Below are 142,946 nucleotides of genomic sequence, written 5' to 3'. Positions count from 1 at the left end.
CAAACCTCACCCGGGGGCCCTTCCATCAGCCAGCACCAAAATCAATATCGGCATTTCCAACCTGGCTTTAATTTGAAAGATTCCGGGCTGGGTAAAAAGATGGGGGGGGAAAAAAAAAAACCACCCAACAAACCAAACCCAACATTTGTGGTGCCATTGGAAGCTGATTTATTTTAATGAGATGCCTACAAGCGCTCCTCGCATCTCACGAGGATAGCCGAGTGTCAGGATAACGATGCCGCGTGCACACGGAGATGATAATTCCTCGGATTTAACACCCTCGTGGTGCTGAAGGTCCCCGTGGAAGTGTGGGAAGAGGAGGAAAACCGCCAGGAATTTGTGGAGCGGGCGAGATCCGCGCTGAGGGTTTGAGGCCTGGCTCTCAAATCCCGCTCCTGCAGCCAGGAATTGGAGGCAGGAACATGAAACCTGGCAGGGAATCACATTTAAAAAAAAAAAATATCAGAGCCTGGGAATGATGGGAACGAAATCCAGAGGAGGTGGAGGCGAGGAATGGGGCAGGGAAATGAGGATTTGGCACCCGGAGAACCCCAAAAGAGCACCTGGTGCAGCTTTAGGGATTCCCAACAAATCCTTTAGGCTCTTTAATCCCATTTTTCCCCATCCTCATCTGCCTGGAAACCTCAGTGTAGGGGAAAAAAAAGCTGCTGGAATTCTATCCCGTGGTTATTCCCAAGCTCCCCCTGCGTGGATTTTTTATCTTTTGGAATCTCCTGGTGAGGAATTCCAAACCCAGGGAAAAGGAATCCTGTGTGGATCTGGAATCTCCTGGTGAGGAATTCCAAGCCCAGGGAAGAGGAATCCTGTGTGGATCTGGAATCTCCTGGTGAGGAATTCCAAGCTCAAGGAAGAGGAATCCTGTGTGGATTTTTATCTTCTGGAATCTCCTGGTGAGGAACTCGAATCCTGTGTGGATTTTTATCTTCTGGAATCTCCTGGTGAGGAATTCTGTGTGGATTTTCTATCTTTTGGAATATCCTGGTGAGGAATTCCAAACCCAGGGAAAAGGAATCCTGTGTGGATCTGGAATCTCCTGGTGAGGAATTCCAAGCCCAGGGAAGAGGAATCCTGTGTGGATTTTTTATCTTCTGGAATCTCCTGGTGAGGAACTCGAATCCTGTGTGGATTTTTATCTTCTGGAATCTCCTGGTGAGGAATTCCAAGCTCAAGGACGAGGAATCCTGTGTGGATTTTTTATCTTCTGGAATCTCCTGGTGAGGAACTCGAATCCTGTGTGGATTTTTATCTTCTGGAATCTCCTGGTGAGGAATTCCAAGCCCAGGGAAGAGGAATCCTGTGTGGATTTTTATCTTTTGGAATTCCAAGCCCGGGGAAGAGGAATCCTGTGTGGATTTTTATCTTCTGGAATCTCCTGGTGAGGAATTCTGTGTGGATTTTTATCATCTGGGATGTCCTGGTGAGGAATTCCAAGCCCGGGGAAGAGGAATCCTGTGTGGATTTTTATCTTCTGGAATCTCCTGGTGAGGAATTCTGTGTGGATTTTCTATCTTCTGGAATGTCCTGGTGAGGAATTCCAAACCCAGGGAAAAGGAATCCTGTGTGGATCTGGAATCTCCTGGTGAGGAATTCTGTGTGGATTTTCTATCTTCTGGAATGTCCTGGTGAGGAATTCCAAACCCAGGGAAAAGGAATCCTGTGTGGATCTGGAATCTCCTGGTGAGGAATTCTGTGTGGATTTTTTTATCTTCTGGAATGTCCTGGTGAGGAATTCCAAACCCAGGGAAGAGGAATCCCCGTCCCTTCCCAGGCCCGGCAGTGGGTGCAGCACCGCTGTGCTTTAAATCAGGATATTTCCTCCAGGAAAAAAAAAAAAAAAAAAAAAAAAAGCTGGAATTACCTGAATCCAGGAGGAAAATGAAGCCCAGTGGCTCCAGGCGCTCCAGCCACAACACGCCAGCTCGCGTTGCCATGGATATCTCCCCAAAATCCCGGGCAAACAAGGCAATTAGGCCACCACCACGCCTCTAATTGCCTGGATTTTTTTTTATTTTTTATATTTTTTTTTCTTTTTCCAGAGGGGATTTCCCGCCGTTTTCCAGCATCCTGCTTCTTCCCGTTTTGTTTTTTTTTTTTTTTTTTTTTTTTTCTGACAGCTCCTTCCCCACCAGCAGCCCCCGGGATAAATCGCCCGACTCCAGGTGACAGATGCTGCAATCAACCTGCTCCTAATTAGCCGAGAGCGCTCATTCAGAAAACGTGGATGTTCCCAGCAGGAGCGGCGCGTGCTGCCTTTAATCCCGGTATTAAATTTCGGGCTCCGGGCCAGGCTTTAATAGGCTGCGGGCTGGGATGACACCGGGATCGTTCCCGGCGCACCTGAGGATGCTCAGGTGGCTCCACAAGGACAGGGATGAAGCTCCAGGAGAAAAGCAGGAAAACACCAAAATCCCCATCCCACCGTGGCCTCTGGAATTCCCAAAAAATCAGGGATGGAGGCACCACATTCCCACCTTCCAGGGGTTTATAAGTTAAAACTTGCTGGAAAAAAATCCCGATTTTTAGCTCGGTGAGGGTTAACCCAACCTGGGAAAGCGGTTGGAAGGGGAGGATGAGGGGAAAAAAATTGGAATTTCCACTCTCTCCCATGGTGCTCAGGTGGCTCCACAAGGATAAGGCTCCGGAAGCTCCAGGAGAAAAGCAGGAAAACACCAAAATCCCCATCCCACCGTGGCCTCTGGAATTCCCAAAAAATCAGGGATGGAGGCACCACATTCCCACCTTCCAGGGGTTTATAAGTTAAAACTTGCTGGAAAAAAATCCCGATTTTTAGCTCGGTGAGGGTTAACCCAACCTGGGAAAGCGGTTGGAAGGGGAGGATGAGGGGAAAAAAATTGGAATTTCCACTCTCTCCCATGGTGCTCAGGTGGCTCCACAAGGATAAGGCTCCGGAAGCTCCTGGAGAAAAGCAGGAAAACACCAAAATCCCCATCCCACCGTGGCCTCCGGAACTCCCAAAAAATCAGGGATGGAGGCACCACATTCCCACCTTCCAAGGGTTTATAGGTAAAAACCTGCTGGAATAAAAAAAAAATCCCAGTTTTGAGCTCGGTGAGGGTTAACCCAGCCCGGGAAAGGGGTTGGAAGGGGAGCAAGGGGAGGATGGAGGGGGAAAAAAAATTGGAATTTCCACTCTCTCCCATGGTGCCGGGGAGAAAAGAACCTCTTTTCCTAAAGCCTGGTTTTATTGGGATTTTAATGAGCATTTCGGGCCCATTCTCTGCCTGCCTTTGAGGCCCTACGGTTGTCAGGGCATCAGATATTCCAGGCAGCTCATTTGAAGGGAATTTCGGGATTTTTTTTTTTACATATATTTCTTTTTTTTCCCATTCCGAAGGAGATTTTCATGATCAGAGTTCAGCCTCCTTCTCAAAGAGCTGCGGCTTTGGTGGCTCCTGGCTGCTTTTCCTGCTGGATTTTAGGCTGGGAGGTTAAAAACGCTCGTGGGCATCGCAAAAAATGCAATTTATTACCGGAGGGGGCAGCAACTCAGGGTCTTTTTTGTTAAATTTATTAGATAACAGGTTTATTAAATAATAAATTTATTAAAAACGGAATGGTCTCGAAGTGTTTTAACGTTGCAATTCCAAATGCATCACAAAACCTCTGTGGAATTCCCTCCCACTTCTCCCTCCCGGATCAGGTGTGGGCAGCCAGGGAAGAGGGACCCTGGGAAATATTGGGGGACTTTGGGAGGGGAATTTTTTTCTGCAGTGTGTTTGGGAATGGTTTTGAGGTTTTTTTTTTTCCCCAGGAAAAATTTTTTTGAGGATTTTTTTTTTTTTTGGGTGGGATTTGGGATGCGCTGCCTGCTTAACTCAGATTCCCTGTTTTTCCTCGTAGCTCCAAAGCTGGAGCACATGGACAACGAGTATCCCAAATCCATCCGGCACTAAAAAACTCAAATGAAATTTACTATTTGGGGCTTATTTATGGGTGAAAAATGAGGTTTTGAGGGACGACTTCACCTGGGACGTCCCTCAGGAAATGGAGAGCCAGGGATGTGCTGAGGGGAGCAGGAAAAGCAGGAGCTCCTCCTGGAATTCCCCCAGGAAACGGGGAGCAGGAGTGGAATAAATCCAGGGAAAACGAGGCTGGTTCCCCCTGGCACAGCTGGGAATCCTTGGCCAGCCCTCGGGAAGCAGAAGGAATTTGGCACAGGAGAGAACGGCTGGACTCCAAATCCCTGCGGCAAATTCCACCTGGGGCCTTCCAAGCCTGAATTTTGGGGAATTACAAAAGGAATCATCGGGGAGAGAAATCACCTCCACGCACAAATCCAGCCTTCCACCAGCCCAGCTTGCTCCAAACCTGGATAATTCCAAGGATCTCAGGTTTTTTTTTGGGATAAAGCCCCCAGTGGGGGCTCACCTGCCACCTCAGCTTGTGTGCAATTAGAGGGAACGTGAAAACAATCTGCTCTCCCAAATGGAAACCCGCTCCTAATTAGAGATTTATTCTTGTTTTATTATTAATTAGAGGTACCCTGGAAACGCGGACTTTCCAGCGCCGCTTCCCCACGTTCATTGATGAACGATTATTATGGGAAAACACGAGCTCCCCCTCCATAAATCTTTTGACAGCAGCTGTCCGTCAGAAATAATGATCCCTTTTAAAAGTCATGAATAAATCAGAATGCAAATCCGCCCGACCCAGGATCCATCCCACTCCCCATCCCGGCCTCTGGAATGAGATGCGCTTATTTAAAATAATGATTCCGTAATGAGCTGTTCCCTGTGTAATCTTCCTGACTTTTCCTTTTTTCTATTTTTTTCCCCCTTTTTTCTTCCTTTTTCAGATAAAAATCCCATTCCTTCGGATCCCTTCATCCCAAATGCCTGTGATGGTCTTTTCCAGTGGGTTGAGGGTGAATTTTCCATGGATTTGTGGCACGGTGGGCATTAATATTGAGTCTTGTTGATGTTTTCCTTGGGGTTTTTTGGGGATCAGTTTGCCTGGAAACAGCAGGAAAGAGGGATAAGATCCCCCTGATCCTCCTTTTCTCCAGGCTGAGCCCTCCCAGCTCCTTTGGTGAGCAGGAAAAGGGATCCAAGGAGCCAAGGGAGAGAGAGAAGGAAGTGACTTTTTAAATTTTCAATTATTTCTTTATATATATTTTAAATTTTTACATTTAATTTTAATGAATTTTAATTTATTTTTCTGATTTATTTTAAATTGTTTATTTTAAATAAATTTTAATTAATTTTCTTCTTATTTTTAAGATATATTTAATTTTAGTAATTTTTAACTTATTTTTCTAATTTATTTATAATTTTGAAAAATGAAATTTCATTTATTTTTCTTATTCATTTTTAAAATCTTAATTAAATTTAAATAAATTTTAATTAATTTTTCTAACTTATTTTTAATGAATTTATTTATTTTAAATGAATTTTTATTTCTTTTTCTTATTTATTTTAAAAATTTTTTATGTAATTTTAATGCATTTTAATTAATTTTTTCTAATTTATTTTTAATTTTTTTATTTACTTTGAATACATTTCAATCTATTTTTTTCTAATTTAATTTTCGATTTTTTATTTAACTTTTAATCCATTTTAATTTATTTTTCTAATTTAATTTATTTAAATTTTTTTAAATTTTTTTTTAAAATAAATTTTGATTTATTAATTTTAATAGATATTGGCTCAATCTGTATTTTCCTCATATTTCCAGCCGGGGGTAAAAACTGGGAACGGGCTCCTCCCGCAGCTCCTGATATTAAAGGAAATATCCCCGGATTTCTCTTTCAGCCGAGTAATTTGGGATAATTTGAAATATCTTTTTGGAGATGGCTGTTAACAACTGCAATTCTTCTCCCGCCTTTCAAGTGAGCAGTGCGCGTTCCTAATGTCAGCCCGGGAAATCGAGCGCCATTTGGAAAATAGCTCAGTAGAACAATTTGTGTCGATGATTTCTCGCCCGTTTTTCCCTTTTTTCCACCCCCCGCCCTCAATTTTTCAATCGGATCCTTTTCTCCAGCGTTATTACCCGGGATTCAAACACCGTGAGGAATTCACTCCGGAGGAATTGCAGGGAGGCTGTAATCAAGGAATTTGCTGTATCTTGGGATGAAGGCTGCTGGTAGAATTATAATCATTTTTTTTATTATTATTTCCCTGGTTTTTATTTGATATTTGCAGAGATATTGGTGGCTGGGTGTCTTGGTTTAGACAGACAGGTATCTGCCAGGGAAGATTGGAGTCTCCCTTGGAATGTAAGCCCCTCCCTCTCCCCTTTTCCGAATTATCATAAATTTGCAAATGAAGGCTGTCAGGCAAAGATTTTGGGAACAGGTATAGCAGATCAGATCTTTACTAGGGATATAATTTTTAAAAATTACAAATATTGTAGTTCAGAAGAATAAGCAAGCAAACAAACAAGAAATACAACCTGACGCCCTGTTGGTCAGGGTGTTGGAAACAGTCCAAAGTCAGCCCTCCTGGAGTGGCAGATGTGGTCCAGTTGGAAGCAGAGATGGTCCCGTGGAGAAAAAGGTCCAGAGGTGGGTCCAGTCTTCCTCTGGGAGTCCCGTGGGAACACTGGGATGACTGGTGACACTTGTGGCTCCTTTTTATCCAGCTGGGAATGGTTTGGCTCCTCCTCCCTGGGTGGAGCATCTCACAATGGGAAGATGTCATGTGTGATGTCATTGGCGAGCTTTAATGGCCCATTAACAGGAGATAAAGAACACTAGGGTGACGTCATGTGTGATGTCATTGGTGAGCCTTGATGGCCCATTAACAGGAGATAAGGAACACTGGGATGATGTCATGTGTGATGTCATTGGTGAGCCTTGATGGCCCATTAAGAAGGGATAAGGAACACTGGGGTGATGTCATGTGTCATGTGATTGGTGAGCTTTAATGGCCCATTAACAGGAGATATCCCCACGGAGGAGATAAGGAGCACTGGGATGACGTCGTGTGATGTCATTGATGAGCCTTGATGGCCCATTAACAGGGAATAAGGAGCACTGGGATGACATCATGTGTGATGTCATTGGTGAGCCTTGATGGGCCATTGACAGGAGATAAGGAGCATTGGGATGATGTCATGTGTGATGTCATTGGTGAGCCTTGATGACGCATTAGCAGGAGATAAGGAACACTGGGATGACGTCATGTGTAATGTCATTGGTGAGCCTTGATGGGCCATTAACTGGAGATAAGGAACACTGGGATGACGTGTGTGATGTCATTGGTGAGCTTTAATGGCCCATTAACAGGAGATATCCCCACGGAGGTAACGGGAGGGTGAACAGAGATAAGGAACAATGCCCCGCCCAGTTTTTAACAGCTGGCTTCTTATCAGAGAAGGGAGTCACCCCCCTCCCTTCTGGAGTTATAACAGAAAAAGAAAAATCTCCCCAGCCGGGGTTCAACAGATGGAATAGAATAAACACTTTTTTTGCTTACAAAACCCAAGACACTGGGTGATAAGGAGGTATCAGCTCTCTCCTCTCCCTGCATGTCCCCAGCTGAAATCCCAGTTTCCACCTCCAAATATACGAATTGTTCCCTTTAAATACATAAAAAGATGGAAGGAGGCACGGAATTGTTCGAAGGTTCAGGGCTGGAGAGATTTGCAATTTAAAAAAGGACCAAAAAACCCAGAGCTATTCCATGGCCAGGCTGGGGCTGATTTTTCCAACCTCTGCTCCTTATGGAGTGGTTCCCCAGGCAGGGATGAATCCAGGCTTTGTTCCCAAGTGAGGAATCCTCAGAGGAGGAAACCAAAGGAGGTCCCCAGCGAGGGCTGGGTTTGTGGGAGCCCCTGGGACTGCCTGAATCTCCCTCGTGCCCCACAGTGCCAATTCCCAGCTGGATGCATCCAGAGGGGGAATTCAGCCCCTCCGAGGGCTGGGAGAGGTCTGGGAATTGTGCTGGGGGAAGAGGAAGGAGACCCCTCACTGCCCAGACATCTCTGGGAGTTCCTTCTCCTTCTCCCTCTCCCTCTCCCTCTCCTTCTCCTTCTCCTTCTCCTTCTCCTTCTCCTTCTCCTTCTCCTTCTCCTTCTCCTTCTCCTTCTCCTTCTCCTTCTCCTTCTCCTTCTCCTTCTCCTTCTCCTTCTCCTTCTCCTTCTCCTTCTCCTTCTCCTTCTCCTTCTCCTTCTCCTTCTCCTTCTCCTTCTCCTTCTCCTTCTCCTTCTCCTTCTCCTTCTCCTTCTCCTTCTCCTTCTCCTTCTCCTTCTCCTTCTCCTTCTCCTTCTCCTTCTCCTCCTTCTTTCCAAAGTCTGACGCTGTTTTATATCACAATGACATGGACTCCAAGATTCTGGAGGCCGAAAATGGCATTTTTATTCTTGGGATGTGTCTCTTTTTTATATCATTCTACACAGACCAATTTGACTGGTGACACAAAGATAAACTTTTCCAATCACATTGGTCAGAGCAGAGGGACATCAGGAAGTGCCTCCTAGGAAAAGGAATGAATGACGTAGATACAGTTACAAATCCATCTTTTCTGTTTACAGAAAATTCCCTGGGAAAAGAATTCCAGAAAACCAAAACACCTCAGGCACGGAACGAGGGCTACACTGGTACCACACCACAAAACTTCCCTTTCCCAGCTGGAGCAGAGCTGGAGCTCCACGCCCGGCACTTCCCAAGAGCTTCTCACCCTTCCCAGGCCACCCAAAGGACGCCAAAATAAATCCTCCTTTTCCAAGAGCGTTCCACTCCTCATTGCTTCACGTGGTGGAGAGCTTCCTCCCAGCCTCGGGAATGAGCCTTTTCCAGCAAATCCCGAAAACTCCTGCTTTCGTAACCACAATATAAAGTCCTCTGTCAACGCTGGGAATCGTTTCATGAGCCTGGCAGGGATCACTCACTTCAGCTGCCTCGCAGCAGCCCAAGGAAAATAAATCACTTTTCATGGCCAAGGGGAATTTCCCTAAAAGCCATAACCCGGGAAGCGACAGCGGAGGATTTTTTATTTTGGAATAGCAAACTTTTAATCCCACTGCCCTCAACAGAACAGGGAGTTACAAAGGGCTCTTCTGATCCATAGGGATGCAGAAATGGGAGCTGACATTAATCTCCTCCTGCCCGCAGCGCTATAATGGGATGCTTTACAAGCAGGGGAAAATTTCGGCTCAAAGGGATTTTCTGAGGAGAAAGAGGAATAAAAAAATCCACCAAATTTAGGCTGAAAGGGCGTGAATCCGGTTGTGGAGGATCAAAGGGAATTCATGAGACATGACTCCAGCTTTTTTGGGGTCTTTGATGAAGGACCAGGGCCCTGGATGGCCGTGGGATGGTGAGGATGAGGCAGCAAAGGGATCCGGAGCAATTCCAGCTCCGTGACTCATTCCTTAAAGGAATAAATGGTTCTGTGTGCTCTCCATGGGTTAATTACTCTTTTTCCACCCAGGGAAATGAACCTTGTGCCAGGAAATCCCTGCAGGGAGGGTCAGAGCACCCCTCGCCATGCAGGAGCTCTGTCTGGAGTGACATCCCAGCATCCCAGGGATCCAGGAAAATTCAGAGCTCCCCCATGGATGGGACACCGGGATCCCTCAGAATCCCTGGGATGTAGCTCCCAGCAGGGAAAACCTCTCTCTGTGCTCCCAATCCATCCCAGCCCTTGGTTCTGTGTTTCTCCCAGGTGTTTTGGAATGAAGGATTTGTTGGAGCGTCCACAAAATTGAGATTTCCTCGGATGTGGGCACCGACGGAATGGGGGAAATGATCCAGATGAAGGGACACGGGAGGAATCCCTCGAATAAACCACCTTTATTAATTTAGTGACCTCTCAAAGGTGCAGGATGAATCTCAGCCATTGCTACAGATAAATCCTAGGAATTTAACTCCTCGGGGATCATCCTGGGCTTGCAAACCCCCCTGCGGAGCCTGTGGTGATTCCTGGGTGAATTCCATGGGCTGCTGGCTCAGAAATCACTTTGGCTGCTGAGGTTTCCTTTGGATGCTCCAGGCTCTGCTCTCCTTGCCAGGATTCCTTGGGATGGGAAGCAGCCAACACCAACTGTCCTGGACACCACAGGTAGTTCCGGGCATGGTCTTCCTTAGGTTTTCCAAAAGTTTTGCAGGTGACAGGGAAATGGGAGCAGGGACACGGTTTTAGGGCTTCATCCCTTTGTTCCAGGGCTGTTTGGGAGGGAAATCCTTATGGAGTGGGATACGAGGGATGAAACGGATAAAAGGATTGAGATCATTTATGGATGGGGAGAAGGGAAGTGGTTTAAAGCTCAGATGCTGCTCCCAGAAAATCCCTCGTCACAGGATAAGTCTCTCCAGTGGATCCTGCTCAGGTCACGGGGCTGGAGGCAGGGATCTGTCCCACAAGGAATGCTGAGGTTTATCCCTATGCTTTTTGAATCAATCCTTATAAAAACTACAGAGAAGTGCAGAAAGTTGGCTCTTTATCCATGGAAATGCTCCAGGAATGTTGCCGGTCCAGCTGCTGGAGAGGTGGCACAGCTGGAGCCGGGGCTTGGAGCAGTGAGGTGCCTGAAAATCCCAACTCCAGTTTTTATAGGATGGAGCTGGAGCTTTAGGAGAGCAGGAAGAGTATTTTCCCAAATCCCAAGGACAAATTATCCCATGTGCGCTGATGGGAAAATCTCCATCAGCATCATCCCAAGGTCTGAGGGATGCGCAGGAACACTTTGGTTCACCTTAATCAAACATCTTCCTGTTGGGTGATCTTTAAGGTCCAACCCAAACCATTCCATGATTTCTCTTCCATGGAGAGGGAAGGTGACAGCAGGGAAGAGCTCTGGGGCTTGGGCAGCTCAACCAGCCCATCAGCTCCGTGTAAATATTCCCCAAAATCATCCAGATCCAAGGAACGAGCAGATTTTTTAATCAAGATGAACATCTGAGATAAATAAACAACCCCATAATAATTTCAGGCTCCATTAGGAATAACTGATAAACCTCAGGATTTGCCAAGTGGAAAATAACAATCTTGATAAGGGAAAAAAAAAAATTAAAACTAATTTTAAACAGCACAAAATGAATTTGGCAGCAGCAAAAGCCACGCAGAGTTTCAAGGAATTCCAGGGGAAGGACTTCTGTTAGTACATTACTTCAGATGGGGTTTTCCAGCTCTTTTACTCCAGGCTGTTTGTTGTTATGTCTAAAAGCATGGATTTAGGAATCCTGGAATCAGGATATTCTATCCCACTTCCCAAAAGTGCCAAATCCCACAGGTCAATGCTTGGACTGGGAAAAGGAGGGAGGGCCCAGCAGCTTCTCCCTCTGATTTACAAGCAGCCAGTTCCCTGGCTACCCTAATTCCAAAGGCACTTGGAGTAGGGACCTTCCTGGGGGGGTTATTATAATTAAACTCTCTGCTTGTGGCTAAGGGCTCTGGGAGAAATTAAACCCGATAAAAAAAAGAATAAATCTGCCCAGCTCGTGGTAAAAAATCCATCTCCACACCGAGGGGCTCCACTGAAGTCTGGAGAAGTGTGGGCAGCTCCCATTTAATCCCACATCCCAGCTTTTTTTTTTTTTTTTTCTCCAATTACCTTGGACTAAGCTCTAACTGAGATCTGGAATTAAAATCAAACAGGAGGGAGGAGATTTAGTGAGGAAGGCCAATCAGAAATTCATTAACAGCTTCCCATCACACGCAGGATCCTGTCCATCCCACGTGGATCTCTCTGGCCACTGCTCCAAAGTGAGAACTATCATTCCCTCATCAATCCAGCTCTGCTCAGGCATTCCAGAAGAAAAGAAAGCACTTTTGCAAGACTTTTTCCCATTTTCCAAGGATCAGAGCTGTGCCGGAGATGCTGCTCCTCGCCACACGCCCAGATCCGTATCCCAGGGAGGCTCCTGCCGCTCCAGGTCAGTAGGAACAACCCGATTTTCCTGCTGCACTTTTTACTTAATCAGTGTCTAAACTCTGAGCACCTTGGCTGCGTATCAAAAATGCCATTCCAGTGGATTTCCACTGGGACAGGATTTCTGGGAACTGCATCCCGCCCTGAAGAGCAGGGATGGGTGGCTCCACACAGAGCGAGTGCTGCCCAGGCTCGTTAGGCCAGGCTCGTTAGGCCAGGCCCAGCATGGCATGGGCAGAGCTGAGCCAGCTCCAGCTTGGATCCAGGATAAATCCAGGCGCTTTGGGATGGCAGGGAGCCCATGCTAATGAACCCGCTTGGATGAGTGCAGCACCAGCAGCATCCTCACCATCTCCCCTGCTCTGCCAGAGAGCCAAAATTCCAAATTGGATGGGCAGTGAGGACTTTCTGCACCTGTGCCCTGGAGCTAAATCCACAAAATCCGGTTCAACCAAAGGGGCTGGGCGTGAGGAGAAGGAAAAAATGACCCCCAGTGTCCCCATCCACAGTGAAGTCACCTCCAGTGACATTCACCTGGTCCCCAGGTGGAAAACGCTTGGCTTGGTCTGAATTCCAAGGAAATGAATTGGACGTGAGGGGAGAAACAGCTCTGGTGGGAAAGGAGGAATTCTGGAGCAATGGATGACCTGCTAAAATTATTCCGTGGCAGCAAATTGTACCTTGTCTGTGTTTGTGTCCCAGCTGCAGGAACGAGGCCTGGAGGCAAATGCTCCCGTTGGGATGGAGCGAAGCTACGATAATTAGGAATTATAATTAGATATAGTCTGTACTTTTAATGTATCTAAAATTATACGTAATTATGAGCTCTTCCCCCAGTTGTGCGCAAAATTGTCGGGCATTAAAACCTTGGAATGAGGGTTGTGGCTCCAGGAGGATCCATCCCATGGTGGTGCCAAACCACCGGCACCCGCCGGAACAGCCAGGAAGAATCCCTCAGCCCTCTCAGCCCAGGGAGGGAATTTTGGATGGGGGGATTTTTTTTTTTTTTTTTTTTTGGGAAACTGAATGGCTCATTTCTACCTACAGATCCAGGAGCTCATTCCAGGAAGTTGTTCGGATATTCCCTGATGGAAACGCTCTCCCAACAGCACATTTGATAACCATCCACGGGCTCGTAGCTCGATACACCCCGGCCCATCTGCCGGCCTGGCAGCGCGCCCGCTCTCCAGATGGTCCTCGTGATTCACAGGGGCAGAGGTGCCAAAAAAAAAGATGGATTTAGATGACACCGTTAGTGCCACCTCTCCCGCCTCCCCTCCGGCGGTGACAGCTCCGACAAATCGGCGCCGCCTCCCGAAGAATCCCCTCCCTAATAAAACTCAGGGAAATAGGGATGGAAAGACCTATTAGGTCATTTACTCCAGCTCCCTGCCAGCGCCTGATCAGCACATTAATCTTCCCAAAACGCGGGTACCGCCGTGGAAGAGGAAAAGCCAGGCTGCTCCCGGATACTGGGAGCTGCCAACGACGCGAGCGGGATTTCAGCTCGTGCCGCCAGGGCCAGATGGGGTGTCAAAATCTATTACACAAAAGTTCAGCCTCCAAGCAGTCTCCGGGAGAGCAGGCCCGTGACAGACATGGAAAATGTTCCCCTCCAGGGGAGGATCCAAAGGCAACGGCGGAGCGGGAAGGCGGGACAGGCAGCATGGAATAGCTCGGAATGAGTAGGGAAAAAGGAGCACGGAAATATCTGGGGACGTGAAAAACGGCTTGGAAAGGGCAGTCAGCTCCTTTTTCCCTCTTTTTTTGGGCCGTAATCCCACATGAGCTCCGTTGGTTGGTGATAAAATGGCTGAAGTTGTGGGATCCATCCCAGAGCTGGACTTGATGACATTTGTGGGTCTCTTCCAACTTGGAATACTCTGCGGTGATCTTTTAAGATAAATATATCAATATATTAAATAAATAAATGAATAAAATAGAAATAAATAAATAAATAAATAAAACAATAAAAAATAATAAATAAAGAAAAACAAAAATATAACAATATATATAAATATAAACATCTACTGTGGCAAATACAAAGCCATCCAATGTCCTGCTTCCCAAAATATGTCCTTTCTTTCCCCTTGGACTGGGATGACCTTAACAGCGTCCATTTTAAAGCAAAAAAAATCCCTAAATTTTGTCATAACTTTGCAAACTCTATCCAGCCCTGATTTCAAGTCACTCATTGGTACAAGGGGAGCAGAAAATTGAAGCGCGGCCCCATTTCAAGGTGAATATCCAAAAATCTGCCAAAAACTTACTAAAAAAAAGGAAGAAAATGGCAGAATAAAAGGAATTTTCCCTAAATGTTGCCCTCAACCTGGGATAAAGGTATTTAACAACTCCTTGTAGGGAAAAAAATAAGGTTGGGTGGGTCCTCGACCGAGATCTTGGCTTTTCCATGAGCTGGCTGGTTTTTTTCCTATTTTCCCCCTCTTTCCTTATTCCTTTATCAGTCTCTGAAGTCATGTGAATAACACAGAGAAAAGGCAGCCATGCCGTGGGTTTTCCATCATTTTTCCATCTTTTCTTCCCAGGCTGCAGAAACTGTAATCACTCAATTCACCTGATGAGGTGGAACTTCAAGATTTCCCGAAATCCCTTGAATTCCTCCATCATTTACTTCCTTGTTGTACCTGGGATGGGAATGATCCCCCTGATTCCTGGTAGATGAGGAAATAAATGGAAACTTGACGATTTTCCACTCAACTTTGCAGTAATAGCCCACAGCAGCATGGAAAAAGTGAGGCCTTCCCGCTGTTTCACTTTTTTGCTGGAATTTATTCCAGGCAGAGAGTTAAAAAAAGCGTCGATTTAATTTTTTTATCAAGTTCTTTGGGAAAGGCTGTGGGAAGACTTTGGAAAAGGGCAAGGAGAAGTAAAGACACGTTTCGAGGTGAACATTTAAAGTGCTGCCAAATATTTCGCTAAAAAAAACCCTTCAAAAATGGCAGATTGAAAGGAGTTCTGCCTAAACGAGGCCACGGAGTTGAGATAAAGGGAATTAATGAATTTAGGGAAGGATGCAGCAAGACTTTTGGAAAGAGATAGTAATCAGCCAAAAATTCCTCTTTGGAGGCGAAAAGAGCACTCGGGATACCTGGAAGTGGCATTTCAGGTGAGCACCTGGATTAGCAGGATGAAATCCTCCCCGTTTCATCCCTCTTCTGCCTGAGAAAGCATCAAAACATCCACGAATTTCACGGTTGGGAAGAAGCTGCTGTTATTGGGTCGCTGTTTATTTCCTCTCTTCACTTAAGGGAAGAGGAGCAACCCCTCGGTTTGCTCCAAATAAATCCCCGTTAAAACGAGCAACCGAGAGGCCACGGGCTCCTCCGAGGGGACCCCCCGCGGGCTCCCGCATCCCTGCCGAGCCCATTCCCATCGGATGAGGGCCGGGAGAGGCACCACTTAAGAGAGGAGAAAGGTGGCGGCATCTGGCCCGTGAAGAATTTGCTCCTTCAACGCTTGGCAGGGTCCCCGCCACGACCCCGCGGCGAGAAGGATCCCGCCGGGATAAAAACATCGGGATGCTTCGCTGCCTGTGAAGAACGAGGTTCACTTTGAAAAACGAGGTTCACTTTCCTAAGAAAAATTTGTAAGTTTAATAAAAAGATTAAAAAAAAGACAATTGGGAGCCAGAAAAGCAAAAGTTTCCAGCTGGGATGCCTCACCAGAAAGCACACCCACTCCTTCAGATTTCTTGCTTGTAGGGATTAACCTCGTAGATACGGATTTTTCAAACATTCCTTGGAGTTCAGATGTTCCTTTGGGGTTTATTTTTGGCTCCCCTTCCCTCGAAACTTGGCCCCTTGTACCAAATTAACTTTTTATTAGATGGAGTCCTTGTTGACGCCTGGAAGTCTTTCTGACACCAGGAGATCAATGAATTCCTTCTTGCAGCTTTTGTTCCACCGCTGTCTCGATCTTAATCAATTCAGGGATGTGGGAGGATTCTCTCTCTCCGTATCTTATGGTTTGGTCAGTTCAGATATTACAAAGAGGAAAAAAACCTTGCCTTTTTACCGTTAACACTGTGCTACAGTCAGAAAATACGCATTCATCACCTTTCTAAACTCCATTAATAAAAGATAACACAGTACAATCTTCCCGCGTTGTACACATAGCATTCAGTTTAATATTTGCGAAAAAAGCCAGCTGTATAATACGGATTTATGACACTGCCCACAAAGGAAATCCATTAAGGAAGGAGTGGAATTGCCCCTCACCGATGCTCCCTGGCCCGCGTTTATCCCAACCGCCAGCCCCGTGTCCATTTGGAATGCGCGCAGCGGTTATCCCGGAGCCGCTGAAATGAGCAGCGGGATGGACGGCGCGGAGTTCCTGCCGGCTCCCTTTGTTTTTTGGCGGATTTTCCCGGGAGCAGAGCCGCCCCTCAGGCAGCCAGGCGTAGGTGCTGAGTGCTCCGTGCTGAATGGGATGCTCCTCTTCCTGGTCCTTTCCTATTTTTTCCGCCCTGTCGCTCCTGGGAGGGCTTTGATAGGAGATGGCAGCCGGTGATCATTGACAAAAGCCGGGAAGGAGGCTGCTCATTTTGCGTCTTGGAGAAAGGGGGAAAAAAAGGGAGAGGAGCAGCCTCGTTTTTCCTGCTTTCATGAGCAATAAGCGGGAATATCAAAGAAAAGGGTGGCAGGTTTCCGAAACAGTGGCTAAGAAAGAGGTTTAAGGACACAATGGAGCGTTGGTTTGGAATTGGAAGGAGTCCCTTTGGTTTCAGTGCCCTCCGGCAATTGAGGTTTACAGGAACAATTAGAATTGTGCCCAGATAAATAAAGACGGGAAAAGGGGAAACACATCCCATTTCCCAGTGTGCAAAGTGAGCTTTCCCCAGAAAAAAATGACCAAGCCAGACATTAATTTATGGAGAATAGACAGCAGAAGCTTTTTATCCAAACATCTGAGATTATTTTCTTACTTCTCCAAAATGCAAAAATATCAGAGAAGAGATTTTTTGGGATGACCACGGACACTCAGCCTCTTTGCATCATTCCATAGGCTATTCCATGCATACTTTCTTCCTGTATATTTTTTCTTTCCTTTGCCCCTTCTTCCTGGTCCAAATCTGCCTTCCCAATGGCAGGATCCAGTGGAATCAAAGATTTTTACATTGGAAACACCCTCAGTGTAAGTGGATGCAGGGAATATTCCATAATCCATGGCTGACACCAGTGGGATGATGAAAGGAATGTTGTCCCTTGATCCTCACCCTCAGCAAAAATATGGCACGGAAGATGCTTGGAGGTTTTTCCAATCTGGATGGTTCTGTAAATTCCATGCTCTCCAGCCTCTCCTGGAATCCACCCCCAGGTTCACCAACCTCTCCAGGAGAAATCCAATCAGCTTTAGACAGTTCCTGGAGATGCCAAAGGTTTGGGCAGCCCAGACTCCCCAGGGAATGAAGCATTTCCTGCTGCCGGCCAAAGTATTGGATGGGCTTTGCCTTTTGGAGGTGAAAAGAGCACCTGGGATACCTGGAAGTGGCACTTCAGGTGGGCACCTGGATTAGCAGGATGAAATCCTCCCCGTTTCATCCCTCTCCTGCCTATTCCTGCCCCAAAAACCAGGACAAAGGGAGGCACCAGCTTTAAAATTCCATTTTGCTTCCGCAAGTTCTGTTTTTGCCAAACGAGCTGGGTTTTATTTCTGAGCTTTGCTTTTCCTGCTCATCACGAGGCACAGAAATCAAGGAGAAGAGCGTGAAACGAACTTGAGTTGTTTAGAAAAGGGCTTGATTGACATGAAGGAAAAGCATTTCCCCTTGAATTCACCGCGAGGAGGGAGCTTTTTTGAAATCCACACTCCTCGTCAGGAAAACAAGGAATTATGTGCTCATTGAAGCCAGATCCAAAGTCTGGGAAATTACTGAAGTTGAGAAAAATGCAAATGTCGGATTAGTCTGGAAACCTGGAATGAAATCTCATTAACTCTGACATTTCTGCGCATCCGTCGTGTATTTTCCCAGTTTTAACTGGGAGCAAAGTCCACCTCAGCCTGCTGGCTCCACAGGAAAAGGATGGAGGACACGGATGTCCCCCACATGCCAGGGACTTCCAGGGTCCTTCCTGAGCTTCCCAGGGCTCTCCCAGCCCTCCCGAGCCCTCTGCACTCTGCATCCAAGGGGAAATGGCAGGTGAGGAATGGAACATCCCCTGTCAGGACCATTCCAGGTGGTGCCACCCTTCCCTTGGCGCCGCTGCATCCGTGGCAGGTTGTCCCAGTGCCGCTGGGCTGGCTCAGGCAGGGTGCTGAGATAAATAAAAGCCAGCTGGCAGCAGCTTTTCCATTCAGGACTCCTGAGTCACAGCCCACCCCCTGGATCCTTGAGAGAAGATGCTTCTTCCCAGTTTTTTTTTTAATCTAGCATGGAAGCTCTCCGCTCAGGAATCCGCCCCCGGAGCAGCCTCCCACGGTGTTTCTTCCAAGATCTCCTCTCCGCGGTTTGGGAAAGGAGGAAGCTTTGCTGGCAGCATAATTTCCAGCTCCCCAGGGATTGGGAAGTGCATGGGCAGCACTTAATCCCCAGAACAATCAACGAATGATCATTAGGATCCTTTAGCAGGGCACGCACACAGGAATGGGACGCCGCAGCCGAGACTCATCCCTGAGGATCACCAATCCCACTGGATCATCCATGGTCAGCCCAGCCCGTGGCTCCAGCAAGGCAGGAATTATTTCTAGGCCCTGAAATGCAAATTCCTGGAGGTGACAACCTGGATGGCTCCACGGAACCCCAGGTTTCGTCCCTGCCCCGCTGCGGCCACTTGGGAATAGCCTTGGGATCACCCATCCCATGTGGAAGCTGCTCGTCACGCTTCGTTTATCCAGCTTATCCCATAGCTAGGTAATTAATCCCCTTCCCCAAAAACAATAAGAGTTTATTGCGGTCTGAGTGCCTTCCTGTTTTATCCCAGTTTGCTGTGCCGGGATTAGCACTGGAATGCTGAGCTTGGGACTGTCCCAGTCTTCCTTGGGTTTGGGATCCAAACTTTCCTCTGACGGTGGAAAACCCCACGGATTTGTGGCTCTCCCGAGGGCTGCCAGTAGCAGTTGGAGGAGCAGAAACTCCTCCCCACCTGGATCAGTGATTCCAGGGAATATGAGTATTTCCAAGGGAAAATGAGCGTTTCCAACGGAAAATAAACTTCCCTGCGGAAGCACCCGGATGCAAAACCTGTTACAGGCTTTATCCCTAATTTAATGCAATTCCCACCAGTTCAGCTCAGAACATCTGTGATCCAAAGCCGGGAGCAAGGAAATGTGGTTTTCCTGAACTCTTTGGCAGCGAGGGAAGCAAAACCGAAGAGGCAAATGCATTTCCCTTGGAAAAGCACAGCAGGAGTCTTGTTTTCCTCATGGATCTTCCCTCTCTGCCATCCCATTCCTCCCCTTCTCCCACCAGCCAGGCTCCAATTTATCCCAGCCAGGACCCAATTCCAGTATTGTCAGCCCTCCTAAGTGTCCATAGTTCTGGCATGGAAATATTCCATGGGAATCTTTGTGGGATGAAATTAATTTTTTCCAGAGCGCTTGGGAATGCTCAGTTCGGACATGCTGGATTTCAAACGTGCCAAATACTTTCTTCATCATCATCGTCATTATTGTTATTATAATTATAATTATTATTATTATTATTACTCCTGATTTAGTGGTGGGAAACACGGCTCTGGGTTGAAATTCCATGCGTTAGGAACAGCTGTCCCAAAACTGAACACCATCAAGCTTGGTTCTGACCAATTTCCTTCCCCTTGAGAGAAGAATGATTAAAAACCGGGATCCAGCCAGCTGGAATTGCCCATAAAAAATGGGATATTATCATTTCTACGAGGGAATCATCATACCAGGGATGCAAAAGCCGCAAGCCTCCGCGATGGATGAATCCACAGCCAGAGCTGTTGGAAACATTGGGAAAATAAAAGGCTTCTTGCTGTTAAGTTTTCATTTGAAGGAGCTTGGAGGTCCCAGCCACGAGCTGCGGAAAGCCTCGTCAAGTGATCTCCAGGGCTGTTTGTTATTTTACCTTTGTTTACATGACATTTACGGCAGGGTTTAGATGAAACAGCAGCTCCTCCAATCCCTTTACAAACCCTCCCTTTCCCGAGGATAGCGCTGATGCACCGGGAAAGGAGTTAAGGGATGAAAATGTGAGGGAAAAGGGCTTTGCCCTGGGACCTGGAGTAGTTACAAATCCAAATAAACCCGGCAGCTTCCCGCTGGAGAAGCCGGGATGTCCCAGTGGGGAGGAATCGGCTGTAACTCATCCCCAATTCCGCAGGGTCACCCTTCCAAACGTGCTGCACTTTGCATTCCTTGCCCTTTATTACCCTGCTTCGCTTTTAAGATGATAAAAAAAAAAAAAATCGTGATTAACCGAGGGGAAGCTCGCAGAGAATTTAAATCCTCCTCGAGCACCTTTGCACTGCTAAACTGCTGGGAAAATAAAACAACCCCAAAAAGCCTCTTTTATGTGCTGGATGAAAACACAGAGCAGCAAAGAACAGAGGGGAAAGAAAAAAGAACATGGAAAAAAAAAGAAAAAAAAAAAAAAAAGCCCTCAGATAAAATTTTAATCATATTTGCAGTAAATCAAGAGCAGTTCTGGGTTGCTCTGAACTTTGTCCCCTTGGGTTTGTTGCAGAATGAAGGCATCACACGAGAATCCCTTTCATAACGACGTTATTTTGCCGGGTTTACAAGAAAAGGATACAAAAAATCAGGGGGGGAAACGAAAAAAAGGGAATGTGTGGCTCACAAAATTAAACACATGTGGGAAGCATAAAAGAACCAGCCTGACGAGCAAACTGTGGGCTCAGGGATTCCCAATAATTGCACAGACTCCAATCATCCCCATCCAAACCCAGAGCGGATTTGATCCGGGATTCTTTGGGATTTTATGGGTTATTCCAACCAGCACAAGCCACGTAATTAACAGGGAAAACAGAATCAAAGCTTTTCCAGCAAACCGCTCCATTGTCAGCTCGTTTATGAGGTGAAACGGTGACTTTTCCTCCAGTTTCCCAAATCCACCACCAATATTTACAGAGGGGAGATGAAAGACGTCCAGGCACTCAGCACAGAAGGCGACATTTTTGGGGAGTGACTTAATTGCAAACATTTTCCCTTTTAGGAGCCACTTCGGGGGACACCTTAAAGGGATTTGTTTGCCGAACGTGTCGGGTGTTTAATTTCTAAAATAACATCTCATGGCCTCAGCACTCGCAGTGATGAGTCACTTGTCAAACCTTGGCCCACGCTGCCGAGTGACTCAGGGAAAAAAAAAAAAAAAACACAACAAAAAACAACTGCCTGAGGGTGTTGGGGGAAAAGGGGAAGGAAAAGAGCAGAGGAGGAGGGCAAGGTTGAAAGGATGAGCGGCCTTTTCGAGGCCAGGGAGGAGCAGACAGGGATTTTCGGGAAGGGAAAATGTTTCCATCCTCTCCTGGGGTCCTTTGTCCACCCACGACCCCCACAGCCAGGAATTCCTTCCCGATATCCCATCCAAACCTCCTTTCTACTACTTCAAGCTCTTCCCTCTTGTTCTCTCCCTCCAGCCCTTGTCCCCAGTCCCTCTGCAGCTCTCCTGGAGCCCCTCCAGGCCCTGCCAGGGGCTCGGAGCTCTCCTGGAGCCTTCCCTTCTCCAGGTGAACATTCCCAGCTCTCCTGGAGCCTTCCCTTCTCCAGGTGAACATTCCCAGCTCTCCTGGAGCCTTCCCTTCTCCGGGGGAACATTCCCAGCTCTCCTGGAGCCTTCCCTTCTCCAGGGGAACATTCCCAGCTCTCCTGGAGCCTTCCCTTCTCCAGGGGAACATCCCCAGTTCCCCCAGCCTGTCTCATTTATGCAGAGAACGAAATAAAAAACTCAACTGATCCTTGCAGGCCACCCCACCCCCCCGACACAAAATTCCACAATCTGGATGGAGAAGAAACCCCCTCCAGAGGGACAACCCTGCCTCTGGTGCTCCCAGTCCTCCTCCAGTGCTCCCAACATCCTTCCTGGACTGGGAATCAGCGGAAACCTCGGTGAGGGGAGGGCGGCTCCGAGGCAGCAGCATCCATCAACAGGCAATTCATTATCCTAAACCCGGGGAGGATAATGAAACCCGCTGAAATATGGGACCAAAGGCCAAGGTTGGGTTTCCCTGGAAACCGGAGCATTGTGTTGGCTGACTTTTGTTGTCCCCAAACGTTGCCCTCGCTATTCCAGCGCCGCTGCTTTGCCAAGGGAGACGTCGGAGCATTTCCCCTCCTTCCCTCCCCTCCATCCCTGCCTCGGGCTGGCTTTATCTCCGTTTATTTCTGACTAAAAGGATTCCAAAAGTTGTCTTCTTTTTTTTTTTTTTTTTTTTTTTTAATCATTCCCGGACTTTTTTTCCCCTTTAATCCTCATAAAAACTGCTGCCATTTATTCCCATAAGCATCCTGGCCCACTTAATATCTCCTTGGCCCTTGCCAATCTCCGGGAGAAAAGGAGTGACCTCAGGATGATAAGGCTGGGATTTATCAGCAGGAACTTATTTTCCTTTTTTTTTTTTTCCTTTCCAGCTGGGGGTATAAATCAAGGAGGGGATCTGGGGATCATTCATCCCCTCGTGATGGATCTGTCATCGCAGGGAAGGACGGGGAGATTTGTGTGGATCCGTCCCCTCCCGCCCCGCTGTCATCCCTGATGGAAATGTGAGCTCACGGTGGGAATAACTGGGGGAAAAAAAAAAAGGGGGGGGGCTGATAAATTGCTCCAGCAGGCCATTCGTATTGTCTGCTCATAATTCCCAGTGTTTTATCTCCGTGTTTTTAAACGGCCGGGGAATTTCAGGGGCTTTTTGCACGCCATCCCCTTAAACAAGACAAACTATTTTTAGTGAGCGAGCCTTCCAAGGAGGAGTGAAAACGAGGTGGGCTTCCCAGCAGGATTTTTCATGCTCAGCAGCACTTTTCCCCCTCTCACGTGAGGACCCTAAAAGCAGCTCCAGCCAGCCAGGAGAGGCTTCCACAACCTCAGCTTCAGCAAACCCGCGGTGTGCAGCAACTCCTCTCCCTTTGGTAGGAAAAGAAAGATGATTTTTTTTTTTTTTCCCACCCCCTCGTATTTTATGTGGATAAAGAAGCGCCTCGGGCCCTGGGATGTGCTCTAATAACAACCAGCCCCACACAGCAGGAGCTGCTAAAGGATGGAAAATGGAGATAAAACTGTGTAAACATCGAGGGAGGGATTAAAACATCGCCACACTTGATGGGAAAGCTCAGAAACATCTTCCAGGAGTCCTCCTGAACCGCTCGGCTTCCCATGTCTTGTCTGACGGCTCTGTCCCCCCCTCCCCGAGCAGAAAGGCAGCTGAAAATCCCGCAAACAATCCCGGTTTTGGGGGGGGAAAGGCATTCCTGGCAGGACTGGGAAATGCAGGAAATATTCAGCATTCACCATCCTTCCTCAGGGGAAGGAAATTCCTGGGGTTTTTTATCGCAGATAATTTCAGTCCCGGGATGAGAAGCGCCATCCCTTCTCACCCCCAAAGGTTTATCAGCATTGGACTTGATGACCTTAAAGGTCTTTTCCAACCTTAATTCCAGGAATTTTTAAGCTTGCAGGAGGCAGATGGTTTCTGTGTCCATTTGGGTTTATTTTCCAGCTTTTGCCCTTTTTTTCCTCTTTTTCAAGGGGGAGGAAACCAGGGATGTTTTCACATTCCCAGCGGGATTGTGCCAGCCAGGGGACGCACATCCATCGCTGAGCAGGCTCACCCTGCAGAGAGGAGCTCCAAGGACACCCCTGGGACAGTCAGAGCTCAGAATTCCTCCCGGGAAAGGGGAAATTCCTGCTGGGAACGCTGCAGGGCTCAGGCGTGGTGCTGATGCAGAGTTCTCCTCTCCATGCCCAAAAGGAAGGGAGCAAGAGGTGTAAAGTCACCACAATATTCCCAAATTTTGGCACCGGGGAGCTGCTGGCCCGCTGGGCGTTGCCCCACAGGTGGATTTTTCTGGAATCACCGGGAAACTTCTGATGGAAAAGGAAAGGCTGGCACAGGGAAAGTTCATATCCCAGGTTTTTTAGGCAGAGCAGGAGCTGTGCTCAGCCAGACACCCGGAATCCCACAAGGATCAGGCGCCTCTGGAGATGAGCAGAACATTGATCCTCACCCTTTGGGGACATGGAAAAATCCTGACAGGAGTTGGGAATGTAGCTGATAGAACAATCCTGACAGGGAGCTAGGAATGCTGCTGAGGAAAAAATCCTGACAGGGAGCTGGGAATGCTGCTGAGGAAAAAATCCTGACAGGGAGCTGGGAATGCTGCTGATGGAAAAATCCCCACAGGGAGCCGGGAATGCTGCTGAGGGACAGGGATCCCTTCCAAGGCCACTTTTCCATAGGCACGGATCCTGCCTGACCAAACCTGCCTTTAATTGCCTCTTTCCCATTCCCGTCTCCCCATTTTCCTTTCATGCCTCCTCTGTTGTCCCTCCCCGGCTCCTCACATCTCCCCAGGCTCGGTTCCCTCTTTTTTTCATCGCCGTTTCAGGTGCCCCAAAGGGTTGGATTTTTTTTCTCTCTCTGCCTCTCTCTGCCCTGTCTGCTTTCCCCACGGGAATAACACCGGGGTCTCATCTTTCATTCCCTTCCGAGGGGAGATGAAAGGGAAGGGACGTTAAACCCACACAAAGCACCCCGATTTCGCTTTGATCCTGACACCAGCGAGTCGTTATAGGACCAGAATCAAAACAATCCACAAATTCGGCACGGAGAGGAAGGAAGGTTTCCAGCATTAATTTTTGCTTGCTTTCTTTCTTTTTTTTTTTTTTTTTTTATAATAAGGTTTGGGGGAAATTCTGCTTCACAACAAAGTCTTGCACATGGAGCCGTTCCACCCTGCCGGATCATTCCCGGGTTTTGTGGTGAGGAAAAAGGGAACTGAGCCTGATTTGCCATCGCCAGAATCATGGAACCGCACCAAACCAAAGCAGCCTTTCCCAGGAAAAACAACCCCCCCCCCCTATTCCTGCATCCCCTGCTCCAAATGCTCCTCAGGGAACTCTGCACGCCCCCTGCCCGACCCAGGGAATTTTGTTTTGGTTTGGATGCGTTGAGAGAGAGGTTTTAGGCTCAGGCAGCCTGCGTGGTTTTCATTCCTGTGGTCGCTGAACATCCCGAGCTGTTTACACTCCTTGGCCAGGGAGCTTTTCCCCATTAAGCACCGGGAGATTTTGGGATTTGTGTTCGCCCGCAGGCACAGCTGGGAAGAGCCTGGAGGGAGCTGGATGGGCTCCTCGGTGTGGGCATGAGCTGGAGGCCAAGTGCTGTCCTCACTGATGGATGAGAACCTGGAATGCTGGAATTGTTTGGCTTGGAGGGGCCTTAAAGCTCATCCGGGTGGGCAGGGACACCTCCCACCATCCCAGGCTGCTCCAAGCCCTGTCCAGCCTGGCTTTGGACACTGCCAGGGATCCAGGGGCAGCCACAGCTTCTCTGGGAATTCCATTCCAGCTCCTCCTCACCCTCACTGCAAAATCTCCTTCCTTAAATCCAAGCTGCAATTGATTTTCGTTTTCTTGGACAAATAATCATGAATCACAAAACGGGGTTTGGGTTGAAAGGGACCTTTAAAGACCATCTAATTCCAATCCCTGTGTGGCCAGGGACACCCGCCATTATCCCAGCATGCTCCAAGTTCTGCCCGTGGACATTTCCAGGGATGGGGAAGCCACAATTCCTCTGGGAATTCCACTCCAGGGCCTCCCCACCCTCACTGCAAAATCTCCTTCCTTAAATCCGATCTAAACCGACCCCAATCCTTCATTTTGAAAACATTCCCCTCGTCCTGTCACAGCAGCCCTGACACAAACTTTGGCCCCGTTCTTCTCACAGCTCCCCTTCCACCACTGTCTCCTTTTCCTTCTGGGAATTTTTTTCTGTGGGGATTCAGGGAATTTGGTGACGATTTGAGGGGATTTTCCACTGTTGTGTGGGAAGATGTGCAGATACGTCAAGGGTTGGGATGTCCACCTTCCCCAGTGGGGGATTTCTGCACCTTTGCCTCTGGCCAAGGATCCCCAGCCCCACATTCCATCCCCTGTATCCCAAATTTCTCCTGCCAGAAACAACCAGCCCGTGACAACATCTCTGCCTTCCCCAGAAACTCTGTTTAAAACTTCTCTGCTTGCTTTGGGGAAAATGCTCTCCCCGTGGCTGCCAGATAAAGAGCAGAGATAAGAAATGGATTGAGCCCAGCAGAGCGTTTTTCCAGCAGAAAGTTAAAATATGATGGGGTTGTTTTTTTTTTTCTCCTGGGTGAGATCCAGGGATCCAAACCTTTGGACGCTTCCAGGGATGGGGCACCCACAGACCCTCCTCACCCTGGGTGTAAAAAATTCCACGACAATTCTCTTTCTAGTTCTGTTCCGCCACGGCTTCAACGGTCCAAAAAAAGTCCCTGAGAAACGCCACCTTTGCATCCATCTGGATGCCGGCCCTGTTTGATTCCAGCGGTAATTACCGGGAATTTCCTCAGGCAATCAAACCTTTATCGGCGGCGGGTGCTCCCGCACGGACGAGCAGATATTAAAGGGCATCGCCTTACAAAAATAAATAAATAAATAAATAAATAAATAAAATCACCGTAATGGCTTTTTAGTCCCGGCCCAAATTCCTGCCGGAACATCTGGCTCGAGGTGTGTGTGTTTAACTGTGCGCACACATCACCTTAATTAGCGCCAGCGCCGAGAGAAACCAGGCTGGGGCCCCGGAGTCCCCGGCAAACATTCCCTCTCTATTTCCATTTAAAGCGCAGCGCTTTGTAATGAGGAAAGCGGATAATGATCGAAATTTTTGCCTTTTCTTGCAATGAAAGCTCGTTTGGTTTCATTTCGAGGAGCTGAGCTTGAAAAAGCCTCACATCCCATCTTGCACCTCACTGGTTTTGGGGTGTTTGTGGCGCCCCGCGCGCCCATAAAGCCAGAAATCGCCGTCACACGGGAATATTTTGGGTTTGTATAGAAAGAAATCCATCATCCTGGACACGCCCCGTTCTCCAGCACTAATTTGGGCTCCACGTCCCCAAGAGCCGCATGCTCAGGGCTTTAAATCCCTCCAGGGATGGGGACTCCACCCCTGCCCTGGGCGGTTTGTTCCAGGGCTTGAACACCTTTTGGGGAAGAAATTTTCCCTCAGGTCCAACCCAAAACCTCTCCTGGTGCAGCCTGGGACCATTTCCTCTTTAAGTCGCGGAGGAAACAGAGCTGGGACCCAAATCCTTCTCTCCGGGAAGTTTCGTGGCTAATGCCCAAGGTTTTTTGGCCCATGTGGGATTATATCCTTAAATTCCTGCCCTGCTGGCCTCAACATTTCATATTTATATTTATTTCATTTCGTTTATTTCCACCAACCCAGCGCTCTCCTAGTCCTCTCCAAGCTCAGCCACTTCCCCAGCTTGCCAAAGGAACAACCCACAGAGGGGAAAATCCAGATTTTTGCAGCGCTTTAAAACCTCCCCACATCCATAATTTAAGGGAAAGGATGCAGGGATGGGGGGCAGGAGCGAGCCAGGGCCCCCGTGCTGGAGATTAGCCCCAGATGGCCCCGCGGAGGTGGGGGAACAGCCTCTGCCTCCCCGGTGACGGATGCACAAATCCCTGCTCGCTGCAGCTGGGGGACGGATGGGGATGGATGGGGAGAGCATTAACCTTGTCATCTGGGATAGGTCACCCGGAGATTTTATCACGGTTTAATCCGCGCTTTTATCGGCCCCAGCCCCTTCCAAAGGGAAACGTGGAGATGGGGATGGACAGGGGGCAGCCTTCAGGGGGTTGGATGATAATTTTTTTAATGCTTTGCCTTTCCTGAGTCTTTTTTTTTTCTTTTCTTTTCTTTTGGCTGTGGAATGAGATGCCCATTTCCCAGGATTTATGTCACCGAATTAGGGATGTACAATTCCTTGTGGGGGGCTGTGAATTCCCGAGGTCTTGAGGGCACAGCAGGTTTAAGGGATCACCTCATAGCCAGGATGTTTTTAGGATTGCTCCACCCAAAAGCACGAATCTTTGCAAAGCACCAAACACCACAATTCCCATCGATCCAGGAAAAATTGTCCTTCTTCCCTGTATTCTCACTGGGAATGTTTCCCTTTTTCACTTCTGTTTTCCATCTCCATGCTGGATTTGGGGAAAGGGAAGGGAAGGGAAGGGAAGGGAAGGGAAGGGAAGGGAAGGGAAGGGAAGGGAAGGGAAGGGAAGGGAAGGGAAGGGAAGGGAAGGGAAGGGAAGGGAAGGGAAGGGAAGGGAAGGGAAGGGAAGGGAAGGGAAGGGAAGGGAAGGGAAGGGAAGGGAAGGGAAGGGAAGGGAAGGGAAGGGAAGGGAAGGGAAGGGAAGGGAAGGGAAGGGAAGGGAAGGGAAGGGAAGGGAAGGGAAGGGAAGGGAAGGGAAGGGAAGGGAAGGGAAGGGAAGGGAAGGGAAGGGAAGGGAAGGGAAGGGAAGGGAAGGGAAGGAAGGAAAGGAAAGGAAAGGAAAGGAAAGGAAAGGAAAGGAAAGGAAAGGAAAGGAAAGGAAAGGAAAGGAAAGGAAAGGAAAGGAAAGGAAAGGAAAGGAAAGGAAAGGAAAGGAAAGGAAAGGAAAGGAAAGGAAAGGAAAGGAAAGGAAAGGAAAGGAAAGGAAAGGAAAGGTGTTATTTAAATCCTTTTTATCCCTGATTGTGCTGCCTGGAAGGGATAATTGTCATCTCAGGCTGCTTTTAGTCCAGGAATAGAATCATGGAATTACCGAATCTAAAAAGTCAGAAAAAAAACTCCAAATAATTGAGTCCAAGCACCACATCCACATGGATTTTAAATTCCTCTAGGAATGGGGAACTCCACCATTGGACAACCCTTTCCATGAAGAATTTTTTTTCCTAATATCCAATCTTTAGGATATTTAGGATCAAAAAAGACCTAAAATGGGCTTCTCTGTTCCATGAGGATAATCTGATGGATTGGTGACTGTGGATGAGGGTTGTTCTTCCCGACTGGAAGGATTCAGGGGTGCAGCAGGAAGAGATTGAATCCAGGGAATCATCCTGTCCCAATTTATTGACATCAAGCTCGGGTGAGTGGGATTTTTAGCTGGAAAAGACACTTGAATAAAGTGCTTAGGAAGGGGTTAAACAGATGCCTGAGATCTGATGAAAGAAGTCGCTAAAAACACGAAGAAATCAATTTTTAAGACAGCAAATAAAAAAGTGGGAGTATCCCAGCCCTGGGAGAGGAGAGGCTCCCACCCCGAGTTGTTTAAGAGGTGTTGATGTCTGCAGAAAATTCAGGCAAGGGGAGGCTCAGCCTTGGCTCTTCCCATCTGCATTCCAAAGGGGAAGGAGCTGGATTTTCCCCTGGTCCATCCCTAATGACCGGGATCATTCCCATTCCAGCCCATCGCTGGAATGACCCGACGGCAGAGCACAGAGTGATTTTTTTACCACCTCTGGCATCAGTCACACACCCCAGGGCAAATCTGTTTCATCCCTCCCACGCTCACCCCCATGAAAAGTTGAGACATTTTGAGTTTAAATTCATTCCTCGAGCCCGGCGAGGAGGTTTTTTGGGACGACGATGCACCGGGGTGGATTTGTGTCACAGGACTGAATTCTCCGGGATTTAGGGCATCTCCTCCCCGGAGCAGAGCTCTGTGCTCCAAATTCCACGAGTGCAACCTCTCCTCGGGCTGTGGGGAAAAGAGGATTTCACCCTCACAAGCAGCTAAATCCACCTTCAGGGGGAAAGGCACCGGCAGCCTCTTGTCCCAGATGGAATTATCTTGGGAACCACATTGAACTCAGGCTTTCACTTCGTTTCAGTTCAAACACAGAAAAAAAAAAAAAAAAAAGAAAAAAAAAACACCAAAAAACGTGTGGATACAGAGAGGTATTTACACAGCGTTTATTTTTAGATTTAATCTGATGCAGAAACGGGAATTAATAAAAGAAGTCAAGCAAAGGGGAAGGTGAAAATGAATTTCTGAGATGCGGCTGGACCTGCTGCACCTCGGAATAAGATTTAGGGAGATCAATGCGTTGCTGGAATATTCTCTGGAACAAATATTCCGAGAGGAAAGTGGGGCAAGGATGGCTGGGGGCTTTCCAAGGGCTGCAGAAATAGGAGGAATATCCAGTCTGGAATAAAGATGGAGTTTAAGCTCTCGGTTAGAGAAAACCCCGATATATTCAGGAATTTCACTCCATGGAGGGATGATAAATTACAATTCTCTCTCAAATGAAGGCTTTGCTCTTGTTAAGGGATTATTCTCATTTTTTTGGGCGGGCTCAGATCAGGCACCTTTGGCTTGGATCATCCCTGTCATGACCAGGGAGGTAAAACACCAAAAAAAGGTGGATTCTCCCCAAAAATGTGCCAGAGGTTTCCAGTGCCGAACTCTCCTGTCACAGCCCCAGAAACTGCAAGAAGAATTCGACCCTGAAAGCAACACCTGGGTCGTGAGCCACATCCTTTGTTCTGCACACACACACACTTGGAAAAGACTTCCCAAAATATTGACCGACAAAGATTTTAAACTGCAGCTCCAGTGCTTTACAACACGAAAAAAAACCCCAACCCTGAATTTTGTGGCTGTGGTGCAGCAGGGCTGAGTCAGAGTCTGCGAGCGCGAGCTCAGGCTGCGGGGTCGTGTGCTGGGGAGGTTCCTCCTGCTCCGTGGGCTCCTGCTGAAGGTGGGGATTTTATTAACTAGGGCTGAAAGGGGATGTTTAAAATGGATTTGGAGCCCTGGAGGTGCAAATGAATCCCTGGAAATATTCGTGGTCAGGTTGGGCGGGGCTTGGAGAAACTTGGGAGAGTGGAGGGAGTTCCCACCGTGGCAGGGGATTGACCTTTAAATATCCCTTCAAATCCAAACGGTTCCTTGATTCATTCAAATAATTTCAGATCAAATGAGGTAATGCACAGGAAATTTGATTAAAAACCTCCTGGTTTTGGGAGTCTGGTAAAAACCAGGACTGAAGGAGGCGTTGCTGGTGTCAGATGTTTGTTTTCATTGCTGGCTCAGGGAAAATAGATTTTTAAGCTGGAAAATGGAGGCTGAGCCCTAGACAAGCAAAGCTCAGCTTTTCCAGAGAAACCGTGGCTGCTCTTGGGTCCCTGGAAGTGTCCAAGGCCAGCCTGGGATCCTTGGAATGCCCTGGGATGGTGGAAGGTGCCCCAGCCCATGAGCTGAGTGATCTTTCTTGTCCCATCCACCCAAACCATTCCCTGATTCCATGAAGGTTCCATAACAGTTCCATGACGGTTCCATGATGGTTCCATGATGGTGCCATGATGATTCCATGTGATTCCATGACAGTTCCATGAAGACTCCATGGAGATTCCATGAAGATTCCATGATGATTCCATGAAGATACCATGATGATTCCATGATGACTCCGTGAAGTTTCCATGAAGATTCGATGATGATTCCATGAAGATTCCATGAAGATTCCATGATGATTCCATGAAGATTCCATGATGACTCCATGATGATTCCATGATGATTCCATGAAGATTCCATGATGACTCCATGATGATTCCATGATGATTCCATGATGATTCCATGATGATTCCATGAAGATTCCATGATGACTCCATGATGATTCCATGATGACTCCATGAAGTTCCATGATGATTCCATGATGACTCCATGAAGTTCCATGATGATTTCATGAAGATTCCATGAAGATTCCATGGTGGTTCCATGATGATTCCATGAAGATTCCATGATGGTTCCATGATGATTCCATGAAGATTCCATGAAGGTTCCATGAGGATTCGATGATGATTCCATGGTGGTTCCATGAAGATACCATTATGATTCCATGATGGTTCCATGATGATTCCATGGTGGTTCCGTGAAGATTCCATGAAGATTCCATGATGATTCCATGATGGTTCCATGATGATTCCATGGTGGTTCCATGATGATTCCATGATGATTCCATGAAGGTTCCATGGTGGTTCCATGAAGGTTCCATGGTGGTTCCATGAAGATTCCATGATGGTTCCATGATGATTCCATGGTGGTTCCATGATGATTCCATGATGATTCCATGAAGGTTCCATGGTGGTTCCATGAAGATTCCATGAACATTCCATGAAGATTCCATGAACATTCCATGAAGGTTCCATGAAGATTTCATGATGATTTCATGATGATTCCATGAAGATTCCATTAACATTCCATGATGGTTCCATGAAGATTCCATGATGATTCCTTGATGGTCCCATGTAGATTCCATGATGATTCCATGATGATTCCATGAAGATTCCATGAACATTCCATGATGGTTCCATGAAGATTCCATGATGGTTCCATGGTGATTCCATCCCCTCACGCCGTGCAAGGCCGTGACCCACACCCGACTCACCCTCCTGGCGCACCCTCAATGAAATTTGGGATTTCCACGAGTCAGTTCCCTCACCTGGGAGTGATCAAAAGGAAAAAACTCAATCCAGACCCTCCTGGGATCACAATCCCAACCCATCTGCGCCTCCAGACCCTTCAAATCTCCTGGAACAAAAACCGCTCGGAGGGAAAAATCCCAAACAAACGATTTCCGAGAGAAGCCTGAGGTCGCTGCAGGAGCTGTCACACCTGGTTAGCTCCAACATGAGGCTGCAGCGTGGATTTATGGCCCAGCATGGATCACTCCAGGGGCTGGGATGAGGGATTTTGCCAGGAAGGATGGATCCCTCCATTTTTTTTTTTTTTTTTTGGACCTAAATACAAACTTCAGCAGAATTTAGGAAAAAAAAAAAAAAAAACCCAAAACCAGCTGACAAATGAACAAAAAGAGATGGGAAAATCCAGAGGAGAAATTTAGGGTCTTGAAAGGACGTGGCATAAAAAATTTCTGTGTTTTGTCTGATGTCTGGCCAAAGGCTCAATCAACTTTTCCCCAACTTCATGGAGATTTTGCAATTTTTTTTCCCCCCGTTATTTTCCCCTGATTAATCCACGTCCCACCACTGCTCCCGTCTCCATCTGCGAGCAATCTTTGTTCTCAGCCACAGCAGGAATTTTTTTTTTTAGGGTCATTCCTTGAAAACTTGGAATTCACCCGGATTTAGGAGAGCCCGAGATGTCTCTGTGTGTCCTCCTGCACCATCCAAGTGCCACCAAACCCTATCCGTAGCTTTTTTCCATGGTTTACATTGAAAAAAAATCTGCCACAAATGCCCAAATGATGCCAAATTTTTCATTTTTCCATATTTTTTCCCCCCTCACATATGGAAATAGTTTTTCCATTTAAAAAAAAAAAAAAAAAAAGCACGTCCATGACATTTGCTAAGGATAAAAAAAATAAAACAAAACAAAAGAAATAATTTTCACCGGGAAGTTCTCTCTTTTGGAAGGAAAAACAATGCTTTTGAAACTCTTGTTTTTAAAAGCGTCGTTGCTCGTGTCAGGCTGAAAATATTTGGCTCGAGTTCAAGCGCAATGAGACCAGCTTTGGAAACATCCAGATTCTACAGTAAAACAGACATTCCAGCCTTCACACAGCTCTGGATCCAGGAAATCCTTAGGAACACTTGGGACAACCCACCCCGGAGACACCGAGCAGCTGTTTTGCCATTCCAGAGGCAAAAAAAAAAAGGAGGATTTGGGGAGATCTCCTGGTTTCTCGAAGCACAGGGGCTGTTCTCTGTGTGCAAACAATGGATCCATCAAATCCAATCCTGGTTTTCCCGGGATCTTGGACCCTCGACACCAAAAAAATGGGAAATAAATACAGAGGAAAGTTTCTCCTTCGCTTGAGGAATCGAATGTTGGATGAGTTGCAGGGAACGGAGATTCCAGTGGGACAATCCAAGGAAGGAGATCTCGTTAGAAAGGCATTCAGGGATGGATCCCACCAACTCCCAGCTTCCACCTAAAATCCCAAAATTCCCAAAATCCACCTAAAGCAGGGACAGCAGCCACACTGCTGCTTCCGATTCAGGAGATCAATACAGACTAAAATCTCTTCTTCACTTGAGGAATCAAATGTTGGATGAGTTGCAGGGAATGGAGATTGCAGTGGGACAATCCAAGGAAGGAGATGTCGTTCCAAGAGTGCTCAGGGATGGATCCCACCAAATTTTGTGCTTCCAGCTTCCCAAATCCACCTAAAACTGGGACAGCAGCCGCACCGCTGCTTCTGATTCAGGAGATCCATGAGGAGGAAATAAACACAGAGGAAAGTCTCTCCTTCAACTGAGGAATCAAATATTGGATGATTTTCAGGGAATGGAGATTCCAGTGGGACAATCCAAGGAAGGAGATCTCGCTTCAAGGGCGCTCAGAGATGGATCCCACCAACTTCCACCTCCCCAAATCCACCTAAAACAGGGACAGCAGCCCCTCCGCTGCCTGTGCCACACATCCCTGTGCGCCACATGCCACGTAATTAACTTAATTAGCCAAAGCCCAAGGAGCAACAGGCGCCGGGAGTGCTCCCCCAAACCATCAACGTGACAGCGGAGCCGGGGCTAATTAACACCTCCTTAATACCTCCACAAACACCGAACCTGCCGCCGGGAGAAAGAGTTTCACACTTCCTGATCAAATTAGGGCGAAAGCACTCCTAATGAGCGAGAATCAATTAGTGCGACACCCAAATGAGTGTATTTGTGCTGTCAGCGAGAGCTATTTGCATGACAGTTTGCAAGGGGCAGGGGAGATGTTGGAGCTGCTCCGGGTTCCTAATGAGGAGACGCTGCTGGAAAAATTGTTTTGTCCAAGTCCTGACAGCACCGGGAGCATCTCAGGGGATCCTGCAGGGTTGTGCGTGCCCCAAAAAAACCCCCCAAATTCCAGCTCAGGAAGGAATGGGAAGGACTGATGGAGATGATGGAGACCTGGTCCTTCCCTCGTTTATCCAGAGAGGTGAATTCCTCTTCAGAGCCTCTCCGGGGGAAAAATAAACAGCTGGAAATGGTACCGAACAGGCCAAAATAGCTCTTGGAAAATCATCCTCGGTTTTGTGCTGTGGTCAAAAGCTCTGATTAAATTAGAGGAGGAACAAATGGAGCAGAGATCGACAGCAAGCGGGTTTGATCAGATTTAATTGTTTTATGGCTCCTGAAAACATTTCCTCGCAGCTCTGGTGTCTTCCAGTGTAGCCTTGACCTTGGATTTAATTGTTCTGGAGCTGTGTTTGTGACTAATCCCAACGTGCCTCAATGGAACAGCCATGGAATCACAGAATCATGGAATGGTTTGGGTTGGAAAGGACCTGAAAGCCCATTTCATTCCAATCCCTGCCATGGGATTCCCATGGATTTCCACTATCCTAGGTTGCTCCAAATCCCATTCAGCCTTGCCTTGGATATCTCCAGGGATGGGGCAGCCACAGCTTCTCTTCCAGAAATATAAAAATAAAAATATAAATCTATTTATATATATAAATATATAAATAAACATATATATAAAATACATAAAATACATATATAAAATATTTATAAATATAAATATGACATGTTATGGACCGAAATAACTCCTCACAAAGCTAAAATCCTGAATTCCTCTCAGGATGCACACACGCCCCACCAAAGGCCCTGACAGTATTTTCCAGCCCATTTTCTCCTTTAAAATCCAATGGCCAATTCTCCAGCCTGGGGAAAAATCCAGTCAATGAAGGCAGAACATTTTCCTGGTTAAAAAAAAAAAAAAAAATCAGATTTGAAGCTGCGTGGGCAGGGTGATGCTCTGTGATGATCCCAAGCTTTTCACATCCTCAGTGTTATTTTCCAAGGACAATAATAACTGTGTTCATACAAACCCATTAGGCACTCAATTCCGACGTTTTTAGAATCCCTGAATTCGTTTCAGTCAGGTTATTAAAAGGTGTGGGCACTGGGGAATATTTTAATCCTCCTCCCAAAAAAAAAATAAATAAAGAAGCAAACAGCCCCATTTATTTCCCGTCCTGGGAAACATCTGAAGCAAATATAAAATGATTTTAAAAACTGGGATTGGTGGGAGGTGTTCCCCCAGGTTTGGGAGGGATGAGGGGACCCAAGGCCAGGCTTCCAACCCCAAATATTCCACAGTTCCAAATCCACGCTGGAGGTCACGCCGGGGAAATTTCCCCAGGAATTTTCTTCTATAGATAGTAATTATTAAACTCATATTGTTCTATTGTATACATCGATCAGGGCATAAATGTTTTTATACCCTTTCGTTATATAACTCTATATATTAATTAATAAACTCACATTGTTCTATTGAATATATTGATCTTATCCAAGCATGGATTCTTGTAGTTTCCACCAGCCCCCCAAATATCGTTTCTCATGATTCATGTTTAAGATAATAATCATATTCAATTACCGAACAATCATTACAATTAACAATCATATCAATTATCATATGATGATTATGCAAGAGCAGTTTCACAAAATCCAACCTTTGTTTCCAGGGCCTACATAGTTTGGGTTCCCTTTCCAGGCCTATCCAGGCCCAGCCTTTCTTTTCCACCACCCCTGAATCTATTCTACACAATTCCCATGATTTTAGAAACATTTTAACCCTATGCTAACACCTGGATCATGCCCAGAAAACCGGAAAAAAAAAAAAATCCATAATATTTTAACTTTCTGCTGGAAAAACGCTCTGCTGGGCTCAATCCATTTCTTATCTCTGCTCTTTATCTGGCAGCCACGGGGAGAGCATTTTCCCCAAAGCAAGCAGAGAAGTTTTAAACAGAGTTTCTGGGGAAGGCAGAGATGTTGTCACGGGCTGGTTGTTTCTGGCAGGAGAAATTTGGGATACAGGGGATGGAATGTGGGGCTGGGGATCCTTGGCCAGAGGCAAAGGTGCAGAAATCCCCCACTGGGGAAGGTGGACATCCCAACCCTTGACGTATCTGCACATCTTCCTACACAACAGTGGAAAATCCCCTCGTCACCAAATTCCCTGAATCCCCACAGAAAAAAATTCCCAGAAGGAAAAGGAGACAGTGGTGGAAGGGGAGCTGTGAGAAGAACGGGGCCAAAGTTTGTGTCAGGGCTGCTGTGACAGGACGAGGGGAATGTTTTCAAAATGAAGGATTGGGGTCGGTTTAGATCGGATTTAAGGAAGGAGATTTTGCAGTGAGGGTGGGGAGGCCCTGGAGTGGGATTCCCAGAGGAATTGTGGCTTCCCCATCCCTGGAAATGTCCACGGGCAGAACTTGGAGCACGCTGGGATAATGGCGGGTGTCCCTGGCCACACAGGGATTGGAATTAGATGGTCTTTAAAGGTCCCTTTCAACCCAAACCCCGTTTCGTGATTCATGATTATTTGTCCAAGAAAACGAAAATCAATTGCAGCTTCCCGTCAGATTTTATGCAAAGGGAAAGAAAATTCCATGGAAACAGATCTTTCCTCTCTCAGGTCTGCTGAGAGCTGTTTTCCCTCTGAAAATAAATGTTCTCGTGCTCCGTCTGGGCCCGATGTACAATTTGAGCGTTCCGAGGGAGATCTTTGAAAGAGATCAGGTTGTGATCTCCTGGGAAGGACGGGAGGCTGCAGGGTCAGTGCCTGAGCCAGGCGGGAGCAGATCAGCACCTAATAAAGCAAACATCAGCGAGAAACGAGGGAAAATAAATTCCCGAAGGAGGGATGCCGGAAGGATTGCCAGCCTCGTGGGAGAAGCGGGGGGAAAAGTGGGAATGAGGGGGATCACAGGAGCTTGGAAAACCCTATCAGCCTCTTAGAGACACCTCCAAAATTATTCCCATTTACACACGGAAAAACCGGCGCGGGGCAGCTTCTTGGCTGGTGCAAAAGCAGCTCAGGGGGCAGGACGGATAATGGAATAAATAAATATCTGGATAAAGAGCTGGGAAAAGCTGTGCTGCAGAGCCATTGGGGTTGAACAGCTCCTGAGGCATTACCTGGCGCGGTAATAAAGGCGTCGTGCTCCTGGAGGTGCCGTTATTCCCGAAACGAGTCGTTTCTCAGGACACATCCTTGGATCTGGGGTGGAATTCCTCGCCCAGCATCGCCCGAGGGGAGCGCACGGCCGTGCCTGGCAGGAGGTGACACACGCACACACACACACCATGCGCTGCGGAGTAACGGGATTTTTTTTTTTTTTATTTTAGCTTTGCGGGCTTTAAATAGCCTCGGAGGCGGTGAGGGAAAAAAAATGCAAAATTCCCCCCCCCCGGCCTGGCTTCCGCACGGCGCGTGGGGATGCAGGAATCCTGCCGGGAGATGCTCGGCAGCTCCAAAGGGAGGGTTGTGAAACCTCGCAGGTGGTTTTTTTTGGGATGGGTTCACCCATCCTGGAACTCTGTGGAAGTCTTCTCCTCCTCTGTGCAGCCTTTCCTCAAGGGATGCTCCAGGAATAATCCTGGAGCTGGCACGTCAGGTTCAGAGCCCCTGGCAGGGCCTGGAGGGGCTCCAGGAGAGCTGGAGAGGGATTGGGGACAAGGGCTGCAGGGACAGGACACAGGGAATGGCTTCCCACTGCCACAGGGCAGGGCTGCATGGGACATTGGGAATCGGGAATTCCTGGCTGGGCTGGAATTCCCAGAGCAGCTGTGGTTGTCCCTGGAAATGCCCAAGGCCAGTCTGGAGCACCCTGGGATAGTGGAAGGTGTCCCTGCCCATGGCAGGGGGTGGATTGGATGAGTTTTAAGCTCCTCACCAACCCAAACCATTCCACGATTCCGTTCTCCACCTTTAATTCCATATTTATTGCCTCACCTTGGAGTCGTTCTTCAGATTGCTCGAAAAATGGGAATTCCTGGCACGCGTGATGCGCAAGAGACAAACGTCACCCCCGGATTTGGGTCAGCGTCCCGTTGTCACCCTCTGATGTCCAACAGCAGCAGGAGGGGACCGTGCACTCACCAAGGAATGAATAATCCGAATATTCCGTCACCACTGCCGGCCCTTGAGAGCAGAGGGAGGAAACCCAAACGTGCTGCAACCCCACACCCCAATTCCCTCAGTTACGGGGTAAAGCTGCTTCCCTCGCCTCCTCAGAGGGAAAAATGAGCCACAGCATCCCTGGCTGAGGCAGGAGCCCGTGGAGAGCCTGAATGAGGAGGCAAATTACAGCCAGGAGTGTTTATGTTTGATATCACCCAGCAAAACCTCCCCACGACAGCCTCAAGGGGCTGCTGCGTTTTCCAGGACGGAGCCAAACGTTTCCTTCCCGCTTTTCCAACCCCTCGGGAAGCGGCAAAGCTCCTCCGAGGCACGTTTGAAATGTCACGGGCCTCCCCAAGACAAATATATCTTTTGTGCAATTTAAATGGCAATCAGGGAGCTGGCTTTTTCTGATTAATATGGGCGAAGCCGGCGGCCGCAGCGGGGGACTGATGAGGCTAATCCGTCAATGTCCTTGAGAATGGGACGCCTGATTGCTCCAAAGCCACTGGAAGCGCATAATGAGGAGGGATCAGCGCCGGGATCCTGTCCCCATCCCTCCTGATCCAGTTTTTTGGGGGTGTTTGCGCCTCAGCTGCTTCCACGGGAGGAGTTTGGGTGCGTTCTCCAGAGGGCATCGCTAATGGAATGTGTAGGAGAGGGGATCCAAGGCCGGGGGAGGTCAGGAGCAGGGCAAAGTTGGAATTTGGGATATTCGGGTGGTTCTGGCTCTCTGCATGAGCTAGAGCTGGACCTAAAGAACCTGGAGGTGTGGATATCCCACAGATTCCCCCGTGCTCCCAGTGCTGCTGCAGCAGGCATCCACCATGGGAAAAGAACGTCAACTAAATCCCTAAACAACTGTCCAGTGCCCTTTTTCCAAGGAATTTTTACCCTCAGTGGGAACAGGACAGGGATCACTGCCCATCTTTCCCTCCTAAGAGTGGGACCAGATATCTGTGATGCAGGAGAGTCCTGGAGCAGCCAAGGTTGGTAGCTCAACAATCTGAGGCGCAAACCCACGTTTTCCTGTCCATCCTTTGAACTCAGGCTGGTCTCTCCCTGGTTTCCCCGTGCTCAGAGCAGGAGCCAGGTGTTTTTCAGGATGCCTGCTGCATCCCTGCCGAGAAACGAGGAATTTCACGGCTTATTGAGCGCTGCAAGTCCTCACAGCAGATAAGACACGGCCCCAGATTATTTAATTCATTTTTATTTTCTCGCCGTTGTTACACGCTGAGAAATTTCCCTCGTGCCGCAGCCCACAAAGCCACGCTGGCTTTTCCTCCCCCCGGCGCTCTGCGCTGAGGTGGATCCACCCACGGAGAGGATGGAATCGCTGCCCTCTACCTCCTGCAGCTCTCCCCACTTCCTGAAATCCAAGGATTCTTTGTCCCACAGCCCCAGGAGCTGTTGGTGGCACCTTCCAAGGAGCAGAGCTTCCAGAGGATCTTCCCACTTAGCGTTTCATTTGGGAATCTGTGCCTGCCTCCTTGGGATTTCTCCAGGTGGGATTCAAGGATTAGGACCAGCTTTTCCCGAAGGGAGAATTACTGCAGCAGCAATGGACACTTCCGTGTTGCTTCCCAGAGAGTGGAGAGGAGGAATCATTACTCAGAGTTATTCCTGGTTTTCACTCCTTATGGGGTAAAATTTTCCTCATGAGCAGCTTTGGTCCTGCTCAACTTCCCGCTCCAAAGGGTGAGCCAGGCATGTCCAGGCAATGTTCCCTTTCACGGGCTGCATAAACCAAGAGGAGCAGCTGAAGGTCTTCTCCATATCCTGGTGTGACTCTGCCCTGCTCCAAAACCAGGTCACCTCCCATGTCCATCCATCAAAAGCTCCATGGAAGTGCCAAGGATAATTACCCACTGGATTAGTTTTTATCCTACACGTTACAAGCACAAAAATGCAGAAAATTAATGGAAATGGCTCCAGCCATGTTGGATGGAATTTACAATTCTTTGAAATAAAATTCCAGTGATAACGACAGCGCAGCTGAAGTGATCCCACCTCATTTTTCCTCGAGGACACAACGCGTTCCCGGATTCAGGCATCCCTCATGCTCTGGCAGCACCGGGAAGGTTGGGAAGGGATGGGAAGCGCCCTGACAGGTACCAGCGACCCCCCCACAGCTCAGCTGCCTTTTTCCAGCCAAACCATCCCTTCTGACCCCACTTCCAGCCCCTGGATCACACGGATGCTGTGGGCAATCAAACCCTTCCCTCCGGCCTTTAATGGATTTTGAGGTTGGAATTGTCAGGGCCGAGGAGGAGGTGGCACATCCGTGTCCCACAGGAGCCGGGAATGCCCTGGGGTGGCACCTGGCCCAGGGCAGGGCACAATTCCAGCCCCCGTTTTCCCCGGCAGGGTGGGACACCGGCTGCCAGGATCTCTCCGCCATCTGCTCATCTGCTGCCGCAGAGCGATTCAAAGGGAGTTACAAATTTGTAATGACCTGAATATTCCAGCGCTGGCACATTTGTAATTAGTACTCGCTAATTTGCTCTCAGATCTTTCACTCTCCCGTACAGCTCGGGCTGCTTTGCAAGACAAATGATCAGTTTCCCTGGAATACCTTCCCTCCCCTTGGATAGCGAATCAGCCCGCCACAAGGCCCAGCCTGCAGCAGACGGCAACTCTGCCACCTTAGGATGGCTCTGGAAAACTGCAGGAAAAATCCAGCCCGAAATCCCGGCGGGCACTTCTCCATCTTCCATCCTCCTCCCTCCATCCTCGCCTCTCCGCCCTTCGTCCTCAACCCTCACCCAGTCTCCAACGCCGAGGCTTTGTTTTCCATCCTTCCCCCGACATCTTTAATCCCCCATTTTCCACCCTCCACTTCCCGTCCTTCATCCTCCACCCTCCATTTTCCACCTTCCCCTTCCCATCCTTCATCTTTCACCCTCCATTTTCCAGCCTCCGCTTTCCATTCTTCATCCTCCATCCTTCATTATCTACTCTCCACCCTTTGCCCTCAATCTTCCATTCTCCACCCTCCGTCATTCGTCTTCCACCCTCTATCCTCTTCCATCCTCATCTTCCATCTCCATCCTCCATCCTCCATCTTCCAATCCCCATCTCCCAATCTCCGTTCTCCATCCTTCATCTTCCATTCTCCATCCTCCAACCTTTGTCTTCCACACTCCATCCTCATCTTCCAACTCCATCCTCCACCCTCTACTCTTCACCCTCCATCCTCCACCTTCCATTCTTCATCCTCCACTCTTCATCTTCCACCCTTCACCTTCCATTCTTCATCCTCCACCCTTCGTCCTCCATCTTCCACCCTCTATCCTCACAGAATTCCCAAAAGCGCAGAGCAGGAGGACAAACCACGCCTGGAGAACATTTTCTCTACACCCGTGGTGCTGCATATCCCCTGTCCTGTTCCCTGCTGCAGATCCTGGCACGGGGTTGTTACACCTGGATTTTCACTCCTGGAAGCAGATTCTTCCAAAAGATCCAAAATGGGAACTTGGCTCCGTACTGGAGGAGGTTTTTCTGCTCCCAGCCATGTTTGAAGGGTTTCCCCAAGGCCCAGAGCTCCTCGTGGCCAGCACGGTCCTTGCTCCGAGCTCAGTGGGAATGGCCAAAGATCCCAGAGGGATCCCAACCTGAGCACTCAGCCTCAGAAACATTGATGGTAAAACCCGAAATTTGGCAGGAAAAGCACGTGGCCAGGCAGGGACACCAACCTCCTCCCCAGCCCCTCCCGCAGAGACCTCGGTGCTGCTTTTTTCCCCAAGTGCAGCTCAGCAGCGCAATCCCTGCTCCATAAATATTCCTCCACTGGGAGAAATCACCTGCTGGCAGCCTGGGAAGGAAAACTTTTCCCTGGAAAACTCCCCTGCAGTGTCCCCAGGCAGTCACCTCCACAGCTGGCAGCGTCCTCAGAGCAAGAGCTGTAATATTAGAAACGCTTGGAATTGCTCTGAATCCCAGAAACCTGATCCTACAGAGCCACAATTAAGCAGATGAGCCGTCAGAAAATATTTAATGCTTGCAACAGGTTTTCCTTCTCAGCCCCATCAGATAAAGGGATACTGGTGGGAAAATCCAGGGAGGCTGAGGCTGGAGTTCAGCAAAAGGACTGAGAGGGAAAACAATGTTCCTTTTAGGCCCGGGGCTCCGGGAGTCCCAAATTCCCAACATCCGAGCTAACACGTCTGAAATGACTCCCCAAGTCCCAGCCTTGAAGTCTGTTTACATTTTGGAGAGCAGCCAAGAGGTGGCTTAACGTGGGTAAGGAATCCGGGCTGAAATAGGATTCCTTCCCCTGCTCCATCAGCTAAAGGGGACACAATTCCTTCCTGGGACATCCTTGGAGCTCCAGCCGTTCTCCATCAGCTAAAGGGGACACAATTCCTTCCTGGGTTATCCTTGGAGCTCCAGCCCTTCTCCATCAGCTAAAGGGGACACAATTCCTTCCTGGGTTATCCTTGGAGCTCCAGCCCTTCTCCATCACCTAAAGGGGACACAATTCCCTCCTGGGATATCCCTGGAGCTCCAGCCTTTCTCCATCAGCTAAATGGGGACACAGTTCCCTCCTGGGATATCCCTGGAGCTCCAACCTTTCTCCATCACCTAAAGGGGACACAATTCCTTCCTGAGATATCCCTGGGGCTCCAGCCCTTCTCCATGAGATAAAAGGGATGGATTTGGCTTTTCCAACCCCCAGGCCTGGCTGGTTGTTCATCCCCAGTGGAGCTAAATCCATGGAGAGCCATCCCTGGGCATCAGGAATGGTGTTGGAAGGATGGGAAGCACAGGGAAGTGACGAAGCACAGGATCATGGGATCATTAATGTTGGAAAAGGCCTCTAAAATCATCGAGTCCAACCATTAACAGAGTCCTTCAGGTCAGGGAAATGAGGGTGGGGATTGGGCTCTGATCCCAGGGAACAGGGGCAGGATGGGAGGAAATGGCCTCAGGCTGTGCCAGGGGAGGCTCAGGAGAATTCCTTCATGGAAAGGGTGGTCCAGCCCTGGCACAGGATGGAATCCCCATTCCCGGAGGGATTTAAGAGCCAATTTAAAATGTGGATGTGGCACCTGGGGGCCTGGGTCAGCGGTGGCCTCAGCAGAGCTGGGGAATTGTTGGGCTCAACCTTGGAGGGCTTTTCCAGCCTTGATGATCCCGTGATTTGATGATTCCTTCACAAGGAAGAGACTGGAGCTACTTCAGGGAGGGCAAATGTGGTTTTTTTAATAGAACCAACAGGAAAGAGCTTCCCCCATCTCCCAATTCCTTCTGAAGGAATTCCTTCCAATTATCCTGCATGAGTTAGAGGGAGGAGAACTGATCCTCACAAATCCCAGCAGATCCCTCAGACTTAAATAATGGTCACCGACATTTTTTTTAATAGATTTTGATGCCTATGAAATCAATATTTCCTTCTCACACACGGAATTTTACATGTTTCCCACAAGAAATTGATGTTTTATTCGTGCAGACACTTTGTTAAATGTTACATTCATTCCTTTTAGTCTCATCTTACACATTTTCCATCCACGTTTCTCTGAGAGCTTTGAGATTTTATAAACAAGAGGATTAAAAGTTTTATACATTTGTTGCTCAAACTGCTTATCAAATGTGTTTTGATGTAATAATAATAATAATAATAATAATAATAATAATAACAATAATAACAGGAAGAAGAAGAAGAAGAAGAAGAAGAAGAAGAAGAAGAAGAAGAAGAAGAATTGAAAATAGAAGAACACAGGTTCAATTCCAGAGTTCCAGGTGGAAAATGAACAGGAAAATTATCGTGTTGGATTCCAAACCCTCATAGTTTAGGGAATTAGATCACCTAATTCATCCCTCTGTCAGGCCTGAATTCCTCCTTGTCTTTTTGGGAGTGCCCCATTAAATAACACAATTAATTGGGGCTGTATGTGAGGATATCACAGATCCTGGTTTGGGATACACAGAAAAAAGGAGAATTTCTCCCTTCCCTCACATTTTTTGATAAAATATCATATTTATTGTTATAATATATTATTTATTGATATAAAAAGATATTTATTGATATAATATCATATTTATTGATATATTTGGGGCGCTGCCAGTCCCACCAGTTCACCCCCAGTTGATGTGGGCACCCTCCAGTTTCCAGCCCAGAACTGGGAATTTCTGCCCCATTATTTCTCTTTTCAGATTTGAGGCTTCCTTGGGGAACGAATCCTGCAAACTAGGGAAAGATTCCCACCGGGATTCTTTCTTCCAGCACCACGTTACGCCTAAATCACAATGTCTGAGATGACCTTCAGTCTGTCTGAACTTTCCCCTGGGGAGCAGGATGAAGAGGAATTTGCATGTCCAACCCTTTTTTTTTTTTTTTTCCCTGACATTTGCTGGCACGTGGATGGAGTTTCATTATCTCCGCGTTATTTATTTGATCTTTCCCGTTTTCATTCCCGCCTTTGATTACCCAAAAACTCCGGAAATTATTTGGAAGCCTACGAGGGGGTTCGGCCTAAATAACAACCACCTGACCCTCATTATTCTCCTCTTCCTTTATTTTACGTAGGGAGAACAAAAAAAAACAAACCAAAAAACCCCACGAGGAACGATGTCACGGAGACAGACGAACATTCCTGCTCCAGCTTTTATCTCCGGGAATGCTGGCAGCCCTCAGATGTCTGAGCAATGCTGGATTGTTACGGCACCGCTGGGATCAATAGCTCCATTAATCTTTCAGAGGCTGCCTCCTTCCGTGCTCAATCCACGATTTTGACGGGAAAAAATTCCACCTTGCACATCCCACCCGCATCCCTGGAATTGTCCGAGGCAAGGCTGGAGGGGATGTGGGAGAGTGGAAGTGTCCCTACCAAGGAATCCTTGGAATTAGATCAGCTTAAGGTCTCTTCCAACCTTGGAATTCCAGGAAATAAATGGAAACACCAATCCAGGAAAGGAATATTGGCTGTGAGTAGCCCATCAGAGCAGGAACATCCCTTCCAACCCTGGAATTCCATGAAATAAATGTAAAAACCAACCCAGGAAAGGAATATTGGGAAGCTGTGATTGTGAGCATCCCATCAGAATGAGACCATCCCTTCCAACCCTGGAATTCCATGACATAAATGTAAAACCCAATATAGGAATGAAATATTAGGAAGCTGTGGCTGTGAGCATCCCATCAGAGCAGGAACATCCCTTCCAATCCTGGAATTCCATGAAATAAATGTAAAAGCCAACCCAGGAGTGGAATGTTGGGAAGCTGTGGCTGTGATCCAACCCCAGAATTCCATGAAATAAATATAAAACCCAACTCCAGAGTGGAATATTGGGAAGCTGTGACTGTGAGCACCCCATCAGAGTGGGAATGTCCCTTTCAAACCTGGAATTCCATGAAATAAATATAAAAGCCAACCCAGGAGTGGAATGTCGGGAAGCTGTGGCTGCGATCGCCCCATCGGAGCCGGAACGAGCGGCGCACTCTGGAGCTGACGGCAGCAATTCCATTTATGGCTCTCTTTAAGTATTCTCCTAAGCGTTATTTAAGAGATGTGCTGTCCTTGGATAGATCCCGCATCCCTGAGGAGAGGAGGGGAGGGGAAAAAGGCACGGAGCAGAAACGAGCTCGTGTCATAATCTGGAGGTTTAGTGACGAGCAGAAGGAGGAAGGAAAGGGCAGGGTCGTGACACCGAAGCAAAAAAGGATCTGAATAAACAAGCCTGGGAGAGTCTGCGGGAGAAACAAAGCCGAGGAAATTCGGGATAGTTTGATGGGAATCTTTCTCCAGCGCTGAGTTCTTCAATGCAAAGCTCTCAGCTGACGGCTTCCAGATCAAAATTGAATTGGAAAATCCTTCATGGTTTGAAGACACCCCGAGGCACAGGGATGGCACAGCTGCCATGAGCCCTGTCCTGGGAGCAGGACCAGGAGCAGGGATCCATTTCCAACAAGTAGGAATGAGAGAGAAGGGCAAGAGTGAGAATTAACTACGAATATTCTGTCTGGGGAGGTTTAAATTTCATCCACCATAAAGCAGGCAGGGGGCAACATCCATGCGAGGCTGTGAGTGGGATTTATGTTCCCTGACACTGCTGGGATGGAGCTCTGGGAAGGGCTGGGCTCTCCTCTTCCTGCTGGTCTGAAAAAACAGGAGGAGAAAAACCCCTTTCCAATTCATTCTCTCCCCCATTTCCACTGTTAAATGAATTTTTTTTTTCTTCCCCTGAGGAAGTAAAGCAGCTCCAGCATGACTCTTCGATGGCATTTCAGGACCAACCCCAAATACCAGACCCGTGGAATTTGGAATTGCTGCGGTGAACTTTACAGGCTGCTTGTCAGCCTCCAAAAAAAAAAAAAAAACAACCCAAAACCTCTTGTGTAAGCAGAGAAATAACAGCGGTGGAGCGGATTTTACATTTCCTGGGAATATTTGATTAAGGAATTTCATGCCGTTCCACTCGGGAAGGCGCAAAGACCGTGGTTCAAAGCTGAGGGAATGCTCTGTGCAAAGAGACTTTCTCCATCTGCAAGGCAATAAAATGGGAAAATAAATGCCACGTTCAGGGAGAAACAAAACGGCACAAACACCACAATTCGACCTCTTCATTCTTTTTGCCGAGGAAACAATTGTGGCAGGCTTTTATACGGATTGGCTTCCAAATGGAGAGAAGATGTGGAGCAAAGGAGATTTTTTTTCCCCCTCCCACTGACACTGAGTTTTCCAGCTCCACAAGCTGTCCCCATTCCCAAAATTTCCGCAAAAATCACTCGATTTGCATACATGCAAATAACGCTGGGTGTTCTCCCTGCTGGAGACAGAGCTTTGCCTCTCCTGCATTGGGCCATAAAACTGGCAAACAGCGGAAGCCGCAGGAAAACGAACAAACGGCTCCAGAACAAGGAGTTGGGAGCTGGAGAAATGCGGATGAATTAATTTGAAACGACAAAAAAGATCTGAGGGCAGTGAGCAGCCACCAACCACGAGGGGCTGTTTTGCCCAGGTTATTCCCAGGATGGATGACACCACCTGGAATCATGGAAGAGCCCTGCTCACAAATATTCCAAAGCTTGGCCGGATTTGCGTGGAGTTGGGATTTTATTGTGAGGTTTTTAGGATGAGAGGAACGACATCCAAGGGCACCATTCCCGGCTCGGGGCTGCAGCTGAAGCACTAAAACAGGAGCAATTTCATCTCCTGCTAAAACGGTGATTATTTTTAATTGCCGTTGGCTGCATCCAGCAGGAATCTTTTGAACCTCTTTTTTTCCCCCCCATTGTTGCCAGGTCTGCGGCCAGGGCTATTCCAGAGGCAGGGATGTATCGATCCCGACCCCCATCCCGCATTTCTGAGGGACAAAAGGGCTCATTTCACACCCAGCTGGATTCCCTTTGTGAAGGACATTCCTAAAAGGGGCTCCCCGGGGTCACGGGCGCACCAGGCAAATGGTATTTCTGGGAAAATAAAATAAAATAAAATAAAATAATTCCCAATATATTTAGGGATTAAATTTGGTGGAAGAGTTACAATCTATGCTGGACTTTTATTTTAAAAGGGCAGCATTGGAAACCCTTTTGGAAAATCCCACAGGAACGTTTGAACGGGAGGATAAATCCCACCCTCAGCCAGCCTGGGCAAACTGGAGGTGGGATGGGAGGAATAGGCTGAAGTTCTTTGTCTGTGGAAGCCACGCTGGAAAGAAACTTCGGGAATGATCCAATAACAGAAGAGATTTAATTTGCTTTTCCAGCAGAGAAACCAGTCCAGCCCAATCCCAGGAGAGCTTGGCAATGTTCAGGTGGAGCGGGAGCACATCTCAGGACAGCATTCCCAGTGCATTCCTGCTTCCTGTCCTGAGCCAGGCCGGACACAAAACGCTGGGAAATGCAACAAATCCACAGCCAGAAGGAAAACATTCGGCACTGGATCCATTTCCAGGCCAGGCCGGAGCAACCTGGGGTAGTGGAAGGTGTCCCTGCCCATGGAAGGGGGTGGGATGGGATGGGATTTAAGGTCCTTCCAACCCAAACCATTCCATGATTCTCTGATTCCATGACTCTCTGATTCCATGGTTCTCTGTGCCCGCCCTGGGGCTGAAAATCCTCCTGATCCCCAAAATGCCAGAGGGCTGCAGGTACCTCCAAATCCTGGGCTCCATCCCATCCCCCTCTGCTCCTGCGGAGGTGACTTGGAATCACACAAGGACTCCAGCCAACACCAGCAATAAACTAGTTTTGAAAAATATTTTTTTTTTTTGAAACAAAAATGTATTTCTGATAAAAATTTCCCTGGAAAATGCAAGATAACATCCAAAAATGTGGGTGGTTTTTTGGGGTTTTTTGGGGTTTTTTGGGGGGGTTGGGGTTTTGTTTGTTTGTTTGTTTGTTGTGGGTTTTTTTGGTTGGTTTTTTGTTTGTTTTTTTTGTGGTTTTGGGGGTTTTTTTTGCTTCAGACACAGGCCCAGTGTTAATTAAACAAAGCTGTGAGTGACTTTTGCCACACCCCAGGGTGGCCCCTGCTCACTCTGAGCTCACCGACCACATAGGGTTAGGCAAAAGGAAAACTCTTCTTGCAAACGCCAATGGGAAAAATCCAACGCTGGCACAAAGGAGACGTCACCACATTCCTGCAGAAAATGCACCTCGAGAGAAAAGCCAAAATTCCCAACCAGCTGATAATTCGTGTTGCTGGAGGAAAAACCGGATAAAATTCCTCCCACAGGTGACCCCGCGACTGCGCGAGGACACTGAGGGACGCGGAGCAGGCCTCGCTCTCACACACACGAGGAAACCCGACCTGCTCTGATTACAGCATCCCGTGGAGCCCTAATTAAGGCCTTTATGGCAACAAAGAAAATTGGATTACATTATTCCAGGCCTAAACAGCCCCAAGATTGCAGGGAAGGCGGGAGGACTGAGCGTAACGAGCCACAGGCGGCTCCGGCGGCAGACAAAGGCACGGGGAGGTTGCGGCAGGGCTTGAAGTGGTTTTGTGCCTTTGGAAAATTACAGAGGACGAGCCCAGGAGTGGCAGCTGAGGAAATCACACCTTCATTTTCTCCTGGGCTCTTCTCGGAGTCCGTCTTTCCGTGAGTAATGTGTGTAAATCAGAGGGGTTTAACGCCAGCCGCGCCAGATCCTGGTTTCCCTAAGAACCGTGGTTTGTTTCTCCATCGTGGCTTTATTTAAATGAGCGCATCACTCGTGTCACAGTGAGGTGAGGGATGCTGGAAATTCCCAACACGCACCACAACCACCTGAAATTCTCTGTCCTTTAAGCGCTAAACCAGCTCTGAAAGACCCAGAATGCCCTGAATTGAAATCCCAAGGGAAAAGCAGGCATGAGGCAGCTCCATCAAATGGTTTCCGACCTTTTTTCATTGAATTATAGGATCACAGAATTCCAGACGGTTTGGGTTGGGAAGGACCTTAAAGGCCACCCCAATCCACCCCTGCCATGGGCAGGGACACTTTCCACTATCCCAGATTATTCCAACCTGGCCTTGGACACTTCCACGGATCCAGGGGCAGCCACAGCTTCTCTGAGAAACTTCTGCCAGGTCCTCATCATCCTCACAAGGAAGAAATCCTTCCTAAATTCATGAAATAATTAATCTTCCTAGATGAATTAAATTATTAGCAGAGCTTAGGGGACAATGAGGAGCATTTGAGACCCCGCCCACAGCTCTTCTTCGCTGCCTTCCTCCATCCAGCACAGCGGGATCTGCTCCCTCCTCTCCATTGTTCCCAAAAGGTGGTTCGCGGTCAGCAGTTCCCATTCGGGGTTTGCAGGGGGCCAAAAGAGCAGGGATTTGGCCCTTGCCAGAATGTCCTCGTCTTTGTGTGTCCTGGCTCTCCGCGCAAATCCAAATCGGAGCCAAACCCACTGGTTTTCCTTGGCTCTTTGTGAAAACCTTGTCAAACCTCGCCAACATTTTGCCAAAAAAACCCTCCCAAGCCTTGTCAAAACCCTGGCTGATTTCAAACGCTGGAAAATCACACTGGGACCCCCTTTTTACAGCAAACCAGCGGAGCAAGAGTTATGTTTTAAGCAAGATGTTCTTAAAAAAACCCCCAGATTTTATTTATTGCCGTGATTCCTTGGCCTTTTCCTGGCACCCATGGAAAAAAACTGGATATGGGAGGCTTTGCCACGTGCCCTCACCGTGGTTTGGCTCTTTAGATACCTAAAGCAAATAAAAACACTGCATTCTCAAGGCAGAATAAAATAAAAATCACCTCAGTCTTCATCTGTGGGATAAATAAACTTCATAAAACACGAAGATCATTTGTTTTAATAAAAGGGAGCCCACAAGGGAGCTCGTTCATCCCAGCTCTGAATTCTTTGTTTCCAGGTCGTGTTCCCAGCTGGTGGTACATCCCTCACTCCCCATCAGATCACACACGGAGGTGTCTGGTGCTCTGGAATATTGTTTTTTCCATGAATTTTCCATCCTCTTTACTCCTTCACAAAAGGTAGGAGAGTGTCAAAGCCTCGCCAGGCTGATATTGATTTGCGGCACATCGTAAACGTTTCATCTTCGATTCCCTTCACTGAGCAAAAGGAGCTGGGGAAAAATCTCATCCCTGCTTTGTTTTGTGGTTTGTTTGTTTTTTTTTTTTCTGCCATCACGGAATTAGCAAACATCCAGGTCTGAAATAATACCTGAAACACCTTTATTGAAAACACAGGAGTTTTTCTGTGGATTATTCCAGGGGACGGTCGCAGCACTGTGTGGATTTCAAGACAGGCTTTGTGCTGCTGCGTTTTTATTTTCTTTGTTTTCCTAAGTGGGGCTTGGACAAGGAGAGAGGTTGGATCTGTGTGGGAAAGGGGCAAAACCTCTTCAAGGTGTCCCTGGTGTCACCTCTTCCCCTTCCCCAGGATCCACTGGCGTCTTCCAGCTCCTCCCCAGGGCTGCATCTCTAAACTCTCAGCCAAAAAATTCGAGTCTGTTCTTCCCACTTGTTTCCCGTCTGTGGAGCATAAATTTAGGGATTAATTTAAAATTAGCAGAGCAGCGTTTGGGGAGGGATGAGATGTGAATTCTGAATTTAGCGGATTCAGAATGTTTCCTCCCGATGCCTCGTTCCAAGATGGAAAAATCGATCCACTTGAAAAAAAAAAAAAAAAGATGCTAAACATCAATAGGATTAACCAACCCCAAAATCCCCCTCCAGAGCTCCTCTGGGATATCAGGAAATTATTTAGGTTGACGCTAAAGAAAAAAAAAATTATTTTATTTGAATCTACTTTCAGTTTCACCCATTAATTGCATTAAAAATTCATTATGCACACAGCTTTACTTCACCTCCAGTAGGAGCGAACTTCAACTCCCTAAAGAAACCTAATTTCTTTCAACATCCCCCAATTATGAATTTTATGGCCTAGCAAAGTTTTGGGGGGTTTAAACTCCCCCCCATTATGAATTTTTATGGTCTAGCAAATTTGGTGGAGTATAAACCCCCCATTATCAATTTTTCTGGGCTGGCAAAGTTTTTTTGGGGGGGTATAAATTCCTCCTAATGAATTTTTTAAGCCTATAGATAAAATACATTTATTTCTATAAAAATATAGATATAGATACACAGATATAGATATAAATATAGAGATATAGATATCGATATAAATAAAACATAAATATAAATAGATATAGATATAGATATAGATATAGATATAGATATAGATATAGATATAGATATAGATATAGATAGATATAGATATAGATATAGATATAGATATAGATATAGATATAGATATAGATATAGATATAGATATAGATATAGATAGAATTGGAAGCTCAACACCATTAAAACAACTCACACTATTATAACAACGCCACACTTCCCAAAAACCCCCCAATTAATTCCCAAAGCCTTTGGGCAGGACACCGAGCAGGAAGGCTGTGAATTCCCCCCTACATCCACCTCCAAAGCCAAGAGCCAGGGCTGTCTTTTCCAACAAATTGGAAAACACTCCTGGAATACATTGCAGTTTGTTCAGATCAGGCACAGTAAAAACTCATCCCTAATGGAACAGCGGCCGTGCAGCAGCAGGCGCACACGAGATAATTTAAGCAGGAGGAAATGGGCTTTGAAGTGGTCCCTGATGAGATTTTGCTTGTTCCTAAGAGAATCCAGATGGATTCCAGAGCTTTTTTAAAACCGCTTTCTAAAATTCCGCCCCCCCCTCCCACTCCCTGTCATTAGGGCGCATTATGGTGACACTCCGCAGTTGGGATTTTATGGGGAAAGTGATTTCCGAGTGGGATTTTCCTGGGAAATGTTCCCCCTCAGCGCCTGAACCCCCTACCCTGACATTTCATTCCCTGTCCTGCGCAATCCCTGGCCTTTGCATTTTGCAGAGGATCCATCCCGGGCCAAATCCTGCCTCCTGTTATCCTTGGAAGCTGATCCATCCTGATTTCCTGGGGGTTGTGCTACAGGAACTGAGAGCGGCCTGAGCGCTCCTGGTTTCACCCCAAAAATGTTGATTCCTGGTTTTTCACAGCTGCAGAGAGGAGCAAATCCAGGGAACAGCCCCAGGGATGCTCCCCAAGGAGGGGAATAAAGGGTGGTATTAAAGGGCTCCCTGATTTTGCACTTTGCTGGGAATTTCCCTGTGAAGCCACGGAGCAACCAGCCAGGAATGCGGCATTTTGGGATTTTTGGATTTTATTCCTTTCCTCGCTTTGTCTCCAAAGCGAGGGAAGCGACGTGCTGGATGCTCCAGCTGGCTCAGACTGTGCAAGCCAAGGATGCTGCAGCTGAACCAGGGACACCCAAACAGCCACCCAGCCCAAATCCAGGCTAGGATCGCCTTCCTGATTGGAATTTTAAGGAAGACACACACACACACAGAGAGACTCATCGCGCCCATAATAAAACCCTACCATGAGCATTCCAACCCCAGCAGCTGCAGCAGGTCCTTCCCGTCGGGATAGGGGTCACCCAACCTTGTTTTCTTCTCGTTCCCTTCATTTTTTTTCTTTTTTTCCCCCTAAGATTTGACCTTCGGGAGGCAATTCCTGGGCAACCCCTCACAATGAGTGCCTTCCCCCACCCGTGTTAAGTGCTGGGGAAAAGCCCATCAGGCAAAGAAAATTGATTCCCTTTCAAGAGGCAGAACCAGAGGCGGCGAGGGATTTGATTTCCCTGGAAGGTTATTATATTCAATGCTAACGTTATTTAAAGGCTTTTCGATGGAGCTGGAACTCCACAACACCTCATTATGGAGGAAAATCAGCCTAATGATTGCGCTCTGCCAATAACAGGGAGAGGGGATTGCATTCCTGCTGGAGATGCTCTCCTCCTGGGAATGAGGTGCATCCATCACAGCAGCCTGGACACGACGGGGGAAAGGAAGGAAAGCAGCACTGTGCAATGATTGCTGCAATTCCTGGCTGCAAAGTCGGAACTTTCCCTTTCAAACCCGGATTTTGCCTTTTCCTGCCGCGCTTTGGAGAGTTTCATCCATTAAACACGAGCTCAGGGCTGAGTCTGTTTGGATTGGCTGCTTCCTTCCCAGAAGGGATCCGTCAGGAGTTTCAAATCACGGGGAATGCGGTCATTTATTTCCACATTGCTTCGCCGAGTGTGCGAACAGCACTTATCACCCCTTCACACACCTGCAGCACCTTCGCATTTGTGGAACTAAACACATTTCTGCGAGGGAATTAAGGAACGCAGACTTTTTCTCAGCTTTAGCCAGCAAAACTTTTCCAATTTTTTTTTTTTTTTTTTGCCCTCTTGGAAAAGGCCTTCCAAAAAATGAAATTACTTTGGGGTTTATAAAAAGTATTGGCTGGGAGTGTTTGTGTTTTCAGTGAAAACTCCGAATCAGAGGATCATGGAATGGTTTAGGGTGGAAGAAACCTCAAAGCCCATCTAGTTCCTCCCCTGCCATGGAGGACATCTTCCACTATTCCAGGTTGTCCAAGCACTTGTCCAACCCAGCCTTGGACACTTCCAGGGATGAGGCAGCCACAGCAGCGGTAGGCAGGTTGAAAAAACTTGTTGTCCACTCAAAAAAATAACATTAAATACATTTTTATAGGGAAAACCTTTGGTTTAATAGATGAATTTTCTCCTGAAGGGGAAGATTACCAGGTGATATCTCCTGCCAAACAGGAGACTGTTCTGCAGCCTGGCAAGAAATGTTTAAAGTTGTCAGAGCTGGGACTCGAAATTCAGCCTGGTACAATTTAAACCAGTCAGACTCAGTTCCAACCTTACATAATCTAAAATTTAATACAAAGCAGAGCAGCTTCCCCAGTGGAGCACAAATCAGGCACCAGGTCTGGCTCAGCCACCCCAGGCTTGCCCTCTTCCCCCTCTTCCAGCCTTCCTACTGCAAAGAAACTCTGGTTTTCCAAGCTTTTTTTCCTGCTAATTGAATCCCATTTACTGCAGGCCTGCCTGCATTTACAATGAGCTGGGGGATCATTTCTGCCCAGACGTGGGGACTCGCTGGAGTTGCAACTCGTAACTCAAACGTGCCCCTCGCAAAGAGGGTTTAGAGCCCTCAAAGGAATAAATCCAGCACTCTGTGACCCTGGAAAGTCACCTCCCTGCAGACTCGGGGTAGTGTGGGATCTTTCATCCCCCAGATCCCAAAATCCAGAGCTTTTCCACCCCCCTCCAGGCACTGTGGGGCAGAGCTGGCTCTGGTTCTGACATGTTCCTACAGATAAATAGGGATTCTTTAAACTCCTTTTCCCCCAGTTTGCCATTAGAGTGATTAATGGAAGGAGAGGAAATATGGATAAGGAGAGGGAAAATGGATAAGGAGAGGGAAAATGGATAAGGAGAGGAGAGCAGCATCCTGCAGCCCACCCCTCCGGCTTGGAGATGGATGAGGTCGGGAAGAGGAGCCAACAGGCCACGCTGAAATCCCATCCCAAATCCAGGTTTAATATTTATAGCTGGGACAGTGCACCAGAATCCCACACAGGGGTTGAGTTATTGGGAGGTTTTTTCCCACTCTCTGCCTTCACCTCCAGCAGCAGCAGCAGCAATTCCATGTGGAAACATCCCAGCAAAGCAATTTGCCACTCAACAGCTGCATTAACCAGGAAATTCCCCCGGGGCAAAATTCCTCCCTGAGCCACAGATTCCTTTACTGAGTCCCCCAGCCCTCCAACAACTGGATTTTAATAACTTTAATAACCCCAATCCTGCGAGCTCAAGTTAAAGATTAACTTTGGAGCTTTTATTGGACTTATTTGGGTGCAGGAGGGTTTGGAGTTGTTTTTCCTGTCAGAGGTTTGGCCCTGGGCTTGCAGTTGGATGCTCAGCTCAATTGCTTCAGTCAAGCAATTTTTCCTTCAGTTTTCCAACCGTTCCTAAGGTGCAAAGTGGAAGAAAGGGGAACCTGGGGGTTTTATGGACATTTAAAGTTCACGAGGAGGGAGATCCCCTCTGAGGAGCACAAGTGTGGCTGTACGGGACAAATCCGTTGGAAATGTCTCCTTCTGGGATGGTCGCCATCGCCCTGCCCTGCTCCCATGGCGGCAGTGTCCAGACACCCAGCACTTCCCAAACCTCAGGAGAAATGAGGAGCTGCTGCCAGGAGCCTCCACGCTTGTTAACACCTCCTCATTTTCAAGTCTGGCACCTGGAGGGCTTGGGCCTTCTGCATGTGGGACTTGTGGGAATTTGGAGCTGTTGTTGATGGAAGGTGCCCAACCCAACGTGATGGAAGACCCCAAACCCAACCTGATGGAAGACCCAGCCCAGCATGATGGAACACCCTCAACTCAATGTGATGGAAGACCCCGAACCCAACCTGATGGAAGACCCAGACCAGCATGATGAAAGACACTCAAACCAACAGGGTAGATGATGCCCAAAGTAATGGAAGATGCCCAATCCAACACAATGGAAGGTGCCCAATCCAAAGCAATGGAAGATGCCCGACCCAGCGTGATGGAAGACGCTCAATATGATGGAAGATGGCGGACCCAATGTGATGGAAGACGCTTAATATGATGGAAGAAGCCAAATTTAATAGAGATGCCCAACCCAACGTGATGGAAGACACCCAACGTAATGGAAGACACCTAAGCCAATTTGATAGAAGATGCCCTACCCAACATGATGGAAGATGTCCAATGTCATGGAAGACACCTAAGCCAATTTGATAGAAGATGCCCTACCCAACATGATGGAAGACGTCCAATGTCATGGAAGACACCCAACCCAATGCGGTGGAAGATGCCCAACCCACCATGACGGAAGATGCCCACCGCAATTGAGTGATGGAAATCACTCAGTCCAACATGATGGAAGATGTCCGACCCAACCACTCTGGCACAGCCCGCTCAGCACCAGGATTTTGACCTGGAGAATTTGGGAGGCACGGCCAACCCCGCTGAGCAGGGCAATACGGGCAGAGGAGTTCCCACCACTGTAGCTGCGCTCATGCCAGAACCTCGCTGCTTCCAGATCTTTTCCTTTCAAGTCTGGGTCCAGCACCAGAACCTTCTTTAGCCCAACAATGAGAATTCCAGACTGGTTTGGGTGGAAGGGAACCTTAAAACCATCCCGTTCCAGCCCCTGCCACGGGCAGGGACACCTCCCGCTAGAGCAAGTTGCTCCAAACCTGACGTGGAACATTTCCAGGGATGGGGCAACCACAACTTGATCTATCCCACAAAAGTTACCGTCTCCAAAGGGATTCTACCACGCACCCTTGAGGCACCAGAAACAGGGAAAGCAAAAGCAAGACTGCAAATTCCATCTTTTCTAATGCGAACACGTTGAGTCACAAGGTAATTAATGAGAAGTTGCACGTGAAAACTCCAGAGTGAGTCTCCAGCTCTCTGAGTCAGACGCCCACAGGTTGGAGGAGGGAAGGAAGAGGGGGAGAAGGGCTTCGCAAAAGGATGCCCTGAGGAGCAGGACCAGGAATGAGGGGCCATCCACCCGTCACATAATTCCCAAGAAAGAGTTATATAGAGCATGATGAGAAATGTCAGTGCTTAAAAAAAAAAAAAAAAATCCCAAAAAGAAATAAAATGCCAGACGTCTACAAGGAACAATTTGCCAGAAAAAGCAAAACAGCTGAGGAGGAGTAATCCGAGCCACATTATTTTCTCATTTTCTTCATTAATTTTAAATACCAAAACTTACAGCAAGACAGGCCTTTAAAAAAAAAAAAAAAAGGCTTAACTCTTTCTTTTCTGTGTGAACAAAGCAGCAGAGATTTTTCTAGTGAAGTCTCCCTTTGATCTGAGAGGATGGGACCAGGGACACAGAGCAGAGCTGGCTGTTGAAGAAGACCATGACAAGGTGCTGAACTCAAGAGTTACACCCAGTTTAGTTCCCATCAGGGGCTCCAGCCCACCTCTGGATGGGGAAATTTGGGAAAAGCCACCAAATCCTCGGACAGTTCTGCTTTCCCTTCTCAAGGTGACGAGGAGGGCAAGGCCAGCTCTCCCTCCTGTCACAGGTATCAGGACAGATCGTCTCCCTGAGGTCTGTTCTTTGTCCTTGAACACCACAGAGAGGAATCATCTCCCAAAAAGAGAATTATCCCCAAGCCAACCTGTGAGCAAGTCTCCTGTTTGGTTCGGGATTGAACCTGTCCACGTGTTCACCATCCTCCCTTCCATTTCACTCCCTCCTCTCTGGATGCAGCCAGAGGTTCAGCCCAGTTTAACCAGTAGCATGTTAATTATTGGAGTTTATTCCTCATTTCTGCCAGGTGCTGGGGTAGCTGGGCCTGAAGGATTCGCCAAGACAGGTATGAAACAAAATGTGATCCTTTAGTGGAGACACCTTGGAGCAAAGACAAGGAACACCTGGAGCAGAGGAAAACCTGTGACCCCGCTGTGACACGGAGTGACAGCCACCAGGAGTTGTAGAAATAACTTAAAAGCGTCAGGTCCCGCAGCCCCAGTGGTCCAGGTCCTTCTCCAGCCAAGCACTCAATGTCCAGACTTCCAAGTTTATCACCAAAGGGAAAACAATTCCTGAAGTTTTTTATTGCCAAGAAGCTGCTTCACTGATGTCATGTAGAGGGATTTCTCTTTCCAGCTTTCACCCCCGGCTTGCACCTCTTTATCCTGCACTTCTTGTGGTGATGAAGACAAGACCCAAATGCCTCAGACAGCAAAAAGCTGCTGGTTTTCATCTCCCTGACAAACACGGGCCAGGCCCCAAACTCTTTTCATCCAAATTCTCTCTCCCAAAAAGAATATTTTATTTTCATAATGGCACAGTGCTCAGAGTTTGGGGTTTTATTCCTGCAACCCAAGCTGGAGGTGCTCCAGGTCAGGGGGTTAAGGAGAAATCTGGAGAACTCTGCAGCTTCCTCCCCTTCCAGCTGGTGGCAATGCTCTGCCTGAAGTCGTGGTCACACGAGTCACATTTCGAATAAAATTCAGAAATCATCTCCCAGATAAGAACTGAACCTTTCGGAGTCCCTATTTCCACGTATTTTTGATTTGGAAGAGGAACGTGAGCAGCAAGGACCTGGTCCTGCTCCCACAGCAACACCTACTGCTGCCTGCCGTGGCATTCATCCCAAGTTTCACTTTTTCCCGCTGACGAACCCAGGATGAGAAAAAAGCAGGAAAGAACGATTCCTGCTGGGGATCCGTTTCCATAGAAACCCTGAAATTAAGAGGGAGAGGAGCCTTTTAGCATCCCCCCAGTCCCCCCAGTACCAGCGCGGCAGCGAGCACCGGGCCCGGAGCTCCGAGCCCTGCTCACACCCCGGCTGACAAAACACATTGCCACAGGGAATTCTACGGAATTCCTGCCAACACCGACCTGGGAGCCATCCCAGGCAGAATTCCACGCTGCTGGGATTGAGTCAGGGAGCAAACGCTCCACGGGAGCATTTCCCAGGGGCATTCCTTGGCTGCGATGGGCACGAGCTGCCCCCACGCCCCTGCCTCGGGAGCTCTCGGATATATTTCACTGACAAGATGCACGAAAATCAAGCAAGGAGTTATTTGGACAGGGTTCACAGGTTTGCAGTATCCAGATGGAACACACAACTCCTCCAAGAATATGAATATCATCTTTTTTTTTTCCTTTTTTTCTTTTTTTTTTGGGAGCAAATTAATGTGGGCCACCAGCCAGCCTGTGTCAAGAGGAATGTTCACATAAGGGAAGCAGTCACAGAATGACCCTTTGTCCCAAAAAAACCATCTCCGTGCTTCCCGCTGCTGTTGGGTTTAGGGATAACCCAAGCAGACAAAGGAGGTTACCTGGCACCAAAATCCCAGGAATCTGCTGGTCCTGCTGTCCTCCAGGGCTGGCCGGGAAGGAGGAATTTCAACTCTCCTTCGGATGCCTGGAAATGAAAACATATGTGCCAAAAAAAAAACCCCCAAAAAACCCACCCCCAAAGCCTGAAGCATTAATGAAAACTGGATGCTGCTTCTTGTTACTTTCTAAATTTGAGATATAACAGGAACACCGAAAAACGTGCAAAGGAATGTTCTTCCCCCTCCGCTCAACGACAACGAGCTTTTCCCTGGAAGTTCGCAGCACCGTCCCTGCTCCGTAAAAAAAAACACAATAAAATCACTGGGAGAAACACTAGAAGAGATTGACAGAGTAAAACAAGAACAAAGTATAAACCCAGAAGCATCAACAGTAAGCTCTTAAGTCTCTTCTTCCTAATCTTCCCAATGATCTCCTCCACTGCTCTGTTTTATTACCTCTCAGAAGGGTTTTAGCTTTAATATAGATTGGAATTAGTGGGGAAAGGAAACATTTTAAACGTTTAGGCATCCTAACTCTTTCAAGAGAGGTTTCTTAACCTTTAATCCTCCTTCCTCCACCCGCGGGCCAACGCAATATGCGAGGGAAAAGGTCAGGAACGTGGACAAAGGCAATAATCGGAGTCTAACCCACTTTCCTCCGACCCAGGCAATCAGCAGTCAGTGCACAAACGCACTGCACTGCCTTTTGTTGCTGCCGAGGGCCGCTGGGCTCGGCTTAAACACTGGCAAGTGGTTAAACCACTCCACAGGCGAGAAGAAAGGCTGGAAGGGACAGAGAAGGGCGGCAGAGGGGTCAAAAAACCATCAGATGGTTTGGGTTGGAATTTAAAAGTCCCTTTTGTCCCATTCTGTGCCATGGGCAGGGACATCTTCCACTATCCGAGGTTAATCCAACCTGGTCTTGGACAGTTCCAGGGGTCCGGGGGCAGCCACAGCTTCTCTGAGCACCCCGTGCCAGAGCTGGGCCCTTTCCCAGGAGCTCAGGGTTGCGCAAGCAGCTCCTTGGCTGGTCTGAGTTGATTCTTTCCCCCTTTTTCCTCACCTCTGGGGTGTTTTTTGGAGTGATCAGTGTGTTATGATCAGCCGTGCCCTGCTGTCCCCCAGCCCTGGAGCTCCTGAGGAGCCACAACTGTGACAGCCCAGCGAGGGGACGTGTGGCCTTCAGCTGTGACAACTGTCACAGCCACATCACTGCTGTGCACCGAGGGTTCTCATCTGGCTTTTTGGATGGTTCCTGGCAGCTTGCAAAACAAACAGCAACAGCAGAATCAGCTCCAGATCTCCCCAGCCCCGGGCAGGAGCAGCTCCATGGAAATCCTTCTCGCTGCCACCATAAATATTCACGAGGTGTCCCGGGGAGCGGTGCCTTCGTTTCCTCTGCCCTGTCGCTGGCAGGGTGACAGCTCCGGAGCCACGGACACATCTTCCCCGACACCCTCGGGAAGTTCTGGAGGGACGGCGATGCTCACAGCAGGCAGCGATGTGCTACAAAAGAGATGTCACAGCCCGCAGCCGCCCTGCCTCGGTGACCTTCCCAAAGCCGCTCACTTCATCAGCTCTGCAGAGCCCGGACTAAGGAGAAATGCCATTTTTTTTCCACGAGTTTATTCCCTCCCAAAAGGCTCCCGAGGGAACAGAGAAATAGGTGCAGCCACTGGTGTACCCGGAGCCAAAACTGGGTCTCAGGGGCGAGCTGAAGGCAGCTTCTCCCTGGTGAAAAAAGCGAGCACAGCAGGGAAAAAGAAAAGTTTTTAAAGACATTCAGCCCTTCTGCTGGTTTTCCACACCAAACTGATTCACTCAGCTAAACATTCAGCCCCGAGGCTTTCCTCCCTCTAATTGATTCACTCCAAAAGTTGTTTTATTCGGGGCAGAAAGGACGGGCAGAGCCAGGAGTCTCCTTTTTTTCCTTTCTCCCGAGCTATTCAGGCTTGGCTGGGAGCAGCTGAGCTGGGATGCTGAGTTTGGGGTGATGAAACCATGATCTCACCATCACCTCCAGCATCTCCTTGGTCCCCGTGTGGAGAAAACATCTCCTGAGCTCGCAGCTCGTGCGCTACACCCCAGAGCCGGTGATGATGAGCGATTTTGGAACCCTCAGAGGGAGATGAATAAAGACGCGAAACTTGAATATTCAAGTTCACAGGGATGTGTTGACGCTGCCTTTTGTTAGACACACCAGACACTGATTTGTACCTTCTGTCAAAGCCAAAGATTCAGGAGACAGCGTAAAAAATGTTGAGTCTGCTGTGTGTGGAGTTGGAAAAAAAAAAAACAAACAACAAACCTACAAATTCAAGAAAATCGTGTGCACGTTGCTGCGTCTCTGGGTTTTGGGAGTCCACCTACGGGTCTGAAGGAAATATTAAGTCAACTCCAACGAAATGATCCTGGGGCTGTCAAAGTTGGGAGGTGACATTTAAAATTTAAAAAAAAAAAAAAATCATCAGAAAATCAGCAAAATGGACCAGGAATGATCCCATTTCTTTTGATCAGGATTTATTTATCCCAGAGGATAATTCTGATCGACCAGTCGTTAACCCCGCTGATGTTCCTTTTCTTTTCAGACAACTAAAATTGCAAACAGTGTGCACCAAACAGGCTGAAATCTGACGTGCGGGGTGGGAACCCGCAGCATTTCGTGGCTCCATCACACGGGAGACAGGGAATTTCAGCAAACTCCCCTCTCCCTTTGATCATCCCGCGGGTCTCGTCTGTTCCTATCAGAACTTTTGAAGGGGACTGTCTGATGTTTTCCCTCTGAAGTCGACGTGAGAAAGCGAAGAGCCTTTATTTTAAGTCACCTTTCGAAAGGAGGAGGTTGACACGTGCAAAATGGAGTTTTTTCAGCCGTTTGTTCAAGTCACTCCAACACGAGGATAGGAACCCGTCAGCGACAAGTCTGGAGGTTGTTATTCCTCAGCTGGTAAAAAAAGAGAATATTAAACCCGCCAGGAACGTGTTCTGGAAATTGCACTAATTCTTACTCTTCCTGGAGGATAAAGAAATGTTGTGCCATGGGATGAGGCAAATCAGCAAAAATTAGGAACAAGGGTTTGGTGACGAAATTAGGTAACAGCACCTGACCAGGTTTTTCAGCAGAAGGGTTTTGTTCTCCGCAGTGAAAAAACGCTCTCTGAGTTCAGAGATTTAACTTTAAATACCTGACAGAGCCAAATGCAGCAATCTGAATAATTATTTGCCTCATGGCTCCACCCAAGGCGTCCCTACAGAACTAATTTTACCCGCAAGTACCAAATCAGTGCTGGAAAAGGGAGTTCCCACCTGGAATCTGCCTCACCCAGTGAGTCAGAGGGGGAAATAGCTGGGAATTCCTAGTATGAAATATCTCCCAATGGGTGTTTTTATCCCAGTTTTCACGGAGGGCGTTGGGAGGTGTTCCATAAACTCCACTGAGCTCTGAATGTGAGGAAGGAGAATCCTGATGATGAGGCTTTGCAAGGAGAATTTCTGGACTGTGTCCTGAAAATCTGGGCGTCCTGACCTCCCTTTTCACGGAGCCGAGTTAAGATTTGCTCCTAAAACATGGGACAGAAAGAGGAATATTTAGGGATTTTCAGCATGCCTGCTATGGCATGGCAGCACCACGCTGCACCATGACTGATTCCCTACAATTTCCCAGCCGGGAGGTTCGGTTAAACCCCATAAATCCGGACAGAAAAGGGCCTCACACGTCAAAAGAGCCATTTTATCACAACATCCATCAGCCACCCCAGCTCCTCCTGAGTGGGAAGCTCAGTGATTTCTGGTTTCACATTCTGCCAGATGCTGGCCTCTTTCATTCCCTGCCAGACAGGAACAGCCTCATAACTCACAGGCACCACACGGTGCCATAAACTTTTTTTTCTCGAGACACGCTTCCCATCCGTGAGGGTTAAAAAATACCACCCTGTCTATTTAAAAAAAAAAAACAAAAACAAAAACAACAATAAAGGAGGAATTCTGGCGGAATGAGTGCCCCATTAGGCATGGCACTGGCTTTAAGCAGGAATTCTGCCTCCTCGGATTTTTCTGACGCCCCCCAGATGGATAAAGATGGACCAAAATAGAAGCAGCCTGTAAAAAAGCTGGGTTTGATCCAGAGCTGAGGGGAAACCTGTCTCCTTGTCTGGCACACAGAACCCCCAGCCCAGAGCCTGGAATTCCACAACGTTCCAGAGCACATGGATGGCTCAGGTGACCACCAGCACCTGGAGCATTCCAGGCTTGGTGTCTCCTGCTCCTTCTGGATCTCTCCATCCAAGAGTTGGGAGCTCAGGAAAATGCAGCCCTGGTACAAACCAGTCCTTTCCCAAGTTCAGCTTCAGTGCGGACCAAATTCAGGCCACGTTGAACTTAATCCAGGCAATTCCTGGCCTCCAGCTTTGCTGGCAGCCTCAGCACTAAATTATTGATACCTAAATTCCATAAATCCCCATAAATTTGGAGTGGGACCAGTGGTAAATATGAGTATCTCCCAAAACACCCAACTTGCAATCATTCCCTGTTCCCCACAGCCCGTGTTGGACGTGGCAGGGATACGTGGAGAAAAAGGAGTTGGGAATCTCCTCACTCACCCCAAGTGAGCAAGGAGGAGCAGCTCACACTTCCCGAGAAAAATATTCCAGTTTAATCCCTACAAAAGCAAATTATAGAGCTTTTAAAGCTCGACTTCCCTGTCTTAAACCAAACTGAGGGGAATTAATGTCTGCCTCAACCTCAGATCCATTTGGATAATCCTGCATCAGGGCTCCTGCTGGAGTGGAAAACGTCCCTGGAAAACGGCACATCCCAGTTTAGGAAGGCGGATAAAATTCCCTCTTTGGTGAAAAAATGCGAACTGGGAGGTCACAGATACAGGGTGAAGGATTCCCAGTAAATCCCCAGGGAGGCAGAGCCAAAGCCAAGCAGTTTTCTGGGAAAAGGCCTTTTCCTGCCCTGCCCATTGGGATGGACATTCCCGAGGCCCCGAGATAAAGGAGGAAATCCCTTTCAGGCTCACAGCAATCCATCCAAGGGGGGAATGGCTTCCCCAAAAAAAAGAAAACAAATCGTGCAAAGACTTATCTGGTGTAATTGCGCCGCTGGCTTAAAAGCCTCTTTTCCCAGTGGTAGCCAGCAAATCTCTGGAAATGCCAGAAGAAAGGGATTGCTCATATAAACACATCCATTTCCAGGGGAAGTTTACTCTTCCTATAGCCAGAGGATGTTTATTTTGTGGGGGGAAAAAGAGCACGTTAAAAACCTTTCCTCCCTTCCCCTCCACCATCCCTCACCGTTTCCCTGGCACTCAGGAACGGACATTCCTCATTCCCCAGGTTTAGGCAGGTCAAGGGAAAGGGGGCGAGGAAAAATAAATACAGGGAATGAAATGGATAAACGAAACGAAACAAAACAAAACAAAAGCTGAGCTGGAGTTTGGAGGTTAAAAATTCCTTGGCTGGGGCAGCGACAGAGGATGGCTGAGAAGTGTCAGCTCTGTGGGGTGATCCTAAATATCCCCTGGGCCACAGGCTGGGATCCCAAACCCTGTCCCTGCCCTTTTGAACCGCGGGGAATGTGCCTGGAATGCCGGGCACGCTCGGTTCCTGGTGCCGCCAGCAGGTTTTAGAGATGAAAAAAAGAAAAAAAAAAAACAAAAAAGAAGAAAAAAAAAAAATCAATGCCAACGATTTGAACTCGGAGTTTAACGCACTCCTAATGAAGTTTAATGGGCGCCGTTAGGAAAGTTGGGAGCGCCGGCAGGATCCGTCATCATTGCACGGATAAATGGACAATGGGAATGGAGAATAACTCGGGGGGTTTTGTCACTACTTAAACCAGCATCTTCTGCATCCACCAGGGAGAATTCCAGCGCCTCCAGGTGATTCCCGGGGTGGAACTGGGATTGAAAGCAGCGAATACCCACACGAAGGGTGGGTTTGAGGGTTTCCAGCCCAATTCCAGGATCTCATCCCAGAGTTTTGAAGACTCTGAGGATGGAATTTGCACAGCTTCCCTGGGTTCCTGGAAGAGCAGAGAGGAAACAGCTGAAAATTCACTTTTTTTTTTTTTTTTTTGCTTGTCTTGGGCACCAAAGCACCTTTTAAAATGATTTTTATAATTTTTTTATTATTTTATATTTGATTATTTTTTGGTTTCTGGCTCCTCTGTTTCCAGAGCGAGGAACCCAGCAAGTCTGGGCATGGAAGGAGAATCCCAGATGAGGTTTGGAGTTCAGTTTTCAGGCAGAGGATGGTGGTGACCGGGGAAGTTCCGAAGTTCCTGGGGCTCTTCCCTGAGCTGCAGCCCGCTCAAGGTGCCAAGAGGAAAGCACTGTCCCAAAGAAAGAGAGAAGAATCATGGAATCATGGAATGCTTTGGGTTGGAAAGGAGCTTTAAGTTCACCCATTCCACCCCTGCCATGGGCAGGGAAACTCCCACCATCCCAGGCTGCTCCAACCTGGCCTTGGACACTTCCAGGGATCCAGGGGCAGCCCCAGCAAATCTGGGAATTGCAGCCCAGCCAGGAATTCCCAATGTCCCACGCAGCCCTGCCCTGTGGCAGTGGGAAGCCATTCCCTGTGTCCTGTCCCTGCAGCCCTTGTCCCCAGTCCCTCTGCAGCTCTCCTGGAGCCCCTCCAGGCCCTGCAAAGTCTCTCCAGATCCTTCTCCTCTCCAGGCTGGACAATCCCAATCCTCTCAGCCTTTCCCTCTGATCATCTCCATCTCCTCTGGACTCTCCAGCAGCTCCACGTCCTTCCCATGCTGGAGATCCCCGAGGGAAAAGAGCAATCCAGTAAGAGCAGGAAAACCTGGTCACGAATTTCAGGTTCCACCTCCGGAACTGCTGCAGGTTTTGGGCACGGAGGAGTTTCCCTGAACTGAACCCACGAGGATTCCTCCAAAAAGCCTTTCAAAGGGGGAAATCAGGAATGTTGTCGTGAGCATTCCTTCCTCTGCCTCGAACCCAGAGCGGCAATCTCCCAGGGAAGAATTTAATCAAAGCCAGCTGCTAATTACTTTCCTGACACCAGGGGAGGAGGATGTCGGCATCCCAAAGATCCGCGAGATTTTTTCCCCCCCCCCCCTTTATTAATATTTGATAAATCCGTAATTGGATCGTTTGATTTCGCAGTCTCCTTTGACTAGGAACTTTATTGAAATGGATCTTTAGGAATTCAGGCCACAGACTGCAGGGGCTGAGAAGTCAGGGATTGATTGGAGTTATCTGGAAGTGGCAGCCCCGGAGAGCAGATAAATTGGGATTGCCTAAGGACGAGTCAATAGAGGCTGGATTTAATCCAGACTGCTTCCTATCAGAGGGCGTAAATTACATTCAGTAAAGAGTTAAACTTGAATTCCTCTGATTTTTCCTTTCTTTTTTTTTCCCCTGAAGTTCAGACATTCCACATGAATATTTCATCCCCGAGCAAAACGAGAATTAAAGCGTGCTAACATTGAATTAATAAAAGGGTTGAGCGGCATCCAATAGCGAGCGAACGTGCTCGTGAACAAGCCCCAAAAATCGAAATTGCAACATCAGAGCTCCTTAATACCTCACATCGCTTAGGAATGGATATCGCAATTTCCTCCCGATCCCGTTAAAATAAAGCCAAAGCTTTATTAAATGCAATAAAGACATTGCAAGGCCGAGTGTTATTACCGTGGACACAAATCGTGCTCCGATTTTGAACCATGGAAACCTCCGGAGCTGCTTTGCGTTAATAAATTTCTGCCAATAAAGCAGTGGCAAAGCAAAATAAACGTCCAGAAACCTCCGGTTTAGAAGGGAAAATAAATTCAGGGCCTTGAGCAGGGTCACCGAGGGATGGGAACGCCCAAACTTTTCTTTGAGAGATTAAAATTCCCTTTCTTTAAGCTACAACGCTGCTTGGTAAGAAGGAATGGCAAAAAAATGAGAAAAAAGAACTTTAATCCTTGGGGTTGTGAATATTCCCTGGGGAGCCTGGCCAGAGCTTTTCCATTAAAAAAAAAAAAAAAAAAAAAAAAAAAAAAAAACAGGGAAGGAAACCATCGAAGAAAGTTTTTTAATATTTTTATTATTATTTTGCATAAGTTATTTGAAGTTTTGCGGCAGAAGCGTCACTGATGCTCCAAATTAACAGCGAATCCACAGCCTCGCGCTTTTCCTTAGCGGAATCACCCCTATCCTTTCAGTTCCCTTGAACAAAACCCATTTTTTGCCCTTTTTTCCCCCTTTTCTCCCCATTTTCTCCTTTAGGGATCCCCGGCAATGCCGGGGAAGGGGCTGAGGGCGGCGGACGCTCCGTGACTACCCCCTGGCGGCCGCCGCGGGTACTGCCCCGCCGCCGCCCGCGCCTCACGCGGGGCAAGGGCGGCTCGGGAGCGCCGAGGGGACACGGCAGCCCCGGCAGGACGGATCCCAGCCCCGCCATGACCCATCCCGGCCCCGCCATGACCCATCCCGGCCCCGCCGATCCCACGGGAACCTCCCCGACCCCGCCGCCATCGCCGCTTCCCCCTCACGGCTTCCCCTCACCGCCCCTCCCGCAGCCGTGAGCAACCGAACGCCGAGCGGCGCATTCCGCGCCGTTCCGCGCCGCGCCCATCGAGGTGTCGGCGAATCGATTGGCTCGGCCTGGAGGCGCGCGGCGAGGGCGTGGTGAGGGCGGGTAGGCGCCGCCATTTTGCAGGAAGAGGTGAGGGCGGCCGGGAGTTCTTTTTTCTTTTTCCTCTTTTCCTGCTTTTTTTTCCCCCTCCGCTTTTCCCGTTTCCTTCTCCTTCCCCCATCAGCTGCCGCTGCTTGTCCCCGGCAGCGCCTCTCCTGAGCCACGGGGAAGCCGTGCGGGGCGGGTGGAGTGTGACGAGACTTCGGGGCTGCGGAGTCCGGCTCCTTTTCCTTTTTCTTTAATTTTCCTTTTTTCTTCTCCTTTTCCTGTTCTCTCCCCTCTGCTCTTCTCTTTCGCAGGGCTGTCGGGGCCCGTCAGCGAGGGGAGAGCGGCGTCTGCCATGGCCAGTGTGAGTGAGCGGCGCCGGATCTGGTGGCCAGGCCGGGCACGGCGGAGTTGAGGATTAAATAGAGTTACCAACAGGTTTGGGTGGGGAAAATTAAAAAGAAAAAAAGAAATCCTTTAATTCCGACGCTTTCCGTTAGCCCAGAGATTGAGAGACAGCCACAGGGGAAAAAAGGGAAAAAATTCTTCTTCATATCCCCCAGTCCAGCCTTCCTTCAGCTCGAATATCCCAGGAATAATATAATAAAGGATTAGATCCACTTTTTCCTGTGCTTTTCCTGTTGGAAAAGGGAAAAGCAATAAAACCCCTGAGGATTAAATCCAATTTTCCTGTGTTTTTCCTGTTGGAAGAAGGAAAAGCAATAAAACCCCTGAGGATTAAATCCAGTTTTTTTCTTGTTTTTCTTGTTATTCTGACCTCAGGAATTCCATGTTTCTGGAGCACTCGGTTGATTTATCCCAGCAATAAATTTAATCCCTGAGGATTAAATCCAATTTTTCTGTGTTTTTCCTGTTGGAAAAAGGAAAAGCAATAAAACCCCTGAGGATTAAATCCAATTTTCCTGTGTTTTTCCTGTTGGAAGAAGGAAAAGCAATAAAATCCCTGAGGATTAAATCCAATTTTCTTGTGTTTTTCCTGTTGGAAAAGGGAAAAGCAATAAAATCCCTGAGGATTAAATCCAATTTTCTTGTGTTTTTCCTGTTGGAAAAGGGAAAAGCAATAAAACCCCTGAGGATTAAATCCAATTTTCCTGTGCTTTTCCTGTTGGGAAAAGGAAAAGCAATAAAACCCCTGAGGATTAAATCCAGTTTTTTCCTTGTTTTTCCTGTTATTCTGACCTCAGGAATTCCATGTTTCTGGAGCACTCGGCTGATTTATCCCAGCAATAAAATCCCGGAGGATTAAATCCAGTTTTTCCTGTGTTTTTCCTGTTGGAAAAGGGAAAAGCAATAAAACCCCTGAGGATTAAATCCAATTTTCCTCTGCTTTTCCTATTTTCCTGACCTCAGCCACAAAACAATTCCGTGTTTCTGCAACACTTTAAGCACCTTTTACTGATTTTTTAAAAAAATTATTTATTGTATTTTTTATTATTTATTATAACCGCGGGGACATGATTAAATTCTCAGTTTCTCGTGCAGCGCCAGGTGTGGAAATCTTGACGTGAGCCAGCTGTAATTAGTGACTGCTAATGAGGGAAAATGCTCTTTTCTGCTAATTACGCCTCAGCTGTAATTGTTTATGACATCATCATCGTGCCAAAATTAATCGCAATAGCGATTTCACGGAGTGGAGGGGGAAAAAATCTGATTTTTGTTGTTCCAGGAACTTTTTAAAGCGGAGAAAATTGTAAATAATTGATTGAAGTCATGAATTAAACGTGGCTTGAAGCATTGGAGGTTTTTTTAAATAATTTGTACAATGTAAAATTGATATAAATTGTAAATTTATAGGTATTAATATAGAAACTGTTTTAATATAAAAATCTTATTATACTATAGAAATTATTTTAATATGTTATAGAAATTATTTTATATTTACACCGAGGTGCTGCGTGAGAAACCTGCTGCTGCCTTAAAATTTTTAATTCTAAATTTTCTATTAAATTTTTCGGTTAAATTTTTCCATTAAACATCCAAATACCACCATTTCTTCTGCTTTTTTTAAAATAACTTCTTAGACTTTAAATGTAATTTTTATATTAAATTTGTATATTAAACATGTAAATTACCACTGGTTTATTTTTATTTTCATTTTTAAATTAACCCTTAAAAGTGGTACTTAACAAATTAAAATCAAGATATAAAAAATTACCACTGGTTTATTTTTATTTTCATTTTTAAATTAACCCCTAAAAGTCGTCATTAAAAAATGAAAAGCAAGAATTAGAAAAATGAAAATTAAGAATTAAAAAAAATCAAAATTATCGCTGTTTTATTTTAATATTGATTTTTAAATTACCTCTAAAAGTGGAAATTAAAAAACTAAGATTTAAAAAATTAAAATCACCACTGGTTTATTTTTCTTTTCATTTTTAAACGACCACTAAAAAAAAAGTAGAAGTAATTTTAAGTTTTAATTTTATTATTTAAATAACCCTTAAAAGCAACAATTAAAAAAATTAAAACTAAAACTTAAAAAATGAGACCTTAAAAAATTAAAACTACCACAGTTTTTTTAATTTTTATTTTTAAATTACCCCAAAAGTAAAGTAAAAGTTATTTTTCTTTTCACTTTTAAACTACTCCTAAAAGTAATTTTAAGTTTAATTTTCACTTCTAAATGACCCCTAAGACCGACAATTAAAAAAATTAAAACTAAAACTTAAAGAACTTCAACCCACCACTATTTCTAAACCTTTTTTTCCTTGCTTGGCACTAACAAACTCCAAAAACCAACCATCAACCTCTGCTCTAAACTGACCCTCCCAGCCGACCACAATTAAAATTTCAACAGAGATAAATTACAATTCCAATTAAAAATCATAAAAATTTTTACGATGATGGAGGGAGGATTTTTCTGGTGAATATTAACAAATATTTTGATTTCTTTTCTCTCTCCTCAGCTGTGTTTTAATGAATATTTCGATTTTTTTCTCTTTTCAGTTGTGTTTGAACCGATGTTTTGATTTTTTCTCTCTTTTCAGCTGTGTTTGAACCGATATTTTGATTTTTTTCTCTCTTTTCAGCTGTGTTTGAGTGGATATTTTGATTTTTTTCTCTCTTTTCAGCTGTGTTTGAACGGATATTTTGATTTTTTTCTCTCTTTTCAGTTGTGTTTGAGCGGATATTTTGATTTTTTTCTCTCTTTTCAGTTGTGTTTGAGCGGATATTTTGATTTTTTCTCTCTTTTCAGCTGTGTTTGAGCAGATATTTTGATTTTTTTCTCTCTTTTCAGCTGTGTTTGAGCAGATATTTTGATTTTTTTCTCTCTTTTCAGTTGTGTTTGAGCGGATATTTTGATTTTTTTCTCTCTTTTCATATTTTGATTTTTTTCTCTCTTTTCAGCTGTATTTGAATGAATATTTTGATTTTTTTCTCCCCTTTCTGCTGTGTTTTAACGAATATTTTGATTTTTTTCTCTCTTTTCAGCTGTGTTTGAGCGGATATTTTGATTTTTTCTCTCTTTTCAGCTGTGTTTGAACGACTATTTTGATTTTCTCTCTCATTTTTCAGGTGCTGTGCAGCAGGAGCAGACTGGTGACGTACCTGCCGGGGTTTTATTCCTTGCTGAAAAGGGTCGGGAATGCCAAAGGGTTTTCCACGGCGGGATCCTCGGGCTCGGACGAGCCTCATGTGGCTGCTGCTCCTCCTGATTTGTGTGAGGGAAAAATCCCAAATTTCTGACCTTGAAAGGCTGATTTGGGAGTGGGGGGTTGGGGTTTGGGTGGTGCTGGTGTTTGTTGGCGGATTTTGGGGTGGGAGAGAGGGTTTTCTTTGGGATTTCCTTTGGGATTTCCTGCTTTTCTCCTGTGGGAGAAGGGTTTTCCTTGGGGTTTTCCTTGGGGTTTTCCTTGGGGTTTTCCTTGGGGTTTTCCTTGGGGCTTTCCTGGTGTAGGAAAAGGGTTCTCCTTTGGGTTTTCCTGCTTTCCTCCTGTGGGAGAAGGGTTTTCCCTTGGGTTTTCCTCCTGTGGGAGAAGGATTTTCCTTTGGGTTTCCCTTTGGGTTTTCCCTTGGGTTTTCCTGCTTTCATTGTGTGGGAGAGGGGATTTCCTTTGGGGTTTCTTTGGGATTTTCTTTTGGGTTTTCCTTTGGGTTTTTCCTTGGGTTTTCCCTTGGGTTTTCCTCTTTTCCTTGTGTGGGAGAAAGGTTTTCCTTTGGGGTTTCCTTGGGTTTTTCTTTTGGGTTTTTCTTTTGGGTTTTTCCCTTGGGTTTTTCCCTTGGGTTTTTCCCTTGGGTTTTCCCTTGGGTTTTCCCTTGGGTTTTCCCTTTGGGTTTTCCTTTGGGATTTCCTCTTTTCCTGGTGTGGGAGAGAAGTTTTCCCTTGGGGTTTTCCCTTGGGGTTTTCCCGCTTTTCTCCTGTGGGAGAGGGGTTTTCTCTTGGGTTTTCCTTGGTGTTTTCCTTTGGGATTTTCCTGCTTTCTTTGTGTAGGAGAGGGGTTTTCCCTTTGGGTTTTCCCTTGTGTTTTCCCTTGGGTTTTCCCACATTCCTCCTGTGGGACAGCCATTTCCCTATAGATTTTCCTGCTTTTTTTGGTTTTTTTTTAAAGACTTCCTGCCGGAAACCTTTGCAGGTCCCAGGACAGTGTGGCCAGACGAGGTGATGGGACCCTTTGGCCCCCAGGATCAGAGGTTCCAACTGCCTGGGAACATTGGCTTCGACTGCCACCTCCATGGCACGGCTGCCCAGAAGAAATCCCAAACCTCCAGGAGCCTCCCTGACATTTTAGCAGAGCCCTCAGCCAGTGAGAGGCACGAGTTTATCATGGCACAATACATCAATGAATTCCAGGTGGGAGCAAACCCCTCCTGCCTGGGGGGAAAAGCAGAACCGAGCTCTCTTTTCTGCCTGGAAAAGGAATTTTCTGCACATCTGAATTTTATTGGGTTGAGCAAACCTGCCACAGGGTGGGGTTTTTTTTAGGAGAAAAGATTTCAGGCTGGTTTGAAACAGCATTTTAGGAGTGGTTAATGGGAGAATTTCAGTCTCCAAACTTGCTGATTGCCACGTCTCACCACATTTTACTGAATAAATTAGAAATTTCCCTCAGGATTTTACTGAATGGATCAGGATTTACAAAGTTTGGGCAAATGTTTAGTTCTAAAAACCCATGAAATTCACCCAGGAATCCCCCAACCTCACCAGGAGAGGATTCAGCTTCTGAGTAAAATTGAATTGTACACAATAAAATTGAAATTTCCATCAGGATTTTACTGAATGGATCTGGATATACAAAGTTTGGGCAGATGTTTAGTTCTAAAATCCATGAAATTCACACAGGAATCCCCAAAAATTTACCAGGATCCTAAAAAGCCCTTTAAAAAAAAGGGCTTTTTTTTTTTTTCCCTAAAAATCCACCAACAAATTCTGCTTTAGTTCATTTAGTGCAACTTTTAGAATCAGGGAATACCTGAAATCCATCAGTTAATTTTCTATTAAATCATTCAGACAATTATTTCAGATCATTAGCAAAAATTCCTGTATTTCTGTTCTATATAATATATATTTTATAGATTATATCCTACATTTATATGACATAAAATACCATTTCTCTCTTTATATTTATTCTGCTTTAGCAATATATAGATCCAATGAAATACAAAACTTTGGGATTTCCATCAAATATAAATATTTCTGTGTGGACTTAAGTAGCACCAAGATCTATTTTACTTTTAATATCTCTTAATATCTCTTAATATGTTTTAATATCTTTAAATAGCTTTAAATAACTTCAAATAACTTCAAATTAACTTTAAATAATTTCAATTATATTCTTATTTTAATGTTTAATAGAAAACCCGTGAAGTCCCCTTGCAAATCATCTAAAACTGCTCAAGTGCATCTGATCACTGAGCCGCGTTCTGATGTAAAAATTTGGATTTTTGTGGGGTTTTCTTTAGGGTTCTGATGCTCCCCAGAAGCAGCAGATCAACAACGCTGAGACCTACTTTGAGAATGCCAAGGTGGAATGTGCAGTGCAAGCCTGCCCTGAGCTGCTGAGAAAAGGTTCATTTTTATTTTTATTTATAGCCAAGGAAAATCCCAACTTTTAAAAAGTAAAAGCGGGGCAGGAAGATGCTCTGAATGTGCTGCAGAAAAATGTGATTATTCAGAGTTAATAATCACAAAAATCCCTTGGTTTAAGAATGGAAACCAAAGCTTTGCTAAATATATTTCACGTTGATTTTCAAGTGTCATTTTCAGTTGTTGTTTTAGTGCCAGTTTAGGGGAATTCTGGGGTTAATTCCCCATCCAAAATCCAGTTGTCAAATCCTTTGGAATTGCTAAATAGCAAATGGGAATCAAAAAAACCCTTTAATTTGTGGTTTCAGTTTATTCAGGATGGAAATGACTGAAATTTAATGGGAAAAATCCAATTTTAAAAGGGAAATCTGCCTGAAATGTTGGTCAGATCCTTTAGAATTGCCAAATGAAACAACACATGGGAATCGCAAAACTTCAATTTGTGGTTTTAATTTTTTCAGGAAATGACAAATCAAATGGGAATAAAACCAATTTGAAAAGGGAAACGTTGGTCAGATCCTTTGGAATTCCTAAATAGAACAACAAATGGGAATCACAAAACTTCAGTTTGTGTTTTTAATTTATTCAGGGAAGAAAGAACTGAAATTTAATGGGAGTAAACCAAATTTAAAAAGGGAAACATTGGTCAGATCCTTTGGAATTGCTAAATAAAACAACAAATGGGAATCACAAAACTTCAGATCGTGTTTTAATTTTTTCAGGGAAGAAATAACTGGAATTAAATGGGAATAAACCTAATTTTATAAGGGAAATCTGCCTGAAATGTTGGTCACATCCTTTGGAATTCCTAAATAGAACAACCGATAGGAATCACAGAACTTCAATTTGTGTTTTAATTTATCCAGGAAACAAACGACAAATTAAATAGGAACAAACCCAATTTTAAAAGGGAAATCTGCCTGAAATGTTGATCAAATCCTTTGGAATTCTTGAATAAAACAACGAACGGGAATCACAAAACTTCCATTTATGTTTTAATTCATTTAGGAAGGAAAGAACTGAAATTAAATGGGAATAAATCCAATTCTAAAAGGGAAACGTTGATCAGATCCGTTGGAATTTTTAATGAAAGCAACAAACAGGAATCACAACACTTCAATTTGTGTTTTAATTTATTCAAGGAAGAAAAAAACTGAAACACAATGGGAATAAACCCAATTTAAAAAGGAAAATCAGCCTGAAATGCTGCTCTGTGTGAGAGGGAAAAGCTCCCGTGGAAAAGCGGGAATAACTTTGCTGTTCTCTCACTTTTCAGACTTCGAGTCCCTGTTCCCAGAGGTGAATTCCAAACGTCTGACTGTGCTCACTGTCACCCAGAAAACCCAGAACGACATGACAGTGTGGAGCCAGGAGGTGGAGGACGAGAGGGAGCTGCTCTTAGAAAATGTGAGTTCTCAGCGTCTCAGTCCTGAAGCTTTTGGCGCATTTCTAACTCTGTTGTGATATTTTAAAAACATTTTAGAATTAACTCTTTTGTCTTATAAAATTGAGATTTTTTTCCCCCCAGCTTTATAATTTTTTTGTTTGTTGAGAATTCTTGAATTTCTGCAGAGTTGGGGGTGAGCCAAAAGTCTGTTAAAATGTTACAGGAGACTAATAAAAGATCCAGATTAATAAAAGATTAATGAGAGAATAATAAAGGATTGTTGTCCTGATCCAGCAACTATTTTATATCACTTATTCCAGTTTTAATCCAATGGATTTTGTTGCTGGTTTTATTTTCCTCTCATTTAATTAATTAAGATTTAATTTAATTTAATTTAATGAATTAAGATTTCACTGCAGAGTCTTGTCTGAGCACTTTTTAACTGGTCAAAAACGTGAAAATCCCTGATTTTTCTGATGGTTTTTTCCCACTTTATTGGATGCTTTTAATTCATTTTTTGGATTTAATTTCTGTTATTTCATCTGACCTTTATCCTGTTTTTTGACCCCTAGAGGGCTCTGAAATTCCCTTTATTTCCCATTTAACTTTCCCATTTCCCCACCGTGTGTCGCTGTTCACTGCTCAGCACCTCAAACAAACAAAAAAAAGAAAGAACATTTTTACCTGTTATTTGTTAAACATCCCCGAACCCCACCATTTAATCTGGAGATAAATCACATTTTATGCCTGAAATTAATCTGGGAACATCCTAAAATGCAAATGTGGCCTCTCTAAAGCCACCACAAAAGAAAGGAATCGACAGAAAATGAAATTTTACAGCCAAATCGAAATATTTGCATTAATTCAGTTAATTAACCTCATTCTGAGGGGTTGTTCCGACACCAAAAGACATCCTGGAGCAGAAATTTTCTGCCTGAAATTGGGAGATTTGGGATTTTATTTACAGTTTGGACATAATTCATCATTAAAGCCTTCAAAATACAGAATTTACTGGGGTAAAATTCCCTCATTTTGAATCAATAGAGAATTTACTATAAGGGGTAAAATCCCCAAATTTTGAACTAATGCAGAATTTACCCTAAAGTAAAATTTGGGTTAAATGGGGATAAAATTAGGGTAAAAATTCCCTCATTTTGAACTAACACAGAATTTCCTGGAAAGGATAAATTTCCCTCATTTTGAGCTAATACAGAATTTGGTGTAAAAGGTAAATTTCCCTTATTTTGGACCTTTAAGGGACTGAACTTGAATAAACGCAATGTTTATAAATTTGGAACCTTGAGCTGCTGTAGGGCACCAATTGCAGAGAAAATCCAATTTTTAGAACTGTTAAGTAAATAAAAGATTTTATTTACAACAGATCGAGTTAGAAACAATTCTTTTAGTGTAAAAACCTCATTTGATGCCTTTCTTTTCCCAATTTATTGGGTTTTTTTTTTTCCTTTCAGTTCATCAATGGTGCCAAGGAAATCTGCTATGCAATTTCTTCTGAGGGTTATTGGGCTGATTTCATTGATCCCTCCTCAGGACTGGCAGTAAGTTTGTGCAATTTGGACAATTTCTTCTTTTTTTTTTTTTTTTTTTTTTTTCCAGGATAAAATCCTTTCATAAATTAAGATTATAACCGGCAGCTCAACTCTGTGTCAGCTCTCAGAGCAAGGACAGCATTGGCAGGAAATTAAACTGGATTTTAGGGAATTGGAGAAGTTTTATTCCCCAAATCCTCTGGGGATTTTATTCCATCCTCGGGTAACTTGGGAGCCCTGACACCTGGGCAGGTGAAGATTTAAAAAAATGAAACCTCTTTGCACCTGTTAATGATCCCTTTGTCCCCCCAGAAAATGAACTTTTTGTTCCTCTGGAGGTGAATTTTAGTCTGAGCTCTGCTAAAACCCCTCTCACAGTTGAAGGGGATGGGGGCAAAGCTGGGCTTGGTGGGGTTTTATTTTAAAACACTGCAAAAACCAGAAGATTTATTGTGTCAGCAGATAAACAGGGGATGGTTGGGAGGTAAATACCTGTTTGCAACTAAAATACCAGTTTTTGCAACTGAAATACCAGTTTAATTTAAATATCTGATTGCCATTTAATCACATTTTTCTAACCAGTTTTCTGTAGGGATTTCCTGCAAAGTTAAATTGTTCATTTTTTGCTGTTTCTTAGGAAGTTTCTGTCCTTAGTTAGTCCCAGTTTAGTTTGTGGGGGTTTTTTTTCTGGCTGGGTTCTGCCCTGAATTCTGCAGAACCTTTTCCAAAGGTGAAAAGTTCCGAAGTTCAGTGGGAATAAAATGAATTTAAAAGGAGAAATCTGCCTGAAATGGTTTCACCCTTCCCAAAGGTGAAAAGTTCTGAAGTTAAGTGGGAATAAAACCAGTTTAAAAAGGGAAAATCTGCCTGAAATGATTTCACCTTTCCCAAAGGTGTGAAAAATTCTGAAATTCAATGGGAATAAAACTGATTTAAAAGGGGAAATCTGCCTGAAATGCTTTCACCCTTTCCAAAGGTGTGAAAAGTTCTGAAATTCAATGGCAATAAAACCAATTTGAGAAGGGAAATGTGCCTGGATCACCTTCCCAAAGATGAAAAAATCTGAAATTCAATGGGAATAAAAGAAATTGAAAAAGGGAAATGTGCCTGGATCACCTTCCCAAAGGTGCAAAGTTCTGAAATTCAATGGCAATAAAACCAGTTTGAGATGGGAAATGTGCCTGGATCACCTTCCCAAAGGTGCAAAATTCTGAAATTCAGTGGGAATAAAAGAAATTGAAAAAGGGAAATCTGCCTGGGTCACCTTCCCAAAGGTGAAAAGTTCTGAAATCCAACGGGAATAAAAGAAATTGAAAAAGGGAAATGTGCCTGGATCACCTTCCCAAAGGTGAAAAGTTCTGAAATTCAATGGGAATAAAAGAAATTGAAAAAAGGAAATCTGCCTGGATCACCTTCCCAAAGGTGAAAAGTTCTGAAATTCAGTGGGAATAAAAGAAATTGAAAAAGGGAAATCTGCCTGGATCACCTTCCCAAAGGTGCAAAGTTCTGAAATTCAGTGGGAATAAAAGAAATTGAAAAAGGGAAATCTGCCTGGATCACCTTCCCAAAGGTGCAAAGTTCTGAAATTCAATGGGAATAAAACCAGTTTGAGATGGGAAATGTGCCTGGATCACCTTCCCAAAGGTGAAAAGTTCTGAAATTCAGTGGGAATAAAAGAAATTGAAAAAGGGAAATGTGCCTGAATCACCTTCCCAAAGGTGAGCGGGCGGGATCGGGATCCAAATCCCCTCCGGAACCAAACCAAAACCTTTCAAACTACAACTCCAACCTCCTCCAGCAGCCTCACTCAGGCTTTGCTTTCAGGATTTCAAATCCCCACGTGGCAAATCCTCATTTTACGTTGGTTTTCTCGCTCAGTTTTTCGGGCCTTACACCAACAACCCGCTGCTGGAGACGGACGAGCGCTACCGGCACTTGGGATTCTCCGTGGACGACCTGGGCTGCTGCAAAGTCATCAGGCACAACCTCTGGGGCACCCACGTGGTCGTGGGCAGCATTTTCACCACTGCCGAGCCTGACAGCCCCATCATGAGGAAACTCAGTGGGAATTGAGTCCTCAGCTTCCTCCTGACCTCTGTGTCCTTTGACTTTTTTTTTTTTTTTGGATGGTTCTTCTCCTCCTCCTCCTTCCTCGGCGGCGTCAGGAATTCCTCGCTTCCAAAGCGTTCTTAGAGAATAAAAAAGAAGTAGCTGGGATTTTATTTGTAGCTGTTTTTCGGGGGGGGGGGGAAATGTGTGTGTTTTCAGCACAGGTGGGTTTGGAGTGTGGATTTGAAAGGAATTCTCATTTCCTTTTTTTTTTTTTTTTAATTTGCCATATTTTATCTCAACAACTTCATATTTCAAAATCCTTTGAAAATGCCGCTGAAATTTCCAACCAATCTGGATTTCAGCCCACTCCTGAAATTAGGAATTGGGAAACACAAAAACGGAATGAGTTATAGAATTGTTCTCCCAGAATGCAGAACTTAATCAAATCTGGGCTGATCACAAGTGTTGAGAACCACAGGAATTCACATTTCCTTCTTAAATTTGCCATATTTTATCTCAACAACTTCATATTTCAAAATCCTCTGAAAATGCCACTGAAATTTCCAGCCACTCCTGAAATTAGGCAAAAAACAAAACAAAAAAAAGGAAATGAGTCATAAGATTGTTCTCCCAGAATGCAGAACTTAATCAAATCTGGGCTAATCACTGCAAAATGAGAATGAGCTCAACTTCCAGTGGTCTCCAACTCATCCAGAGACTCCATCAAAAGTCCTTAATTACCCTGGGAATTACTCATCTCTTACTGTTTTTTGTCTTCATGGTGCTTGGGGTTTATTTTCTCAGCGTTAGCTAAATCTATTTAATTAGTTTATATATCCAGATGGAATTTCAAGTTGCTTTTGTAACTTTCTTAGGTCATTAAATACCAAGAAAAAAAAAAAAGAGAGAGATAATAGAGCAATGCTTGGATCTCATCATTGTTTTCCTGGACTTGGATGCAACCTACACTTGCCTCTGGAATTTGGAAATGCAGAAGAGCAATTAGGATCTAATTATTGCGATTTAGACGTTTCAGCAGGAAGCTTCCAGCCTCTTCAGGTGTCACAAAACCCATCGGACCGAGGGGGGGAACAGCGGGGAAGACAATTCCAGGGCACCTGAAAGAGCTGGGATTTCAGTGCCCTGCAGTTTGCGTGAAGCAATAAAGCAGATTTGAATCTCGGCCCGGGCGGTTCTGGAGCCGCTTTTTTTATTTTTTTTTTTAATGGAACAATGAGAATTATTTCAGGGTTTATCCCACGGGAATGTGCAGCAGCTCAGTCTGGATGAGGAGCCGGGAATTTTCGCTTGTTTATTGGTTTTATCCACCCCCCCCCATGGATCCCAAACCTGGCCCAGGCTCTAAGCCAGGCTCAGCAAAGCCGGGCTGCCTTTAGGAGCAGCTCCTTGCCCAAGTGCCTCTGCCCGTCCTTGTCCCCCCTGCGCACCCAGCACGGAGCTGGGAGCCAGGAAAACTCCCCGGAGGAGCACTGAGGGCTCTGCATTCCCAATTCCCTCCCCGAAGCAGCAATTCCAGGATTTTCCTGCTGCTCTGCAGTGCTGGGGGCTCTGGATTGATCCCTTTGGCATGGGGTTTGTGCTGAGATTCCAGAGCCCCATCCCTGACCTCTGTTATCCCCAAAAACTCGGGATTTTATCCATCCCTGACCTCCGTTATCCCCAAAAACTCGGGATTTTATCCATCCCTGACCTCCGTTATCCCCAAAAACTCGGGATTTTATCCATCCCTGACCTCCGTTATCCCCAAAAACTCGGGATTTTATCCATCCCTGACCTCTGTTATCCATAAAAACTCTGTTACTTTCAAGGATTTTATTCATTCTTGACCTCTGTTTTCCACAAAAAGTCTGTTACTTCCAGGATTTTATCCATCCCTGACCTCTGTTATCCCTAAAGACTCTGTTCCTTCAAGGATTTTATTCATCCCTGACCTCTGTTATCCCTAAAAAGGATTTTATCCATCCCTGACCTCTGTCATCCACAAAAACTCTGTTATTTCCAAGGATTTTATTCATCCCTGACCTCTGTTATCCATAAAAAGGGTTTTACTCATCCCTGACTTCTGTTATCCATAAAAATTTTGTTACTTTCAATGATTTTATTCCATTTTGGGGTTTCTTTTTCTCCTTCTCATCAAGAGGATTAAAGATTTTGAGAACTGCAGGGTTGTTGTGTTTGATTCTCCCAAATCTGAGGAATTCCTGTTTATTTGGGGAATTTTTGGATCCTGACAAATCTGAGGAATTCCTATTTATTCTGGGGATCTCTGGATTCTATTTTCCCTCTCTGCTCGGGGAAAATTCCATTTTTTTCCCATCATTTTGCCACATTGATCCTCCTTTGGGGAGGTTTTTCCTGGTTTTCCCTCTTTAATTCCGTGGCTGGAATTGAATCAGACACCTCCCGGCGAATATTGAACCCATTTATTTATACAGAATATATTTTGTACAGAATTTACACCTGTTTTAAAAAAACAACTCAACATTTCCAAGCAATTATCCCCCCCTCCCCCAAAACCCAAAAATAAATATGGTGCAGCTCAGCATTTTCTGGGGTTAATTTCTCTTTTTTTAAAAGGGAAAAACAAATTAATTTCTTCTTAATTTCCTTTTTTTTTAAATTAACTCCTCCAGGGAGATTCCAGAGGAGGGACAGGCTTTGGATATTTGGGGGGGAATTTCCAGATCCAGGTGGGATTTGCATAGAAAAAGAGATTTAAACCCAAAACCAGAGATGGGTGAGGAAATCCTGAAAAGACAGCAAAATTCTGGGGGGGGGGTGAGACCCCAAAAATGTTGATTTTCTATTAAAAATAATTAATACCAGACCGTGGGGAAGCTCGATTTTTATAAAGATATATATATATGTATTTTTATATATAATTTTTTAAAATGAAACCTCCTGTAAAACACAGCGAGCCTTTTCTTCCCTGGAGAAATCAGCTGGAATTATGTGAAAAGAAAATTCAAGAAAATTCCAAGGAAATCCAGTCCCAAGGCCACAAAATTCATTCCAGCCCCTTCCATGAGCAGATTCCTGATTTTTCAGGACTTTTTTTTTTCCAGGATTTTTTTTTTTTTTTTTTGTAATTCCCCTCCCCAAAAAAGCATTTTGAGCCTAAAAATACCTGAATTTAATAAAGCTCAAGTTACCCTGGAGCGGGAAGAGAGGAAAAAAATCGCTCCTGAAAGAATAATTATTATTTTTTTTATAAAAATCATTATAAAACAGTTTTAAAGCAAGTCCATGACAGCCTGCTTTTATTACTGACTTTGCAAGACAAAGTTGATTTTTTAAAGAGATGTAAAACATTTTTATTTTAATATAAATTTATATTTATATGTATTTTTAATAATTTACACATTACAGGCTCGCTGACTTTTAAACCATCCCGGGTTTGTTGTTGTGTTGTTTTTTTTTTTTTTTCCTGTCAAGATCAGCGTTTTTAGGAATACTTTCCCAGCACTTTTCCAAACCCTCCTGGATTTCCAAAAAAATAAATATTGCATCCGTCGATTTCCAGGGAAAACGAGCAACCACGGGTCACCCGAACACAGCTGGAGCCGCGAGCAGTGGAATAAAAACGGAATAAAAATCCCAGGATTTCTTTTCTCTCGTTCAGATCGTGGGATTTGGGGGGGAAAAAAAAAATGGGGAAAAAAAATGGGGAAAAAAGTGGAAATATTCTTCCCCTAGACCAGCGGGAATCCGGTGAGCAGCAGCTCCTCATCCTCCTCCCGCTGGAAAAGGAGGAATTTTAGGGCTTCCTGCGGTTCGCTTCGGGAATTCCAGAGGTTTTCCAGGGATTTCCTCCTTCCCCTTCCCCTTGCTCTCCGTCCCGGAGGTGCGGGAATGCTGCAGCCGCCCCGAGTTTGTGTTAATTACCGCGTGTTAATGAGGCAGCGCCGTTAATGAGGTGCCGGCGGGGCTGTTCCCGGGGGGAATTCCGTGACGTCGCCAGCTCTTCACCGGGATAAGCCGGGCTTTACCCAGGTTAGGCCGGGCTTTACCCAGGTTAGGCCGGGCTTTACCCAGGTTAGGTCGGGCTTTTCCCGAGTTAGGCTGGGCTTTTCCAGCCCCAGGGCTCTTTCCCAGCGGGATTCCGGGAATTCTGTCCGGGAGTTCCTCCGGCGCACGGAGCCAGCGGGGATCCCGCTCCGGCCCAGACTCGGGATTATCCCAAATCCACCCGGGGACGCGGGGGCGGCTCAGCTGGGACAGCGCGGCACTGGCGTGTCACTGTCCTGTCACCGTCCCTGTCGTGTCACCGACCCTCTCCTGTCACCGTTCTTGTCCCTCTTGCTGTCCCTGGCACCATCCCTGTCACTGTCGTGGTCACTGCCACTGTCCCTTCCCTGTCGTGTCCCTGTCCCTGTCCCTGTCCCTGTCCTGTTCCCGTCCTGTCACCATCCCCGTCCCTGTCTTGTTCTGGCCTTGTCGCTGGTCCTGGCACCATCCCTGTCACTGTCGTTGTCACTGTCCCCGTCCCGTCGCTCTCCCTGGAACTATCCCTGTCACTGTCGTTGTCTCTGTCCTGTCGCTGTCCCTATCACTGTCCCTGTCCTGTCGCCGTCGTTTCCACTGTCACCGGCCCTGTCCCTGTCGCTGTCCCCGTCCCGTGGCTGTCGCTGTCACTGTCCCCGTCCCGTGGCTGTCTCTGTCACTGTCCCCGGCCGGTGGCTGTCGCTGTCACTGTCCCCGTCCCGTGGCTGTCTCTGTCACTGTCGCTGTCCCCGTCCCGTGGCTGTCGCTGTCGCTGTCGCTGTCCCCGTCCCGTCGCTGTCGCTGTCGCTGTCCCCGTCCCGTGGCTGTCTCTGTCACTGTCGCTGTCCCCGTCCCGTGGCTGTCGCTGTCGTTGTCGCTGTCCCCGTCCCGTGGCTGTCGCTGTCCCCGTCCCGTGGCTGTCGCTGTCGCTGTCCCCGTCCCGTGGCTGTCGCTGTGGCTGTGGCTGTCGCTGTCGCTGTGGCTGTCACTGTCCCCGTCCCGTGGCTGTCGCTGTCGTTGTCGCTGTCCCCGTCCCGTGGCTGTCGCTGTCGCTGTCCCCGTCCCGTGGCTGTCGCTGTCGTTGTCGCTGTCCCCGTCCCGTGGCTGTCGCTGTGGCTGTGGCTGTCGCTGTGGCTGTCACTGTCCCCGTCCCGTGGCTGTCTCTGTCACTGTCGCTGTCCCCGTCCCGTGGCTGTCGCTGTCGCTGTCCCCGTCCCGTGGCTGTCGCTATCTCTGTCGCTGTCCCCGTCCCGTGGCTGTCGCTGTCGCTGTCCCCGTCCCGTGGCTGTCGCTGTCGCTGTCCCCGTCCCGCGGCTGTGGCTGTGGCTGTGGCTGTCACTGTCCCCGTCCGGTGGCGGTGGCGGCCAGCCATCGCGGCGCCAGCAGCGCCAGGCCGAGGCCGAGCGGTGTCCCCAGGCGGGGCGCGGCCAGCGGCGGTGTCGCGCTGAGCGGTGACAAGGTGGCGAACACGGCGTCAGAGGCGTTCCGCGGCAGCGGCAGGTTGCAGATGCTGCCCTCGCAGCACGACGTGCACACCTGCGGGCGGCGCGGAGGAATTCCAGGGAAAAACGGGGAATACAGAATTCCAGGGAGAAAGGCGCAGGGAGAACAGGGAATGAGGAATTCCAGGGAATGAGCAATTCCAGGGGAAACGGGGTGTAAGCAGTTCCGGGGAATGAGGAATTCCGTGGAGAAAGGCACAGGGAATGAGGAATTCCAGAGGGAAAAAGGCACAGGGAAGACCAGGGAGTGAGGAATTCCAGGGAAAAAGGCACAGGGAAGACCAGGGAGTGAGGAATTCCAGGGAAAAAGGCACAGGGAAGACCAGGGAGTGAGGAATTCCAGGGAAAACCAGGAAATGAGGAATTCCAGGGAAAACGGGGAATGCGGAATTCCAGGGGAAAAGGCACAGGGAGAACAGGGAATGAGGCATTCCAGAGGGAAAAGGGGGACAGAGAAACCAGGGAATGAGGAATTCCAGGGGAAAAGGCACAGGGAGAACAGGGAATGAGGCATTCCAGAGGGAAAAGGGGGACAGGGAAACCAGGGAATGAGGAATTCCAGGGCAAACAGGGAATGAGGAATTCCAGGGAAAACAGGGAATGCAGAATTCCAGGGGAAAAGGCACAGGGAGAACAGGGAATGAGGAATTCCAGGAAAAAAAGCACAGGGAGAACAGGGAATGCCGTTATATGTACATATCTAATTAATTATATCTACATTAATCTAATATATTAAATATCTAAGGTACGTATAATCCATAATGTAGAAGTATAATGTATATAATAATAAATACATATAACTTACATAGCATCTAATAATTACGTGCACATAATGCACATATAATTGATACATTATGTATATTGTACATAGATATAGTATGTACAATATTACACATACGATATCGATAGAATATTAACAATTATAGCAGAATGTTACATAAAATCAACAAAAATATAGAGAATCTGTGCTAGAGATAATAATAATAATAATAAAAAATATATAGAATATGTACTAGAATATGTATTATATATGGAATATAATATACGTATTTTGTATTACATTAATATTGTATTATATATCGTATGTCACAATATAATACAATGTAATATAATGAAATGTAATGTAAAATAATGTAATGTAATATAATGTAATGTAATATAATATAACTATTATATTATATTATGTTTTTAATTTTATTTTATTTTATTATTTAATTTTATTACATATGGTTTCATTTCATTTCATTTTTCCCTCTCTTTACACCGATCCCATTTCCAAGCCACGCTCCAACGATATAATTTTTTCCCGTTTTCCCCCCCAGTTTCTCCCACCTTGTACTCCTCGTGTCTGATGTAGGTGCAGCCCGTGCTCAGACACTCCTCGAGGCCCACGCAGCGCTTGGTGACGGAGACGCTCTCCCCGCTGGCCTTCATCATGTGCTGGCTGAAGCAGTACCTGGTCCCTAAAAAACGTGGGAAAATCTTTATTTGCCCAATTCCCATTCCCTGAGAATCCACCAGCAGGAGAAATAGGAAAAAAGTCCTGGGTCTTTTTAAAAAATACCGATTTTTGACGTATTTTTTGTGTATCGTGCTGGCTGAAGCAGTACCCGGTCCCTAAAAACATGGGAAAATCTTTATTTGCTCAATTCCCATTCCCTGAGAGCCCAGCAGCAGGAGAAATAGGAAAAAAAGTCCTGGATTTTTTTTTTTTTAATACAGATTTTTAATGTATTTTTTGTGTATCACATGCTGGCTGAAGCAGAACCTTTTCCCTAAAAAACATGGAAATTTTTTTATCTGCTCAATTCTTGTTCCCTGAGAGTTCACCAGCAGGAGAAATAGGGGAAGAAATGTTGGATTTTTATTAAATGATGGGATTTAAAAAAAAAAATTCTATTTTTTAAAAATGTATTTCTGTATAATGTCACTGAACATGCGCTTACAGCTGGGAGAAAGGAGAGAAAAGGAGGGAATAAAAGGAGGGGGGGAAAGGAGGGAAAAAGGAAGGAAAAAGGGGGGAAAGGAGGAGAAAAGGAGAGGGGAGAAAAGGAGAGGGGAAAAAAGGAGGGGAAAAAAAGAAGGGAAAAAACATGACAAAGGAAGAGAAAAGGATTGGAAAAAAGAGGGGGAAAGGAGGGGAAAGGGAAAAACAGGGAAAAGGAGGGGAAATGGAGGGCAAAAGGAGAAAAAAAAAGGCGGGGGGAAGGAAGGTGAAAAGGAGGGGAAAAGGAGGGGAAAACAGAAGAAAAAGGAAGGGGAAAGGATTGGGAAAAAAGGAGGGGAAAAAAAGGGGAAATTTCCACATTTTCCAGCTTGTCCTGCCCTAAATCTCAGCTTTATCCCAAAGGGCTCAGCTTTATCCCCCTGTGCAGCAGCTCCCGGGATTTTGCTGGAAGTGCCATTCCCAGCCAACCTGGGCTCCCCCTCTCCTGCTCTGGCAGATCCCACAGGGAATAAAAAAAACTTCCACCACCCCACAACCCCTTAAAGGCTGTTTTATTCTTTATTCCTTTATTATTTTTTGTGGAATCATAACACGCACACCGGGGTCAGCTGCTTCCAAAAGAAATGTTTTTCTTCCAAAAGAAATCTATTTCAGCCTTCCCAAAAGAACGATTTTTTTTTTTTTTTCCCCCCAAAGGCAAAATCATCCCCAAACAACCGAACTAGATGGGATCCACCGGGGCTGTGGATAACCTGGATGTTGTGTGAGGGTCTTGGAAGAGAGCTGGTGAAGGAAGGGGAGATTTGGGGAGCTCAGCAGCGCCTGGATCTGATATTTGAGTCTTTGTGTTAGAGGGTCTTTTTCTGAGCTGTTCCAAATTTCAGGCTCCAAGGGGATTTATGGGATCAAACCATCGAAAATATGGAAATTCCAGCCGTGGCTGCCCCGGATTTGTGGATTTGTGCCATCCGGGGGAGGGAAGTGAACACGGTCAGAACTGGTTCTGTATTCACCAGGAAGAGGAAAAAAAAAGAAAAAAATCCCTTAAAATTCCTTCCCTGTGAGGGTGAGGAGGGCTGGGATGGAATTCCCAGAGAAAATGGGGCTGTCCCTGGATCCCAGGATTTTAAAAAAATCGCCCCCAGCCTGATTTAACCCCCAGCTGAGCCAGAGGAAAACAGGGAATAACTCAAAATCCTCAACCTCATCCACTGCCAGGAGACAGGAAAAACTTTTCCAGACTCCCAAGTTCCACAATTCCTGGGAAGAACAGGTGGGGTTGGGATGGAATTCCCGGATGGGGCTGGTTACCTCGGGGGCAGTAAACATCCGGAGCCCAGCGGTTGCACTCGTAATTATCTGAGGCCTTTTCACAGGTGAAACACTTAAATCCGTGAGGGTACGGCGTGGCTGAAAGCAATGGAAAATTCCAGTTAAAATGAATGGAAAACAGGGGGTTAAAAGCAATGGAAAACATGGAATTAGAAGGAATGGATAATGGAGTTCAAAGGAATGGATAACGGAGTTAAAATGAATGGAAAATACGGAGTCAAAATATATGGAAAATACGGAGTTAAAATGAATGGATAACGGAGTCAAAATGAATGGAAAATACGGAGTCAAAATAAATGGAAAATACGGAGTTAAAATGAATGGACAATGGAGTTCAAACCACCCAAATAATCTGCTTCTGTGCTGCTTTTCGGGAGAAAACAGCAACGTCTCTTTTTTTTGTTTTTTTCTCTTTAGATCCGAATTTCTCCAAGTTTTCCTGTGGGTGTCAGCAGGTTGGTTCCGATTTGTAAAACCCTCTTCCCCCAGAGCAGGAAAAGCACATTTAGGTCCCTGTGGACTGGTTCCAGCTGTGTTTTCCCAGCCAAAGTGGCCAGCGCTGACTTCAAAGGGAGTTAATGGGAGCCGGGAATGCTCGTTCCCTTGGAATCGGAGCTCACATCCAACTTTATCAGCGCTGATAACAAAATATCAGGTGGGTTTGAACACTCTGGGAATCGCCCCAGCAAAGGAAAGAGCTGCTCCTGTTGAAGGCAGGCTCGAGGCCCCGCAGGGAACTAAAACCACCTTGCTGAACCTCCAGCTCTGAACAGCAGCTCTGTCCTGATTTATCTCACCAAACGAGGGCTAATTCCTTAATTGCTCTCCTGGCAGCACTTCTGGGACGCTTTCAACCCGTCCTCGAGGTGCTGCCACCTTCCCAGAGGCCAAACGGTGGCCAGGTCGCATTTATCAGTAAATGGAACCTCTACAGCCCCAAGGGCCACGTCTTCACCCTTCCCTCATCATCATCACCTCCTCCCCTTGCTCTGGGCCGGATCCCCTTTGGGAATGAGGGGTGAGGATTTCATGGCTTGTTTCCTTTCAGCTTTTAAGGAATGAAAAAAAAATCACCCAGCTACAACTCCGGTGAGGCTGGGACAGCACAATGATTAAATGAATCACTCTCACTCTGACAGGTCACAGCTATGACATAAAGCAGCAGTTTCAGCCTGCTTGCGCAGAACATAAAAGTTTCAGCTGATGGAGCAGGGAGATGAGGCAGGGACAGCTCCACAGGCATCCTGTTCTCAGGGAATTCTGTAAATCTGAGCCCGATCAAGTGGACAGACAGGCGAGGGAAGGTGTAAAGGTGCGCAATTCCATCGCTCCAGGAGTTCCTGGAGTCAAGGCTGGAGCTGTCAGTGCCTGTAGCGCCAGGGTGATCTTTCAACCCTTTTGGTCCAGTTCTACACAGAACCACGGAATGGTTTGGGTCGGGAGGGACCTTACAGCTCACGTTGGGACACCTCCCACAAAAACTTGGCTTTTCTTTTTTCTTCCACATCATCTGGGCCCTGTGAGAGCGGCGACTGCACAAACCACGTCCCTCCCAACCCAAACCATTCCATGATTCCACGTAAATCCAGGTTAAAGGCAGGGCCAGAAGCGAACAAACACAGCTGTGGTTCAAGAAGTGGGGAAAAACAAAGGAAACATGTGACGAGGTGAAATGTGGTAGAGAAACACAGAAAACATCCCAGTGACCTCCGAGGACTGTGTGTCCTGGGGTCACTTGGTGATGTTTGTATCCCCAATAGTCTGTTCTGTCTGTGCTGGATATTGAGTTCTGTGCCGCTAAGACTCATCCTGGGAGTGAGGCAGGGAGAAGAAGAAGTGCAGAGTTTGTTTTGGAGAAACTGCTCCACATTCTGCTCCTGGACTGTGTTTGTCTGAAGCACAGACAGACAGCAGGACAGAGATCTCCTGTGCTTTTATTCAGCCTGGCCTAGCTGAGGCAGACAAGCTCCCTGGGCTGTTCCTTTTATATTTCTTGGGACTGTTTAACCCTGTCCTGGACTGAAAAACCCAGAGGAGCATCGGGAGCTCACACCTGTGGCCCACCAGGGCCTGGACCTCGGCATTTGCCAGCACCAGAAAAACTAATTAGAGACTGAGCGAGCTGAGCCACACCCACAAGGACTTTCTGAATCTGCCATCTCACTTCGGAACAATGAGAAGTTTTATTGTTTCATATTATTCATTCGTTTTGCTTGTGGGCACTTTCTTTGTTAAATAATTTTTTTTTTTTACGCTTTTCTCCAAGGAAGTTCTTTTCCCAGACCGATCAGGGGAGGGGCCGTTTGGGTTTGCTCTCCAGAGGAACCCCATTGGGAGCTTCCCTCCCAAATTCGCCCTGAACCACGACACCGTGGAAACGATGACGGGAAGCGGCTTTTGGGTTGGGCTCCGGCGAGAATTCGAGTGCAAATCCATCAGCTCAAGGCTCAGGAGATAAGCGACATTCCCCGCGTCCCTGTCCCGGGGTGGGGGTCACTTACTGGAGGGGTGGAGGTAGACGATGTCCTTGGCGGTGAAGTCGCGGCCGCGCGCGGCCGGAGCGCGGCCGGACAGCAGCAGCAGCAGCAGGAACAGCCCCGGCGGCCAGGCCATGGCCCGGCCAGCAGCTGCTCATGTGGCGGCCAACAACCCCCACCTGGGCAGAGACACAGAATTCCAGAGTTATCCAGGCTGGAAAACACCTCCGAGATCACCCAGTGCGGGAGCATTTTATGTATTTTAGTTCCTCTGGTGGTTTTAATTCATTTCTGAGCACCCCTGGGCCTGTGTGGATGGGGCCCAGAGGGATTTGGATCCCGACAGGACGGTGACTCCACCATCACCCTGGGCAGCCGTTCCCGTGCCCAATCCCTCTTTCCGTGAGGAAATGGCAGAGAGCAGGGATGAGCAGAGCAAACCCACAAGGACCTGGCCACCACCTCGTCCCCACGACCCAACCTCGGATCCTTCCCCTCCTCTGGTTATTTTGGCATCAACAGCCCTGGAAAAGGCTTGGCCAAAGGATCTCCCTGGATTTCCAGAGCGGTGGGAAGCTGGCTGGTCCCACGGGAGGTTGGGGATTCTGCTGGCACCACATCTCCACCTTCCTCCTGACTCTTCCTCACTGGCTGGGCCACTTCCCCTCAATCCTATGAGGTTCCTACTGATTTCCCCTTGGAAAAGCCTCCATCTCAGAGCTGCAAACAAAGTGACCGTTGGATTTTCCTCATCCATGCTCCAAAGGGATTTATTCCCTTTATCATGCCATTAATAAATAATAATTTTTCCAGTGTCTCTGATTGAACTAATTTAAGCAGAACCAATTAACCACTGGGGCCAATACGTCATTAAACACACAGGTCAGACTATCATAAACCCTTAAAAATCATGAAAATGCCTCAAAAATCGAACAGGACAGGAAAATCCTGCGGCTGCTGATCCAGGCGGGAGCCGACGGTTTCCTTTGGAATCCATCCAGAACACACAGGGTTGGGATGAGCTTTTTCCACCCCGATCAACCAAAAGTTCTGCAACATCCAGATAATTCCTAAGCAGCTCTGAATATGTGGTGGCTAATATCTAATAAATAAATTTTTTGTGGAATTTTGGGTTTTTTCAGGAAAAATATGACAGGGCTGGCGATGTCCCTTCCAAATGTTCGTCCCACAGCAGAAACCCACCCAGGACCAGCAGCACAAAGGTTGTCGTCGTCCCTGCTGTTATCTGCAAACAGGTTTTTTATTAAAACACAGTGAAATCCATAAAAACATATGAGGAAAAAAGATAACGCACAGCCCGGTGCTTTAAACTTTGTTGCTTTAACCTTCTGAAGAGGGAATTTTGGATTTACTCCATGGATCCCTGTCAGCCAGGGGAGAATGAAATCCTGATTAGAAGCAGACAGGAAGCAAAACAAAAGTCTCCCAACCACGTGGAAGATGAAAGAAATGGGTCCACGAGGGATCTGGAGGGAGAATTTGGAATTTGGGAATATTTTTTTTTTTATCCCAAACAACACCAGGAAGGTTTTACAAGTCCCGCTCTTCCTTTTAAGACATCAGCGGTTTGCAGTGAGACCGTCAGGAGCAAAAAAATGAGGATTTGATCCTGACCTACAGTACTAAAAAATGAGGATTCGCATCCCAAAAAGAGGAGCTCGTCACAGCTCGGCACCAACTCTCATCAGCAGCCTGTGACTAACAAATCATCAGCATGAGGGACAAACGCTCATGGAATCATCAAGGTTGGAAAACACCTCCAATACCATCAAATCCAACCGTCACGGCGATATTTTAAGTTGGAACACAGCAAGGCTGAAATAACGGCAGGAATTCCTCCCAACGAGGCAGGAATTTGCCGGCTTGGCTCATCAGAAGCACTAAACTCTTTTGTGGGTTGTTTTTTTTTTTGTTTTTTTTTTGCAGAGCTGATCAAAGCCTTCCAGTCGAGGACGTTGGTTTTCCCAGTGTCCCTTTTGTGGGACACTCACCCAGCCCCTCTCCAAATCCCGCGTGGCAGCGCTCAGCCATCAGTTTGGGAAAGTTGGAGCTGCCTGAAAAGGGTGTCAGGAACCCTCCAGCTGCTCCCTCAAAATATTCACATCCTTCCTCTGGTAATTGCAAAGGCCTTAACTGCCAGCTCCTAATGAGCTGCGAGAAACCGTGGAGGAGCGGAGAGAATTTGCTCCCCCACCTCCGTTTTCCGTTTGGAACAGGTTTAATTACAGGCAAAGAATTACAATTTTGAAATCCTCCGGGTCAGAAGATTGGCCAGAGCAAGGCAAGCAGGGTCAAAAATTTTAAACTGTGGAATTTAGGGAAGTCCTCAGTGAGCAAACAGCTGCCAGCATTATTGCCACCCTTTGTCACCATGAGCACACTCCACCTGCTCGTTCCATACACACAGGTAGGGTAAAAACCAGGAATTCCTGCAACCATGGAAATACCCAGTGCCAGAAACCCAAATATTTAATATCCCGTTAATATCTCCAGTATGAACACGGGGTACACATATTTCTGTCTTTCAAGGGGGGGAAAATACTCGGTGATGTTTAAGGTTATGATGGTATTTCACTGAGAGTGGAGTGGCGAAAAATATTTTGAATTAAAGTAATATTAAGTACTTAAGAACTCAATATCCAATATTCACATATTAAATGTTCAATTAATTAATTGCATGTTAATTATATGTTAATTCAGTGTTCAGCACGCTCATTTTCTCTGGTGTCGCAGTCACACATAAAAATGAAATGTAAGGAAGGAGGTATAAATATAGATAAATAGATATGGACGTACTATCTTAAAACCTGCAGATATTTGATAAAAAAATTCGGTTTGGTCCCCAAAATCCTACAAAATCCTAATTTTCTGCAATGGTGGATTCTCTTCAGGAATCCTATAAGCCCTAAGAAGCTTCACCAAGGGGGTAAAGGGTTTTTCATTCACTCCCAAGCCCCTTTTAGTGCTGGACTTTCAGCCAAAACGGCCAAACTTGGCACAAAACTTTTATTTTCAAGAATTTTTGGCGGTGTGTCGGCTACTCCAGGGCTAAACCTGTGCTGGCAGAGCAAACACAAGGCACGGGCAGATATTTTTTTCCCCTCTGACTTCCGTCGGCTCCTGGCACGGAGCCTGATGCCTTGGGAAGGCTGAGCTGGAACAGAGACTGGACAGAGCTGGAGAATAAAGTAGATATTTACTAAAAGGCCTTTAAGGTGCACCTTGGGCAGCACAGGGCCTGGCCAGGGCTACACCCAAGGTGGACCCAAAATGGTCAAAAAATGGACAACGGTCACGAGGCCTCACACTTTTATAAGTTTTGGTCCATTTGCACATTGAGGTTTAATTGTCTAATTACAGCTTCAGGCTGTGAGGTCCCATCCTTCCTGTCCCTCCCTCCAGCCCACCCTTGTTTGTGCTGTTGGGGCTGAGAGTTGTCCTTGGTGTGCAGCAGGAGAAGGATTTGTTTTGTGTCCCTGCTGTGTGCAGAGCCCAGTGACACTGTGAGCTCAGAGCTGCACCCCTGGGCAGCACAGGAGAACATGAAAGCTGAAACTGAAGGCATCATTTCCCCCCATTAAAGGACTGACAAAGCTTTTTCCTTGTCGAGTCTCTACTCTTAAATAGCTATTAATAACAAGTATTCAATAACTGATAAGAACCTAACAATAGTAAACAACTAACAATAATAAAAACCCAAAAATAACAAACATCTAACAACAGCTAATTATCTAATGGCAAATAAATATCTAACGCTAGGTAAAAGTAGTGAAACTGAAAGCTAAAACTCAAGGCATCAAGGTGATGCCTTCAGTTTGATCTCCCATGGATTTGGGGTTCTGCGCTGCCCAGGGGGGCAGCTCTGAGCTCGCAGTCAGCGTCACTGGGCTCTGCACACAGCAGGGACACAAAACAAATCCTTCTCCTGCTGCACACCAGGGACAACTCTCAGCCCCAAAAGCACAAACAGGGGTGGACAGGAGAAGAGAGAAATTAAACCCCAATGTGCGAATGGATCAAAACTTATAAAAGTGTGAGGCCTCGTGACCGTTTGTCCATTTTGTGACCATTCTGTGACCATTTTGGGTCCGCCTTGGGTGTAGCCCTGGCCAGGCTCTTGTCCTGCCCAAGGTGGGTCTTTAAGGCTTTGCCACAAATATCTACTTTATTCTCTGGCTCTGTTCCAGCTCAGCCCTCCCAAGGCATCAAATCCAAGCGCTCATCCCCACCTCATGGAAGCTGAAATTCCGTGGCCCGCTCGGAATCCGCTGCCGGGGCCACAGTCACAGGGCATTTAGATCATGCGGTGTGTTTGTGAAAGGGCAGGGGAGCTGACACAGAAATCCCCGTTAACTCAATCTGCCCAGCTCCGGAGGCGGGAAGGGCCGTTCCCGTTCCCGCCCCACAGCGGGATTACTCCGGCCTGCCCTTTGCCCCTCCAGGGTGGAAATGAAGCGCTGGAGGCCCCCAGCAGCAGCCCGGCCGCCCGTTTGTCAGGTCGCATTAAGGACGGGACGTCTCGGCCTCGTTGGCACCAGCAATGGGGACAATGGAAGGTCCCAATGCTCCTCCCGGGAAGGGCCGGATATCAGAGCTCTGGTTTTAAGGGAGAAGTGTTGATGGAGGGGACAGTTATTTTTAAGGATGGCTTTGTCCCTTCTGTCCTCCTCAAGCTCAGCTGGCTGACCGTGACCAAACCCATGAGCTGGGCCGGCTGCAAGTTTGCAGGGAAAACACCATTCCAGGAGGAAAAAAACAAAGGAGGGTAGAAAGGGAGTCAGACACCAAATCTTCCCATACACACACTCAGCCAAAGCCAGGCAGGAAGGAATTCCTGATTCATGGATGTTTCTCTGGTTCTCCTCATGCAAGTATGGCACAGGTGGTGGTGTTCAGGGCCCGTGGGAGATGGAGCATTTCCCTGCTCTCCCTAAACTTCCAAAGCAGTGGGAAGTTGCCTGGGTGGTGAGAGGATGATGATTCTCCCTCACAGGAGGTTGATGATTCTCTGACACCTCATCTCAACCTTCCTCCTCCATCTCCTCCTCCTTGTCCGGGCCACACCTCCATGTTCCTACAAGGTTCCAACCGATTTCACCCTGACATTTCCTCTTATCCCTCCCCTTTGGAAGGGCCTCCACCTCAGAGCTCCCCAAATCAACTCTTCCTTGAGTGAAATAAGCCATCCAAAGCCAGGAAAAGTTCCCTCTCAGCAGGCAGGAGACTTTCTGAGCCCTCAAGCAGCGATCACAGCATGGGCAGGCAGCGCCATCTGTGAGAAACCGCCGCGGGCTCGGCACGAGCCGCCCGCGCCCGCGAATTCCGCTGTGCAGGGTCAGCTGGGCCAGCCTTCCACTGCCTTGGGATGATTATTCCTCAGTGGGAAACGAAGCCGTGGGAACTCGGAGCAGCCTGGCGAGGCTGGAAGAGCTGTTGCTGTAGGCAGAGCCTTCTCTCCAGGAATTCCGCCTCACGCACCTCCCCAGTGTGACTTCCCCAAACAACTCCGCGGATTTTCCTCCTGCCTTTCTTCCGGGTCACACAAAGCTACAGGTTTGGATTTTCCGTGGCTGAATTTACAATATTTGGATTAGTTTTCATCTCCCTCCAGCTTCCAAACCCAAGCCCGGCTCTCTGCCTGTATCATCGCTGTCCAAGGACAAATCGGAACGGCGATGGAACGTTTTCCATCTGGCAGCCGTGCCAGATCCCAGGCGACAATCCCAAGGACTATTTGCAACTTCTCCAGCTCTAATTGCCTTTTTCCCCTTTCTCCTTTATCCTGCTCAACCTTTTTGTGTCTATTCCATTCATTTCTTTCGGTTCCAACCACACACGTCAAAAGGTTATGAAAAAACCCTGGAATTCTTATGAATTGTCTCCAAATCCAGCTTTTTTTCCAGGGGCCCTTTTGGGGATTTTCTTGGCAGTTTCACCCCAGGAATGGTGAAGTGTGTGTCCCCCATCTCCATAAAATGGGATGTAGCAAAGCTCTTGCATCCAAGGAACCTCTCGGAGCTCTTGCAGAAGGGGTTCCCTGCTTCTCCTCAATTACAGCGAGCAAGAGTAATTAAACAATCAAACACAATTAGTGCACTAATTACTCCCAGGAACGTGGCCCATCTAATCGCCTTGCTGCTAATTACAAAGCCTGGAGTTCATTGAGCTAAAAGCCCCGGACCTGAGGAAGTGAAGGGGGGGACAATATGTTCCCTCTGACGCCGCCTTCCCTCGGATGCGATTTAATCTTTCCCAGGATGTGATTCCAAGGTTGTTTTACAGCCAGCGCTTGGCTTCTATTTTCAACCTGAATCCCTCGTATTTTCAGTCCCACCAGCGAAACTTTTCTTAGCTCCTTCCATCTTTTAACAACTTGGGGTAAAATGTCACTTCTCAGGGTAGTTAGGCTTCAAGAAAAGACAGGGATGGAATAAATATATTTTACTGGAATATCTAAGACACTTAATATTTGGCATTAAGGACACGGGGGAAAAAAAGAGAATTTAAAATTCACCCAGGCCACAATGTAAGAAAATATAATTTCTGCAAATTAATTGTCAAGCTGAGCAGGCGAAATATTCCAAGTCAGACATAATTCATTCCCATTTTACTCCGTGCACGTGGTGCAGGAACACCACTTTTCCTTCTTTTAAATTACGTGGAATATTCAAACCTGTGACCATGAACACCTCTGAATCAGCAGGAAAATGGACATGGATGATCCAACAAACCATTTCAAGACCTATTCCTGGGTTTTTGCACGGCTTGCAATAGAGGCAGCGAGGGCAGAAAGTCCAGGGGGATGTGGGAGATCAGGATTTTGCTCAGTTTGGGCATTTTGGGAGCCCCTCAGCACACAGACTGACCTCAGTGCATGGAGAGTCCCCAGACAGCCCGGCTCCACACAGACAGGATAAGGAAACCAGGCGTGAGCACTGAAATCCTGGGATTTTCCCGCTAATAAGAAGCAAAACCCCCAGTTGCTGAATTCCAGTGACCAAAGGGAGGAGAGCAGCTAAATTATTCCCTAAATAAACATTTGAGTTCACTGGGGCAGCTGAAAGGGCTCCTCTTCCCAAGGCAGGGATGAGGTTTTTGTGGTTCACATGGGGCCTTCCTGCTCCTTATGAAACTCTTGTGGCAAAAGAAGGAATGGGAACACCCAGGGAAGGAATTTCAGGACAGGGAGACTGTGACTGCTGGTCCAGGGTTGGTGACAGCACTGGAAGGGGACAGGGTGGTGATGTTCTCCTGGGGACAAGCAAAGTGAAGTCTCTAGGAACAGAGTCTATGCACGAAATTAAATTTTGCTCCATGTGGAAACAGCGATTGGGATCATCCTGGACCATCTTTCCTACTCAAACCGAGCAAAAGCATCCCAGTTACTGAGAAAAAGGGAAAGAATATTATAGCGTGAGCAAATAAAATGCAGCCAAAACAACGCCAAAGAAACAAGGGAAATAAAAAAAAAAAAACCCCCACAATGTATTCCATGTTCATGACAAGAGCTGGAAAATGATCTAAGCTGCAACCAAGACATGAAACCCGTCAAGAAAACACTTTTCTAGTCCGTGTTCCAGCTTGGCAGGTACATAGGAACAGCATTTTTAACAGAATGGGATGAGGTTTTAAGGTTAGATTTTCATGATGTCAAGAAAATTTGGAGCAGGAGGATCCTCAGTATTTTTAAAGGATCAAAGGAACAGCCGCCGAGCCCAAGGTCATCCTGGGTAAACTCCTCGAGCATTTTGTTTGTGCTACAGCAACAAATACTTCAAGTAGTAAAAAAATCTCAAGGGAGAGTCTTTGGGATGATGGGGAAAATAGGTCTCCAAACAATCCCATAGGACAGGATTCTGGCTCTGGCTGTGAGACTGTTACAGGGAATAATTGGGGGGAGAGCAAAGCAGAGCACCAGAGCTCCGAACCCTCCTGATTACAAAAATGAGTTCTACCCAATTAACCAAGCGTGCTCGGGCCAAATTAAACCCCAGCTTAGTGACATCTCCCAGATCTAATTGGTGAAAAGGGCACCTCCAAAAGATTCCTTTTTTTTTCCCCCCGCGATTCCGCATTCAGTGTCTCTGCGCCAAAAGTATTGATAAGAAACTCTGATTAGGGGTTGACGGGGGGGACATGAAAGAGGGAGTCTGTCCCTCCTGCGCCAAACTGTGCTTTAATAAAGCCAGGCATCAATCTGCACCATTGTGTCGCTGCTCTCCCGATGCCTCTCCGGCGGGATTTGTGACAGTTCCTCTGGGACATCACCTCGCACATTTGCCATGCTAGATTAGGCACCGAGCCGCCGCCGCGCCGCGTCCGCCCGCAACCAGCTTTGTGCCAACGTCACCTCAAAGCAAATGAGGCTTTGTTGTGAGCAACCCGGCCAAAATTTCAGCCTTCTCCCCTCTGAGGAGTGTTTTGACCCGTCACTGATTGCGCCGTTATTATCCCTCGCCGCTCCGCAATCACGGGATATTAATGAATCCCGGTTTTCCCCGATTCCCGCTGGAACGCCGTGGTTTTTCCCCCAAATAATTTAATACGCCCGTAGCATTTAACGAACACCATGTGTCATTTTTCCAGCCCTGGATGAGGCTTCCTTCCCCTGACAGTTGGCCCGGAGTTCATCCCATTTTTTTTCTTTCCTGGCCCGCACGTGAATTCCCTTTGGCACAAGGCACCAAAAACCCAAGGAAGCCACAAAAGGAGAGGACGCTTGGGAGGACAACACCTCTGCTTCCCACAGTTCCAAAGAGCACATCTCAAACCAGGCTGGATGGAGAAGACGCCACGGCAACCCTCAGGGAAATAATTTTGGGAGTTGGGAATGGCTTGGCCAGTCCCAACTGTGCAATTCCGACATCTCCATAAAAATCTAACGAGCAACGACCCGAGCCTCGTACAAGGATCCTTTAGATAAGTACCTCGTTCTCGTTTTTATCTCCATAAATTAGCTCATGGTTGTGGGAACTCAAATTTATCTGAGTCAGTTTCTACATCAAAATAAATAAGAGTTTCGTGTTCTATTTTATTATTTCTGCTGCCACCCTTTGCTCCGTAAGGACTGTAACAGATTTTGTCGTAAATCTCCTTGCAGAAATTGCCATAATTAGTTAAATTTAAAGAGCAAAATTTCATCTGGTTTTGTATTTTCTAACCTGTGTCACCAAATTCCAAATATTTTCCTCCAAAAGTTTTACTCAAAATTATCCCACTCCGGTTTTAACGTGTATTTTATTTGGTATGAATTAGAAAAGCTACATATCATTAAATAACATGAAATAAACTCAAATGACAAGTGGCCAATTAATGTATTTTCAGCTGTCTGGTTAATCCATGGAGCAAACAAATCCTTGATTCACGAAGATTTTCAATAATTTTTTTCCAGAAAAACAAAACCCAGCAGAACCCAAAACAAACCCTCCGCTCCACAAGAATTTCCAGTGTTATTTGAATTCCAAGGCCAATTTATTGCCACTTTTCCTCCCAGAAAAAGACGTTAATTTCCTTTATCTTTTGCAACTTGATGATGAAAAAAAAAAAAGGCTAATTAGGAGAAAACTCATCCCCAGCACGATGGGAAGCTGTAAAACCCCATCCTCATTTTAGCCACCGCTCCCAGGATGGTTTCAAACTTCCAACACCACAACGAGGGGTCTCAGTGGATATTCCTGAGATGGAAATTTTGGATTTATCCCTTATAAAAAAAACATTTATGTGTTTTTTTTATCATATGAATGTCCTGGAAAGCTGAGCAGTGTAGGTGCCTTCCCACAGAAAATTCTTTAGCCTCGTGCAGGAAGTCGCTCCTTTTCCTTGATGTCGTTACAATTTACAGATGGACAAAATGCTCTGAATAACTGAATTAATTTTAATTTTAATCCGTTTTTTCTGAAGCTAAAAATGAACAATTTTGCTGTTCCAAGTTTAGCTTGGAGGAAACTATTTACAAATGGCATTAACTGTGGAAAATTCTAGGAATAAAGCAGGGACATTGCACTCCCTCAGCCCCCATTTCCTCGTATATTTAATTTTTCATTCCATTTTCACACAAGTCCTCTACCCTCCCTGCGTTTCACTTGTAGATAAACACCGCCAATCCATTTCAACGTGCATTTATCACATAATGAAAAGTGTAGGGCAACAACACGATATTATAACGAAAAGTCCTGTTATATTCCTCAGTTTAACAGGAAAACATTCCCGTCATCCAGAACTGTCTGCCAGCAGCTCAGAAAGCTGAGGCACAGGGGTTTTTTTTAGCAAGAGTAAATAATTATTATTTAATACTAATTTATCATTTATTATTAAGATAAAATTATTGATTTATTATTTATTGATTTCATTCCTTATTTTTTATTATTTAATTATTGTTTTCTGTATTATTATTAATTTAATTATTATTTAATCAATAAAATAAGCTCCTCAACAGTTCTGCCAGCAGAGAACCAGGCTCTCACCCTCCTGGATTTCACCCCAAAACAAACCTTATAATTTTTAAGCAATGTCAGAAAAGGATTTTTTGTTGTTGTTATTTTTTTTTTCTGTTATTTTGGTGGTTTTCAGGGATTTTTTTTTGTGGTTGTTTATTTCTTTTCATCCAATTGCCGCTTCAGCCCACCAGAAATAATTCCCTGGAGCTCATGGATTATTTGCTGTGTTTATTCAGGGTTAAGTGCAAGTAACAGCAATGCCCAAGGTTAGAAAATGTGATTTTTTCTGAAACTAGAGTGCCTGGGTAGTGGGAATTTTTCCTAAATAACAATAAGCAGAATATTTCTGGTTTGTGGCAGAAATAATTCTGGCATGAATAAAAATGGGCTCAGATGAAAAGGGGCAGGAAAATAATTGAGGATCTTCCTGGAACGCTCGTGAGGTAAATCCTGAGGGTCATGGGGCCATCACCCAGTGCCCATGAGAATGGAAAACCCTGGTTTGGGTAATAGAAAAATTAAAAATGAAAATCAACATCAAAATCGGGGGAGTGAAGACCAATAAACACAGCCAGGACTAAGGGCTGGACATTGCCAGGGGTCAGCTGGGAAAGGGAACAGGAGCTGAGGTGAGAAGGGAATGGGATGTCTGGGATGGGGACAAACCCAAGAGCTTTGAACAATTTTTGTGGAATTTCAGACTGGTTTGGGTTGGAAAGAACCTTAAAGCTCATCCCATCCCACCCCTGCCATGGCAGGGACACCTTCCACTATCCCAGGCTGCTCCAATCTGGCCTTGGACACTTCCAGGGCTCCAGGGGCAGCCACAGCAAATCTGGGAATTCCTTCCCAAAATCCCATCCAGCCCTGCCCTCTGGCAGTGGAAATCCATTCCCTGTGTCCTGTCCCTCCATCCTTTGTCCAGATTCCCTCTCCTGTTCTCCTTTGGGCCCCGGAAGCCCCATATCTCTTCCCACCTCACCCCATAACCAAATGAGGGGAACAGAAGCTTTTTGTGGCACATCAATTAAAACCGAACCCCTCCTTGGTGTTAATTAAACTTCAAACCTCTCCTCATCTCCTCTTGCTGGATGCAAATGTCTCATCCCCTTGGCATTACAAAGTCCACTTTCCCAAGGTTTTTTTTTTGTTTGGAATATCACCAGGGATTCAGGAGTCTGCCAGCTCAGAGATGATATCTCCACACGAAGAATCCCTCAAAACTGTGCTCCGACTCATCTGCCTCAAGCACTCACCCCCAGAACATGCTCAAAGCACAAGAGCTCCCCAAAATGTGCCCCCCTGATTTCACCACGGCTTCATTTTCCCTCAGGGGTCACCGGGAATTCCACAGGCCACGATGCACAACTTTGGTTGTGTCACCACTGACATTTCCCGTGTGGTTTGCTGATTTTACATCTGAGCTCCATTCTCATCCTAATTCCTCCAAAATTCGTGGAGGAATCCCTGTCTGAACGCTGAAAATACACAGATTTTTCAGCTGCTGATTTCTCACAAATTGACCTTTTCTGCCAGGAACTTCCATGCCGACAGTAACAAATACCACCGTCAATAACGACCCTCCGAGGGCACCTCTTCCCGCTTTTTCCTGGGAGAAAAACACTTCCACATTTTACCACAAGAGAACGTTTATGACAAAATAAAAACCCTTTAAATCTGAAATATTTGAAACAAATATTTGTGGTTCGCTTTCCAACTCAAGCACTTGGCTGACACGGTTATATTTTATTAATGTTGATACTTTTTTAGCTCCCTAATAATTGGGAAGCCACTTCCAGAAGGGTGAAGGAACTTTGGGAATCCCAAAGGATTGCCCCTGGATCATCACAGCCTGTGCAAGACAGAGCAGAGAGCACAACCTGGTCAGGCCAGAACATTCCAGAAAATTTAAAAAAAAATTAAATGAAATCAGCCTAGATTAAAGTAGGATGGAAATTTGCTCCCTAAACCCAACAGACTTAACTAGAAAATGGGCTGGAAGTTCAAAAATCCCACTGGTCCAAAGGATACATGGGAACAGGTGCGATCAAAGGAATTCCAAATTACTTTCTGTGCCCCTATTTTAATTAATTTTTGTTTTATACTTCACTGGGACCTCATGAAAAAATCAAACAGGTCAAGATTCCTTTAGGGAATGATGGCCTTTCCAAGGATATTGTAGATAAAAAAAATAGATTACTTGAAAATATCAATGAGCAGGATCACCAACAAACAGAGTCTTTGGCACTCAAATGCTGATTTAATTACCACGATGTCTAATTATGCAAATACCTCAAACTAATAAGGGAAGAAAGATATTTAGAAAAAGAAATATTCTTTTTGTTCTTTCTGGAAGTTCCAAGCTCTGAGCATTTTCAGCCAGCTCGGGAGTGAGGTCGGCACTGGTCATAATTGGAAATGAAGGCCTGGAGTTGGCAGGTGCTGGTTGCAATGATTATATATGAAAATATTAGAATTTTTTGTTATATCTAAGCACATATTATTATAATTATCCTATATTTTAATATCATAATTCATATTATAATATAAAGATCGGAGGATTATGGAATGTTTGGGTTGGAAGGGACTTAAAATTCATCCCATCCCATGGGCAGGGACACTTCCCACCATCCCAGGCTGCTCCAAACTCCATCCAAGCTGGCCTTGGGCACTTCCAGGGATCCAGGGGCAGCCACAGCTTTTGGCTTTAAACTGAGAGAGAGCAGGATTAGATGGGATATTGGGAAAAAAACCTCCCCTGCGAGGGTGGTGAGACCCTGGCTTGGGCTGCCCAGTGGAACTCAGGAAGGTTTCCTGATATATTTCAAAATAAATGACTCCGAAACCACGTGGAAACCAAAAATTCCCAGGATGAGGCAATTCAGGTGCTCTGTTTTCCTTCAAATCAGCAGGAAAGCTCCCCCTGGCCTCAAATCCCAGCCCCACGGGGACACACTGGGCCCTGAGTGGGGAGAGGAACATCCTCCTGCAAAGGCTGAGTGGGAGCAGCTCCCACAGGACACAGACCCTGCAAAAAGCCTGGAATCCCCCCCCAAAAACTGGCCCCTCCTACCCGTAAACTCATAGCTGAGGCCACAGCTCTGAGCACCACAATTCCGAAATTAATTTAATTTGGGCTCCCGAGCGCTGGAGCCCAACCGGAGCAGCCCCAACTCCTTTGTCACCCAGGTCCCTCGTTTTCTTCATAAAAACCCTTCGCAAATGAAAAAAGTGATTTTTAAAACACACTTTTCTGTAGAGGACAGGGCACCAAAGAGCTCCAGAGCAGCAGGATGAGGTGAGCAGGACCAAGCCAGGGGCCAGGATCTCTCTGAGCTCCAGCGGTGGGAGAAGCGCCAGGAATTAATCCGGGAGCAGTTTCCCACCTCTGCTCAGGTGCCCGCTCTTTCTTTTGTTTACCAGAATCACCTGACCAAAAGCATTGCTCCAGGCCAAAATGTCAGAGAAATAAATAAAAAAATATAACAAATAGAGGTTTGAACAGTTTGGTTTTGCACTTTGAATCCAGGCGTTCTCCCCTATTATTAACAGATAAGCAGGAAAGGTCTCGTCCCTCCACAGGGAAATTGTTTCTTCCACACCAGCACACTTTAAATCCTAAAATTTTGCCCAGCCTGGCCATGAAAGTTGTTTGCCTCAGAATAGAAAATGATCCATGATTTAAGTCTTTCCTTTATAGCTTTTTTTTTTTTAATAAATAATTACTTTACAATATCAAAAATAAAATCATAAGAATGAAATAAAATTTCAAGGCCAAGTTGGACGGGGTTTGGAGCAACCCGGGATGGTGGGAGGTGCCTGTGGCTGCGGCTGGAATGGGATGGGCTTTAGGATCCCTTCCTCAATTTATGGAAGGCAGCACATTCATGGCTAAAATTCCCTGGTAAATCAGCAGATCCCAGCCCAGCTGGAGGCACCACTCTGGGCCATCAGGTGGATTTTCAGCCCCAACAGCCACAGAGGGGGCAGAGCAAAACCCAGAACTTCCCCACCCTGGGCTTGCTCATCCTCTGGAATTCTGATCACAACTCAGAAAAATTCATTTTTCATCTCGAAGCGGAAGGGGAGAAAATTAAAAAACGTGCTGTACAACCTCGTCCTGTTATGACAGACTCGCAGATATTTCACATTTTTCATTTATTATCAGGGGCTGGTTGGTGGAGCTCCAAGCCACGCTCTGTGCCAGAGATATGAGGTCATGGAGCTGAAGTTCTGACTCCCTGCCAGAGATATTAAAAGAAGCCAAAATGAGCTTCCTGTGCAAAACTGGGAACAAAAGAACGTTTTTCCAAGGCTGCCCTGAGGGTTCAGAGGAACCTCCACGTCCAGCTCCGGGCACAGCTCCCATCTTATCACATCCATCAGCTCCTGCAGGCACGGAGCAGAAACCAGGGTGGGCTCTTGTGGGATGATGTGTCTGTGCTTAAATCAGAGACGCTCAGAGATCCTGGCAGAAGCTCCCAGCTCAGACATTCCCAACGAGGAGCTCGCTCCCCAAACCTGGAGCACACGGGATGGGGTGGGAGATGGAGCCTCCAATGGACTCCGTGACCATGGAAGGGTTTGGATCATCCCATCCCACTCCTCCCACTATCCCAGGTTGTTCCAGACTGGCCTTGGACACTTCCAGGGATCCAGGGGCAGCCACAGCAAATCTGGGAATTGCAGCCCGGCCAGGAATTCCCCATTCCCAATCTCCCATCCAGCCCTGCCCTGTGGCAGTGGGAAGCCATTCCCTGTGTCCTGTCCCTGCAGCCCTTGTCCCCAGTCCCTCTGCAGCTCTCCTGGAGCCCTTCCAGGTCCTGCCAGGGGCTCAGAGCCCTGCCTGGAGCCTTCCCTTCTCCAGGGGAACATTCCCAGCTCTCCTGGAGCCTTCCCTTCTCCGGGGGAACATTCCCAGCTCTCCCTGGAGCCTTCCCTTCTCCAGGGGAACATTCCCAGCTCTCCTGGAGCCTTCCCTTCTCCGGGGGAACATTCCCAGCTCTCCCTGGAGCCTTCCCTTCTCCAGGGGAACATTCCCAGCTCTCCCTGGAGCCTTCCCTTCTCCAGGGGAACATTCCCAGCTCTCCTGGAGCCTTCCCTTCTCCAGGGGAACATTCCCAGCTCTCCTGGAGCCTTCCCTTCTCCAGGGGAACATTCCCAGCTCTCCCTGAAGCCTTCCCTTCTCCAGGGGAACATTCCCAGCTCTCCTGGAGCCTTCCCTTCTCCAGGGGAACATTCCCAGCTCTCCCTGAAGCCTTCCCTTCTCCAGGGGAACATTCCCAGCTCTCCTGGAGCCTTCCCTTCTCCAGGGGAACATTCCCAGCTCTCCCTGGAGCCTTCCCTTCTCCGGGGGAACATTCCCAGCTCTCCTGGAGCCTTCCCTTCTCCAGGGGAACATTCCCAGCTCTCCCTGGAGCCTTCCCTTCTCCGGGGGAACATTCCCAGCTCTCCTGGAGCCTTCCCTTCTCCAGGGGAACATTCCCAGCTCTCCCCGGAGCCTTCCCTTCTCCGGGGGAACATTCCCAGCTCTCCCTGGAGCCTTCCCTTCTCCGGGGGAACATTCCCAGCTCTCCCCGGAGCCTTCCCTTCTCCGGGGGAACATTCCCAGCTCTCCCTGGAGCCTTCCCTTCTCCGGGGGAACATTCCCAGCTCTCCCAACCTTCATGTTTTTGGCAGCCAAGCCAGGAAAAATCCCCTTCCCAAAACCCCCTCCCAGCCAAGGAATTCAAGTGAAAATGGGACAAAGAAGTGACAGACGCCCAGAGCCGCACACCTTGCACGGGGACAATTTGGTGCAGGGCCCAAAGCACCCAACCTGTCCTAATCACCTTGAGCTCATTAATTTACAAAGCTTTGGCCCAACTCTCGGGGCTGGCAGATGATCAAGCTCTTAGTGGATGCGATTCGAACTAATCCACTAAAAGGCACTTAATTCCAGCGAGGAAATCAGGACTTTTCAATTATTACAAGTGCTAAAAAAGTTTTACTGCCGGCAGACTTTCGAGGTGAGGGGAGAAACGATGCCCAGGGGAAAACCCACGGGGGTTTCCCACCTCAAATCCCACCTCAGATCCCATCCCATGGTTCCCCCAGTCCCCTTTCACTGGATCCAGCCTGTGGTGTTTCCTTTTTTCCCCTTTTTTTCATCCTTCAGATCCCATTTCCAGCATGGTTTCCTAGGGAAAAGAGGATTTTTGTCAAGTCACACAACTTGGATCCATCCGGGCGTTTGGCCAGGCTGGAAAGGAAGGGAAGGTCGGGAAGTTAATGAACATTCCATGATGGGAACATCCTCCAGGTACCTCAGCCAAGGAAACCCTGCACTCCCAAATAGACACCGAAAAACCCAACCCCAAAAATCCCAAAATCCAACAGAAAAAAAAAAAAAAAAAGAGATAAAACTTTTAAGTGTCCCAGCCGTGGAAAAAAAATGGAATTATAAACCAGGATAAGATCCAAAGTTGTAAAAAGCAAATTCCTCAGACATGGCGCTAGTGGTGTCCTTGGAGCCAGGAATGTTGCCGGGAATTTGCTCTTAAATTGGGTCATGCTCAAGATTTTTCTTTCACCAGAAAGCCAAGGCCTTGTTGTCCGAACACCAAACCAAACAACAGCAAATGTCATTTCCAGATAAAATATTTTAGTGTATATAAAACTCAAAGCAAGTAAATATTCATTCATTCAACAACACATCCTGGTTGCCTGGATTAAAATTTACTCCATAAAGCAATTCCACTCCCTAGGACAAAAACCACTGGAACAACACCTCTTTCCCTTTTCCCTCTTGAATAGTAGATATAAAACCAAGGTAGAAGATGTTTAAAATCTCTGTTATCTGGGGGGGGAAAAAAAAAAAAAAGATATTAATTTAAAAAAATAATATATTATTTTTTAAAGCATTATAAAATGCCCCAAAAATGCTTTGTACCCTATTAAATGCCTAAGCAGTGCATGGCATGGTAGACAAAATCTGAAAATTACTTAATGGCAGTGAAAATTCCCGACTGAAACTGCAGCTGAAAAAACAACTTTTAAACCTTCCCAATCCTTGAAGGCCACCTGACCGATACAGAGATCTCTGTGTTTGTGTATAGGTTTTATAGAGTTATATAAAATAGATGTTTTAGATAAAGTAGATATTTTAGATGGATAAAGTAGATATTTTAGATGGATAGATATTTTAGATGGATAAAGCAAATATTTTAGATGGATAAAGTAGATATTTTAGATGGATAAAGTAAATATTTTAGATGGATAAAGTAGATATTTTACATGGATAAAACAGATATTTTAGATGGATGAAATAGGTGTTTTAGATGGACAAAATAGACGTTTTAGATGGATAAGGTAAATATTTTAGGTGGATGAAGTAAATATTTTAGATGGATGAAACAGATATTTTAGATGGACAAAATAGATGTTTTAGATGGATAAAATAGGTATTTTAGATGGATAAAGTAGATGTTTTAGATGGATAAAGTAGATATTTTAGATGGATGAAATAGGTATTTAGATGGATGAAATAGATGTTTTAGATGGATAAAGCAGACATTTTAGATGTACTTTTTGTACATTTCTCTGTGGCTGGACACACACCCATCGCCCAGCAGAGACAGGAGGTAAAACGAGGACCACAAGGCCGCTCCACCTTCCCTCGCGATGTGAGGAACCTCCAGCGTTTTCACTCCCCACAAACCTCTCCTCGTTCCTACCTCCACGGACACCCCGAAAAACCTCTAATCCACCAAATAACCTCCTCGAAAAAAACACCTCCGCGAAACCCCAGTGGGTATCCCAAAGATCCACACTGGATATTTATGGATGGATCCCAAGCCCGCGCTCACCCGCTCCTCCGGCGCCGCCCTCGCCGGCCCCTTGGATCCTCCTGGAGAGAGCTGGAAGCTCCTTAAGAGCATGAAGACATCTCAAGAGATATTAACTCTAAATATCTGCAGACTGGCATCTGCTTCCCCCGCCAGTTTAGCCCCAAATGTACGTCTGGGAAAGAGGAGAGCCCTAAAGGCAGGCGGGATTTCTGTGAGATCCCGGTTTGGCTTTTGAATCTTGTTATGTGAATGTGAGGATCCCGGGAAAACAAACTGCCTTTGGTGAAATGTTGAAGGTTGGGAAAAAGGCTGGTGGTGCACAAAAAACAAAGAGCTCGGTAGGAAATAAAAGGTGCAAAAATAAATTCAGACCCGTTAAGTGCATAAACCCACAACAGAATAGCCCAAATTCGTATAAAAAATACAGTAATATGTTGAAAAAATCTAAAAAAAAAAAAAAAAATCTAAAAGTTCAAATTATCCGTTTTATTTCATATATTTTGATTCACCGCAAGCCTTATGTGGGGACGCTCAAACAAATATCATTTACACAGCTACACAAGTCAACCCTAAATAAGCTGCATGTGCACAGCCCCTATTAAATCAATATTTGGGATGTGGAATTTAAGTGCTGCCCCTCGGGATCGTGGCCAGGAGAGCCCACGAGACCCTGTGACTCGAGCAGCAGATGCACAGAGCGAGGTCTCGAGATGCTGCCGTCCCATCAAGGGCTCCCATTCTTCTGGGGACAAGAGCCATTGTTCCCTGTCCCACCAGGGCTCTTTGGGAACGCTGCTGATGCACATCTGCCCAAATTTATCTCATTAACAAATTTAGTAAGCATTTTTAAAGCGTTTTTTTTTAAAGTGTTTCGTTCAATTCCTCAAAGATAACATCCGAAGAGTGGCCCGATGGAATTTGCTTCATTCGTTCAAAAAATTGTGTTTGAATTGATGTGGAACAACAAATAAATTAAGATCTGCAGGAGCTGGCAAAGAGAAATCCAGGAGTTTAAATTTGGAATATTTTGATTTGCTTGTCCTTCTCCTTCCTCCCAGCCTCATTTTCAGGCGACTTTGTGGCATTTATTTACAGCATAACTCCACCCTCCCTCCCAGACACACAATATTGACATTAAAAATCCGACCTGTAGGTGATTAACCTCCAAAAATGAGCTTGTCAAGCCCATCCCTCCACCAGCCAGACCCTAAAATTCCTGATTTCCTTAACGGGAGCGTGAATTTCGTGGCACAGAAGAGCAATGAGCAGAAATCACCCCAGCTGCACTCCAGGAGCAGAGCTGGAAAACACCGGACTCACCCTGCGAGGTGATTCCAGCTGGGAATCTCTGCCTGGATAAAGGAATGATAACACTGAAACGGAACGGGGGCTGGAGTTAAAAATTTCCAATTATTTAGGGAGAAGAATGTAATTAATGAATTAATTTATAGAGACGAAGAGCAGCAGTTCAGGAAACTTCCTGAGAAAAGGTATTTTTGAGGACTTTTTCTTTTAAAGTGCCCCAGGTCACTTAAAACCCTGCATTTAATAAGCTGAAAATTAGGCAAGATTAGGAGTGTGCAGCCTTCAGCATTTCTGGGTATAAACCGGCAGGAAAACACTCTCCTTCCATGGCTCCCCCTTTGCCAGAGTCATTTAATTCCCTGCACTTCAAACCAATCCTAAATCCCAATAATTTCCTCCGTTAATCTGGATTTATACTTTTTTTAAAAATTGATTATTATTTGAGCACAGCACATCCCTTAGCAAGGCAACTCCCACCTCGGGACAAACCCCAGGAATTCTGCAACCTGCCCTGATGCTGAAATATTTCCCTTCCCATTTTTCCAGCCAAATCCACAGGGATCATCCCACAGCGAGTCAGGCACCTGCCTGAGAGCCGTAATTCGTCTGCGCAGCAGCTCAGGAGATGAAAGCAAAGACATACAAAAAAGCTCAGGCTTGGCTGAGGGGAAATAATTGCAGGCAAAATTCCCTGAGAGGAATTGATGTAATTCTATTATAGGCGCTTGTAGAGGAAGAGAATGGAAAATAAAAAAAAAAAAACCCGCCTCAAATTTAAATAGAACACGCTAAGAATTTGATAAAATACAGGAATAATTGACGCTGAACAAATAAAAGACATGAAAGGAAGACATGATCGAATTTTAATTATAGTTGAGGAAATTCCTCCCATTTTTTTCTATCATAATTAGCAGTTTATATAGAATATTTAGCAGATTGTGTAGAATATTTAGCAGTTTATGTAGAATATTTTGCAGTTCATACAGAGTATTTAGCAGCTCATATAGAATATTTAGCAATTCGTATAGAATATTTAGTGTTTTATATAGAATATTTAGCATTTTATGTAGAACATTTAGCAGTTTATGTAGAACGTTTAGCAGTTCATATAGAATATTTAGCAATTTATATAGAATATTTAGCGGTTTATGTAGAATGGTGCGCCGTTTGTGTAGAATATTTAGCAGTTAATATAGAATATTTAGCCATTTATATAAAATTAGGGAGCCCCTGGAAGAGCTTACTCAGGAATACACACCAGTGGAGCAGCAGGAGGGATGTTTTACGGCATCATCCCAAATCCATCCCAACTCTGAGGCTCCCACGAAGGATCTCCTGAGTTTCCCAGCGAAGCCGAGGCCTGGGAGGAGGCACAGCCGAGAGCATCTGCAGCATCCCTCGGGAGACAGCCCCAGTCTTAACTCCCAGCCCTGGCACTGCTGGCAGCCCGATAAATGGGAATATTGTGGATTCACAGGGAATCGCTGGAGAAGGGGCTGAGCTGGGATCACGTAGGCACGACTGGGCAGTGAACAAACGGCCGTTTATACGGAGCTTTCCCCCCGTTTTAACACGTGCCAAGGGATAAGCCGTGGGTTTATTGGGCGTACAGATGTCCAAAATAGATATTTATGGGGGGAACAATTATTTATTGTTGGTGGTGGATGGAGTCCTGCCTCCAGACACACATTGCTCCTTGCGAACCCCACAGAATTTCCACAGCAGATTGATAAAAACTCAACCAAGGGGCCAGGGGAGAGCCCAAAGAGCGGCGCTGACGGAAAACCATGATTATTTCTGGGAACATATGGCCACGGAGGGATAAGGACTCTGCTCCTCTCTGAGTAGGTCACACCACGCCACAAAGAACACAGAAAACTCACCAGGGTCTAGGACAGGAAAAAAAAAAATTAAGGAATTATTCACCTTGTGAGAAAAAAAGATGGATTTCCAGCAAGCCTGGTCATTCAAATTAAAAAAAAAAAATAAATTCACGGATTCAAAATAATTTTTAAAAAGCGGTGCTGTAATCATGGGGTTTATTTGTACTTTTGCTCTTCCTCTCCCATTACACCGCAAGGAGGGATTGTGTGAGGTAAAAAATAAAAAAATCTCTCCAGGCTGGCAAAGAGCCACCAGAAATCCTACCTCGCCACCTCCTCTTTGTGTTCCCACCAAGCCAAGATCTCTTTCCAAAGGCAGATCCCAATCAGCAGCCCAGACACGGCACCTTTCACCCAGGGCCCACGTCAGCCGCCCCAGGGCTGAAATAACAGTTTGTTTTCGAGCTAAATGAGTTCATTTTCGCTAAATAGGTCTGGCTGAGTGAGTTTTATGGAGCCAGACCAGCAGCAGCACCAGGAGACACTTCCAGCTCTCCCCAGAGCTCTCCACGGCCCTTGGATCACTTGACCCCGAGGACTCGCCCTGCCCCTTCCATCACATCAATCTGACAGATTTGAGGAGCAATGTGGGGCAGGGGTCAGAACTTCCTGCCCTCAGGTCCTAAAAACCACCTTGAGGGACGTCCAGCATTTCCTTTTGTTGCTCCTTAAACCCCTTTATTCACCCAGGCCATGAGAAACCGCATTGACCAACACATGGCGGGCTGCAACTTGGGTTTCCATTGGAAAACCCCAACCCTGCCGATGAGCAGAGCTGAAAGCAAACGATTAATTCAATTTCCAAGCCCCGTTGTAACTTATCCTTCGCTTTTACACCGGAGAGTGGCGGGAAATCAGCCTGGAGATCAGACACGCGAGCGCCAAATAATGAAACCGGCGGCTCGCTGACGCATAAATAACGTTTTAGATTCACAGGGAACAAGTCTCCCACTGTAACACGGCCAGCAGGACTTTTCAGGTGGTTTTTATTGTCAGCACTGGCCTAAAAATAAAAAAAAAAAAATCCATTGGGAATGGGGAGGGTTGGATTCCCTCCCTTGCTGGCACCTCCCGGGGCTGTAGGGCGACAGCGGGGTTAGACCCGAGGGCAAGCTTGGTTAAACCCTGTCCTTGGTGTTTGCGTAACTAACGAGTGGATGGTGGGAATGGTTTTATCTCAGCGGTCCTAATGAGCTGAATCATTCTGGGATCATTTGTCTCGGCGAGGATTTGTCTCCAGCTCGTTCTGCCGCCGAGAAAACGCGGATCTGGCCGAGAAACCTCATCCCCACACCCCGTCCCTCGCAGAGCTGGACCCCGCGAGCTCAGCACTGACCACCATCGAGCAAAAATATAAAATATTTGTGTTTTCCTGCGCTGCTTCCAGCCCTGGCTGCAGAGGGAACGGCTCCACAGAGTTTCCACAGCAGGAAAATAACGCAGAGCTCTGAAATCCTCGTGATTCCGCAAGGCTGGACCAGGATGTGGAGCCCCCGTGACCTCCTGACACCACCAGCACCAGCCAGGTTCTCCCATCTCGGTGCAAAACGAGCAATAAAAGCAGAGAAAAACCCAGCAGAGGTTGTTCTGAAGGTGTGTCAATGGTCACACCGGGGATTTCCACCCGCTTCCCACTGGGATCTCTGCGGTTTGCAACGATTCCCACAGAACAAGCTCTCTGAAGCAAGAGAATAATTATTTTTTATAGAGAAAATACATTTCTCGTGCCGGTTCTGCCCACTGGAAATTCCCAGTCCATCAGCCCAGCAGCTGGCGTGGCTTGAAAATGAATCTTGAAGTGTTTTTTAAAAAAATGAACCACAGCCCGGGCTCCTGACACTGGAAAAAACAATCAGCCAGCGTGGATTACAAACGATGGATATTCCTGCAGGGGCTCCCACAGTCTGGGCAGGTTTTCATACCTGCCCGCGTCCGTTGCCAAGTGAAAATTCCCAAAATATAGGAGAAACTATGGTATAGAAATAGATGATCTAGAAATGATGATATAGATACAGAAAAGAATTATCCTACTCATTGTATTGGCGAGTGATGTTCAGGGATAGAATTTAATAATTATTAAGAAACTGGTAATATTCCCTCCACTTCAGCAGGAAAGAGCACAAACGCTGGCTACAACTGGAAACACAATTATTTTTCCGTGAACTTAATTCAATTTTTAATTTAATTTAATCCAGAAGTAGGCTGGAGGGTGCTTGGAGCAACCAGTGGAAGGCGTCCCTGCCCACGGCAGGGATTGGAACGGGATGAGCTTTAAGATCCCTCCCAACCTAAAATATTCCAGGATTGTTTAGAGAGCAGCGTTTTTTAATTAGCACGGAAGAAGAGCAGGAAGCAGCACCGCGATTCTCTTTCACTCCCAACAAATATAATTTTTCCCTCCGCTTGCATTCGGGAAACAACCCGTGGAGAGCCCCATTTCCATAAAGAGGCTCTCAGAAAAAAAATAGATAAAAATTAAAAATAATCACACTGGCAGGCTCCTGCCAAACCGCGGAGCCCCGCTGGGGAGCGGGGCAGGACCAGCCCCGGCAGCGCCTCCGCCACCTCTCCGGAGCCAAAAACACCCGGGGAACCTTCTCCTGGGGCTGTGACCCCCCCAAAAACAGGGAATTTGGGAGGAAAAGGGTGTTTGGTTCCAAACACGGGGGAAAACTCCTCCAGCTCCCCCCGGGGCTCATCCTGCCGGTTCTGCTCCCGGAGCGGAGCGAGGAGTCCCCAAATAAATCCAGCTGGAATCGCCGAGCCGGAGCTGAGAGAAGGGAAAACGGACATTTTCCCATTTTCCCTTTAACCCGACACAGGCACGGGTTTGTTTTGCTGAGCACGTGTCAACTCCAGTGACTTCTCGACTTTAAAAAAAAAAAAAATAATCGCTTTTTTCGCTGTAACAATAGAGAAAACAATGGGGAAAACAATGGGGAAAACAATAGGGAAAACAGTAGGGAAAACAATAGGGAAAAGGGGTGGAAAGAAGGGATTTGGGCGTTTAAACAGAGACAGGGACGTACCTTTGCCGCACGGATTTTCCAGCCGCTGGCTCAGGGATTTTCCATCGCTCCCGCGGCGGCCGGGGCAGCCCGGGGGCCGGGAATGTGGGATCCGGGAATTTGGGATCTGGGAATGTGGGAGCCGGGAATTTGGGATCCTGGAATGTGGGACCCGGCAATGCGGGATCCAGGGATGTGGGATCCGGGAATGAGGGATGCGGGAATTTGGGATCCGGGAATGTGGGATCTGGGAATGCGGGATCTGGGAATGTGGGATCCGGGAATGAGGGATCCGGGAATGTTTGATCCAGGGATGCGGGATCCGGGAATGTGGGAGCCGGGAATGCGGGATCCGGGAATAAGGGATCCGGGAATGAGGGATCCGGGAACGTGGGACCCGGGAATGAGGGATCCGGGAATGTTTGATCCAGGGATGCGGGAGCAGGCTGGGCTCGCCTCCCGGCCGGGAGCGGCTCATGGAGCGGCAGTGCCCGCTCTGCTGGGTTGGGGAGGCGAGATTAGGATCTCCGGCGGGCAGGGAATTGTGCTGAGCTCCGGCTTTCCTCCGTGCTCCATGAAAAACGAGATGCTGCGTTATTCCAGGCTGCTACGGACAGATCGAACAATCAGCGGGTTATCCTGCTCCACTTTCTTCCGGGAGGTGGGGAAAAATAAAAATAAATCTATGGACAGCACAGGGTGAGTTCCAAAGCGCAGGGAATTCGCAGCCGGGAAGGAGAGGAATCCTGCGAGCCAGGAGCGAGCACCATCCATGAGCGAAGCATTCCAGGCTGTGGGATTTTACCTTATTCCCGTTTTTCCGCTCATGCCGGGCTGCTGCTGCTCTTCCCGAGCGAGTTGCAGCTCCTGCTCCAGCCGGGAGCGCCTCCGCGGCTCGGAATCACCGGCTGATCCCAGCACAGCCTTCCTGAAAGCTTCACCCAAGGAAAACTCCGAGGCCGCGGGGTTTCATCTGGTGCCAGCCTCCAGCGGCGTTTGTTATCTCCTCTCCTCGCAGGTTTTAAGGGCGGTAATGAGGTTTTATCGCACCGGAGTCACGGCTGTGTCTCGGCAGGCTGAGCTCAAAAAAAAAAAATCCTTCCCCCAACCCCCGCGTATTTCCAGACCGTGACATCACATCCCCGCTCGGTGAAGTGGCTCTTGGATAACGGGAGGTGCCCCCTCCCTGAGAATTCCGAGAGAAAATGTTGAAGGAGATGAGTTGGTTCGCACAGGCTGAGGTTTAACAGCACGACCTAATTCATTTCGGGACGTTAATTAGTCATGCGGGGAGTATTCAAAGCGGGGAGTATTCAAAACAGCCCGAGCACCGATTCATAAAAAAAAAAACAAACCCAAAACATGACTATGAAATCAGCGCTGCCTGCCAGCTGAGAGCTGCTCGGAAGAGCAGGAATGCTCTTGGGAGAAGCTCCGGCGCCTCTCTCCCACTGCCATCCCCGCTCCCAGCACACAAATCAGGGGCTCCACCCGTCTTTCCTGCTCCCTGCTGCTCCTCTTTCCTCTCCCGGTGTTCCTGGGAAGAGTATCTCCAAAACGGAACCTCCCTCACACGGGTCTGGGGCGCTCCTGACCTCTGGGGTTCGAGCTCTGCCACGGGTTCCCTCCTCTGCATAATTCCATGTACAATCACAGGATCCCCAAAAATCCTGAGCCAGAAGGGATCCCCCAGGATCATCCAGTCCAAGCCCTGGCCCTGCACGGGATACCCCAAAAATCCTTCCCGAGAGCGTTGCCCAAACGTTCCTGGAGCTCTGGCAGCCTTGGGGCTTTGCCCATTCCTGTTCCAGTGCCCCACAACTCCCTGGAGGAAGAACCTTCTCCCAAAGTTCGCTCTGTTGACAGAAACATTGTTCACTCCCTGAAAAAAAGCTGCAAAATCTGGAATTAATCACTTGGTTTCTACCTACACGGCGTCTTGGAGATGCCCATGTTTTCCTCTCAGGGTTGCTAAAGCATAAATATTAAATTTTAAAAATTCCTTGGGCTTCTGCATGAAAAACGCTGTCGACTTGAGCACTGAGTCAGGGTCGAGGACAGACCTCCTCAGACCACCGTGTCCCAAAATTCAGAGTAAGGCTGGAGGAGGAGTTGAAAAAAATGGCCGGAAGGAGGCCCAGAAGAATAAAGAATGAATATAAAACGCAATGAATAAAGATAAAATGAATGAAATGAATGAAATTAATAAAATGAAAAATGAATAAAGAGGTTTGGGAAGACCTTTAAGGGAATAAGGAAGAAATCCCTGTGTGGAACGATCCCTGTCCTTGCCCTGCTGCAGGAGCAGGGCTGGGCTGGTTCTGGACCCTGAAGTGCTCGGGCAGGAGATTGGAGAGGCAGATTTGGGGTGTGAGGACTGAGTCAGGGCTGGGTGTGGAGGCCAGAGCTCGGTGCTGAGCAGGCACTGCGATGGAGAGGGCAGGAGCTGGGAATCCCCTGTGGGAAAAGAAGCTGTGGCGGCCCCAGAACGAGACAGGGCATTGCTTGGGCCAAGAATTCCACAATCCAGGCTGGATTGGGTGGGAAGAGACCTTAAAGCTCATCCCATTCCATGGGCAGGGACACCTCCCACTGTCCCAGGCTGCTCCAACCTGGTCCGGGACACTTCAGGGATCCAGAGACAGCCGTAGCTGCTCTGGGCACCGTCTCACAGGGAAAAAATTCCTTCCTAAAATCCAGTTTAATCTCCCCTCTTTTAGTGGAGAGGAAGCGTCTCCCTGGATTTTATCAGGTGGCAGCTGTGGAAGTGGCCGAGGCCCAGCAAATATTCAGAGGGAGGAGGCAGCCGACCTCATCCCAAAAATAGATGTGTGGAGAAAAGGAATCCCCTTTTGGAGATTAGAAGAGTGGAGCAGACCCCGAGCGTTGCTAACAGAGGGTGGGCACCCTCCTGACTCAGCTCAAATCACCCATCAGCCCCGAAACCCTTAATAACACACCCTAATCATTTCCAGATTTGTCCCCACAGATCCCACGAACAGAACAGAACAGAACAATCTGCTGCTCTCCGTGCCTGTGGATCCTCCCAAGGGATCAACCACAACAAAACCAGGAGCTCTGCTGAGGGGAAGAGGAGCAGCGAGGCTCTGAGCCAGCACCAGGGAGATGAAAAGTTTGACAGGAACGAAGAAATCCCGGCCCAGAATCGGGATTAGGAGGGCTGTAACTCTTGGGGAAGGCTGCAAAAGCTTTGTGCTCCTGCGGGGAGATTAGGAGGTCACAATGTCTCGTTGAGCAGGGGTTTAGATGAATCAATTTCTTCCAGCAGGATCCACAGGAGAGAGCCCCTCCCTGCCTGTGTGTGCATGCACGGAGCGATCTCCAACCTTTGTGCGAAACCCCATTGTGAGAACCACTCGTAAAAACACGTCAGTCACGAAATAAACTCTGCAGTGTTTTAAGGCTCCCGTGCAGAGGGGAGGATTAAAGGAGTTATTGATGGCAAACATTGAAAAAAAAAGGGGGAAAAAAGGTTGGGTGATTCTTTGGGAAAGATTTTTCTCCCGGGTGCTGAGTCTGAGCCCTGATTTGGGGGATTTGGGGCAGAATCAACCAGAACAGCCCAGTGGGTGCTGGGGTGTCTCAAGCCAAGCCAAACTGGGAAGTCCTGGAGCGTCAGAAGCCAGTTATCCACAGCAATTATTAACTCGTTAATCTAAAATATGACATGAAAGAGTTAGTGCTGGGAGAGGGCAACTTGAGCTCTGCTGGGGACAAATCCTGGGCTTGTCCTTCAGCTGAGGGACATCTGCTCCCTCAGGAAGGGCCTGGAGGGCTGTGGCTCTGCCTCGGGGCGCTCAGCAAAAATAGATTTTCGTCTTCACACCTCTGCAGACGCTCCCCAAGCGGCCAGGAATGAGCCCCATCAGTGTCCTGGGCCAGCTCTCAATGGCTTTTATTCATTTCTGGCTCATGAATGCTCAGCTCATGGCTGAGGGAGATGAAAGCTGATTCCTTTTTTTTTTTTTTTTTCTTTTAGTACAATCAGCTGCTGGAAAGGATTCCTCAAATTCCCCATAAACACTGGGGAAAGAGCTAAACTGGGGCTGGAATAATTTAATTCTCTGTGCTCACCAGACTTAGTCTAGCCTAGCACAAAGCTGGGCTTTATCTGTGTCTCAGATCGTTAAGTCTGCTGTTAAATATAACTCATTATTGCTATTTTTAGCTCTCCACTATCAGCATCAAACAAACCACGTCTGGCTAAATGAAATTTGCTGTATCTTTTTTTTAAAATTTTTTTTCTCCAAAGCCTTCTGCCAGTTTTAATCCCATTTAAACCTGTGCTGAAGCAAAGAGCACCCAGCATTTGGTGTTCCTGGCCAAACACTTTGGTTATTGCGGGTAATCCCCGAGGAGGGATTAATTCTCTATAAACTTTTGGATTTAGACCAAGATTTTGGAGAACTTTGGGCCGGTAGAACTGGGGCTGGGTGTTGGAGCAGCCCTGAGGAGAAGGATTTGCTGGATCAGAGGATGGATATGACTCGGTCCTGTGTGCTGGAATCCCGGAAATCCCAGAGCTACGTCCCGAGATTTTCCAAATTATCACCCTCCAGGTGTCCCCTAATTCCCGCAGACCTCAGGAACTGAGGAGTTTGTGCGCTGAGCCCAGGGAGCATCACCCAGACCCAGCAGGGCCAGCGAGAAAGAATCCAAAATCGACACCGAAACATTAAAACTTACATCCAAGAAACCACCAAAATACTGAGTTTGGACACTTGGAGCTCAAAATCCGCCACCAAAACCCGCCACCAAAATCCCACCCAACCAAGTCCTTTGCGAGAAGATCCCGTGGCGAGACCCCTTGGAGGTGAATCCCAAACTTTTGGTGTTTCACAGGGACGTTGCAGACGTGGGGTTGAGGTTCCTGCGTGCCCCGACAGTCCCGGGTTTCACTTGGAATTAGTGACATAATTAACAGCGTTTAATAACCTCCAGCAGATCCTCGGAGCCAGAAGGAGCAGTCTGGAGACTGAATTTTCCAGTCCTGCAGAAGGAATAAAAGGAAAAAAAAAAAAAACCCGTGGTGTTGCTGGCCTCCAGCACTTGATTATTTTCCCAGCAGTAAAACTGGAAACACGTTATTAAATCCCAGCATTGAAGGGAGAACGGGATAAACTGGGAATTCCTGTCTCCCTCATTTCACTTCAGGCTTCCTGGTTTAGGAATCATTTGAACAGAGAAAAAAAAAAATCTGATCATTATGAATTCTCATTCCATCCAGTTTAACACCCCAAACAGCAAAGCACCTCAAAAATAAAAAAAGAATTCAGCACATCCCTTAATTTTCCACGATAATTCCCAAATACAATTCCTCTCGGACATCCCTGTGAGAGAAACTGGGTGATAGAACAAAATTTAACTCACCTCGAGTTCAATTTAAAATAAAAAAAAAAGAATATTTGAATACCTCAAATAAACAAGGAAATATTCCAGGGAAGAGTGAGGTAAGAAGGATGGGCAGGTGAAGGAAAGTCGGAGGGGGGGAAAACCAGGAATATTTCAAGGGGCAAAATGCATGGAGAAACAATTCCAGGTTGCCCGGAGAAGATGTGGGAACGTGGAAATGCCCAGGGACGGGGTTGGAGATCTGGAGGTGTGTGGTCTGTTTGAACAACACCCCACGATTTCTAAACTCCGCTTTTAATGTGCCCAACGAGAGCGAGATTTCAGCCAACAACTCCCAGGGTGTTTTTCCTGCTCTGCCAGGCTCTCCTGGGCCAGGAAGAAAATTCCAGAGGCAGGGGTTGAGTGTGGAAACTCCAGCTGTGAGACTTTTTTTTCTGCAAGGAAAACGCTCCGCAGAAGGAGCACTTCTGGATCAGCAGCAGCCGGGAAAAGCAGGGAATAAATAATAATTAAAAAAAAAAAAAAAGATAATTAATGGTGTAAAGAGGGGTTAATCTTTTTTCCCACAATCTCGTCTTCGTTGCCAAAGGAGGGAGACCCCGTTTGCCTCTGATAATCTGCCAGCAGCGCCAGGAGTTTAATTCCTGGAGCGAAAACTAATAAGGAGCTGAAGGAGAGGAGGGGTTGGAGGCTTTGTGGAATTCCTGCTGGGAAATTGGGAATTAAGCTCATGGTTCTGTGTTCCAGACGCTCTTCCTCTGGGATTGGCAGAAAAATGTAAACCCCACGGAGCTCTTAAGGGGTTCTGGACAACTCTTGAGGATTTCTTGCTGGTTTTCCTCTTTCCACCCGGAATTGGAGTACTCCAGGATTAAAATCTAAAATTGATTTAGCATCACCCCACAGCTGTGGGTGTTCCATCCCTGGAAGTGTCCAAGGCCAGGCTGGAGCACCCTGGGAGAGTGGAATTTGTTCCTGCCCATGGCAGGGCTAGAATGGGATCAACTTTAACTTCCAACCCCAAACCATCCTGGGATTCTGTGAAAATAAAATAAATATCTCTATTTTTTCCCCCCCTATAATTAAATTCCATCAACTACTTATTTTCTTTTTTTTTTTTTAGCTTAATAAATAAATAAATGAATGAATGAATGAATAAATAAACAAAAGAAAGAGGAAAATCCATTGGGAAACCCTTCGCACATCTTTAGAGTCAAGACGTGAATGGTCCAAACATCAAATGCTCCAAACTGACATCTGTGTTCTTCCTACATTCTCAAAATACATCCAAAAAACCCCCCAAAAATCGGCCTTGCTGCTGCTGCTGCTGTCAGCTGCCTTTGAAAGCCCACAGCAGATTTATTATTTCCTTTCGGGGGGGGGGAAAAAAAATAAAAACGCACTTTGTTCTTCCTACGAGACCATTCCCATCAGCTCCAGGCTGCCAAGAGAAGCTGCCTTGGGAAGGAGCCAAGGGGACGGAGACAATGCGGGAGCCCCTGAGCACAGACAGTTTCTGGGCTAGGGGAGAGAAATCTTTGTGGCATTTCGGGTGTCTGCGTTTGCCGCGAGTTAATGAGAAAGCCTGAGAGCCGCAGAGGTCTCGTTAAGAGGTGTCACTCCAAGATCCCACCTTTGTTCCCTCAGTTTTCCTTTCAGCTGCTCCCCAGCTGGCTGAAAAGGAATCTTGATGAGGGAGGATGAGCTAAACTTTGGGAATTCGAAGGCAAAGATGGCCTGGAGGGGATTTGATGCAGTTCTTTCACCCTTGTGGTGAGCACTGACTGTGACTGAGCTCGAAAAGCCCAGCTGTGTTTTCTTCCTGCTGTTCCAGCGTCTTTTCTTGGGATGAGCAGAGAGTTTCTGGGAGACAAATCCAGTGACCCAGGAGTGGTGGAGTCCCCATCCCTGCAGGGCTTTCAAAGCCCTGGATGTGGCACTTGGGGACAAGGTCAGTGCTGCCCTTGGCAGTGGCTGGACCTGATGACCCCAGACCTTTTCCAGCCTGAAATATCCCATGATTTAAGTGATGCAATCCAGGCTGGGATTACCTGGCAGCTTCAGCAGCAGGGTTTGATCCCAGACTCCTCGGCCATTCCCTTTTCCTCCCTGAGCCCTGGGGTCCAGGAGAAGGTGCCCAACGTGTCCCTGCGTAGCCCTGGTTCCGTGCCTGTCGTGTTTTGGTTTTCTGAAATTCCTTTCCCAGGGAATTTTCTGTAAACAGGAGACGTGTTTTGGTAACCGCAAATTTGTTTCCATTCCTTTCCCTAGGAGGGACTCCTCCCTGCTGTCCCTCTGCTCTGAGCAATGTGACTGAAGAGGTTTGTCTTTGTGCCACCAATCCAGTTGGTCTGTGTAAAATAGGATAAAAGGGAGACACATCCCAAAAACAAAAGAATCATTTTCAGCTCGCCGAGCTGGGAGAAGCGGGGATGGATCCACAGGAGCAGGGAGGATTAAATGTGAGATGAGATCTCCCACAAACCCTCCCCGACACTAACAGGGAAACACGGAACTCTCCCAGCTGCACAAGCCACTGAATTCCAGCCCTTTGCCCTGCAGAGGATTTGTAAAAATGCTGCTTTCCCTAATTTTTTCTCCTCTTTGGAATGCAAAGATATCTAAAAAAAAAAAAAATTCTAAATGTGTTTTTGCGGTTCTTCCCGGAGTATTAAAAATTCAGATTTAATTATATTTTTTTTTCTTTCTTTTTTTTTTTTTTTTTTTTCAAATCTCCACCACAAATCTCAAACGGTGAATGTGATTTATTCCTTCCTTGGAAATGGAAACCTGTGGGATCAAACCCTTTTCGCACTTTTTTTCCCTGCTGATAATTTTTTTTTTTTTGGCACATTTTCAAGCTCATTAGCTGCCACTTGAACGATCCTGTTCCTAAAATAGCACGGTGGAAACTCATTTTCCTTGGACTAAATCTTCATCACCGAGATGACTTCGTTCCATGGAAAACAGAACGGGTGGAAAAAAAAAAAACAAATTCCCGGTTTAAGGATCATTAATGATCATTATGATTCCAGGATCATTAATGCTCTGGCAAACAGCAGCAGCTGTGGCTCAGGAATGGGAGAGCCAAGGATTTTCATCAGGAATGGGAATGGGATGAAGCTCCCCAGGTCCCCTGGAAGTGTCCAAGGTCAGGTTGGACAGGGCTTGGAGCACCCTGGGATGGTGGGAGGTGTCCCTGCTCACGAGAGATGAATTTTAAGGTTCCTTCCAACCCAAACCACTCCATGTTCCCAGGTTTTAGACTGGGATTCAATCCAGTTCAGCCCAGCTGGCCACTGGAACTGATTCCTTGGAAAAGGTGATCCTCACCCCAGATCCGGTGATCCTCATCTGCCCCAATTCCTCCAGCCTCCCGTTCTCCCTCCTGCTTTTCCCTGTTTTTCACCTCCCTGCCCTGCAGACACCCACATGGATTTGGGACAGGCAGGAAGGAGAGAGAGAGAGGAAGGGGCTCAACCAGCAGAGAAGGAAAAACATCCGAGGGAGGGAGAACAAAGAGCAGAGCTCAAACCTCACCACATCACAGAAAGGTCCGAGGGCAGGAGCTCTTCAACCCACGGACATTTCCCGACAGGATCAGAGGGAAAGGTCCTTGAAGGCCGACGAGGGGCCATCAATCCAGCCTGTGCACAACAGATCCATGGGATGGGATGGGTTGGGTTGGAAAGGACCTTGCAGCTCATCGCATTCCCCCCTTCCACCATCCCAGGTTCCTCCAAACCCCCTCCAACCTGACCTTGGACACTCCCAGACCAGCAAAACCTCCTCAAACCAGACTTTCGAGAGCAACTTCACAAGGATCAGCAGGGCCAGCCCTTTTGCAGGGATTCAGGACACTCCGAGCAGTGTTTGGGAGTTCTGACTCGTTTTTCCCAACACATTAGTGAATAATTTATCTTGTTAATCTGAAAGGCTGGAAAGAGATCACTGTCTTCGAGATTGATGGCAGAAAGAGGAGGGGAGGCGGGGGGAAGGGGAACGTGAAACAAAATACCTGCCAGAGCAAATTTGCTCGTGCAAAATGATTTATGGGGGGATGTTATATCAGCGGGGGGATTTCCGGAAGGATTCTTGCGAGATTTCAGGAGTCAGTGCTGTTTTCCTGCACCTCAAGGGGAGGGGCATTTTAAGATAATAAGCACCTGCAAATCAAAAAAAATCCTCCCCTCAGCCTGGACTGATTCATAGGTGAAGGTTTTGGGGATTTTTTTTTAATTCCAAAAAATCTCCTGGGAATTGCCAGTGAGCTGTCAAAGAGGTGTTTGGAGTTTTTTTGTTTTAATTATTCCCTTTGTATTTCAAATCAGGCTCTGACCAAACCCCATTTCTGCAAAGCCAGAGCCTGTGCAAAGCTGGGCTTAACTAAACACAAACTTCCTGCGGCAAGGAATTCCACGGGGAAGATGTTCAGGCCCTCCCTTTCCTCCGGGGGTTTGAGCCCCAAACCCGCAAACGGGAAGGAAATGGTCACCCCCATGGAATTTTGGGAATTCATACCTTCAGATCCAGCCTGGAACAGGAGTTTTGGATCCCAGACAATCACATCCCAAACGGGAGAGGGCGGAGGGAAAAGCTGCTTGGGAGCACGAAGCATGAACACCAATTGGTCCGGCATGTTATTAAACACAATATATTATTAACTACATTTAACCTGTCTTGATTTGCACTTAGGAAACTGCTGAAGGGCCCGCAGTGGATTTTGTTTCCAATAGGAATGAAAAATCCTCTTTCCCCCCTTCCCCAAATCCCTTTTCCTCTACACCTGCGGAGCAGAGCCCAGCCCTGAGTTCCCCCAAGCCAGCAGGGGCAGCTCCTTTCATCATTTTCAGCCTCTCCAAACCCATTTCCAGCCCCATGAATGACCCCATTGTGGGCCCCTATCAGTGCCCAACGCTTGGGTTACACCACCTCGGGAAATCAGCAGCTTTGGGGTCGCCCCTCCTCGCCGGAAAAAGGTTTGGGAGGGTTCAAAGCCGTTCCAGGACAGAAATAAATATGGGGGGAAATGACTGGATCTCTAATTAGAGCTGTAAATGTGGATTTGGAGTGGCAGGAACACAATTCCCCCTGCACGTAATTCTCTGCGCGGGCTGAATTTGGGTGAATTTCTGGAGTTCAGGAACAAAGGGAACAGTGAGGGGGGAACACAGAGCCTTTGAGGCCTATCGAGGTTCCATCACCCCACTGCACATTCCTGCTCTCTTGGATTTCAGCAGATACGGGGGAAAAGTTGGGGAAATTCGATGTAATTGCTGCTCACGTCGGAGTTCAGCTGCCGGGCAGGTGCCTGTCCCCAGAGCAGGGTGACATCGGTGACATCTGTGACATCCATCCCTGGGGATCAGCCCAGGGCTTCTCCTGCAGGGCTGGACCTGGGGTTGGAAATGAAAAAGAAAAGAAAACAAACAAACAAACAAACAAAAACCCCCCAAAAAACCCTAAAAAACCCCCAAAACCAAAAAAACCCACACAACCCCCCCAAAAAAAACCCCACAAAAAAACTCACAGAAACAAAAGAAAACAAAGCAAAACAAAAAAACCAACCAAAAACAAAACCAAAAAAAACCAAAGCAAAACCGAACAAAAACAAAATCAAAACCAAAACAAAGCCAAAACCAAACCAAAACAAAAAAGTCCAAACCAAAACCAAACAAAACCAAAATCAAAACCAAAACTAAACCCAAAACAAATACAAAACCACAAAAACAAACAAACAGACAAAACCAACCAAACAAAACTCACCAAAAAAAACCCCAAAAATTTCAAGTTCATCCCCCCCGGTAGTTTTTTACAGGGTTTTGGGGTGAAACTGTAAAAAAATCCCCAAAGCCAAACAAAAAACAAACCAAACACCCAGAAACCCAAAACCCCAAAACCTCAAAACCCCAAAACCCCAAAACCAAAACCCCCAGAACTGAACAAAGAAACAAACAAACAATGATAGTTACTTTATATTCTTATACTATATATTCAATTTATAAATTGTATATTTTAATTGATATTTAAATATATGTTTTCCTATTCCATCACAGTTATTTTATGTTCTTTAGATGTAAAATACATCTTATATTTATCCACTTGTTTAGATATTACATATAATATATTGGATGTCTTATATTTATATATTATTATCTTTTTATACCTATTACAGTTATTTTTCTACCTATTACAGTGATTTTATATCCTTAGATGTAAAATCTGTCTTCTATTTGCCTGCTTGTTTCAATATTACATTTTAACATTATTCTTTACGAGCGTTTTTGACACTGTTAGCATTTACAACATTAAATTGCGTTTATTAAGTGTTAATTAAACCAGGCTCGTTGCCTTCTCATGCACAAAATATCACTTTAGAGGGAGAAAATATAGACAGAATTACACAAGTGCAACTGCAGGAGAAGAATTCGAATTACCCAGGCATTCAAACTACTCATTTTAGGGGGTTTTTAACCACAAAATCTTTATGAGGAGAAGCTTTTCCAGAGGTTTAATTACTGCTTAATCTTTGGGAACATCAGGGATTTAAAAAGCTGGATCTGGGCAAGGTTTGATGTCGTTATCTCTGATGAAATCTGGGTAAACGGACCCAAAAATCCCCAATAAAATCCAATGAAAGAGGCACAAAACGACACCAGGACTTGCAGTTTGGAGAAATAAATGGGATTTTTTTAAAAAAAACCCTCGATTTTGATTTATTATTTTACCTGCAGAGGCACTTCCTGGTGAAAAACCAAAGCAAGCCATGAGAATAAAACAAATATAGATTTTTTTTTTCCCCCCTTCCAAATCAGTTTTCCTTACAACCCTCCCAGTTTATTTTGTGAAGTTTGGGTTGGTTTTTTTGTTTGTTTTTTTTTTTTTTTTTTTTGGCAGATGGATCCTTTCGCTTCACTTTGTGAGGGAGAAGGAAACCTGAGAGTTTTCAGCCCTGGGGCCCCACGTTAATTCTTTGCCTTTTTCAGGGATGTTGGCCTCCAGCTTCGGCCAGGGGGAAAAAAAAAAGCAGATAAAGGCCACGTGTCCTTGGTGAATGTATGGGCTGGGATTTGGGAAACAGAAGCTAAAAAACAGCCTGAAAAGAGCTTTAAAAGAGCCAGGAAAGAGCCTGGAAAGAACCTAAAAAGAGCACGGAAAGAGCCTGGAAAGAGGCTGAAAAAAGCCTAAAAAGGGCCCAAAAAGAACCTGAAAAGACCTTGAAAAGAGCCTGAAAAGGGCCTAAAATGGACCAAAAAAGGACCTGAAAAGGGTGTAAAAAGAGCCTGAATAAAGCCCAGAAAGAGGCTGAAAGGAGGCTAAAAAGGGTCTGGAAAGGGCACAAAAAGAGCCTGAAAAGAGCCCAAAAAGAGCCTAGAAAGAGGCAGAAAAGAGCCTGAAAAGAGCCTGAAAAGAGCTTTAAAAGAGTCTGAAAAGAGCCTGAAGAGAGCTTGAGAAGGGCCAAAAAAAGAGCCCCAAAAGAGCATAAAAGGGCCTGGAAAGAGCCTGGAAAGAACTTGAAAAGGCCCTAAAAAGGGCCTGAAAAGGGCATAAAAAGAGCCTGGAAAGAGCTTGAAAAGGGTCCAAAAAGAGCCTAGAAAGAGGTTGAAAAGAGCCCAAAAAGAACCTGGAAATAGACTAAAAAGAGCCTGAAAAGAACCTGAAAAAGGCCTGAAAAGTGCTTTTAAAAGGGGCTGAAAAGGTCATTAAAAAGCCTGAAAAGAGTCCCCCAAAAAGCCTTGAAAGAAGCTGAAAAGAGCCTAAAAAGAACCTGGAAATAGACTAAAAAGAGCCTGAAAAGAGCCTGAAAAAGGCCTGAAAAGTGCTTTTAAAAGGGGCTGAAAAGGTCATAAAAAAGCCTGAAAAGAGTTCCCCAAAAAGCCTTGAAAGAAGCTGAAAAGAGCCTAAAAAGAACCTGGAAAGAGCCTGGAGAAAGCCTGGAAAGAGCCTAAAAAGGGCCTGAAAAGGGTCTGAAAAGAGCCTAAAAATGGCCTTAAAAGGGCACAAGAAGAGCCTGAAAAAGAGTTCAAAAAGAGCTTAAAAAGAGCTTTAAAAGAGCCTGAAAAGAGCTCAAAAAGAGCCTAGAAAGAGCCTGCAAGGCTTTCTGTTGGGTTTCAAAGGTGCCTCCAGCCTCTCCACAACAACAAAACAAAAGAGGATGAAAAACTGGGATAATCAATCAACACACGGGGACGAGGGGCAGAAAAGAAGGGAATGAAGATGAGGAGAGCTCTGGAGCCTCCATCAGCCCCACAGGAGCCCTGCGGAGGGCACAGGGGTGGAGCTGCTTGGGTTGAAACACTCTAAAAATGGTGTTCAGGCTCCGTTTCAGCGCCAGCCTGGATATTTATGGGAGTTTTTTTCTCTCTTTATCCATCAGATTATCCTTTTATTCAAACCAACGAGGCCCTTCTCCAAACACTCCCCACCTTTTTTTCTTTTCTTTTTTTTTTTTTTTTTAAGCAGTAAAATAACAAAAAAAAACCCACCAAAAAACCCCAAACCCACTGAAATCCAGGCACTTTTCCTATCTCCAAAATCATCTGGCAGGGCTGGATGGAGGGCAGAGAGATTTACTGGAGTGAACGGCAGCCGGCCCCGGGGGGGTCAGAAATTCCTCGCCTTGGGAGAGCAAATTCCAGAGCAGCTGCAGGGAAGCTCAGGGGTACTGACAGCCCTGGATGGGCTGCTGACAGATGGGGAATTGTCCTGCTGGAGAGCGGGATTCCCTCTGCAGAAAGCTGCTCCTGGGATGAACGGGGCTCTGGAAGCAGCACCAGCTGCACTCTCTGCTCCTCTGAGGGTTGGTGTAACTGGGGGGTGCAAACCCAGATCCCAAACTGGGATGTGCAAGCTCAGATCCCAAACTGGGATGTGCAAACCCAGATCGCAAACTGGGATGTGCAAAATCAGATCCCAGTCACGGCTGGGACCTACAAACTCAGATCCCAAACTGGGATGTGCAAACCCAGATCCCAAACTGGGATGTACAAAATCAGATCCCAGTCACGGCTGGGACCTACAAACTCAGATCCCAAACTGGGATGTTCAAACTCAGATCAGTCACAGCTGGGATGTGGAAACCCAGATCCCAAACTGGGATGGGCAAACCCAGATCCCAAACTGGGATGTGAAAAATCAGATCCCAAACTGGGATGGGCAAACCCAGATCCCAAACTGGGATGTGAAAAATCAGATCCCAAACTGGGATGTGCAAAATCAGATTAATCACAGCTGGCATGTGCAAAATTAGATCCCAAACTGAGAAGTGCAAAATCAGATCCCAAAGTGGGATGTGCAAACCCAGATCCCAAACTGGGATATGCAAACCCAGATCCCAAACTGGGATGTACAAAATCAGATCCCAGTCACGGCTGGGACCTACAAACTCAGATCCCAAACTGGGATGTTCAAACTCAGATCAGTCACAGCTGGGATGTGGAAACCCAGATCCCAAACTGGGATGTGCAAAATCAAATCTTAAACTGAGATGTGCTAAATCAGATCCCAAACTGGGATGTGCAAACTCAGATCAGTCACAATTGGGATGTGGAAACTCAGATCCCAAACTGGGATGGGCAAACCCAGATCCCAAACTGGGATATGCAAACCCAGATCCCAAACTGGGATGTGCAAACTCAGATCCCAAACTGGGATGTGCAAACCCAGATCCCAAACTGGGATACGCAAACTCAGATCCCAAACTGGGATGTGCAAACCCAGATCCCAAACTGGGATACGCAAACTCAGATCCCAAACTGGGATGTACAAAATCAGATCCCAGTCATGGCTGGGACCTACAAACTCAGATCCCAAACTGGGATGTTCAAACTCAGAGCAGTCACAGCTGGGATGTGGAAACCCAGATCCCAAACTGGGATGTGCAAACTCAGATCAGTCACAATTGGGATGTGCAAACCCAGATCCCAAAGTGGAATGTGCAAACTCAGATCCCAATCACAGCTGGGATATGGAAACCCAGATCAGTGACAACTGGGATGTGCAAACTCAGCTCCCAGTCCCAACTAGGACCCACAACCTCTCCCCTTCTCAAAGCTCTTCTCGCCCTGTCCCAGCCAGAACAGTTTCAGGTTTCACACCCAGTTCCCACGCTGGAATTCCAGAATAAATTCCTGAATATTTTGCTTAAAATTAGGGGAATAAAGGGTAATTGAACAGATTGGGACTTAATTCTTAACCTTAATTTTAATTAATCTTAATTCAACCTGGGATTGGGGAAGGTGTCCCTGCCCTGGGAAGGGGGGAATAAAACGGGTTTTAAGGTCCCTCCAACCCACACCACTCTGCGATTTTATGGTCCGTGATATTTTTTTGGATATCCTGATCGTGAAACATTTCCACTTCGAATTTCAGCTGCCGAAAAAGCTGATTTATAGCTGTGATTTAGAGCCTTCAGTCATTAGGAACCACTGACAGTCCCCAGAGTGAAGAAAAGTGGAATTGCTGCGTGTCAGGAGCCAGGCTGGGCTCCCCTGACAGGTTTTATGTGACTGCAGAGTTTATTTACGGCTGCAGCAGCAGCAAAAGGCACTGGGGGAAATAACTCAGCCCCAGAAAGGAAAGAATTCCACAGAGGAATAAATTGTGTCACTCAGCTGAGCCCTCTGGCAGCGCCGAGGTTTGACATGTAGGGCTGGAGTCGTTTTAAAGAGAAACTTTAAACCGGGATTGGTCAAACGTTTAAACTTAAATTAGTCAAACTTTTAATCTTCGACTTGTCGAACTTTTAAACTTGGATTTGTCAAACCTTTAAATTGGCTTTGTCAGATTTTTTTTTTTAATCTTGAATTTGTCAAAATTTTAAACCTGAATTAGTCAAATTTTTTAAATCTGGATTTGTCAAACTTTTAAACGTGGATCAGCCAAGGTTTTAAATTTGGATTTGTCGAACTTTTTGACTTGGTTTAGCCGAATTTTTAAACTTGGATTTGCAACCTTTCAAACCTGAATCAGCCAAAATTTTAAACCGGGATTTGTCAAACATTTAGATCTGGATTAGCCAAACTTTTAAATTTGGATTTGTCAAATTTTTAAACTTGGATTTGTCAAAATTTTAAACCTGCATCTGTCAAACTTTTCAACTTGGATTAATCAAACTTTTAAATTGGATTTGTCAAATTTTTAAACTTGAATTCGTCAAAATTCTCCCCGCTTCTTCTTGCCCCAAATATTTCCCACATGAACAGGATTTAATTGAATTTCTCTCATCTCTTTCCATTCACGTCCCACTTTCTCCATCAATGTCAAATAATTCTTTCCATATAAAAAATCAGACACACAAAACCCCAACAAAATGCTAAAAAAAAAAAAAAAACTTGCCAGGAACTCTCCCAAAAAACTCAAACAAATCCTAATAATAATAATAATAATAATAATAATAGTAATAATAATAATAATTTGCCTTAAAAACAATAAGAAAATTCAAATATCTGGGAAAAGCCCCGAAAAGCACTGAAATAAAAAAGATAAAAAATGTTTAAAACCCACAAAAAATTACAATAAAAAAGTTGAGATACGAAAAATAAAGAATTTGAAAATCCCCCCTCAAAAATTAAATACTCCAAAAAAGTAAAAAAAAACCTTTTCAAATTATCCCAAATAAATATAAATTATAAAATTCTCAGATTATTAAACAGTCCATTAAAAATAAATAAATAAATAAATATTTTTAAAAAGACAAAGATAAACACCCCAATTTCCCTCAAAAAATTCAAAAATAAAAATCCCCGAGACTAAAACTGGGACCAATCCCCCCAAATGAACCTTGTGAAGTGACCTTTAGGCCCTTAAATCATTTCCCTTTAAAATATTCTCAAATAATTATGAATACTCAATATAATTTTTTCTTTTAAAAATTCTTAAATGAGATTTCCTTTGATTTTCATTAAAACGCTACAAAAAACCACAATTAAAATTATTTTAGCAATTATTTGGGCATTCAGGGTTTTAAAAAAAAATGCAAATAAAATTAAGTTTTTTCCTTTTAAACATCTCTGGGCACAGAGTGTCTCTAACAGGATAAATTACCCTCAAAAAGGGAGAGGAAATATTCCCAAAAATATTGCCGGGATTGAGCGAAGAAGATGAAATTTAAATTCTCCTGAAGTCAGGGCAGAATTTCATTTAAATGAAGATTTTTACCGAGCAATATTTGTCACCAGAAACGTTCTCCACCAGAAAAGATTTGATTTTTTTTTTTCTTTTTTTTTTATTAAAAGTGCCATTCCTGGAGAAGATTTAAAGCGGTTACACAGCAATAAGGAAACATCCAAACACTGAATAATTAAGAATTTATCAGGATTTAAGTTTTAAAAATAAACTTTCTCTAGGCTGTCCAGTGCAATGCAGATAAAAATCCTATCACATACATATATATCTCATAAAAATACATTTAACTGCACAAATGGATGGATTTGCCATTATTCCTGAATTATTTTCAGGTTCAAAACCGGATGGATTTACAGAACCATCATTCCCAAAGCTTTGGGGTGAATTTAGGCAACGAAAAGCTGAATGTATTTAAATTACAACATCTGTGAATCCAAAGTGAGAGAGAGAGACATCGCTGAAAATTGGTTTTATTGAAAGAAAATTGGAATAATTTAAATTACAAGATCTGTGAACTTAAACTGAGATAAAGACATCATTGAAAATTGGTTTTATCAAGTGAAAAGTTGAATATATTTGAATTGCAACATCGGTAATTTAAATTGCAACATCTGAACCCAAACTGAGATAAAGACATCACTGAAAAATTGGTTTTATCAAGTGAAAAGTTGAATATATTCAGATTGCAACATCTGGAATTTAAATTACAACCTCTGTATTTAAATTACATCTGTGAACCCAAACTGAGATAGAGACAACATTAAAAATTTGTTTCGTCAAGTGAAAAGGTTGAATATATTGAAATGGTAACATCTGTAATTTAAATTACAACATCTGTATTTAAATTACAACATCTGAACCCAAACAGAAATAAAGGCATCATTGAAAACTGGTTTTATCAAATGAGATGTTGAATATATTTCAATTACAACCTCTGTAATTTGAATTACAACCTCTGCATTTAAATTACATTTGAATCCAAACTCAGATAAAGACATCACTGAAATTTGGGTGTGGTGTTTTTTTTTTTTCAAATCCAATAATACTTTTTTTAAGTTCTTCAGCCAGGGATCTGAAGAGAAGATTCAGCTGATACCTGAAAATATTTAACAGAAAAATTCTGCCATAAATTAAGGTCAGAATTCCGTACACCGTGAATTTTAATACTCTTTGCTCTGCTCTCAGCACGTTTTTCCTACAAAATCAGCATTTAACATCAAATCCAAGCAGGGTTTTCCATAAAAAAAGAAAAAAGATGAAGCAAAGGGAAAAACTGATATTCCCTCTTAAATTCCAGGTTTCTTCGACCAAGTGCCTCGCTGTGCACTGCATTACCAGCATTTGCATATTCAAAAATAATCCCAAACTTTGCAAGAGCAAAGGGATTGGTGCCTCCAAAGGATTACAACCCATCCTCAGTATTCTCAAGGATACTCTTGGAATTCTCTGATTTTAAAAAATAAAATCCCAGATGGAATCCTTTCACACGCCCAGGCTCCGTCCTTGACTCTTCAGTTGATTCGTCGGGGTTTATCCCAAACAATTCTTTCCCAAAAGCAGAGACGTTTTATGAGGTTTAAAAATCATCATTTCAAAACTTTTTCACTTCTCAGTGAGGGGAAAAAAAAAAAAATTCAACCAAGGGAAAAACCCTCAGGACTTTCCCTCCTGGAATATCCTTTTTCTGTTGTTGCAGCCCCTCGGTTTTTTAGGGTCTCCTTGCAATTCCCAAAAGCTCTGGAATGACAATTCCAATATTAAAAAAAAAACCAAAAACCCCTCAGTGCTGAGATTATTGGAAATTATTAAATTATAGCAGTGATTTAAAATTGGAAATGATATTTACAATGGAAATTGGAAATTGGAAATTATAACAGTAACTCCTACGAGACCACCGAGCACTTGGAGGCCTCGTTGAGACTGCAATCATTATTCCCAGAAATGGAATTTAGGAGCGATTTGTGCTTCCAAGAAGGAAAACCAGGAAAAATCCAAATGTGGATGGCCCAAAATGTCGGAGCCAACTTCCACTTGACTGAGGAATTCCCCGTGGAGCCCAAAGAAACCTGGAATGGTTTGGGAATGGTTCAGCCCCTAGGAAAAAAAAATAAAATCCTTTCAGATGGAAAAAATCCTTCATGGAGCAGAAGGATGAAGGTGATTACAGGATCATCAGAAAATCCTGGAATTGTTTGGGTTGGGAAGGAGCTTAAAGTTTATCCAGGGACAACTTCCACCATCCCAGGGTGCTCCAACCTGGCCTGGGACACTTCCAGGGATCCAGGGGCTGCCACAGCAAATCTGGGAATTCCAGCCCAGCCAGGAATTCCTGCCCAATATCCCACCCAAATCTCCTCTTTCCCAGTGGGAAGCCATTCCCTGTGTCCTGTCCCTCCATCCCTTGTTCCCGGTCCCTCTCCAGCTCTCCTGGAGGCCCTGGAATGTTCTGGAAGCTCTCCCTGGATCCTTCCCTCCTCCAGATGAACATTCCCAGCTCTGCCAGCCCGGCTCCAGAGCAGAATTCCAGCCCTGTTGGATGGCCCAGCCACGACCAGGAGAATCCAGATCTCGGAAAACCTTGACTCGGACATCCAGAACCGTTTTCCTTCGGCAAGGAAAAAGATTTTCCATCCAAATTTTGTAGCCGCACCTTCAGCTGCAGATTTTGTATCTGCCCCTCCAGAAGCCACGGACTGAGTTCAGACACCTTTTTTTACCATCCTAAAATATTGTGGAGGAAATTCTGGAACGTCAACGAGCCTGGAAACATTTCAACATCTTCTTTACAACGAAATATAATTAGTGACACAAACCAGCGAATAATTAAAACAATATTGATGTAAAAAGCGCCAAATTTGTTGCTACTGGAATTTTTTCAGGGAACAGTTCCAAATCTCTTTTTTGAGCCAGTTTAAAGGATCCATCCTTCCTGAAAACATCCATCAGGACAAAAATATTCCTGGGAAAAACCAGTGCAAATCAAGGCAGAACACAGCAGAGCTCCCTTCTTATTTATTCCAAGTGCCCACTTGGAATTTTTAGGATAATGAGGCTGCTTGACTGTAGCTGGGATTTCAAAGTCGTGAAACCCCGGTATCACAGAAATGATATTTTTGTGATATTCTGAGGTGAGACTCAATTGCAAGGAAATGATCCCTTTGGTTTGGAAGCTCAGGAATTCTGCTCCAGGTGCTCCAACAGGATTTTTTAGGAATTCTACATTTCCCACAGCTTTAAAATGGGAGGATGAGACATTTTACAGAAAGAAAAGATTTGATTTTGCATTATTGCCAGGGGAAATGAGAGCTCTGATCAAGCAGGAAAACAACCCAACCTCGTGTTTGTTCTCTGTGCAAACCAGAGGTGTTCTCTGTGAAATCAAAAATAAGCTCAAACAGGCCCCGATAAGACAAGAAACTCTGTTTACGCACATAAAAGGTTTAAATCCAATTTCCACCTTTCGACATCATCCACCCAAAGCTCCTTTTGATTGTGACTTTGAGCCTTCCATCAAACTTCAAAAATTCTCTGCAAATCCATTTCCCGCAGTGACTGTCACAAAAAAAAAAACAACAAACCAAAACCAAAGAAAATGTGCCTTTTCCTCAGAAAACAGGGAATTAAAATTGAGTCCACCCCAGTGCCCCACCCACCAGGGGGGTTTTTATGGGGTTTCTTTTCAATACTGACGGGGAAGGATCCCCCACTAAAACACCCAAGGAGTTCAGGGATGCGCCTTTGGACGGATTTGCCGTCATCTGGCAAATTCGCCGTAATTAAAGGACATTCAGTGACTTCTCCTTGGAGGTCCTGGAGGTTCCTGGATTGTCCCAGCAGCTGTGCGTGTGAGGGTGCTGTGGTCAAGACAGCGTTGTTGTCACCGTTGTCACCAGTGTGACCAGCGTCACCAGGCTGGGCGCGGCGCGGCCGGCCCCGGCCGTCCTGCGGGCCTGCAGCACGGCCAACACGGCGTTGGTGGCGTTGGTGGGGATCTCCACGTTGCAGATCATGCCTTCACAGCAGGAAACGCACTCCTGCAGGGACAAAAAGGGGCGTTAATTCGGGAGGATTGGTTCAGGGTGATCTGTGGGAGCTGGAAAAGCTGAGGGCTTTCAGAGTGTTGAATTAAGCTGACACGGATGGAGGTTTGAAATATCCATTGGGAAGGCTGAGCTGGAAGAGAGATTGGACAGAGCTGGAGAATAAAGCTGATATTGATTCAAAGGCATCCAGGCCTACCTTGGGTAGGACAGGGCCTGGCCAGGGCTACACCCAAGGTGGACCCAAAATGGTCACAAAATGGTCACAAAAATGGACACAAAATGGACACAAAATGGTCACAAAATGGTCACAAAATGGTCACAAAATGGTCACAAAATGGTCACAAAATGGTCACAAAAATGGACCCAAAATGGTCACCAAAAATGGACACAAAATAGACCAATAATGGACTCAAAATGGTCACAAAAAATGGACCCAAAATGGTCACCTAAAATGGACACAAAATAGACACAAAATAGACCAATAATGGACTCAAAATGGTCACAAAAAATGGACCCAAAATGGTCAAAAAAAATGGACCCAAAATGGTCACAAAATGGTCACAAAAATGGTCACAAAATGGTCACAAAATGGTCACAAAATGGTCACAAAAATGGTCACAAAAATGGTCACAAAAATGGTCACAAAATGGTCACAAAAATGGTCACAAAAATGGACCCAAAATGGTCACTTAAAATGGACACAAAATAGACACAAAATAGACCAATAATGGACTCAAAATGGTCACAAAAATGGACCCAAAATGGTCACAAAATGGACATCCGGTGACGAGGTCTCACACTTTTATAACTTTTGGTCCATTTGCACATTGGGGTTTAATTGTCCAATTCCAGCTCCAGGCTGTGAACATCCTTCCTGTCCCTCCCTCCAGCCCACCCTTGTTTGTGCCGTTGGGTGCACCCAAAAACCCCAGGAGGGAGTTGTTGTTATCGTCTCCCAGCCAGCAGGAGCAGGGAAGAAGAAAGGAGGAAGGAGGAAGGAGGACTTGGTCCTGCTCCTCCTGCAGAAATCTCAGTGTTCCCCTCTGCAGAGCGGCTCTGGGCACTTCCTCCTGGAAAAACCAGTCGTGGAATGGCCAGGTCCAGCCCCAGGGGTTGCCCGTGCCCCAGGAACAGGGCAGGAGCAGCAGGAATAGGACAGGAGTAGGACAGGAGTAGGGCAGGAGTAGGACAGGAGTAGGGCAGGAGTAGGGCAGGAGTAGAGCAGGAGCAGCAGAGGAGCAGCGCTCACCGTGTGGCCGCTGTCCCCGTGGCGGTGGCAGCCCACCAGGTGACACTCCTCACCCGTGGCACATTTCTTGGTGACCGAGGTGCTCTCGCCGCGGGCGGTGAACAGGTGAGCGGTCAGGCAGTACCGAGTGCCTGCAAGGGAAAAACCAGGTGTTCATTCCCAGAAATCCAGCCTTTGCCACAGGCTTTCAAAGGAAAAACCTGGATGTTCATTCCCAAAAATCCAGCCTTTGCAACAAGTTTTCAAATTAAGGAAAATATTCCCAGAAAATGGCTGGAGAGAACTGTTTGTACTTTGATCAAAAGAGCATTTAGCAATAAATTAATTCGTGTGACACCTTAGATGACCCTCCAAACCTCCAGAAGGGCTGCGTTTATTTAAATTACTAATTAGCACCATCATCTAGTCTTTTATTTTCAGCTCTCTCCTCTTTTTGGCAGCAGGTCCCTGCGTGGTTTCGGATTTGTTTCCTCATTCCTCTACTTTGCTCCTTCCCCTTTCCCACCACTCCTGCGAATGGCACCGGGAAGAAAAAACGAGGAAACATTTCCATTCTTTTCTGTGTTTTATCCTCCTCAGCACAGGCGTGATCCCCAGTCAGGCAGGTCCTGCCGCTCACAAAGAAATATTAAATTTTGGGATGGAATCCAAAGGGAAGGGAATAAAGCCAGGGAGGAAATCCTTCAGGTTTTTCGAACAACATCCTTAAATTAACTCCTGGGAAGCACACAATAATATTTATAAATAGAGAAACATATCTAGGTAATTCATATTGATACATTATTTTGAAATATGTTTGTATATTAATATTTTATTGTTCTATAAAACTGAGAGAGAGGAAGATAAAGAATTTTTCCCTGTTGCTTTACACCCTGAAGGGAATAAAGCTACAAAGGAAATTCTTCAGGTTCTTTTAAACAATATCTTTAACTCCTGGCAAGCACATCATTAGATATATACACAGAGAAACATATCTAGGTAATTCATATTAATGTATTATTTAGAAATATGTTTGTATATTAATATTTTATTGATATATATTGTGTAAAATGGAGAGGGATGGAGATAAATAATTTTCCCCTGTTGTTTTACACTGAAGGTAATAAAGCCACAGAGGAAATTCTTCAAGTTTTTCAAACAACATCTTTAAATTAACTCCTGGGAAGCATATAGTTATATATATACAGAGAAACATATATAGGTAATTAATATTGATGTATTATTCGGAAATCTGTTAGTATATTAATATTTTATAGCTTTACATTATATAAAATGGAGAGGGATGGAGATAAATAATTTTTCCCTGTTGCTTTACACTGAAGGGAATAAAGCCACAGAGGAAATTCTTCAAGTTTTTTGAACAATATCTTTAAATTAATTCCTGGGAAGCACACAGTTATATACACATACACAGAGAAACATATAGAGGGAATTAAGACTGATGTATTATTCAGACATCTGTTTGTATATTAATATTTTATAGTTATACATTATATGAAATGGGGAGAGATGGAGATAAGTAATTTTTCACTGTTGCTTTACACCCTGGAGGGAATAAAGCTACAGAGGAAATTCTTCAAGTTTTTGAAACAATATCTTTAAAATTAACCCTTGGGAAGCACATCCTTAGAAAGATACACAAAGGAACATATAAAGGTAATGAATATTCATGTATTATTCAGAAATTTGTTTGTATATGAATGTTTTGTTGTTATATGCTAAATAAAACCGAGAGAGACGGAGATAAACATTTTTTCCCTGTCGCTTTACACCCTGAAGGGAATAAAGCCACGGAGGAAATTCTTCAGGTTTTTTAAACGAGATTAAAATTAACTCCTGGGAAGCACGTAGTTATATATATACACAGTGAAACATATAGAGTGAATGAATATTGATGCATTATTAGGAGATCTGTTTGCACATTAATATTTTGTTGTTACATATTAAATAAAACCGGGAGAGACGGAGATACATAATTTTTTTCCCTGCTGCCTTGCACTGTGGAATGGCCAAATCTGCCAGGCCAGCAGGAATTACCTGACTCAGCGGCACCAATCACAAATTAACGTCGGCACATTTATCCCATGAATCAGCCAGGCTTCTCCGAGGGGGCTGAGTCAGGGAGAGACGAATGGAAATATCACAAAAGGATCTCTTAGGCCAGCCTTACTCACTTTCAGGACACCACCTGTCCTCGGCCCATCTGTTGCAGTTGTAGTTGTCCGCTGCGTTGTCACAGGTGAAGCACTTGAAGCTGTTTGGGAATGGAGTGGCTTGGAAAGTATTAAAGAGGCATTAAAAACGCAGTCAGTCGGAAAGCACGGAGGAAAAAAAAAATTCAAACATTCCAAATTTTGCTTGTACGCGCACGTATTTACAAAAATCAATTGTATATTTAAATTTTTTCACCGTCAGACAAATAAAACGAGTTTTGCAGAAAGCTTTTTTTTTTTTTTCCTCTAGGCTTGAACTTAAACTCTTCTCTCTTTCCTGCTTTTCCCACCACTACCTCAATTTTGGATTATGAGAGTGAAAACGTGAGGATGTGTTTTATTTCCCTCCCTGTATGCACAGGATAAATAAATCTACGTTTTCCCTCTGATGGAAAAAACTGCATTTTCCAAAGCAGCTGCAGATCTCAGAAGGAGCAAGTTGGATCCTTTAAACAAAAGGATCCAGAGGCGTCCTTGAAAAATCTTATTTCCATTATTGAAATGAATCATTTGAAGGTGCAGGGTTCATTAGGGGCAGATATTCTACCCAGCTATTATATCCTGGCTGGTTTAATGATGCAGATGATGCAAATGAAGGGATGGAACGCTGGTGATGCCAGATAAGAGGCAAAAAAAAAAAAAAAAAAGAAAAAAGAAAAGATGATGCCATTAGTGCCAACTGGCTTCACAGGTCCCACGAGGTTTTTAATTACCTTCAGACTGAATTAATTGCACACAGCAACACCTATTCCTCCCCTTACAAAACCCCCAACAAGATAAAAGACCAAAACCACCTGTTCTGGATTATTTTACAAGGAAACCGCTGCATAATTTCCTCCGCAGGGAGACAGAAAAACAAAAAATATACAAGAAAAGCCCTTCAAATGTCGAAGTCCTCCTGCGGTCTTTAATTCGGTGATTTGTTTTCGTTTAGCCAACTTGTGAAATATTAAGGATAAAGCGCTGTGGGCTGAGAAGCAGAATATTTATTGTCAAGTTTCTGTGGAGACAAAACAGCGGAAACCCAAAGGACCGGGAGGGATGGGGCAAAATAATTCCAATTCTAAGCCAGAATTCCATGCAGAAAAGGCCAGAATTCCATAAAAAACCCCCCGCTACTTACGGTCTAGCGGCAGCCTGACGTTGTAAAAGTTGATGTTTTCAGCTGAAACCCAATTTCCTGAGAGGATGAGGAAGGGGAGAAGGGCTCCGGGCAGGCTCCGGAACAGCCCCATCCTGGGAAGTCACTGCGCATGGAAACCCGCGCTCCTCAGGCCTGAAAAACCGAGGGAACACATCGCATCCCGCATTATTCCCCGGGAATCCCGACAATCCGAGCTGGAGGATGAGGAACCTCCTGAGGAAAAATCCCGCTGGAAGCGTGGAAATGCAGCCGGGAATGCCGGCGAGGTGCACAAAGCTGAGCTGGTGGTGCCTTCTGCTGGCCAGAATCCCTCACACAGGGCTTCAGCTTCCCGACATTGAAAACAAAAACAAACCCAAATTCAAGTTCACGTTATTTCTTTCACCTCCTGAGCAATGGGAATCTTTAAAATTTTCCCGGAAAGGATTCCTAAAAATCAACCGGGGGGTTGAGGTCCTTTAGATCCAGCTTGAAACAGTCTGGAATAAACAGCACTAAGGGAATAATAATAAAATAAGAAGAAGAAACAGCACCAAGGAAGCAAAACAGGGAGAAATGTCAATTTTAAAACCCAGAGAAATCTCAATTTTAACACCAACAGCCAATCCCTTACCTGAGATAAATAAATCGAACTTCAGCCAAGCTACGCCGTCTGAATTTCAAGTGCACTTTGCACTTAAAATGTATTTTAATGTTGTATTTTTTTTGGCACTAAAAATTCTAAGTGTAAATTGAATTTATTTCCTTTTAAGTGCATCCCGAGGGAATGCTCAGGAAGACGCCCGGGGATGGCACAGACGCTTTGGAGAAGGGCAGGGTGGAAAAGTTCAGAGGGGTGAGAAGAAATCCCCCAAAATGACATTTATTTGGGGCCCCCTGGGTGCTCTGCCAAGGCTTTGGAGAGAGGAACTGAATGTTTTGCTCGGGGTTGGTATTTAGATTTCCACACCTCCAGACAAGCACGGGGAATTGTGGCAAATTCCGGTGACCCTGGAGCCTGGTTCAGGAATTAAAAACCCCAACCTCGCTCCTCCCATGCAAATTCCCAGCAGGACAAACGAGCTGGAGTGGAGGCTCCTGCCAAACCAGAGCCCCAAGGCATTCCCTCCACACTTCCAGGCACACCCTGGCCAGGCTGACAGCTGTGCTCAGCAGAGAAATCGAGGAATTTCCCTCTTTCCCCCGGGTTTTTGGATTGGTTCGGGTTTCTTTTGGTTTCTTTCGCTTGGTTTTGCCAACCGAGCAAACAACAGAATTCCAGGAATCGGGAATTTTCTTGTGAATTTAACCACGCTGCTTAAGATCTGCTCATGAAATCCTGGCTTTATGGATGTATTCCAGGAGATATTCCGAAGTCACAGCCTACCTCTGCTTCCCGTGTGCTTCCAACGCTGTTTTCCATAGGATGGTCCAGGATGTAAAGCAGGATTAGGCGGAAGAATCTGTGGAGAACAAACAGCAACAGATCATCAAAAT

General features: G+C 46.0%; 3 protein-coding genes across 3 annotated transcripts; 1 reads left to right on the top strand and 2 right to left on the bottom strand.

Moving 5' to 3' along the window:
* The first annotated feature begins 68,533 nt into the window (after positions 1 to 68,533).
* On the top strand, positions 68,534 to 80,759 carry MMADHC (metabolism of cobalamin associated D). The gene is made up of 8 exons (XM_066190437.1): positions 68,534 to 68,589; positions 68,859 to 68,908; positions 72,082 to 72,226; positions 73,140 to 73,357; positions 74,467 to 74,572; positions 75,867 to 75,997; positions 77,447 to 77,533; positions 79,403 to 80,759. The coding sequence occupies exons 2-8, from the start codon at positions 68,900 to 68,902 to the stop codon at positions 79,595 to 79,597; spliced, it is 891 nt and encodes a 296-aa protein (XP_066046534.1). The 5' UTR covers positions 68,534 to 68,589; positions 68,859 to 68,899; the 3' UTR covers positions 79,598 to 80,759.
* A 129-nt stretch (positions 80,760 to 80,888) lies between these two features.
* LYPD6 (LY6/PLAUR domain containing 6) lies at positions 80,889 to 111,818 on the bottom strand. Its single transcript, XM_066190438.1, has 5 exons — positions 111,690 to 111,818; positions 90,865 to 91,019; positions 88,343 to 88,441; positions 86,416 to 86,546; positions 80,889 to 85,117 (listed from the first exon to the last, which is right to left on the bottom strand). Exons 2-5 carry the CDS (start codon positions 90,974 to 90,976, stop codon positions 84,917 to 84,919), a joined length of 543 nt encoding a protein of 180 aa, XP_066046535.1. The 5' UTR covers positions 90,977 to 91,019; positions 111,690 to 111,818; the 3' UTR covers positions 80,889 to 84,916.
* A 24,863-nt stretch (positions 111,819 to 136,681) lies between these two features.
* On the bottom strand, positions 136,682 to 141,595 carry LYPD6B (LY6/PLAUR domain containing 6B). The gene is made up of 4 exons (XM_066189286.1): positions 141,450 to 141,595; positions 140,288 to 140,386; positions 138,114 to 138,244; positions 136,682 to 136,855 (listed from the first exon to the last, which is right to left on the bottom strand). Exons 1-4 carry the CDS (start codon positions 141,559 to 141,561, stop codon positions 136,682 to 136,684), a joined length of 516 nt encoding a protein of 171 aa, XP_066045383.1. The 5' UTR covers positions 141,562 to 141,595.
* Between the last annotated feature and the right edge of the window lie 1,351 nt (positions 141,596 to 142,946).

Source organism: Chamaea fasciata, unplaced genomic scaffold, assembly GCF_029207755.1.
Source record: "Chamaea fasciata isolate MVZ Bird 193981 ecotype frontalis unplaced genomic scaffold, bChaFas1.0.hap1 SCAF_8, whole genome shotgun sequence".
NCBI classification, from domain to species: Eukaryota; Metazoa; Chordata; class Aves; order Passeriformes; family Sylviidae; genus Chamaea; species Chamaea fasciata.
The sequence above is the reverse complement of the archived record's forward strand: the minus strand, read 5'-3'. Positions and strand labels throughout refer to the sequence as shown.

Coding starts and splice junctions, on each gene's coding strand:
- MMADHC (XM_066190437.1), top strand. Junction 73,358..74,466: donor AATACATCAATGAATTCCAG/GTGGGAGCAAAC, acceptor GGTTTTCTTTAG/GGTTCTGATGCTCCCCAGAA. Junction 75,998..77,446: donor GGGAGCTGCTCTTAGAAAAT/GTGAGTTCTCAG, acceptor TTTTCCTTTCAG/TTCATCAATGGTGCCAAGGA.
- LYPD6B (XM_066189286.1), bottom strand. CDS start 141,561: ATGGGGCTGTTCCGGAGCCTGCCCGGAGCCCTTCTCCCCTTCCTCATC. Junction 140,387..141,449: donor CGTCAGGCTGCCGCTAGACC/GTAAGTAGCGGG, acceptor ATACTTTCCAAG/CCACTCCATTCCCAAACAGC. Junction 138,245..140,287: donor GGACAGGTGGTGTCCTGAAA/GTGAGTAAGGCT, acceptor TTTCCCTTGCAG/GCACTCGGTACTGCCTGACC.
- LYPD6 (XM_066190438.1), bottom strand. CDS start 90,976: ATGGCCTGGCCGCCGGGGCTGTTCCTGCTGCTGCTGCTGCTGTCCGGC. Junction 88,442..90,864: donor CGTCTACCTCCACCCCTCCA/GTAAGTGACCCC, acceptor CATTGCTTTCAG/CCACGCCGTACCCTCACGGA. Junction 85,118..86,415: donor TCAGACACGAGGAGTACAAG/GTGGGAGAAACT, acceptor CGCCGCCCGCAG/GTGTGCACGTCGTGCTGCGA.